General features: G+C 42.2%; 3 protein-coding genes across 3 annotated transcripts; 2 read left to right on the forward strand and 1 right to left on the reverse strand.

Annotated features, from left to right (window-relative positions):
* Nucleotides 1-1449: 1449 nt before the first annotated feature.
* On the reverse strand, nt 1450-55278 carry ASL (argininosuccinate lyase). Its single transcript, XM_040336765.1, has 17 exons — nt 55163-55278; nt 49332-49384; nt 37733-37927; nt 32672-32755; nt 30192-30248; nt 28582-28679; nt 23784-23861; nt 23178-23255; nt 21712-21764; nt 15886-15948; nt 15670-15784; nt 12791-12875; nt 12108-12167; nt 9810-9893; nt 8734-8814; nt 3966-4072; nt 1450-2314 (listed from the first exon to the last, which is right to left on the reverse strand). Exons 2-17 carry the CDS (start codon nt 49341-49343, stop codon nt 2161-2163), a joined length of 1404 nt encoding a protein of 467 aa, XP_040192699.1. The 5' UTR covers nt 49344-49384; nt 55163-55278; the 3' UTR covers nt 1450-2160.
* Nucleotides 55279-58679: 3401 nt separating this feature from the next.
* LOC120926643 (CGRP receptor component) lies at nt 58680-116319 on the forward strand. Its single transcript, XM_040336767.1, has 6 exons — nt 58680-58796; nt 59029-59065; nt 65141-65239; nt 95816-95910; nt 107149-107206; nt 115906-116319. Exons 1-6 carry the CDS (start codon nt 58789-58791, stop codon nt 116047-116049), a joined length of 441 nt encoding a protein of 146 aa, XP_040192701.1. The 5' UTR covers nt 58680-58788; the 3' UTR covers nt 116050-116319.
* On the forward strand, nt 69767-72337 carry LOC120926642 (E3 SUMO-protein ligase ZBED1-like). Its single transcript, XM_040336766.1, has 2 exons — nt 69767-71660; nt 71865-72337. The coding sequence occupies exons 1-2, from the start codon at nt 71127-71129 to the stop codon at nt 72258-72260; spliced, it is 930 nt and encodes a 309-aa protein (XP_040192700.1). The 5' UTR covers nt 69767-71126; the 3' UTR covers nt 72261-72337.
* Nucleotides 116320-144179: the final 27860 nt, after the last annotated feature.

Raw genomic sequence — 144179 nt, forward strand, 5'->3', positions numbered from 1 at the left:
TTTGGACTTATTATGTACCGGAACCTTGTATCTTGCATATTACAAAAATCAACCAACATTGGATCAAAAATATTGAATTGTAATGCTCACCTATGTGCAAGGGGTCAGGGAACATAGCTTAATGTAGTATCACCTAAAGCATTCCCCATTTAATCCTATAAACCAAGCAAACGTAGCCTATTGGTAGGTGACTGCCTCCAGGAATGCTATGTTTACTGACGTAGGAAGTACTGGAGGCTGAACATAGTTCCTGTGGTTCCAGAAATGCAGTTGTCCATAAGGATTGGCAGTGACTGGTGTCTCACAGGAAAGTAGTCAGTCGGACATGCAGATGGGGCAGTTGAGACAGCAGGCAGAGATGTAGTAAATAAAACAGGCAAAGGATCGATCCAGCAGCAGGCAGAATTGTGGTGAAAGAACATAACAGGGTCAGTGCAGGCAGCAGGCAAGACTGCACTGATTAGGAATGCTGTTGCTGGCTGCAATAGCTCTCGGGACACTGTCCAGATGGGATGATATTTGAAGACACTGTTGATGACTGCACTGATCCTGGTGTGGCTGGCGATCAGGAACATTATTGCTGGCTGTACTGGCCTGGCAACACTGAAACTTATGTGGCAGCATTCAGGAACACTGCTGTTGGCTTAAAGTGGTCTGGTGACACTGGGATTGGTATAGCAGGGATCATGAACACTTTAATTGACTTACATTGCTCTGGTGACAATGGGACTCATGTGGCAGTGATCACAAACATTGTTGCTGGCTGAACTGGTCTGGTTACACTGTGGTGGGAATTATGTAGTGGTCATATACACTGTTTCTGGCTTACACTGGTCTGGTGACACTGTACTGGTGTGGTGGCAATGATGAACACTGTTGCTGGCTTACACTGGGATTGGTGTGGTAGTAATCAGGAACACAGTTGTCAGAATACACTGGTCTTTTGATATTGGGACTGGTGTGGAGGTGATAAGAAACACTGTTTTTGGCTTACACTGGTCTGGTGACTCTGTAATGGTGTGGCAGCAAACCCTGTTGCTTGCTTGACACTGGGACTGGTGTGGAAGAGATCAGGAACACTGTTGTCCACTTAAACTGGTCTGGTGACACTGACACTGGTGTGGTGCCAATCAAAAACACTGTTGCTGGCTGGCTCAATATAGTGACACTGCACTGGGGTGGCTGGTGATCAGAAACACTGGCTGCTCTACTCACACTGTTCTGTGGATACAGCAGACCACAGAGCATGATGCTGCATGTACTAGAGGGCATGCAGAAATTGCACAAAGGGGAGGCCGCTGGACAGCTGTACTAATTGTTCATGGTCAAGCATGCAGGAGTGAACGCCTATTGGCCCTTCTACATCTATGGCCACCTTCAAATTATTTTAAAGTCAAGGAATAAACAGCAATGAACTGAAGAGAATACAAATAAAAAAAATAAACACAATAGGGATTAATAATATTTTAATTATAGTCATGTAACCTGCCATCTTTGTAAATATACTGTTTCTATGTATAAAATTATAATAACTAAATACTATTTGGCATCTCTGAAAATTGTTTCTACTTCCAACTACTTTCATCAATTACACTGTTTCTTATAGAAGCAACTGAAATCATTATTTAAGATGAAGTCCAGGCAGATTTAAAAGACACAAAATGATTGCAACTCTGTATTGATTACATTTTTTTTTTTTTTTTTTTTTTTAAACAAGCAGTGTAAGTAACCGAATTTCACTTTGAATTAGCCTCTTGCATAACAAAGCCTAGACTTAGAGAGGGAGAAGCAGTAAGGTGCTGTAGTGTTCATGTGCTAGCAAGGGATAAGGTGATTGGAGGGGGGGAGCAGAGTGACAAAGCGATGAACTCAGTGTGCAGCTTCTCCTTTCATTGCACAGGCTAGGGGTGGTGAAAAGTCTTGTTAGTGTTTCTTAACTACAACAGGAAAATATTACGTTTCCTGCTCTGCCAGAGAGGGATATGCTGGGTGACAGAGCGATAAAAAAAAATCAAGACTTGATGATCATACAAATCCTTTGGCATGTAAAACAAATCCCTTTATTTTACCTCTGTATCTGCGTTTCCTGGCGTTCAGCTTAAAATATGACTAACATATCTTTGTGTTCTCTATCAAATCTACTATGGTCCAATTATCCCATTATATCACGGACTCTAGTGATTTTTTTAGCCAGGTTCTCAGCTGTTCCACCTGTGCCACCACAGAACTCTTTGCTGTTCCTCCTGCTGCTGTGTACTGCTCCACACTGTTGGTGTAGTTCCACACCTTGGACACATCGTTGCTGAAGAGGGGGCTGCAGGAACAAAGAAGCAGCAAATCAGCGATCTATTTAATAAGAGACTAACAGTTTTTACATTCTTATATACCACACAAGCATTTTGCCTGCTGATAAAACACCATTTCCCTAGTCTATGCAAAATTGTACAGCAATCCCCAGAAGCAGAAAATACAGACTCTATTTATAAAGGGCACATACTTCAGACTGGAAGGTGTCTGTATCAATCTCACTGCTAGGAGCTGTTGCAGAACAGACAGACAGAAACCCCTTTTCAAATCAGATTCTGTCTATGGACAGCAAGCATGGAATAAGTGTAGACACAAATAAAATAATTTATAACAGCGGTCTGTTTTTCTCCACCAATATGTTCAATACACTGGAAAGGACAGGAGAATGAATTAATGAATGTGGCTTCTGTGGGGAAATATAGGCCCAGATTCACGTAGAACGGCGTATCTTTATGCCGGCGTAGCGCACCTCATATGCGCTACGCCGACGTAACTGTGAGAGGCAAGTGCAGTATTCACAAAGCACTCGCTCCCAAACTTGCGCCGGCGTAAATTGGCCGGCGTAAGCCTGCCTAATTCAAAGTAGGAAGGTAGTGGGCGTGTTCCATTTAAATTAACCGTGACCCCATGTAAATGAAGGGCTGAACAAACGGCGCATGCGCGCGCATGCTCAGAATCACGTTGCATATACTCCATAAGATACGATGGCTCAATGCCTTCGACGTGAAAGTAACCTACGCCCACAGCCCCATTCACATACAACTTACGCAAACGACGTAAAATCCGACAGCTGTTCCGACGTTCATACCCTAACATGACTTACCCCTGCTTTATGAGGCTTAACTTTACGCCGGACATACGCCTTACGTAAACGGCGTAGATTACAGCGACGGGCGTAAGTACGTTCCTGAATCGGCATATCTTGGTCTTTTACATATTCTATGCATAAATCAATGGAAGCGCCCCTTGCGGCCAGCATAAATATGCGCCCAAGATACGACAGCGTAGGAGACTTACGTTGGTCGTATCAAGGCAAAATTCAGGCGTATCTTGTTTCCTGAATAAGGCACATAGATACGACGGCGCATCTGTAGACTTACGCGGCGTATCAGAAGATATGTCGGCGTAAGTCCTTTCTGAATCGGGGCCATAGAGTTCTTCTTTGGGATATGCTAATATGGTTATAAATGGGGCCAAGAGTGATGACAACATGCCACCTATATAACCTACTTGGAAGGGGGGTAGCTTTAGAACCTAATATTAAAGCAGAACTCTAGACACATCGGTTTTAATGTAAAGTTCAAATTCCTGCTTCCTCCAAGAGCCATTTTATGTTTAATAGCAAATGTTGAGATTATGTTGTGATTGCGTGAACTAAAAGGATTTTATATTCTGTGATGTACAAAAAAAGGGTTGCCATGGTTTTATTATACATTTCCTTGGCTTTCAGAAAATATATGGTTTGGGAGTCTTTAACAAACTTTCAGATCCATAATCGGAAAAAAAATTATAGTAAAATTGTCCAGACAGCAAAAAAGAGTTAAAAAAGACACTGCTGGGAAAGTTATCTGACTTGCCTCTATCTCAGTATTAACTATCCTGTTAAATCATATGTTCATTCCAATTTGGATATGTTCATTTCAAACCATATAACACACCTGATGCTCTTCAAGTCTTCCAAAGAGAGTTTATTGAGAGGAATTCCTTTAGTTTCAGCTAGCTGAACCGCTTTACCAGAGAGTCCATGTGCTTGTCTGAAGGGCATCTGTTGTCACAAACAAGAAGATTTTATCTTTTTATAACTCACCACTTACAGTGAGGGGAAAAAGTATTTGATCCCCTGCTGATTTTGTACATTTGCCCACTGACAAAAAAATTATCAATCTATAATTTTAATGGTAGGTTTATTTTAAAATGTGAGAGGCAGAAAAACAACAAAAATATCCAGAAAAACGCATTTCAAAAAAGTTATAAATTGATTTGCATTTTATTGAGTGAAAGAAGTACCGTATTTATCGGGGTATTGTGTTCTCCGGCGTATAGTGCGCACCCCTAATGTGGACCCGCAATTCCTGTAAAAAATTTTTTTTAGTACTTACAGTTTAGGTGTCTTGCGCGGCGTCCATCGGCGGCCTCGTCGGGTCCGGCATCCGTCTGCGGCTTCGGTGGTGTCCTCCCGGCTTCTCCCGCGCTGTCTCCCTGTCGAATCGCCGCTTCCCATGCTCAGTTTGAATGCCTGTGCAGTACACTCGGCTACATTCGGCCAGGCTCAGCTTCGCTCGTGCTTACGCTCTGTGACGTTTATGCGTGAGCACGAGCGAAGCCGAGCCTGGCCGAATGTAGCCGAGTGTACTGCACTCGGTATATGTCGGCGCAGGCATTCAAACTGAGCGCGGGAAGCGGGTATCGGCGTATATCGCGCACCCACAATTTTCCCCTTATTTTAAGGGGAAAAAAGTGCACGGTATACGTCCATAAATACGGTATTTGATCCCCTATCAATCAGCAAGATTCCTGGCTCCCATGTATCTTCTATCCAGGTAACGAGCTGAGATTGGGAGCACACTTAAAGGATGTGCTCCTAATCTCAGCTTGTTACCTGTATAAAAGACACCTGTCCACAGAAGCAGATCAGTTTCCAATCTCTCCACCATGGCCAAGACCAAAGAGCTGTCCAAGGATGCCAGGGACAAGATTGTAGACCTGCACAAGGCTGGAATGGGCTACTCAACCATTGCTAAGCAGCTTGGTGGGAGGATGACAACTGTTGGTGTGATGTGCAAATGGAAAAACACAAAATAGCTGTCAATCTCCCTCGATCTGTGGCTCCATGCAAGATCATGGAGTTTCAATGATCATGAGAACGGTAAGGAATCAGCCCAGAACTACATAGGAGAATCTTTTCAGTGATCTCAAGGCAGCTGGGACCATAGTCACCAAGAAAACAATTGGTAACACAATAGGCCTTGAAGGACTGAATTCCTGCAGCGCCTGCAAGGTCGCTCTGCTCAAGAAAGCAGATGTATAGGCCCGTCTGAGGTTTGCTAATGAACGTTTAAAAGATTCAGAGGAGAACTGGGTAAAAGTGTTGTGGTCAGATGAGACCAAAAATCGAGCCCCTTTGCATCAACTCAACTCACCATGTTTGGAGGAGGAAGAATGCTGCCTATGACCCCAAGATCACATCCCCACCATCAAACATGGAGGTGAAAACATTGGGCTTTGGGGGTGTTTTTATGCTAGGGGGACAGAACAACTTCACAGCTTTAAAAGGGACGATGGACAGGGCTATACACCGTCAAATCTTGGGTAAGAACCTCCTTCCCTCATCCAAATGGGGCGTGGATGGGTATTTCAGCATGACAATGACCCAAACACACGGCCAAGACAACAAAGGAGTGGCTCAAGAAGAAGCACATTAGGAACCAGAGTGGCCTAGCCAGTCTCCAGACCTTAAAGGGGGTTGTAAAGGTTAATTTTTTAAATAACAAAAACATGTCATACTTACCTCTTCTGTGCAAGGGGCCCAAATCCTCCTGTTCCGGGGTCCCCCAACGACGCTCCTGGCTCCTCCTCTTCTTGCCCCCACAGAAACCCACATTCTCTGGGGGCACTTGTGCAGGCGCGCTCCCGAGTCCTGCTGCTGAGTCCATTGACACAGACAGCATGACTCGCGCCTCCCCTGGCTCCCGTGTCACTGGCTTTGATTGACAGCAGCGGGAGCCAATGCTCCGTTGCGATCAATCCAGCTAATCAGGAACTGAGGCAGAGGCTGAAGCTGCTCTGCTCATCCCCGTCGCTGGAACAATCGGGTTTAGCTAAGTAAAGGGGGGGGGGGGGCTGTTTCACTACAAGAGTTTTTTCACCTTAATGCATTCTATGTATTCTACCTTGAGGGTTTAGAACCCCTTTAATTCCATTGAAAATTTGTGGAGGGAGCTGGAGGTTCAACTTGCCAAACATCAGCCTCGAAACCTTAAAGTGGAGGTTCACCCAAAAAAATCTATTTTTAACACTAGATTGGGCCTAATTACGGGAAGCAGAATCGGGTGTTTTGTTTAAAATCAATGCAGTACTTACCGTTTTACAGATAGATGTTCTCCGCCGCTTCCGGGTATGGTCTTCGGGACTGGGCGTTCCTATTTGATTGACAGCCTTCCGACCGTCGCATACAGCGCGTCACGAGTTTCCGAAAGTAGCCGAACGTCAGTGCGCAGGCGCCGTATAGAGCGGCAACTCGTGACGCGCTGTATGCGACCGTCGAAAGGCTGTCAATCAAATAGGAACGCCCAGTCCCGAAGACCATACCCGGAAGCGGCGGATTCTGCTTCCCGTAACTGGGCCCAATCTAATGTTAAAAATTTTTTTTCGGGTGAACTCCCGCTTTAATGGAGAGGATCTGCAAAGGGTAGTGGGACAAAATCCCTCCTGAGTGTGCAAACCTGGTGGCCAGCTACAAGAAATATCTGACACGTATTAAAATGCAAATCAATTTATAACTTTTGGGGATTTTTTTGTTATTCTGTCTCTCACTGTTAAAATAAACCATTCAAATTATAGACTGATAATTTCTGTCAGTGGGAAAACGTACAAAATCAGCAGGGGATCAAATACTCCCCCCCCCCCCCCTCACTGTAAAAGCAACAATTATAGATTCATAATATGAATGCTATAATATCAAAATTATATGCACACCAAAGAACATGCCTATCATAATATACCTAGAATAAGTATTCTAAAACTGCATTAAGAGATAGTCACTTGTAAGAGACACTCTTCAAAGAAGCAGTGATTGTATTCAGCAAAAAGAGCTTTTGGTCCATATTTTTTAGGTGCCCAACAAGGCAAGCTCAGAGTTTATTTAGGTTTAGCCCTGGTTCACATTGATGTCATTTGACATGTCAAATCGCATGCCAAATCGGCGGCAATGGCAGTGCCCGAATCGGTGCGGCGCTGCACCGATTCCCAAAAGCAGTTTCTGTGCTACTTTTATGCGATTTCAGGTGCGTTTTTCATTGACATCTGTGCAGAAACCTGCACAGATGTCTCATAAATCGGCCCCGAAGTCGGGACTTAAATTGTGCGAGTTCAGCTGAACTCGCACAATTTCATTAGTGCAGTCAGTGTCAACCAAGACTTAAGGTTAAGTTATAGCTGCGTGTTAGGACTAAAGAGACGGGTTGGATTTACTTAAACTGGAGAGTGCAAAATATGGTGCAGCTTTGCTTGGTAGCCAATCGGCCTGTCCAAACCTGGAAGCTGATTGGTTTCTATGCAGAGCTGCACCAGATTTTGCACTCTCCAGTTTTAGTAAATCAACCTCATAGTATCATCACGGTTTAAAATTCCTAACTTATGCATATGTCAGCACAAAAAATGGTTTCCTTTTACAGTATGCCTAATAAAAGCTGATCAAAGGACAATTGCATCTTTGGTACAATTGTCCTTTAGGGCCAGTTCACACCACATGCAGTCCAGTGCATTTTTTTTCTGCATCAAAAACGCATGGAAAGTAGGTTATATGATTTCCAATGGCATAGGTCACACCAGTGCAGTCAGTTCCAGAAAAAAAAGTAGAAGATGCTGCATTTTGCCTGCACAGGACTGTACTGGAGTGACACAAATACAGTAAAAACATAAATGGAAAAAAAATTATCTGGAATGCATCCGGAAAACGCATCAAAAATGCACATGCAGAAACGCATTCTAAACGGATCTGCAGCGCGTTTTGGTGGTGTGAACCGGCCCATAGTTGATTTCTCCTCAGCCCATTGACCTTACTGTGTAGTCCTGCTCTTCACTGCATAACCTTTCCAGTGATAAAAACCCTGTTGGGTCTTCCTCATAATGCCATGCAACCCTATTCAGTCCTATGGATAAGGTAAAGTGGCCTCCAGCGGTCTAGCCAAGTATGGCTTTTCCATATAAAATGAATAGGGCTTTGACACACATGTGCAGTAAGAAAAACACTTTTTGGTGCCAGGCTGGACCACACAGGGTAGATCAGTAGGAGGGAGGTAAGCATTTGAGCTGCTGGACTGCACACTAGAAGGGGAGGGGTATGTTGTGACTGAAGGCCAATCATACCAAAAGGTGCAATTGTGCTTTAAGGGACTTCATAGGCAAAAAAAAGGGGGGGGGGGGCGATTTATTAAGCTGTCAAAGACAGCTGAAAAAGAAAATAGTTACCAATCAGACTTTCCCTTTTTACTAGAAAAATAAAGCATAAAGCAAGTCATTTGGTTACAATAAAGACAACCCCACATCATACATGTAAGAGAGGCGTTTCTACTAGCACACGCAAAACAGTGGTCAGTTTTACAATTACATTACAACATTCAGGGCACTTTATAAATACAAAACTGGCCGGTCCTGACCTGCTAAGAACTTCACAATTTTCTACTATGGCTGTAAATGAAGCCTTACCCCTTTCCTAACCAGATAATAAGCAATGTCTGTAGCCAGCATATCTGGGCTAAGTGCTTTCTCCATACCTTCCTTGTTTATCTGAAATATAAAATGACAAATTAGTACACAGTATATCTTTCAAACATAAAATAATTTAATATAAAATGAAAACAAAATAGAAAATCACTCTTTTCACCCCTAGATACAACTTTTGATTGCACTTCCTTATTAGGCTTCTGTACTCTCTATGGCGCCTTCTCTATAATTGGGTTAATAAATCTGGGTCAACTCTAATCGTCAACTTGCTAGTATTGTTACCATTGAGACCACTTGCTGCACAAGTTCCAACCTATTGGATTCCATGGGTAGTGCATCTTCTTTCCAGTGTTTTACTGAATTAGGTCTATGTCATACATAAATTGCCAGTGACAGGATAGCTAAAAACTGTAAAGAAAACACACCAGTTTCCATGTATTGCTCATGAGAAAAAGATGCCAGTAAAGGAGTGACATCTCGCTCATCCAGCAATTGAGGGAGGGACATATAGAAACAGGTGAGAGAGTATATTTCTACCCTGTTAAGCCATGATTAGCAATCCTGTTGATAAGCTGTCACCTACGATAAAAATCGCTTGTATGTCATAGCCCTAGGCCTGTAATGCTGCATACACACGATCGGAATTTCTGACAAAAAAAGTTTGATGTGAGCTTTTGGTCGGAAATTCCGACCGTGTGTAGGTCCATCTGACTTTTTCTGTCGGAATTTCTGACAGCAAAAATTTGAGAACTGGTTCTCAAATTTTCCGACGGGAAAAGTTCTTGTCGGAAATTCCGATCGTCTGTATGCAATTCTGATGCACAAAATCCTACGCATGCTCGGAAATCATTGAACTTAATTTTTTCTCGGCTCGTCGTAGTGTACGTCACCGCGTTCTTGATGGTCGGAATTTCCGACAACATTTGTGTGACCGTGTGTATGCAACAGAAGTTTGAGCCAAAATTCAGTCAGAAAAACATCCACGTTTTTGTTGTCAGAATTTCCGATCGTGTGTACGGGGCATAAGACTGTGAATAAATACAATAGAAATATTTTACCTGTAATGTGGAGATCACTCCAGAAGCCACTTGAAGTACAGCACACACTGTATCATAAACATCAAACATGGCTTCTTTGTCTTCCTATTCAGGGAAACCAAAAATAAATATGCAGCAATTATTTTCTAAAACAATTACATTCAATAGACATACAAAATAGGTGTGCTTATTACAACTGGTATTATAGCTTCAAATCATCAAATTTATGAAGTTAAATGTGTATTAGAAATAATAAATTTAAGTTCAAAACCATAACTGAGTCCAAAGCTCATCCAATTTTTCCACCATTAGAAATCTATATATATAAAACTCAACGTGTGTGTGTATGTATGTATGTATGTATGTATGTATGTATGTATGTATGTTCCAGCATCACGTCCAAACGGCTAAAGATATTAACATGAAACTTGGCACACATGTTACTTATATGTCAGCAACAAACATAGGATAGGTGGTTTAACCCTTACCCACCCCCATTTGCCATGGTCGGGGTTTTTCTTTAAAGTCCCATTCAACTCTATTGCCGGGTACACACAAGAGGATTTATCCGCGGAAACAGTCCTCCGGACCATATCCGCGGATAAATCCTCTGGCGGATTTTGATCTCCTGGTTGTACTAACCAGGAGATCAAAATCCCAGCGGAATTCCGTCCGCGGTGACGTGTCGCGCTGTTGCCGCGATGATGACGCGGCGACATGCGGGGGATGGATTCGGACGGATTGATCCGGTGAGTCTGTACAGACCAGCGGATCAATCCGTTGGAATGGATTCCAGCGGATAGATTTCTTAGCATGTTAGGAAATTTTTATCCGCTGGAAATCCATCCCCGGGGACAAAAATCCGCGGGAACAGATCCGCTGGATTGTACAAACCAGGGGATCTATCCGCTGAAACCGGTCAGCGGATCAATTTCAGCGGATCGATCCTCTTGTGTGTACGGGCATATGGGAAATACATGTTACTTCATAACTTCCAAACGGCTGTAGCTATTTCGATAATACTTGGTCACATGTTACTTATATGTCCACTTAAACTATAGGATAGTCAATTTATCCCTTAACTACCCCCATTTGTGAGGGTCGGGGTTTTTGTTTAAAGTCCCATGCAAATCAATGGGAAATGTATGTTCCCACATAACTTCTGTACGCCTGGAGATATTTCAATAATACCTGGTACACATATTACTTATATGCCAAATAAAAATATATGACAGTTAAATTAACCCTTACCTACACCCTTATATAAAAGATGGGTATATTTATATTACTATGATTTTCCTCCCCAAAAGGTTAAGATAGGAAGACCGGGCAACGCCGGGTATTCAGCTAGTATATATATATATATATATATATATATATATATATATATATATATATATATATATATATATATATAATATAATTGCCAAAATAGTTTAAGTTAGTTAAACTGTCTTTATTTAATATTGGAGCGACAATTCAATATTTTTAATTTGTATGTGATGTTTTCTTTTGCTACCACCAATTGTACTTATTTATGTTAATTGTCAAAACTCAATAAAACAAAATTGACAAGGAAAGAATATAAAAAAAATGCTTTCAGTGCACACAATGCAAACCTCAACTCTTGTGAAAGTGCACAACCCCAGTGCTCCACTGCTGCTTATGGATATAAAAGATCTCAATGCAGGGAGATCAACACGGGCCTAGCTGCCACACAGCTATGGTATTTTCTGGCCCAACATCATCCAGCAACCTATAGAGTGCTTAGCAGCTGTTTCCATAATATCTTATCTTCTGGGCACAAGAAGGGAAGCTAATGAAAGCTGTAAGCAGGGCCAATCCGCCCTGTAGGCTCACTATGCAAAGCGGCGGAGGGCCCCCCAAACTACTAGAAGCCCCGCCTGGTGAGAAGTCATTTCGATTTTGGCCCCTCACCCCGATTCTCAACTCGCTGGCTGCATGGGAGAAGAGGTAAGGAGTCAGCACCCCCCGCTGCTTAGTTTAATGTAAGATGTCATTTCCGACAGCAGAACACTCCCTCCCCCCGCTTCTCAACTTTAATGTGACATGTCGTTTTGCTTAGGGCCCCAGGGAGGTCAGGATCTGCACTGGCAGTAAGTGACAAAATATAGTGGTTAACAAATGTGGAATTACTTCAACGCTACTTGCTTGGGTAGTGTGCTTTAAAATTCAGACCTAGTACATTGTAATACAGATTTATAAAGCAGCAGTCACAGACTGTCAGCTGAAATGTCACACTGCTGAACCATTTTAGAGCCTTGTAGTAAACAGATGGACTAGGTAGGTAGCTCTTACCTGAAGGTCCTTGTTGTAGGTGCTGGGAAGGCCTTTCAGTGTCATAAGGAAACCAGAGCACTGCAAAAAGGCACACAAGCTATTTTATCAGGTTTCATATTTACTGCAGTAAAACAGTTACTCATTCATTGGCAAAAGGAGGAATGTATTTAATTGTATTGGAAAGATATAAGTAGTATGGGAAAAAATTAACTTAGAAAGAAAAAAAGACCAAAAACCCAATTACCCATGCAAAAAACATTTTGGGAAAAAAAGAGAACATGTCCTTTTCCTAATTCCATCTGAATTTCCGACGTAAAAAGTCTGATAGGGCATACACACGGTCGCAATATCCGATGAAAAAAAAAATCGGAGAGGTCTCAAGAACCCAAGTGCTACCACATAGGCTGCCTAAGAACTTTGGGTCTCTGAGTAGATGCCCAAACTTTGGCATTGACACTGGGCCAACAGTTACAAGTATTTTCAAATTTGAGGGTGTTGCTAGAAGGCAAAAATGTGTTAACATCACTAAACAGTGCAGGTTGTGTCAATTTCTATGGCAATGAAAGAAGTATGCATACTCATTAGTGGCATGTGCAGCATAATTGTATGGCAACCAGTATGCAAAAAGAAACATTTTAATATGGTGCTGCACCCTTTCTCCCCGAAGGCTTCACCTAAATATTTCATAATACTTAACATACTCGACCAAAGACACGTCCAGCTTTGCTGCGGATAAGTTCCAAGCTGTCAGGGTTCTTCTTCTGAGGCATCAAACTGCTTCCAGTACTGAGAAGAAAAAGATAAAGTCCTCAGTGTCTAATAACATATTTCCATGGAAATGTATTGTCCCATATTTTTTTTTATTTGTTCCTGTTCTATAACTCAGTTGTCATCAACCCTGTCCTCAGGGCCCGCTAACAGGTCAGATTTTATGTATTACCATGGGGAGATTCGGACTAAAATACTGCAATCATTGAGCAGCAACTGATATCACCTGTGATGTATTTCAGTTATCTTGCAAACCTGGCCTGTTAGTGGGCCCTGAGGTCAGTAAGCTTCCCCCATCATCCAAGCTGTTCTGGCTGGGGGTTAGTCAGTGTACTCGCCCCCTCCATTGGGACTACATCCCTGCAGGAGAGACGCACATCCAGAACAGCTCGGATGATGGGGGCAAGCTTACTGAGGAGAAACAGGAAGTGAGAAATTCAGACAAAGAAAAAAAACATTTAGAAGGGAAATCAAAGGAAAAGGTTAGTGAACCAACAATGCACTAGCTTAAAGGAACCTATTTAGAAAATAAAAAATGAACCTTTACAACCCCATTAAGGGCTGTCTCCAGGTAACAGCAACACTGTATTTTTAGTTGGTGTCCATTAAATTTTTTTAGTGTAATATTTACCTAAAAGCAGTTCACAGATTTGTACGCGTTTTCTTTTGCTCATTTTCATTATTGTATCATACACACACACACACACACACACACACACACTTAAATGCATGTGCCCAATGCTATTGCGGATAAAGTTCTGCTTAACAAGACCATTCTGGGCTCTTTGTGCTATAACCAGCATAGTAGTTGAAAGATCTGCTATATCATTCGCTTTGCCCTCTCCCCGCAGGGATGTAGTCCCAAGGGAGGGGGTGAGCACGCTTACTAACGCCCAGCCAGAACAGCTCGGATGATGGTGGCAAGCTTACTGAGGAGAAACAGGAAGTGAGAAATTCAGACAAAGAAAAAAAACATTTAGAAGGGAAATCAAAGGAAAAGGTAAGTGAACCAACAATGCACTAGCTTAAAGGAACCTATTTAGAAAATAAAAAACAAACCTTTACAACCCCTTTAACAGCAAGATTGCCAAAACTTGTACACTTTATAGACTAAAGCAGGGGTGGCCCAAGACAGATATGAATACAAGCAATACAAAATTGTAAACTTAAAAATGTTGATTTTAATTTTTTTGGGGAGGGGGTTGTAAAAATGGGTTTACACTTAACAAACATGCATTTTCCTGAAGAAAAAAAATATATCCCACTCTTCACAATTACGCTTTATTCATGTCATCAGTTTTCAGCAGCACTTATATTGGTGAGCAACTATTTTCAAGGATGCAGCATGTGAAGGGCAAAAAATTAGAAACAAAACATCTGATGAGCACCTTGAAAACTCATTGAGAATTGCTACAACATCCATCGAATCAGATATTGATGTTTTATGCCTTGTTTCCACTGAACGGAACGGTTCGGGTCAGTATGTTTGGAACGGTTTAGAATGGACCGGTGTATTCTCGTGAGTGTTTCCACTGCAAATCGAAACGTCGGGACCATACAGGATTTAGAAAAAATGCCTAGCGCGTCCACCAATCAGTGAGATGTATTTGTAGGTCCGCCCTAATGGAACCGTTCCATTTCTATGGCCCCACATCTGAAGCAGGACCCAGAATGGTCCGGTACGGTTCGCTTTTATGGCACGCTTTCATAATGGAAATACCCAAAATAGCGTACCGAACCGATCCGCTCAGTGGAAACGAGGCATTAGTTTATTAAAAACAGTGTCAAACATGTTGCCATTTTTACTTTAATTATAAAAAGCATTAATGTCCCAAAAGAGTGAAGTTTTATTACTCATAAGTACATTATCTACAGTATATCAGTGTAATGGAATGACCCGTGATACTCTGAGACTTTTGAAGGATGCGGTGTACTCCTGTGCCAGCTTCACCAATGACTCTTGGGTCTAGGGTCATCCTATGTCCCTTAGGGGCATAGGATGACTGAGAAATGATATCATAAATTACATGAGATGGGACATTACTGATAATTCATGTATTGCAGGATATCTTGAAATATTACAAGTTGTTCCTTATGAACAGGTCAATAGACTGTTGAGGTGTTAATTGAGTCGGGCTCCTAAGATATTCCATTGTCCATTGTGTGATGCTAATACTGTTTTGTGTCTATTGTACTAATTAAGTCTGTAAAGGTCAGATGTCTAACTTTGAGGTGTTAATTGAGTCTGGCTTCTAAAAGACCTTTCATTGTGGATGCTAATGACACTGTATGGTGTGAAAATACTATTGATGATGATAATATGTGATGTGAATAGCAGATGAGAGTCATAACGTCTGACTTCTCAGGTTTAGTAATTAGGTCATGTTAATTATGTCAGACCGGTGCCGAAAAGTCTGTGGGATGTGTATTGGAGACTCGTTAGCCCCCCCCATTGTGTGATGTGTGGGTGGATTGTGTCTTTGTCCCTGTGATTACTGCAGCATGCTTTTTGGTGTATAAAAGACTGAGTTTTACCATTAAAAGTATTAATTCGTTTTTGAACCAGAGACAGAGCTGTGTGTGTGTCTCGTCCTTCTTGGTGGAATGGAATATCGTGAACGGTGTTAACCCCTGACCGTTACAATCAGTGATCGGTAACTTGTGCGCTGCCTGACTTTTTCTGCTCATCCGGTTATCCTTATTGTTTGTGTATTTTATGTGTGTCCCATAACAATTCAAAAAGATCAAAAGGTTGAACATCCCTGGACTAAAGGAGTACTATCAAGTTTCATTTTAACTTTGTTTTAATCACCTGTAGGAGTCTGACAAGGTAATAAAGCTGAATTCTTTGGTGCTGTAGATAATGAGATCTTCAGACATCTTAGAAAGGTGAGTCGTGCAAAGAGAGGCCCAGAACAAAAACTCAGCTGAAACAAAATAAAAAAAAAAATACCATTGCATCAAGTTATTGAAATAACACTTTTTAAAGAGGGTTAGTTTTTAAATGGAAAAAAAATAAATAATATACCTATAAAGTCCCGCTCACTAGTTGCATCCATGCTATTTATACTGACAGAGTCAAACTCGAGTTCTGTTGGGAAAAGAAAACGCATATAAATACAGTATAACACATATGATATGATACAGGTGCAAAATACAAAGGCCCGGATCCACAAACGAATTACGCTGGCATATCTATTGATACGCCACGTAATTTTGAAAGTTCCCGCGTCGTATCTTTGTTTTGTATCCACAAAACAAGATACGACTGCATCTGGGCTCGATCCGACAGGCGTACGTCTTAGTACGCCATCGGATCTTAGGTGCATTTTTCCGCTGGCCGCTAGGTGGCGTTTCAGTTGAAATCCGCGTTGAGTATGCAAATTAGCTAGATACAGCGATCCACGAACGTACGTCAGGCCGGCGCATTTTTTTACGTTGTTTGCGTTCGGCTTTTTCCGGCGTATAGTTACCCCTGCTATTTGAGGCGCAGCCAATGTTTAGTATGGCCGTCGTTCCTGCGTCAAATTTTAAAAATGTTACGTCGTTTGTGTAAGTCGTTCGCGAATAGGGATTTGCGTAGAATGACGTCACCGTCATAAGCATTGGCTTGTTCCGGTTTAATTTCGAGCATGCACACTGGGATACCCCCACAGATGACGCATGCGCCGTTCAAAAAAAAGTCGTTTACATCGGGTCACGATGTATTTACATAAAACACGCCCCCATCACATCAAATTGAATTGCGCGCCCTTACGCCGCCAAAGATAGACTACGCCGCCGTAACTTACGGCGCAGATTCTTTGAGGATTTGAAAAAAAAAGAAGTTACGGCGGCGTAGTGTATCTTAGATACGCTACGCCCGACGCAAATATGCGCCGATGTACGTGGATCTGCCCCAAAGTGTGTTAAGCCATAGCAACTAATGAATACGTTTTACAGAAGCCAGACCAGTCGATGAGTTTCGATTTTGCTGCAAGTAGAGCTCTTTACAGCTTTGCAACTTGTATCGCACCAAAAAAGAAAGCACCTAAATATCTCTGCCTCCTAGTTTTTGTGGGAGGATGACAGACCTTAATCAGTGAACAGGTTTAATATTATAATTCAGTTTTTGGCAGGCGATGGTAAGCTGAAATAGTTATCACTTTCCTGTATTTTGGAGACGATGTCACGATTTCCTGCACTAGCTTGGGTCTCTGCCAAAACCATGACTAATAATTTCACTCTTCAATTCATTTCACTTAAAGCAATATCCACCAGGGGATCATGACAACATTCTTTGTCTTTGCAATGGATGAGACAGCTAGACAGAATTAGGAATTGTATTTGAAATATCCTGACATATACAAGAATTCTGCATTAACCACTTCAGCCCCGGACCATTTTGCTGGTCAAAGACCAGGCCACTTTTTGCGATTCGGCACTGCTTCGCTTTAACTGACAATTGCGCGGTCATGCTACATGACTCCCAAACAATGTCCTTTTTTCCCCCCACAAATAGAGCTTTCTTTTGGTGGTATCTGATCACCTCTGCGGTTTATTTTTTGCGCTATTAAACAAAAATAGAGCGACAATTTAAAAAAAAACAAAAAAACAAAACAATATTTTTTACTTTTTGCTATAATAAATATTCCCCAAAAATATATAAAAAAAACATTTTTTTCCCCTCAGTTTAGGCCGATACGTATTCTTCTACATAGTTTTGGTAAAATCGCAATAAGCGTTTATTGATTGGTTTGCGCAAAAGTTATAGCGTCTACAAAATAGGTGATAGAATTATGGCATTTTTATTATTATTTTTTTACTAGTAATGGCAGCGATCTGCGATTTTTATCGTGACTGCGACTTTATGGTGGACACATAGGACACTTTTGGGACCATCATCATTTTTACAGTCCCCTGATGAAGTCACGAGGCACGTGATGTAGCGACGTAGGGATTCGGGATCACGTGACACCACCGGAGGCCAACAGAGACACACAAGACGGCGCTGTGTACACCGCGTCCCATATCTATTTTGCACTATTACCTCGTTTTTATGTAAGAGTCCACTTAACCACTTGCTGACGGCCGTACGACTTTGTACGGCCTCAGCGCGGCTCCCAATCCCTAACAGGCCGTCTTTTTACGGCCTCCCCTTTTCGCGTTCCCCGCGCGCGCTCCCGAGCGCGCAGCGGGGAACTGCTGTGCTGGCCGTGTCCCTCGGACACAGCCAGTCACAGATCGCCGTGAACGGCCAATCGGAGCGGCCGTTTCCTAGGCGATCTGTGCGGCCAATGAGAGATGATCTCATATGTTTACATATGAGATCATCTCTCATTCCCGGCTCTCGCAGACAGCGGTGCTGTCAGGGGAGAGAGGAGACGGATCTGTGTCTCTTGTACATAGAGACACAGATCGGTCACCCCCCCAGTCACCCCCCCTCCCCCACAGTTAGAACACTAATTAGGGTACACATTTAACCCCTTCCTCACCCCCTAGTGTTAACCCCTTCCCTGCCAGTCACATTTATACAGTAATTAGTGCATATTTATAGCACTGATTGCAGTATAAATGTGAATGGCGCCAAAAATGTGTCAAAAGTGTCCGATGTGTCCGCCATAACGTCGCAGTCCCAATAAAAATCGCAGATCGCCGCCATTTCTAGTAAAAAAAAAAAAAAAAAAAAAATAATAATTCTGTCCCTTATTTTGTAGGCGCTATAACTTTTGCGCAAACCAGTCGCTTATTGCGATTTTTTTTTTTTTTTTTTTACTAAAAATATGTAGAATACGTATCGGCCTAGACTGAGGATAAAAAAAAAACGTAAAAAAAAAAATTGAGCTATTTATTATAGCAACAAAGTAAAAATATTTTATTTTTTTTCAAAATTGTCGCTCTATTTTTGTTTATAGCGCAAAAAATAAAAACCGCAGAGGTGATCAAATACCACCAAAAGAAAGCTCTATTTGTGGGGAAAAAGGACGTTAATTTTGTTTGGGAGCCACGTCGCACGACCGCGCAATTGTCAGTTAAAGCGACGCAGTGCCGAATCGCAAAAAGTCCTCTGGTCAGGAAGGGGTTTAAGTGCCCAGTAAGGAAGTGGTTAAGCACTTTAATAAAGAAACCCCCCTTTTTTAAACCGTACTTCACTATTGGAAGCATCCGTTTTTTTCCTCTCTCTCCCCCTTACTGTAGCATTGAGCACCTGCACAGATCTGTCATCCGTCTTCGGATCAGAGTCAGTCACAGAGGCAAGTGACCATTGTAGAGGATAACACTGGGAAGGATTGTGACACACATCCCTGGGTACGCATACATCCATGCTACATGCTCACATCCTACTACATTAAGGTGAGTGTTTTTTTGCTCACCATCTTTGTGAAGATTGCCTATTGATGCCCATTGTTCTTCTGATCTAGGACAGTGCCCATCTCTATTACCATTTATTGGTTCACATGTGTTATTCACAGTATATTCAAGATTTTTCACCAGGCATTCAATTTATTTTCTATGTTATGTCATTTATTCACTATAAGCCATCACAGTTTTAGTGGTTGATAGTTTTGAAGGTTGTTGTGGTTATATACTGTATTAGCTTGCTAAAGTGTGTAGCGCTTATCACATTTTTTCTGTCATTTTTACAGCGATCAGTGCTATAAAAATGCACTGATTACTGTGAAAATGCCACTGGAAGTGACAGGGGTTAACCCACTAGGTGGCGCTGAAGGGGTTAAGTGTGCCTAGGGATGTGTTCTAACTGTAGGGGGCATGGGCTGGGTGTGACACGACAGTGATCACAGCTTCCGATTACAGGGAGCTGTGTACACTGTCATGACACTAGTAAGACTGGGGAAATGCTTGTTTACATCAGCATTTCCCCCTTCTTCCTCACCGTGACACAATCGCGGGTATGCCCATGGACATCGAGTCCGCGGGACCTGCGGTCGGAGTCACGGAGCTCCCAGCTCTTAAAGGGGACGTATATATACGTCCTTTTGCCTGCCCATGCCATGCTGCAGACATATATATCAGCGTGCAGCGGGCGGCAAGCCGTTAAAGAATAACACCAGTAAAAAACAACAAGAAAACAAAACGGTATATGCTGCAATAACTTACCTTAATCCAGAGATTTCCTCTGTAGTACTTTCTTTTTACTGCTAGATGTCCTCAGTCTTATGGAAAACATCAACCAACCTACTTCTCTGAGCCCAAATCATCCTAGACCCGCCCCCATCCTGTAACTGGTCAGTAAAAGGAGAAGCAGTACAGTGCTGAGCTCTGTCACTTTGCCTTCTCCTCCAATTAGTATGCTTCTTGTCAATACGTGAAAGGATTGACTCTTTGTGCTGCCTCTCACTCTCCAGCCCTAATGTACAGGGACTGCAAGAGGCTGATATTAGGTCAGGTACTTACACTGCTTGCATTTAAAAAAATACTTTTAATGAGCTATTAGTATTTACACTAGCGCTAGCGCAACATTAATTTATGCCTTTTATATCTGCTTACAGTTCAGCTTTACCCATGAAGGTGCGTCTATACTCAATGATGGTTATTCCTACTGCCCTATACACCAGAAAAATTGACAGATCATAAAAACAATATATATATATATATATATATATATATATTATATATATAAAATCAAAAACTGATCTCAGTCCATCAGCAATGCCTATACTCTGGTTTCTCTTCAGATCGAATAAATCTTTAGCAATGCCTATGGAAAATGTTGGGCATCACATACATATACCTTATCACAAACAAGGAAATCTTGAAATGCAAAAGATAAAAACAAGGAAGACCGCTGACAACCTGAAAACCTTTGAGGTTCTATGTAATGAACCCACCCATGAGGAACCTCCATGATGGACATTTGACACATACAAACATATGTAAAAATCACTGCTGTAATTTTCGCCCATAACCAGTGTGCTCCACCATTGTCGGATGATCGTGTATCTGCAGATGCCAGTTAATATAACAATTTTTTGTATATTCATATTCTATGGATGTGGAGTGATAGTTGTTGGTAACTGCTGGTGCTACATGCCTATGATCCACTACATGCTCCCTGTTGTTCTATCATGTTGCTGACTCACTGGAATTCTATTGTACAAGACAAGGGGGTTGATTTGCTAAAACTGGAGAATGCAAAATCTGGTGCAGCTGTGCATAGAAACCAATCAGCTTCTAAATAAGCTTGTTAAATAAAAAAAAACTGAAAGCTGATTGGTTTCTATGAAGAGCTGCACCAGATTTTGCGTTATCCAGCTTTAGTTATTTTGAATACTGGATGTGCAGCTGCCTACTGTCATCTGTCATAACTTGATCCGAAAATAACACATTATTGGAGTTACAAAGTGACAGACTAAGCCCAGGTTCACACTGGGCTGCGGGAGTGAAGCCGTGCGAGTTCAGCTGAACTCGCACAATTTCACTCCCGCTTGTCAGTCGCGATTTCGGACGCGATTTCAGAGACATCTGTGCAGGTTTCTGCACAGATGTCAATGTAAATCGCGCCCCGAAATCGCAAAAAGTAGTACAGGAACTACTTTTTGAAATAGGTGCAGCGCCGCAGATGCGGCGTCGCACCGATTAGGGCGGTGCCATTGCCAACAAATGCCGCCAATTTGAGATGCGATTTGACATGTCAAATCGCATCTCAAATCGTACCAATGTGAACCAGGGCGAATACAGAGAAAGGGAATGGTACTCATGGCAAAGTTAGTTTTTAACCTACATAATTAAACCAAACATCCGACTGAGTACTATGAGCAGCATCACTGTTTCCCTTCCTAGGTTTTATAAATTAGCCTAACAGTATTCAAATGGAACATCACAAACTTACAATTACATTTGTGTATATACATACCTTTGCGTAGAAGTTCCCTGTCTATTCCCAAAGGGTTTCCAGCTATTGCACCACTGGAAAAAAAAAAAACTTTAGAAATAGAACAGTGAGAATTACATTTCAAAATATTCTAGTGAAAAATAATAGCATAGTGTTCCACCTTAAATAATAAACAAACAATACATGTAATGTATTAATAAATTATTTAATTTTATATAGCAATTTGGCCATTTGTTGCTCTGCTCTACTGTGATGCTGATATTATGCTGCACTATCCCTTCCAGCCAGCAGGGGAGAGCTATAGCCAAACCAGCCCATATACCTCAATCTTCAATGCAGTGAACTGAGAACCATGGGAGTTCAAGATGGCAGCCGCACAATGGAGCAAATGGAGTCTTTACACTACTTTTTTTCTTGCCACCCATTAGAATGCTATGCAGTAACCTGACCCTCAATGATGTGCTTTTTGCTATTTGTTTCAGTGAGTTTCCTCGCTCTCATAGCAGTCTTAGTGTAACAGGCGCTCCGCGTGCCCTCTTCGTCCTATAGTGAGTTCCACGCTGGAACGCATTGCGGCGACCGCGCAATGACGTCTTAGCCCGGCGCTTCTTTTTGAATTAGTGCTATAAACAGAGCGGTGTGCTGACACGTTTATTGTAATCTTTCAACGCTAGGGGTTAGAGGCATGTTGTAATACCTCCACCCTTAGTAGCTCAACGCATTCCTATATGTGAGAGAGATGATGTAGTGAACCCACAAACTCCTTTTCTCTTATTGGAGTGACGCCTGGGGTCCAGTACTGAAATTTCACATAGCATAGAGAGGTGCATTGAAATCTTTCCCTAACCACAGTTGTGGTTCACTCTCATTCACCATAGTTTGTGACAAATGTGAATGGAGTGGAAAAGGGGTAGAAGATTGGTAACTCAGGCAGAGATTGGCAATGACACTTTTCAGGAGTGGGACATTAATGAACTGGGACATTTTCTAATCTGCCTTAATGATTGTTCTCCAGAAAGCAGTTGGCTGGAAGTCATATACAGGGACAAAGGTTAGAAGGCAATGGTCTTCTGATTGAGCCGTTTATAGTTTTTGTCATTTTGAGAGAATTGGTGGCTATACAAGCATGAATAAGGCTTAGCTGTGAAGAAATCGTGGCTGTTCTTCTAAAGCAAGCAATGAGCCATTATCAATAAGCAGAGTTGAGGAGGTGCAGAGTTATTTGAGCAGAAGCACTTAAATTGACTCCGAGCCTACAGTCATGTCACTGCAAATCACATGCTGGTTGATTTTCCAGAAATTACTTGCTTTTTCACTTTTCATACCAGAAGAAGCATTAGATTTCTGTTCTGATTTCAACTCAAATGTATGCAAACAAATGATAAGCCCTCCTAGCGCCATATGGTAAAAAGATAAAAGGTGGCTGAACAAATTATTTAATATTTCTAAGCTATATAGTCTGTGTCTATGCTATAAGGCAAGCTTACCTGCCAAGTGGCAAAACATTTATCCTCTTTCTTAGTTCTCCCAGTCTTTCAGCATCCCTACACAATGCAACTGCATGGCTGCACATAAAAGCACAAAATTATTTATAACCAAAATACAAATAACTAAATATATAATAACTGAAAAGTTATGAAGTGAAAAGGAAAAGGACGCAAAAAAATAAAAATACAAAACTGTCAGTGTGTGGTGATCAGGTGTTTCCACATTTGTCCATAGCAGGGCTTTTTTTCAGGGGGAACTTGGGGGAACTCAGTTCCACCACCTCTGGGTCAGACCCTTTGGTGCCTGCTCACCACAATCACTTGTAAACACAGAAGTCTGGCCACTAAAGCCTACATATTCATCATATTTCATCTTTAAAGAATACAAATGTATATATTTCATAAATGTCTGTATATTGAATAAATGGTGTTTTTATTAAAAAATAAATCTAATTTTACCAAGCCAATTCACTAAGTTTTGAGGTAACATTTGCAGCTTCAATTAAAAACATAACAGAGTAGCTGTCTGAATTACAAATTTTAAATCTGAAACATTTTTTACTGTACCAAGGTAAAAAGTATTTCTAAAAGTCTGGACTAAATTACCTCAGGATCCAGTGACTCCAGCGTATAGGCTGAGCCCTCTGCATGTGGGTATATCCTGGAAAAAGTATATCAATTTCTCTGAAGTAAAAATAAAAAAGAAAGATATATATTATAAAATGTGGCAAGGTTCAGTAAAACAGTCAACTAAATACTTTGCCAGATCATAGCGAGGATATTTTGTGGCCAGTGCTAAAATTTTGTTTCACAAATTTGATTAAAATGTTGCAATGTATAAGCTCTGAATTTGCATAATTGACTCATAATTAAGATTTTATTAGTATTGGTGTGGTGAATTGACTCTGGGATTGTTTATCTTTTTTATGTTTCCTGTTATGGTTACTCTTTTTTTTCCCAGGTTCTAAAGGCAGACTTCTTATCTTAAAGGGGTTGTAAAGATAAAAAACAAATTCCCCTAAATAGCTTCCTTTACCTTAGTGCAGTCCTCCTTCACTTATCCCATCCTTCAATTTTGCCTTTAAATGTCCTTATTTCTTCTGAGAAATCCTCACTTCCTGTTCTGTCTGTAACTACACACCGTAATGCAAGGCTTTCTCCCTGGTGTGGAGAAAGCCTCTTGAGGGGGCGAGCAGGAGTGTCAGGACGCTCACTAACACACAGTTCCTTTCTCTATCTGCAAAGTAGAGTGTCCTGACTTGCCTGCTCACCCCCTCCCCCCTCAAGAGGCTTTCTCCACACCAGGGAGAAAGCCTCACATTACTGTGTGGAGTTACAGACAGAAGCACAGGAAACAAGGATTTCGCAGAAGAAATAAGGACATTTAAAAGAAAAATCTAAGGATGAGGTAAGTGAAGGAGGACTGCACTAAGGTAAAGGAAGCTATTTAGGGAAAAAAATGTTTGACCTTTACAACCACTTTAATACATTCTAAGTGTGCAGCAGCCCTCATCCCCCCAATACTTACCTGAGTCCCATCTCGTTCCAGCGATGTTGCACATTTTTCAAAACAACTGCACAGAGCAGGCAAGTATAACATGTTTGTTATTTAAACAAAACAATACAAAAAAATACTTTAATATCACTTTAACACTGGATGACATCTGCATTTTATCATGTTCATTGCACAAAGACAACATGTTGAGGTTTAAAGCGGGGGTTCCGCGGGAAAACCTATTTTTTTTTCATATGCTTCTGCCGCTCTTACCTTATATAATAGTGTATTTGCCTGTCCTAATATTAGAGCCGCCACCATTCTGATTCAGCCGCAAAAGATGAGTTTTAAAAAATCTTGGATGGACGCTTCCATCTTGCTTGTGGGCACTCTGAAGCCCACAAGCAAATCCTTCCGGGATGATCGGCTGCGAGAGTCATGTGACGTAGGAAATCACGCAAGATTTCTTCTCTTCAGCTAAGGAATCGTCTCCTGGGCAGCGTCACGCTTTGCTCCCAGGAGACATTGCAAACTCGCCCCAGAAATCAATGGGCCGATCGCAGCTAAAGTGACACGCCCACTCCCGCGGGAGCTGAACCAGGAAGTGCCTTGTTCACAAAGGAGAAAACAAGGTATGGACTTAATTTAACAAAAATTTGGACAGCGAACTGGAAATGTACACTGATCCCCTGTGATTAAGGTGTACTTTAATTTAGGGTGAACCTCCGCTTTTTATTAAAAAAAAAAAAATGTCAGTCAATCTGTGCCCTTAAAAACTTTCAGCTAAGAAATTTTAATATGCTTGCAGTCCTTAACCACTTCCTTACTGGGCATTTAAACCCCCTTCCTGCCCAGACCAATTTTCAGCGCTGACGCATTTTGAATGACAATTGCGCGGTCATACAACACTGTACCCAAATTATATTTTTATCATTTTTTGCCCACAAATAGAGCTTTATTTTGGTGGTATTTGATCACCTCTGTGGTTATTATTTTTTGCGCTATAAACAAAAAAAAGACAGAAAATTTTGAAAAAAAAATAAAATTTTTTTTACATTTTGTTATAATAATATTCCATTTTTTTTAAACTATTTTTTTTTCTCAGTTTAGGCCGATACGTATTCTTCTACATATTTTTGGTAAAAAAAAAAAAAAAGCAATAAGTGTATATTGATTGGTTTGCGCAAAAGTTATAGCGTCTACAAAATAGGGGATAGATGTATGATTTTTTTTTTTTACTAGTAATGGCAGCGATCTGCGATTTTTGTCAGGCCTACGATATTGCGGCGGACATATCGGACACTTTTGAAACTATTTTGGAACTATTCACATTTATACAGCGAACAGTGCTATAAATATGCACTGTGATTACTGTATAAATGTGACTGGCAGGGAAGGGGTTAACACTAGGGGGCGAGGAAGGGGTTAAATGTATTCGCTGGGAGTGATTCTTACTGTGTGGGGAGGGGACTGACTGGGGGAGGTGACCGATCTGTGTCCCTATGTACATTGGACACAGCATCGGTCTCCTCTCTCCCTAACAGGACGTGGAGCTCTGTGTTTACACACAGAGCTTCACGTCCTTGCTCTGTCACTGCCGATCACGGGCACCTGGCGGCCGCCAGGCACGCGCATTGGCATTACGTGACACGCCGGGCACAGTTTTTCCCCGCTGCGCGCCCTCGGCGGCGCGCAGGGAATGTAAATAGCAAGACGTCCAGGGACGTCCATCCGGCAATTGTGGACGTCTTTCGTCTGCAGTGTGGGTCTCATGTGGTAAAGGGGTTGTAAAGGTTTTTTTTTTTTGTTTCTAAATAAGGTTCCTTTAAGCTAGTGCATTGTTGGTTCACTTACCTTTTCCTTCCATTTCCCTTCTAAAAAATTTTTTTCTCTTTGTCTGAATTTCTCGTTTCCTGTTTCTCCTCAGTAAGCTTGCCCCCATCATCCGAGCTGTTCTGGTTGGGGGCTTGTCAGTCAGAACAGCTTACTGAGGAGGAACAGGAAGTGAGAAATTCAGACAAAGAAAACAAATAAAAAACATTTAGAAGGGAAATTAAAGGAAAAGGTAAGTGAACCAACAATGCACTAGCTTAAAGGAACCTATTTAGAAAATAAAAAACGAACCTTTATAACCCCTTTAAGTGTAATTCCAATCAGTCCCTTTTTTTTGAGCTGGTTAGAACTGCTGTCAGGATTTTCTTGATGAGACAAATAGGTTAGAGGTGATGCTAGATCAGGTTTTTCTGGCCTGTACAATCAATTGTCTCCCCCCCCCCCCAACTTTAGTCAGCCACAAACCTTAAGATTGTTTACCAGGTATGGCTATTTTCAGGTAAAAGTGTTGTATATGTGAGCTTAAATGGCCCATGTTTATAACAATGCAAATAAAGAGAATAGCACGTTAAAGACAATCACACAACTACAGTTTTTTGCTTGAACTGTGGTGCTTGAGGGATAATATAAAAAAAAAAATTGGTGCACAAATTTACCTGCTCTAGATAAACTTATACAAATAAATGTTTTAGAAAAAGTATTCCTCTAATGCAAAATAACCTGAATGTAGCCAGACAGTTCATGTTGCCCAATTACAACAGGGGCAATGTGAGGACATTGGTCTGTAAAAGTTCAAGGTTACATTTCTTACAAAAACAGAGTGGACTATCAGCATTCAGCACGCATTATGTTGCAAGCAGCAGGTCATAACCTGCTTGTTTGTAGGCAGTGGTTTTGCATTTCCCAATCACAGTAAGACCCGGTTCACACTGGGGCGACACGTCAGGTGGCTCAGCCGCCTGACGAGTCGCGTCCCATTGAATGCAATGGAACCGTTGTAATAGGAGCGACGCAAGTCGCTCCGACTTAGAAAAAGGTTCCTGTACGACAGTGATGGGGAACCTTGGCACCCCAGGTGTTTTGGAACTACATTTCCCATGATGCTCAACTACACTGCAGAGTGCATTAGCATCATGGGAAATGTAGTTCCAAAACACCTGGGGTGCCAAGGTTCCCCATCACTGCTGTACGACTTCGGGGGCGACCTGCATTGACTTCTATACAGAAGTCGTTTTGCAAATCACCTCTGAAGTCGTCCTCAGGATGACTTGCAGAGTCGCCCCTGAAGTCGTGCCGCTGCAGTGTGAACCGACTCTTATGCTGGGTGCTGGCAACGATTTCTTTTTTTCTAAAGGAAAAATTGCATCAATATTTTTGGCTTTTTTTTTATGAATGTACTCAGTGTAAAATTAGTTGTTACATTTGTAACATGTTACAAAAACTGCTTCCAAACTACCAACCAGATTTCCCTGGTTCTCCATCTCTGAATATGCAATGGCCACATAAAGTATTCACCCCATAGGCGTGCGCACAGGGTGTGCCAGGTGTGCCCAGGCACACCCTAATCACCCTGTGAGGCACAGATTCCCCCTACTGCCCTGGCTCCCATCTTTCCCCCCGCAGCGCTGCCAGCTTCCCTCCTCAACTATTGGCTGTTGCTGCTGGGATGTTTTAGGAGTGGGGAAGGGCCAGTAAATATGTAATTTACCGGCCCCTTCCTTTCTGAATGAACATTGTGAGTGATCGGTAGTGCGTGTTTGGGCTTTGGGGTGCACACCCTAATGCAATAGACTGCGCACACCTATGATTCACCCCTTGGGCCTATTCATAGACTTATTATTATTCATAGTCCTATTCAAAAGACTTGGGCCTGTCATAGACCACCACAAAACAGTGGATTTTTTTTCCCCCATTCATGAACAAAAATGGACTTCTGTAAAAAGAAAAGAAAATGAATTTACCCATTGACACACCAAAATTGTCACTTAGCCAATTGTTTTTGGAAAGGATATATAATTGGTTAAATTGAGATAAGATATTTACTATAGCAGAATAGACTACACAGCCTTCACTTACATTGCTGCTCTGTCTACCATGGTCCTGATAAGACGTGTTAAATGCAAGTGAAGAGCAGAGCAGGAATCTCGCAACCACAACCTCATGTCTGTTACAACCTGTGAGCAAAAAAAAAAAAAAAAAAACACCAGATGTAATACTTAAAGTGTATTTAGAAAATAAAATACATGTTAATTCTGCTGAACTAACAACTTCCTGTTCTTCCTACCTCTACTATTGTTATCAATAAGTATTGCTCCTGGTTTTCTCTGTTGACTACAGAATACCTTCCCCTATGTTATGGAGAAGAGACGAGGCGAAGGTGTTCTGTAGTCCTGTCCTAGGGTGACAATGTTGTTCTTTCACAGGTAAAGTAAAGTGAGTATGCGCTGTCAGCCTAGAAAGGAAGTGTGTTAGCCCACACTCACATTTGTGAAAAGGGCCATGTGTGATCATTTGCGAGGACCCCAGCGGGGGTTCCTGCCAGTTAGTTGCAGGAGGCAGCCCAAATGAAAGCAATGGGAGGCACACAGTTCCTGCAGCTAATCATGGCTGTTTGCATGTATTCGCTCATGGACCGATTACGTGTAAGTAATGACCCACGAACGCAGACAGTCTATATCCAGGGCCCACCATTTGCAGGTAATTGCTCAATGACCTATTACATGCAAGTGGCCGAAATTAGCCGTGGAAACTGTCTGCGCTCCTATTGCTTTCAATAGGGCTGTCTTCCAAAGTCAGTTCCCAGTAATAACTGGGAACCTTCACATACGATTTCACATGGGCCCCATTCGAAATGGTATTTTTAATACTATTTATGGGTTACTATTTTTTCCCCCCCCAATTTCTTAGCAATCCTATTGTATAGCCTTGAATGAGTTTATTTACCAACTATATGTAATGATTGTGGTTGTGAACAAGCAAGCTATCACTTGTGAAACGTGTCTACCATTGCCTGTATTTGTCTGACCCTTTTGACAATAAAGATGACATCAAGATAAGTTGGAGTTCCAGTGTGCGACCAATTTCTTGTTTTATTCGTCTCCCACGGTGGTGAGCCGAGGTCTGCACCTGTGATCTACCTTACACCTGATTCTGCCTGGAGCGGTGTGCTTCTCCTCTTTCTTTGCTGTGATATCTAATGATGTACCCGTTAGGTGGATATGGGTCTTTTGTGAATGAATGGGACTCATTGCTCAATTCACTATCTTTTTTTAGTAATTTCTGCCATTTTGAAGCACAAACAGCACAGTATATGTGGCCTTCAGAAACTTTGGCACTTAATAAGTGACAGGGCATAGAACTATCTGTGGAAAGCAAAAGGTCCATATTTTCATGTATCTGTGCGTATTTGTGGGCAGGTCAGGGATGATTGCCAAAAATACATTCCTTCAACACATCAAAAAATAACAGCAATAGGATAACTGGCTTATGACTAAATTAGCACTAGCATATGTATGTGTTGGCCTGACTGACTGATGGAGACAATAAAAAAATGTAGGTTCCACCAAGGCAGAATGTGCTGTGAACAGCCTGCAAAATATAGTAGGCTATTATGTTTGCAAAATATAATACGCTACAAATAATGTTATATCCCAATAATAAATAGTGTATCAAGGAATGAAAGATACCTGATCATTTCGGCTGCGTCCAGTATGGAGCTTTCCCGCAGGTTCTCCTATTAGCTCCTAGACAGAAGTAAGACAGGAGGAGTGTTCATTACAGATAAAGCAATAAGGGGCAAGAGGCAGAATACAACCGCACTATAGAAGGATGCACAATAAATTATTCTCTACTTTAAAATTTGAAATCCACCAACATTTTAATAAGTAGAAGTTTAATTACCATCAGAATCTAAGCTAAAATATTTCAGAAGGCTGACACAAGGTCTCGGCAGCAGCACTAATGTAATAAAAAAATGTCACTGTGGTCTCGGTCAGTGGTTCCTGGTTGGAGGCAGTAAAGAAAAGACTATTCTAGGTCTATTCCATTTTTACACAGAAGATATAAAAAAGCAAGGATCTGCTTTTCTTAAGGAGATGGAAAAAATGTAGTCGTAACCTTGCATTATGATATACAGGGATGTACAATGTAATACTGACATATAATCACACACATAGGTTGAACTTGATGGACTTTTTTTAACCTCACTATGTAACTATGATGACATCTAATAGGAATGAGGTTCATTGTGTAGCACTCTTCATTAAATTAATCTTTTACACACATGAGATGGTTTGCTCACAAGGGTTATGCAGTGTATGACCAACTGGAAGAATAAAGGGCAGTACCTCATGGCAGGGGTCAAGTCCTGGGGAAAAAAGTGTGGGAACTCCCACCCAAGATCCACTCCCCTACCAAAAAAATAAATAAATTATAGCTCATATGCATAATTACTAAACCGCATTTTTTTTTTTTTTTTCGATCCACTGTAGCTTAGTAATCCTTTATGTTACTGGCCGCTTCCTGTATATGGATTCATTGGGTAGTGTGCAGGTATTTTGTCACTTCCTCGATGCCGCAATGTCTCCTGGGATCTTTTGTCATTGTTCCCAGGAGACATTGCGGAGGTCTGCCGCAAGTTATCGCGGGATTTAGAAAGAAGCACGTTTTTTCTAAATCCTGCGATAACTCGCGGCAGACCTCTGCAATGTCTCCTGGGAACAATGACAAAAGCTCCCAGGAGACACTACGGCATCGAGCAAGTGACAGAATACCCGCACACTACCCGATGAATCCATATACAGGAAGCCAGTAACATAAAGGATTACTAAGGTTCCCCTGCCCCTGACAGTGACTCGAGCTGGGCATCGCCGCTTAGTGAAGGATTGGCTGGGGTGGCTCGGCTGCTCTAGTCCTGCAAAGGGAACTGCGTTCCTGCTGTGAAAAAAGTGCAGGAACTCTGTTCCCACGCGTTCCCGCAGGACTTGAGCCCTGCCTCATGGCAACCAATGTGTTGCTGTAGATTACCGGCTTGTAGAGTGAAACCCATGGGAGTTTTTCACTGGCTGTTTCAACTAAACATTTACAATATCATTCATTATTACTGTATATTCTATTATTACAGAGGAACTCCAGGTAAACTACTAAATACACAGATGAACTATATATGAGGAAGTTACTTTGAATTTATGTCCATCCAGGAAGGGCAGGAGACCTGATTTTTGTTTCTCAGATTGGTTGAGTACCACTTACAGGTCTCCTCTCCGTCCCCAGCTTGTGCATTGACAGTGAAGGAAAAGCAGCATACTGATGAGCTCACTCCGTCACTTTGAATTCACCTATTCGTCTATCGGCATGCAGCATGTCAGCAAATTAACCGACTGGCTTTTTTTGCCTTTTCAACTTCTCCCAGTCTGAGTTCTGGTGTACGGTGGATTGAAGAGGATGATACCAAGTCAAACTCAGGTACTTATTTTCTGATATACTGTAATAATGAATGAATACGTGCATTAGTTTGTGCTTTATATCTGCCTGGAGTTTAGCTATAAGGACATATATATGGAGGCAGAAAATGGCAAGGTTCCTGGCCCCATCTCGTAATGTGAAAATAAATATGATTAAACCAATAAAATGAATAAAAGGCCATGCTCACGACTCATGAAAAAAGCCTTATGTCAGTTAATATGGTTTGGTAAAAAACAAAGCAACTGCATAGGATAAGTATGTCAGTGTGGTGTCTAACTGTCCCTGCAAAGAGAAAAAAAAAAAAAGAAGTTTGCTAAATTTCGAGGAGCGAATACAGTCACCAAATATATTGCTGGACATTATGAAGTCAATATTGTTGTCCTCTAACATAAAACACAGGAATGAATGGTCATATGTGTATTGGAATCAGCAACAGGTATGTTATTTAAAACAGAACTTTTTAATCAGGTCCTTAATGCAATGGGTTAAAAAAAAAAAAAAATTGTCTATTTAACCAGTTATGAACGTTGGTATACCAGATAAAGCGCCATTAAAATCCCCTGGGTATATTTGATACGAAAGTTGACAGTCGAACTGTCCTTTTGACTGTCTGGTACCTGGCTGTGTTGCAGAAGTGCTGACAGTGGCTTGTGTATTAATGAAACCTGCTAACACTGGCACAAAACAATGACTAAATGGCTACCTTGAGGCGGCGTTCATTGGCAGTGTGTATATCCTCATCAGCTTTTGTCAACACAAATGTGCCTCTAGACCATTCCTCGTGGATCTGTAAGGAATGAATAAATAACATATTTTACAAATGCAGAAACGGTCATTACTTCTAAAAATTCTATTCTTCCATTATTATGCATAGGATGAAGTATGCAGCCAGTGAAGTCAAGAGACCTGAGCTAAAATCTTGTTTTGGGTCATAAATAAGTAAGGATAAAGGCCCGGATTGACATACATTGGCGCATATTTATGACGGCGTAGCGTATCTAATATACGCCACGCCGATGTAGCGCAGAGAGGCAAGCACCCAATTCACAAAGCACTTGCCTCCCAAACTGCGCTGGGTTCCCTCGGCGTAAGCCGTCGTAGGTGGAAGTGGGTGTGAGCCATGCTAATGAGGCGTGACCCCATGCAAATGATGGGCCGAGTGCCATACAAGTACTTAAAACGACCGGCGCATGCGCCGTCCCGTGGGCGTATCCCAGTGCGCATGCTCAGAATCACGTCGGAACTACTCCCTAAGATACGACGGATCACTGCCTACGACATGAACGTAACCTACGCCCAGCCCTATTTACGTACTACGTAAACGATGTAAAATACCACGGCTGTGTTCCCTGGTCCATACCTTAGCATGAGTTGCGCCTCATATATGGGGAATAACTTTACGCCGGACGTACGACTTACGCAAACCGTGTATATTATGCGCCGGGCGCAAGTATGTTCGTGAATCGGCGTATCTCCCTCATTTGCATATGTGCATAGAAAATCCATGGGAGCGGCAAATGCGCCCAGCGTAAATATGCGCCTACGATACGCCGGCGTAGGCAAGTTACGTCGGTCAGATCAAGCCTATTTTTAGGCGTATCTCAGTTTGTGGGCACGGCACACAGATACAACGGCGCATATTTAGACTTACGAGGCGTATATCAAGATACGTCGGCGTAAGTGCTTTGTAAAGACTTTAAGCAAGGATAAAAAATGTCAGCTTCCTTATTTCTGTTCTGAAAAGTTTCTTAAAAGTGAACCTTTCCTTTCCCGAGTATGTGAACATACTGTAGTGGTACCTTCATAAATCAGCGGTTTTAAATGTACTCCTCTATTCCCCAAAATGTGCAGTCTAAGAAAACTAAACACGATTATTGATATGTGAAGGTTGTCTTTAGGTAGAAAAAGTGAAGAGCCCTACACTCCATCTCTAGTATAATCTAGCATGGCAGGATTTCTCCAATTTACTCATTTGTAGTCGTACAGTAGGTCTGCCAGGGGCAGCGAGGAACTGCTGGCCAATATTTGGGGTTTTCAAGGGGCTCCTTATCAGATAAAAACATTAGGACCTTGGCATAATGGACATCAAAGCTGCAAAAAGTGTTTGCTGGTCCACACAGAGATCACACGGATTGATGTCTAGGTTCTATGCACATAGAGGGTTATTTGCTAAAGGAAAATACAAGCGCAAACTACAAGCGCAAACTACAAGTGCAAAGTGCACTTGGAAGTGCAGTCGCTGTAGATCCGAGGGGGACATGCAAGGAAAATAAAATACAGCATTTTAGCTTGCACATGATTGGATGATAAAATCAGCAGAGTTTCCCCTCATTTAAGATCTACCCCTCAGATTTACAGCGACTGCACTTCCAAGTGCACTTGTAGTGCAAAGTGGATTTGCCTTTAGTAAATAACCCCCATAGAGTGCAGGATCATGATCTGTGCAGAAAAGAACAAACTGAAGGGAAGGTTTAGGATTTGGGCAGAAAATGAGACATGGTACGCTGGCAGGTAGTGCCCTTTATTCAGCAGAATGTGGATGTGGAAATGGTTTTAATTCTAGGATAATTCCCAGTCTGAAATTTTAGGAATTAGGGCAGAGTGGCTCTAGAAAGTTCTGAAGCCTCCTCCCCTGCCCTCCCACTCCCATTGTGTGTCTTCTTGCACCATGTTTACCACTACTGCATTATTGGGGTTGCAAACATACTGGCCACCACTAGACACAGAACTTGTGCCGTCTGGTGTTCTTCACATTCCCCAGATGCACAGTATAATGCAATCTAGAAGCATTGGTTCTGTTGGTAAAATGTAGCTGGAGAATGACAAAATGGAGACTGCTTAAATGCTTACAACAGAACTGAAAAGAACCCTGGCACCAAACCAGTGTAATCTGAAATAACCCATCAGAGTTGTTTTCTTGCTGCCAAGACTGTAATGGTATATGAAAAGTATATGAACCAGCCAGTCCATAATATTAGATGCACAGTATGGGCCAGATTCACAAAAGAGATACGCCGTCGTATCCCTGTTTCTATCTATGCGGCTGATTCATAGAATCAGTTACGCATAGATATCCCTAAGATCCGACAGGTGTAATAGTTTTACACAGTCGGATCTTAGGATGCAGTACCGCGGCCGCCGCTGGGGGGAGTTTGCGTCGTAAACCAGCGTCGGGTATGCAAATTAGGAGTTACGGCGATCCACAAAGCTTTTTCCCGTCGTTACGTCGCCGCGACTGTTAGTTTGCCGTCGCAAAGATAGGGCACCTTTTACAAAGTGGAAAATGACTCCACCATGTAAAAGTATACCCGTCTTTCCCGCGTCGCTTTTGAATTTTTTTAAACATTTTTATTTTTCCCCGGCGCAAGTCTTTTTTTCACGTCGCGATTCACAAAACGTTGGCGCGTCGTAATTTCACGCAAAGCACGTCGGGAAATTTGCATCGGGAGCATGCGCAGTACGTCTGGCGCGGGAGCTCGCCTAATTTAAATGGGACTCATTCGATTGGGCCCGCCTTGCGCCGGACGTGTTTACGATACACCGCCGCAAATTTCCAGGTTAGTGCTTTGTGGATCGGGCACTAACTTGGAAGAATTGCGGCGGTGTAACGTAAACCAGTTACGTTACGCTGCGCCCGGCCTACGTGAATCTGGCCCCTTAAACATAATTTGGAAAAATGGGCCTGATGAAAGTTCTGTAAAAATATGTGTGGGGCAGCACAGTGGCTACGTGGTTAGCACATGCGCAGTATATTGGAACGCCGAGGACCGCACCAGACGCCATTCCTCCTTCCCACATTGGTGGTGAAGGTTAGGATTTCTGCAATAATCCTCTTATTTAGACAGATAGGAACAAATAGACGTTTGAGAAGTGTGTTCTCTCCGTGGAGCAATCTTGGATTGTTCTGCACAAATTGCATCATATTTTTTTAGATGATGCATTGTGGGATCTGCCACATGGGGAGGGATATGCACAAACCTTTTTTTATATTACGTGTAGTTATTTTTTCTCTTCCCCCTTCTATTGAAGCATTGGCATCTAATTTTTGGATAATTCTATAAAAACAATTATCAGCGGTCTCTGTACAGCATGAAAGTTGATATGATTGACATATGGGAGTCCCCCCTTCCTTTGGGCTGTGGGTATGCTCTAGCCAGAGACAAAGTATGATGTGAGTATTTTTAAAACACACTATAATGTATACTGTTTACAATATATCAAACTGTTCAAGTGGTTTTGCTTTTCATTGCAGAAGTGGTAAAAATCCATGAAGAAGAAATTCATACTTTTATCCATTTCGAAACGTGTTGGATATCCCCATCAACTGAATTTTTCCCATCAAATCTCAAAGGGTGGCTTTCACAAGAAAGTCGCTGGGGGATACCACTTCTACATATCCTCAATATGTCCCTTTGCTTTAAGAACTTTGAGCTCTACCATGCTATATGATATAATTTTTCTTTGAACCCATTTTGTATTTGTTATTTTATAATATTTTTAAACGATACTCAATAAATATAATCTTTTTACAAATAATGGCCCGGATTCACAAAGCACTTACGCCGACGTATATCAAGTTACGCCGACGAAAGTGCAAATGTGCGCCGTCGTATCTGTGCGCAAGACCCACAAACAGAGATGCGCCTAAAACCAGGCTACACCCCGCCGACGTATCTTGCTTGCAGGATACGAGAGGTGCGCGTAAGTTGTACATCCGGCGTAAAGTTAAGCCCCATAAAGGAGGTGTAACTCAGCAGCAGACATGCAAAGGTCTGCACCAGGGAACACAAGCCGGTGTATTTTACCTTGGACGTGTGTCTGGCTGGGCGTAGGTTACGTTCATGGCGTACGCATTGCTCCGGCGTATCTTAGGCAGTTGTTCCGACGTGGTTGTGCGAATGCGCAGGGGGATGTGTCCACGGCGCATGCGCAGTTCAGTAAACGTACTTGTCTGGCGCTCGGACCATCATTTGCATGGGGTCACACCTCATTTGCATGGGTTTGCATGGGTCAAGCCCACTTCCACCTACGCCTGCCTGCGCCTTTGAAACCTACGCCACGCCGACGCAGCGTTGGGAGCACTGGCTTCCTGAATGCCATGCTTGCCTCTCTGCGCTGCGTCGGCGTATCGTATATTATTTGCGCTACGGCGGCGTAATGTGCACCCGCTCTCTGTGATTCTGGGCCAATGTTTGCATTGCCTTAAAAATCCCAGAATAAGGACATATCTTTTCTGGCTATGCACATAGACCAATGTATTTTTCTTAGTACAGGTTGCTTTTAGTTGTACCCTACAAACAGGGGTGGACTGACCATTCGGGCACTGCCCCACTAGGGGGCCCCATCAGGGTTGCCAGCCTCAGTAAAACCAGGGACAGTATGTAAAAATCAGTGTTTTAAAAAAAAAAAAAAAATCACAAGATTATAGCTGCCCCGCCTCTCCAGTACCATTTTTAGTGTGTGTGTGTGTGTGTATGTGTGTATGTACACTCTTTGTGTGCATACTGTGTTTCTTTGTGTATACTGTGTATGTATACTGTATGTGTGTATACTGTGTGGCCCCATAATCTCCTATTGCCTGGGGGCCCCAAAATCTCCTATTGCCTGGGGGACCCATAATCTATTGCCCGGGGGCCCCATGAGTTGTCAGTCTGCCCCTGCCTACAAAAACAAAACAATACAGCTGAAATTTGACAGCCAGATCTTCCCTTGTGTCCAAACCAAACAATTGTATAATGTAGGGAAAAATCAAATAGAACATTACCTGATCCAAACCTGTTAAAATGTGTTCCATTTCAGTTGGGTTTACAAGTCCTGCCTTTTCCAAGGCTTTTACATAAGCTTGACTTCCCCTGATGTCAGCTGACCACATCCTCTGGTCATAAGACACTGAAGAATTGAACATTTCCATAATGGGGTCTATGCTGCCAACAAATCTTCCACCCCATAGTTTATCTCCCTAAAAAGAAGGGTAGCATTGCACTGATGATTAAAAGTATACTTTTGAAATATAACAGTTCAGGGAAAAGAATGCAGTTCACTCATCAATATAAAACGATGTGATGTTTTAGCATTGGCAAAACAAGAGCTAAGTGGGACAAGCAATTAGGAATGCTACATGATGCATCTTTTTTGTTTTACAGTAAATGCATACTAGAAATGAAGGAATAAAATACTTTGTGGTATTAAACCTAAAACAAAAAATAAATATATTGCAGCTTACCAATCATTAGTTATGGTGCCTGTTCCAATTTTCTTTTTGTTTTAGGCTTTTTTTCCCTTGGTGATGTAGCCAGTAACATAGCTCCTGTATTAGAGTGCCCCCTCTCTGGATAAATGAGCATCAGAGACACCTTTGGACAGCGACATTGTCAAACTGGGTGAAGGGGAGTGTTGGATGTACTAGCAGATTTAGATAACTAACAAAATTCAATCCAAACTCCAGCTAACACTTTACACGTACTTACAGAAACAGTTTTGGGTTAAAGGTTTTTACATAAATTTAAAAAAAGATGATCATTGTAAGCACCCGGACAGTGTTAAAACGTTTGTCTCAACCCTTTACACGCTACATCCGCAGGAAAGCTCATTCTTTTAAAAAACTGGCTAGATCACCAGGTGAAAATAAAGGAAAGAAAGCCTAAAAAAGAAATCTAACACAGCCATCACATCCAAGAATTGGTAAGCTGAAATATATTATATACGTTTGCTTCTTGGTTTAATACAACTTTTAAAGTGGTAATAAACCCAAAACCAAAAATTGTATATTTTGCAGCTTACCAATTATTCGATGTGGTAGCTGAATTTGTTTTCTTTTTTTAGGCTTTTCTTCCTTCTGTTGTCACCTAGTGATCTGGCCAGTAACACATTTCCTGTATTAGAGTAGCCCCGGTCTGCATGAATGAGCACAGGGTGCACCTTTGGACAGTAGCATTGTCAGTTTGGGGGGGATGTTGTATGTACTAGCAGATTTAAATGCACTAACAAATTGAAGACAAACTCAAGCTAACACTTTAGACCCTTTTCACACTAGGTGCATTTTGTAAGCGATATAGCGTTGAAAATAGCGCCTGCAACTAATCTAAAACAGCTGCTCTGCCCACTTCAGTGTTAAATCCCGAGGGCTTTCACACTGGAGCGGTGCGCTGGCAGGGCGTCAGAAAAAGTCCTGCCAGCAGCCTCTTTCAAGCGCATTAGGAGCGATGCGCTCCTGCCCATTAAAATCAATGGGCAGCGCCGCCGTACCGCCAGCAAAACGGCTCTGTAGCAGTGGTTTGCCGGCGGTTTTAACCCATTTTCGGCCACTAGCGGGGGGTTAAATGCGTTGAAAATCCGACAGTAAATCGCAGCTAAAAAAATAGGAAGGGGTACAGTGTGAAAGGGCTCTTAAGCCTCGTACACACGACCGAGGAACTCGACGGGCGAAACACATCGTTTTCCTCGTCGAGTTCCTTGTTAGGCTGTCGAGGAACTCGACAAGGCAAGTTTCTCCATTCCCGTCGAGGAAATAAAGAACATGCTCTCTTTTTGGCTCGTCGAGTTTCTCAACAGTTTCCTAGACGAAAATGTACACACGACCGGTTTCCTCTGCAAAAAAATATCTCCCAGCAAGTTTCTTGCTGGTTTTTGCCGAGAAACTCGGTCGTGTGTACGAGGCCTCAGAAGCAGTTACAGCATTTTATAAAGGAAACAGTTTTTCCTGATCGTTGTAAGCCCCCCCAGTCAGTGTTAAATTGTTTGTCTCATCTCTGAAACTGCTACATTCTGCTATATAGCTTGTTCTTTTGAATATATAAAAAAAAAAAAAAAAAAAGAAGAAGACTTGTTAGCTGCATTACCAGGTGAAAATAGATGAAAGCAAGCCCAAAAAAAACACCACATCTAATGCCCCGTACACACCATCACTTTATGTGATGAAAAAAAACGACACTTTCTGTGAAGTAAAAAATGACGTTTTTGAAACTTCAATTTTCAAAGACGAAGTTGCCTACACGCCATCGTTTTTCTCACAATGTTCTAGCAAAGTGAGGTTACGTTCCACCACGTTTTCCATTGAAGCTTGCTTCATAAGTAGCTTCTGGGCATGCGTGGATGAAAAAACGTCTTAGAAAACGACGTTTTTTGCTACACACGGTCAATTTCTGTGAAGTAAAAAGTGCACTTTTGAAAAACGACACATAAAATTGAAGCATGCTTCAATTTTTTTTGGTCGTTTTTTACAAGACATAAAACGACGTTTTCCCCCACACACGGTCAATTAAAGTGACGTTTTTAAAAACGTCATTTTTTTTCATCACATAAAGTGATGGTGTGTACGCGGCATAAGAATTGGTAAACTACAATTTAATAAATGTTTTCTTTTGGGTTTAATACAGCTTTAAGTGTATCAATAAGCAAAAAAAATTGGTTCTTATTGCTGTGTCCCTATTGGAGATTTCTTCTCATATGCTGCCACAATACTGTCACCAAGACAGCAAGTGGAAGAGAATGGGGTGGATTCAGGTACGACTTGCGCCCTCTTACGGAGGCGCAGCGTACCGTTTTAACGCTGCGCCTCCGTAAATTACCTGCGCTATGCTTCATTCATGAAGCACTAGCTACGTAATTTGCGCGGGCGCTCCTTAAAACTGCCCGGCGTAAGGGCGCGTAATTTAAATGATCCCGTAGGAGGCGTGGATCATTTAAATTAGGCGCGCCAAACGTAGTGCACATGCTCCGTCGGGAAACTTTCCCGACGTGCATTGCGGCAAATGACGTCGCAAGGACGTCATTTGCTTCAACGTGAACGTAAATGGCGTCCAGCGCCATTCACGATTAACTTACGCAAACGACGTAATTTTTAAACATCGCGACGCGGGAATGACGGGTATACTTAGCATTGGCTGCCCCTGCTAATAGCAGGAGCAGCCTTACGCGGAACCCGACGAATGTAAACGACGTAAACTGCGTACATAGGGCGCGCGTACGGTTGTGAATCGGCGTTAGTATGCAATTTGCATACTCTACGCTGACCACTACGGGAACGCCACCTATCGGCCATCGTAAGAATGCAGCCTACGATACGACGGCATAAGAACCTTATGCCAGTCATATCTTAGGCTGCAGTCGGCGTAACAAGCTTTCTGAATACAGAAAAGTCGTTACGCCGGCGCAACTAAGCAATTGCGCTGCGTAACTATGGTTATGCAGACGCAATTGCTTACTGAATCCACCCTAATGTCTCCAATGGGACGCATAATAAAAAGATTTAAAAAAAAAAAAATGACACAGGCCCTTAGCAGTCCATATTCTATCCACACACACAAACGATAAATACACAAAGAATGCACCAAATAACAATGAGGGAACCAATATCATTAATAACCAGTGGCTGCATGCCGATTAATGCTCTTTAAAAAGTTAAAAATTAAAATGTTAAATTCCTTTTCTGTTAAAAAATACATAAAAATTTTAAATTCAGGAGACTTTATTACACCATTACCAATGATGAAATACATGATGAAATGCGCTATTCTACATTAAGAGATAAGTGGTTTGGAACATTGACAGAACATCATGTGCTCTTGCAAAATTCCACCGATAGTTCTCTTATTCAGTTTAATAGAAAACAACATACACGGAATGACGTTAGGAGAACAAAGACATCAGGGATCAAGTGACCAGTACCTATTGCATAAGATTAGTCATAGGACATACTGGGCACATACTGGGTACAAACAACTTGAACACAAGCAGTTTAGGAGTGATCAAACAACAAGCATTTTCACCTAACAGACCTATCACAGCATTATAGAAGTTTAGATTATATGAGTTAGGTGGAGCCTGGTGAGCTTAGTCACTCCATGGCTTTATGGACTTCATTGAAGTTCCAAGCTCTCGTCATACCCATTTATCATTTTAATTGTTTCTGCTTGCCTAGGAGGGACAGGGAAACCGGGACCTTGTAAGAGTCATGGCGGGTGTGAGATCAGGGAAATTAGCAAAATGAAATCTCATCAGCACAGTCCCAAAAAGAGATATAAGAAATTATACAGTGGTTTAACTCTATGTTGTCTACTGAAAGTGGAAAGAAGTTCTCGGTGGCCTGACCTTACGAGATATAACTCCAGTCTATGTTTCTAACAGCTAACTTTTAAAAAAATGAAGAAGGGTTTGAACCTCTGTCAGGTTTGATGATGCCTTTAAATGTCAGATTTTCCTTCACTACCTACCCAAATGGCAGAATCAAATGTGTAATATGATGGGTTTAATAAGCAAAAAATGTCATTTGGTTTACAAAGTAAATGAATGATAAAGCAGTTTTTTTTACTAGAATATAAATATACAGTATGGGGCAGATCCACAAAGAAATTACGCCGGCGTATCTATTGATACGCCGGCGTAATTTCAAAATTCCCACGTCGTATCTTTGTTTTGAATCCTCGAAACAAGATACGACGGCATCTCGGCTAGATCCGACAGGCATACGTCTTCGTACGCCGTCGGATCTAAGATGCAATTTTTCGGCGGCCGCTAGGTGGCGTTCCCGTCGTAATCCGCGTCGAGTATGCAAATGAGCTATTTACGGCGATCCACGAACGTACGTCGGCCCGTCGCTTTTTTTTCCGTTGTTTGCGTTCGGCTTTTTCCAGCATATAGTTAAAGCTGCTATACTGAGGCGTACTCAATGTTAAGTATGGCCGTCCTTCCCGCGTACAATTTAGAATTTTTTACGTCGTTTGCGTAAGTCGTTCGCGAATAGGAATTTGCGTAGAATGACGTCACCTTCGTAAGCATTGGCGGGTTCCGGTTTAATTTCGAGCATGCGCACTGGAATACCCCCAGGGACGGCGCATGCGCAGTTCCAAAAAAACGTTGTTTACGTCGGGTCACGACGTATTAACATAAAACACGCCTCCCTTAGATCTATTTAAATTTCGCGCCCTTACGCCGCGAGAGATACACTACGCCGCCGTAACTTACGGCGCAAATTCGTTGAGGATTCAAACAAAAGCAAAGTAAGTTACAGCGGCGTAGCGTATCTTACATACGCTGCGCCCGGCGCAGATGTATGTGGATCTGCCCCTATATATTTTATTCCCCACAAAACAACTTGTGTATAAATTCAAGATCAGAAAACGTTGGCATTACTGTCCATTTCAAGAAGAACAAATATTTTTATTCTTGAAATTATGTTGGTAATAAAATGAATCATGGATGTTCTACAACTATAGAATTTATTCCTAATAAGTAGCAAATTCTGATGAACTGCAACATGCCATACCTTAGGCTTTACCTCTGCACGTTGCCCAGTCTCAATTCAAACACATGCTGGGGCAAAATTTTGAAGTCTTTTAGAAAGTGGAGAAAATGCCTTGTTTTATTTAAAAGCTTCACTGTGGGCAGACTTTGTGTAGGCATCATCCAGGGTCATCATCTATTTTCCGATTAAGATGTAAACTCAATGTACTGTATGTACTGGTGCCTGTGCAGATGCCCAGAACTGCTATCCATTGACAGTAGAGGACGATCTATAGATTTTAGCTGAACTGGGTGATGATCTAAAGTAGTGGTCTCCAAACTGTGATCCAGGGGCCAGATGTGGCCCTTTGCTTGCTTTAATCTGGCCCTTGGGGCACTATTCCTCCCATTGAAAACAATAGTGGGGTTCTATTATTCCCCATAATACCAAAGATGGGGCATTATTTACTACCAATAACACCAGCACAATTTCTACTCCCACTGGCCACAGTCTACCCCCCCCCCCCCCCCAAGCCTAAGGACAATAAAGTTGCCCTTTGTTTAAAAAGTTTGCACACCCCCTGATCTAAAGCAAATATGAGGGTTCCAAAGACAGCACCAACAGAGGCTCCCTGAGGAAGAATGGCTATTGGACTGGTTAGAAAACATTGTCTGATCATCAATGATTTTTAGCTAATGAGCTTATTAGGTGTCTGCAATGCACCTCTCCTACCTTGGTCCACTGAACTAAACACAGATGGTCATCCTATACAATAGCCTGTGTGTAATCATGTGCAGCACAGGTGCCTTAGGACCATGGGATCATGCCTATATGTGTAGTCTATGGCGTCCAATACCAGAACCCCTGTAGATTTGGGAATAAAAATGTATGCAACTATTACATGACTGCTTGAACCTCACATTAAAGGTTTTGGTAATGACTAGAACATTGTACAGTATGCAACCAACTACAGTGCACACTACTACTGATTAGTACTCAGCTGGTGTTTTGTACTTATTGTTCCAGCACAGTGAAGCAGTTAAAATAAATATATAAAATCTTCCAAGCAGAAAAAGTTCACAGTTTAATCCTGATCACAAGGCAAATCGCACAGCATGGTTACCAATTATTTACAAGAGTTGCACAGAAAAATTTAACGCATTTCTCCAAGTCTCAACCAAAAGATATGTCCATCCAAAAATGGTCACTTTGTACAAAGATGCCAAAGGCTCAGGAAGGTGATTAGCTTCCTGTAACTTATTTAGGGGCTCCAGTGATAACACCTCTACATCTGAGAATAAGACTCCATTGTGGTTGTTGGGAACAGAAAACACTAATGAACATTTCAAAGATATATAAGGAGCCAGAGAGTAATTTAGTTCAGAGCCATTCCATAATTTAAAAACAAGTAAGGTTTAGTGGACTAACCCTTTAATTATTTTCCCTCCATTATTATATTTCAGCAGTAACTAAATGCATGTGCTTGTGTGCTGTTTCCCATTGCATGCGTAGCATTGCACATGTTGTTGGGGGCACTGGAGGGGAAAAAAACCTGCATTGGCTGAAGAGGCTTAGGTATGAGCTTTTAGATTTCAGGGATGTCATTTATAAATACATGTACCCACAAACTGAAGATTTCTGACAACAGTGGTCATTTATTGAATATTACTGTAAAAATCCAATGTACTGTAGCTGACCCTAGTTGCAGATTTGAAGGCTTCATTTGTTATCTAAGTGAATTCATGCGTTTACTCCATAATGGACTGCTATTGGATTCTTTCCTCTCCTTTTTGTATCAAACAAATACTAAAACCAGGGCTTTTTTTCAGGGGGAACTTGGGGGAACTCAGTTCCACCACCTCTGGCTCAGACCCTTTGGTGCCCGCTCACCACAATCACTTGTAAACACAGAAGTCTGGTTTCTGTGTTTTTTTAAGTGACAGCTCTGCACTCTGTGTGTAACCCCCCTTGAACTCTTCACTCTGTATGTAATGTAATCCTGGTATTTAATGCCCCTTTAAGACCCTCCTACTGTTTTTGAAATCTGAACAGGGTCGTGGTTGAGTTCCTGCATCTATTTTCTGAGAAAAAAAGCTCTGACTAAAACTGAATAAAAACTGTCAATTATAACAAAAATAAAAAAATAAATCCAATGTAAAAAATAAATGGGCAAAAAATAATTTGTTTCTAAACCTAATCACGTAATTTTAGAAAAACAAGATCCCTTTCTCTAAAGATCTTACTGTACATAGAAACATAGAGTGATGGCAGAAAGAGACCTAGTGGTCCATCGAGTCTGCCCCATTTTTTTCGTTTTGAATATAGATCGAGGTTTGTCCCAAGCACGTTTGAATCCACTTACTGGTGACTAACTCACTACCTCTGCTGGAAGTCTGTTCCAAGCATCAACCATTCATTCAGTTAAATAAATTCCACCAGACCCCAATGCAATTCAGGCACAGCTCCATTGCAAGGGAGTTTCCTGGAGTTTGGCTTTAACCTGTTTTTTTTATCAATGTACATTTGTAAACAATTGGTGGACTGTTATTTTCCCAGTCGATTAAGTGGTTAAAGTAACCCTGTCAGAGGAAATGTGTCTGAAATAGAAGAGCTTTTATACTCACTCACTTCTCTGGCATCTTGTGTCTCTTACCTTCCATTCAGCACTTTAGCCTCTGTAAACTTTTTTGGCATTCAACACTATTGCTGCTTGTGTCCCTTAAAACATGCGATATGGCTCTTTCTTCCAACTTCTACATCACTGCGGAGTAGGGGTGCAACGGATCAAAAAACTCACGGATCGGATCGATCCTCGGATCAGGAGTCACGGATCGGATCATTTTCGGATCAGCAAAAAAAAAAAAAGGGTCCGTTTTTTCATTGGTCCAAAAAAAAAAAAAAATTATATATATATATATATATATATATATATATATATATATATATATATATATATATATATATATATATATATATATATATATTATTTTTTTTTTTTTTTTGGACCAATGAAAAAAAGGAACCTTTTTTTTTTTTTTTTTTGCTGATCCGAAAAAAGAGCACAATAGCAATTCACAGGGGTGGATTAAAGAGGAAGCAGGTGAGGCTGTTTGGGACTTAAAGTACAATCCTGATGTTTTTACAGCAAAAAAAAAAAAATTATATATATATATATATATATATTTTTTTTTTTGCTGTAAAAACATCAAGATTGTACTTTAAGTCCCAAACAGCCTCACCTGCTTCCTCTTTAATCCACCCCTGTGAATTGCTATTGTGCTCTTTCCCCCCCCCCCCCCTCCTCTCACACCAGTGCTTCACTGCGAACATTCCCATTCAGCTTGCTAGAGCCCAGTGCACAGCGTGACACGCCTCCCCGGGGAGGCGGGGAGGCGTGTCACGCTGGGCTCTGGCAAGCAGACTGGCCGCCGCTCCGGAGCTAGGCCGAAGCCGGGGACTTTCCTAGGCCTAGGCTCCGGAGCGCTCCGCGGATCGCGGGGTGGCCCGTTCGGATCACGGATCGGTGACGATCCGTTGCACCCCTACTGCGGAGTCCTGTAGTGGCATAGGGGTTGGAGGATGGAACCATGGTGTGCAGCAATAGACACGGGTGTTCCACACTTCTGGAAGTGACAAAGACTGCAGCGCTGGAGAGAAAGTAGAACACATGAGCTGCCAAAAAAAAAAAATGGCGAGTATAAAAACCCTTCTAATAAAAGGGACGTTTCTTCTCTATTGGTTTTCAATCTGACAGTTTTCCTTTAAATGAGAAGTACAGGCAAAGCTTGTTTCACTGTACTTCTGTGAATCACAGCATTGCAGTTCGTTCTGCACCCCTGTGACCCGTTTTCAGCAGACAGCGGGCTGTCAGCTGCCATCACACAGCTGTTCCAGGTTGGGGAAAGATCCACCCACATGCCTGGACCGGCATCCAGCCTGAGCCAACCACTCCCGCCTCCTCCACAGCTTAGCTCAGTGAATGACAGTCAATAGCTCTCTGCTCAGGGAGCAGCCTTAGAGCCGACTAGGCAAGTATAATTCTTAAAAAAAAAAAAAATCCTATACTTCTCCTTTAAAGCATAGTTATCACAGTAGCCAATATATTTTCAGTCCTTCAAAACTCAGCGACTAAGACCCTTAACACCATGCTCTGGCTCCTTCCTCCAACCCCTACATTAGGATTGGTTCACACTGATTCTCGCTGTGGGTCCACATCTGTTTCCCCAGCTGCAACCACCCACACGTAAAAATGCTAAAGAAATGTGCGGGTGCCATTAATCGTAATGGCACCCACATGCATTGGAAGTCGCAGCAGCCACTTATCGCACTAGGAACCGCACTGCACTTCCATTTTCTGTGTGGGCTGCAATGTAAAAAAATGGAGCAGGGACCTTTAACCTATGTTTTCAGGAGGCATGGCAACCCTTTCAAATGAATGGGCTGCCGTGCCCTTGCAAAACGTGGCTCGCAGAACCACACAAGTGTGAACCAGGGGTTGCAGCCGAGTCCTGTAGTGATGTAGTGGGTTAGAGGATAAAACGGTGCTTGACACTGGTGTCCGAAACTCCCAGAAGTGACAAAAACACACAAAGTTTTCGAGAGGTAAAAGACCTGGAGAGGTGAGGGACTACAGTATATAAGCTCTTCTTTGGAGGGGAAGTTTGTTCTGGATTTGTTTTCAATCTGACAGGGTCCGTAAAGTATGGTGGCCCAGATTCTCGTATATGAGCGTAAAACTGTGCAGGCATAACGCATCTGATTTACGTTACGCCGCCGCAAGTTTTGCAGGCAAGTGCTTTATTCACAAAGAACTTGCCTGTAAAGTTGCGGCGGCGTAGCGTAAATCACCCGGCGCAAGCCCGCCTAATTCAAATTAGCCGGGTAGGGGGCGTGTAGCATTTAAATTAGGCGCATTCCCGCGCCGAACGTACTGCGCATGCGCCGTTCTGAAAATATCCCAGGGTGCATTGCTCCAAATGACGTCGCAAGGACGTCATTGGTTTCGACGTGAACGTAAATGGCGTCCAGCCCCATTCACGGACGACTTACGCAAACGATGTAAATTTAAAAATTTTGACGCGGGAACGACGGCCATAGTTAACATTGGTTGCCCCTCATATAGCAGGGGCAACTTTACGCGGCGCAAATCTAATGTAAACGTTGTAACTTCACTGCGTCGACCGCGTGTACGTTCGGGAATTCGCGTATTTTGCTAATTTGCATACTCGACGGGGAAAACGATGGTGGCGACACCTAACGACAAAAAAAAAAATTGCATTTAAGATCCGACAGCGTAAGAGCCTTACGCCTGTCGGATCTAATGGATATCTATGCGTAACTGATTCTAAGGCCCCGTACACACGGCCGAGGAACTCGACGTGCCAAACACATCGAGTTCCTCGGCGTGTTCAGTCCTGGAGCCGCCGAGGAGCTCGGCGGGCCGAGTTCGCCCATAGAACTCCCAAAAAATAGCTCCCAGTAAGGTTCTTGCTGGTTTTTGGCGAGAAACTCGGTCGTGTGTACGAGGCCTGAGACTCAGTCGCATAGATACGACGGCCCAGATTAGAACTTACGACGGCGTACATTGCGTTGCCCCGTCGTAAGCCCTTTGAGAATCTGGGCCGGTGTTTCTGGTTTAGTAAGCCAGGTAGTTTAAACTTTACCAGTCCTCCAAACCTCAGTGAATAAAGCTAAAAATATACTGATAGTTTTCTTTTCATTTCGCCCTGCACACTGAGCAAAAAAAAAAGTAAAATTTACGTATTCCTCCATCCAAACTATACAGTGCGTATGAATGACTCTCCCGCTGTGGCTATTGTATATTGATAGCTGGCCTTGTCAACTGTCCAAATAGTTGAATACCAGCTGCACCTGATGGGATGTAGCCCGTTTGGCTGAAAACTTTTCAACAGACTTCTTTCACAAACAATCGACTTTTGACAAAAGAGCAGTGCAAGCAGAGCAGCCCACTGAGTGAAATTCAAACAGTATATGGCCTGCGTAAGACATAATTTATAGGTTATATTTCGAAATATTAAACAGATCTGCCACCATTTGAACGTTTTTTTAGAAACATTGCTATCAAAAATAAATCTAAAAATGTAATAAAGAGGCCTTTTCATATCCAAAATCAAAATATTACCTCAGATGCCATAGCTTCAGTTCAGGGATATCTTCACTTGTACAGGAGCAGATCTAAAATTAATATAGAAAAATATGAACTTTTCTTCATGAAAACTAATGTGTGTTGTGCTGTATTCCTTAAAAAACATCAGCTTCAACTAGGGTCAGAAATATACACCTGCATTTATAGCCACATGGCATGAAACCTCTTGCACCATTAGACATGGATGACGCATCATTACATGTAAGTAATGGATTTGGTTGCATTTTCCTAAAATTCCTACACTTCAGCTTTAGGGGCTCATGCACACCAGAAAGCCATGCCCAACGCACAGCGGCTGCTGTACTCTGGGCGACACCGTGCTGATGTGCAGATATTGATGCATCTCACGATTTACCTTTTTCCCCCCACAGAACTTGGAATGTAACAAGTGACATTTTAACACACTTTATTAACCACAGCGGCAATGCAATGCAAGGGTTCACGTTGAAATCCAGTTGTGCTAGAAAGAAAGAAAAAAAAAAAAAAACGGACTACATACAATGCTGTGGTGTGAGTGGACGCCACTGGAAACAAGGTAGTCCAGTAGAATGTGAGTCCAACTACTAGATACAATTGTAAGACACTGTGGGCCAGATTCACAAAGAGATACGACGGTGTATATCCTGATACGCCGTCGTATCTCTGACTTACACTGGTCGTATCTATGCGCCTGGTTCATAGAATCAGTTACACATAGATATGGCTAAGATCCGACAGGTGTAACTGTGTTACACCGTCGGATCTTATTTGTAATTTAAAAATGGCGCGGGGGCGTTCCCGCTGATTTACGCTGAATAATATGTAAATCAGCGAGATACGCAAATTCACGAACGTACGCGGACCCGACGCAGTGTTGTTATGACGTTTCCGTAGCGGTTTTCCCGGTGTATACTTACCCCTGCTTCTATGAGGCGCAGCCAATGTTAGGTATAGCCGTCGTTCCCAAGTCGATTTAGAATTTTTGGACGTCGCTTGCGTAAATCGTTCTGTAATACGGATGGACGTCATTAACGTAAGCGTCGAAACCACTGACGTCCTAGCACCGTCAGTGGGAGCAATGCACGCCGGGAAAATTCTCAGACTGCGCATGCTCATTTTAATCGGTGCGGCGGGGACGCGCCTGATTTAAATAGTACACTCCCCCTAGCTGCGGAATTTGAATTCCGCCGGGGGATTTACGATCCGCCGCCGCAAGTTTGGAGGTAAGTGGTTTGTGAATTACCCACTTGCCTCTAAAACTTGCGGCAGCGTATCTTAAAACAGATAGATTTTGCGGATCTAAAGATCCGCTGATCTTTCTGAATCTAGCCCTATGCCATCTGTAATGAGATCTGATCACACAAATGCTGCTTTCCAGTTGCTGACCGCAATATACATACATATATTATATACTGTATTTATTGGCGTATAACACTCCCTTTTTCACCCTGCAAATCGGTTGCAAATAGTGTGTGCGTGTTATATGCCGATACTGCAATTTGGGCTGCCTCGGAGAGAACGGGAGGGGGGAGCACCGTCAGATTACATACAGCGAGGATCTCCTGTTTACTCAGTGGTCTCTGTAATAGGAAGTCCCATCTCCTTGGACCAGTGTTCTGTCTATCATAGAAGCCAGTCCAAGAGGTGGGACTTTGTATTAAAGAGGCCACCGAGTAAACAGGAGATTCTCGCTGTATGTAATCTGACGGTGCTCATCCCACCCCCCTCCCTGAGATGGGCATTGATCAGGCTGTATTCATGGCAATGGGGAGGCTGCAGATGGGCATTAATCAAGCTGCATTCATGGGCAATTGTGAGGCTACAGATGGGCATTGATTAAGCTGCATTGATGGGCAATGTTGAGGTTGTGGATGGGCATTGATCAAGCTGCATTAATGGGCAATTGAGAAGCTGTAGATGGGCATTGATGGGCAATTTTGAGGCTGCAGATGTGCATTGATCAGGCTTCATTGATGAGCACTGACCCTTATTTTGCTTCAAAGTTATTTCATTTTTTTCCTGAACTTCCCTCTTAAAATAATGGTGTTATATGCCGATAAATACGGTATATACACACACACACACACACACACACACACATACAGTACATAATATAGGAAGCCTCTTCTAAAGATGATGCACAAGGAAGCCAGCAAACAGTTTGCTGAAGACAAGCAGACTAGGGACACATATTACTGGAACCATATGCTGTGGTCTGATGAGACCAAGATAAACTTTATTGGTTCAGATGAGGTCAAGCATGTGTGATGGCAACCAGGTGAATAGTACAAAGACAAGTGTGTCTTGCCCACAGTCAAGCATGGTGGTAGAAGTGTCATGGGCTGGGGAGCTACAGTTTATTGAGGTAACCATGAAGGCCAACATGTACTGTGACATACTGAAGCAGAGAATGATTCCCCTCCCTTCGGAGACTGGGTCGCAGGGCAGTATTTCAACATGATAACAACGCCAAACACACCTCCAAGATGACCTCTGCCTTGCAAAAGAAACTGAGGGTAAGGTAAAGGTGATGGACTGGCCAAGCATTACACCAGACCTAAGGTAATCTAAGGTGGAGGAGCGCAAGGTCTCTAACATCCACCAACTCTGTGATGTCATCATGAAGGAGTAGAAGAGGACTCCAGTGGCAACCTGTGAATCTCTGGTGAACTCCATGCCCAAGAGGGTTAAGGCAGTGCTGAAAAATAATGGTGGTCACACAAAATATTGACACTTTGGACATTTTTACTTAGGGGTGCAGGGCTGTGGAGTCGGAGTCGAGGAGTCGGAGTCGGGGGAAATTTTGGGTACCTGGAGTCGGAGTCAGCAAACAATGCACCGACACCGACTCCTACTAAATTTAGATTGGAATAAAAAAAAAAAGCAAGTTTAAATGTCCCAATTCACAAAAAGTTATAATTAATGACTTCTCTACTGTAAGAATAAAGACCAATGCATGAATAAAATAATAAAGTCTGACTTAAGAGCCTCTATGAAAGAGGAACTGGCAGAGGCAATTCTCTTCCTTAGAACTCTACATTGAATTGATTTGCATTTGCTAAGCCTAGAACTACATTTCAAGATTAATATAAACCATTTCTAGGTTTTATAGATTTTGTTTTTGGTTCATTATAGATAAGCTTTGTTTTAGTTCTAAAACAACCAAATAATGTGGTTTGTATTTTTGAACTGGTAAAGATCCTGTTCCTGATGTTTATGCCTGCTGCTACTATCCAGTCACTTGATTGATTAATAAAAAAAAATTAATAAAAAACTTTGTTTTCATTGTGTTTGTCTTTTGCTTAAACTGTGCAATACAGTAGACTGTTGGCTTCCCAGCCAGTAGTCCTGTGGTAGGTTGCGTTTCTTTCCCTCAAGGAATGTATAAAATAAATTTGCATATTAATACAGAGGAGTCGGAGTCGGGGAGTTGGAGTCGGAAGTACATAAAACTGAGGAGTCGGAGTCAGAACATTTATCTACCGACTCCACAGCCCTGTAGGGGTGTACTCACTTTTGTTGCCAGTGGTTTAGACATTAATGGCTGTGTGAGTTATTTTGAGGGGACAGCAAATTTACACCGTTATACAAGCTGTACACTCACTACTTTACATTGTAGCAAAGTGTCATTTCTTCAGTGTTGTCACATGAAAAGATATAATAAAATATTTACAAAAATGTGAGGGGTGTACTCACTTTTATGAGATACTGGGGAATATTTACTAAAGGCAAATCTGCTTTGCACTACAAGTGAAAAGTGCACTTGAAATTGCACTGAAACAGCACTTGGAAGTGCAGTCACTGTAGATCCGAGGGGGACATGCAAGGAAAACAAAAAATAGCATTTTAGCTTGCACATGATTGGATGATAAAATCAGCAGAGCTTCCCCTCATTTCAGATCTACCCCTCAGATTTATAGCGACTGCACTTCCAAGTGCACTTTCAGTGCAATTTCAAGTGCACTTTGCACTTGTAGTGCAAAGTGGATTTGCCTTTCGTAAATAACCGTAAATAACCCCCACTGTGTATATATAGCTATATATCTATCTATCTACCTATCTATATGTGTGTGTGTGTTGCGGTTTGCAATGGTTTGTTTACCGGAATTATGGCTCAAGATATTAGCCATAACCCCGGTATCGTTTTTTGCAGCTGTCGGCTGGCTTTCTCATAAAATAAATCCGAGCTCCCCCTGAGCAGCTGGAACACTTTCCAAAGCGGCGGAAGGGGACTACCCCCCCCTCTCACCGTAGTTTCTTGGGCTTACTGTTTCTGCCGGTTCGCCCGAGAAAGGATCCGAGTAGTTCCTCTGTGACCTCCTCTATGGCCTTGGAGGACCAGAGCGACGTCATGGCGTCACCTCTGGTCCAGGCTGGAAGTAATCTTTTATTTCTTATTCTTTATCTATTTCTTTTAACCACTTCAGCCCCGGACCATTTTGCTTGTCAATGACCGGGCCACTTTTTGCGATTCGGCACTGCGTCGCTTTAACTGACAATTGCGCGGTCGTGCGACGTGGCTCCCAAACAAAATTGGCATTTTTTTTTTCACAAATAGAGCTTTCTTTTGGTGGTATTTGATCACCTCTGCGTTTTTTATTTTTTGCGATATAAACAAAAATAAAGCGACAATTTGGAAAAAAAATAAATGAATATTTTTTTACTTTTTGCTATAATAAATATCCTCCAAAAATATATATAAAAATATTTTTTTTTCCTCAGTTTAGGCCGATACGTATTCTTCTACATATTTTTCGTAAAAAAATTGCAATAAGCATTTATTGATTGGTTTGCGCAAAAATTATAGCGTCTACAAAATAGGGGATAGTTTTATGGCATTTTTATTAATATTTTTTTTTCACTAGTAATGGCGGCAATCTGCGATTTTTATCGATACTGTGACCTTATGGCGAACACTTCGGACACTTTTGACACATTTTTGGGACCATTGGCATTTTTATAGCGATCAGTGCTATAAAAATGCATTGATTACTGTAAAAATGCCACTGGCAGGGAAAGGGTTAACACTAGGGGGCGGGGAAGGGGTTAATTATGTTCCCTAGGTGTGTTCTAACTGAAGGGGGGGTGGGACTGACTTGGGGAAATGACAGATCGCTGTTCATACATTGTATGAACAGACGAACAGTCATTTCTCCCCCTGACAACACACACAGCTCCCGGTTCTCGCTCTGTAACGAGCGATCGCGGGTGCCTGGCGGTGATCGCGCGCGTCGGCACCAGGGGCGAGCGCGCCCCTAATGGCTGCAATGCGAAGTGACGTATAGCTACGTGATTTTGTGCAGCCGAGCCGACCTGCCGCCGTATAACGGCGGCTGGTCGGCTAGTGGTTAAAAGGTAAAGAAGAAATTTGGGATCTTTTTGACTGCAGATCTCTTCATAAAGAGGACCTTATTTCTTTTACAAGGGATGTAAAAAATGCATTTGAAAAACTGCTGCGCAAATACTGGGTGACATAAAAAAATGCAACGATTGCCATTTTATTCCCAAGGGTCTCTGCTAAAGATAAAAAAAAAAAAAAAAAAAAAAAAAAAAAAAAAAAAAAAAAGGTATAATGTTTGGAGGTTCTAAGTAATTTTCTAGCAAAAAAAATAAAAATACTGATTTAAACTTGTACACACAAAGTGACAGAAAAAGCCTGGTCGGCAAGTGGTTAAAAGCATGCACTAGGTTCAAAAGAAATGTGGCTGCTTCTATTATGAAAACATGGATTGCTAACAATTGTATAGAAATGTGACAGTTGCTACACAAGATCACATTCCCACAGGTACCTGAATAGAGATCATGAACAGAGAAGCACAAAGACATACCGTCCCAGATGTGTGTAGTCCAAGAACAGACCCTCCGGTCGATCAGCCCAGAGAACCTAACGCAGGTTGCTCACACCTTTACACAAGCAGTTCGTACATACCCCGCCCCTTCCCTAGGCATGACCAATCCTACAAACAGCATGAGATTGACAGCTCACGCCTCTCCAAAGGATGATCTAAGCACCCCGCCCCCTCAATTGGTGTGGCCAATCCAGGAAGAGCTGTCAGTTTCCTTTATTCATAACACGTTCCACTAAGCCCAGCAAGGCGGGGACTTGGGCGGGGTCTCAATGACGACACACGAGCATCATTCTACAATACAACAGTACGAATAATCTAGACAGCCAGCGACTCAATGGCACTTCAGGAGAGTTCCCGCCCGCAATGATTGTGGGCTTGGATTCGAACCTGGCCGAAGTCGCTGCCAAGTTTTATTACTACATAAATGTACAATTCCTCCTAATATACGAGAATTGAATATAATGACTACAATGTGTTAGGAAGTGTATAATATAACAAATAATATTTTGTAATATTTAAAATAATATAAAAGAAGCCCGGTACAAATTGTCTGAGTAAAAAGTTCATGTTTTTGGTCGTTATTGACTATTGTGATACATTTTTTGTGACTGCATGGTGCAGTGTTTGGGCTGTGTGATAGAAACAGCTGTGCTTTACATAAGTTGGCGGAACCTTCTATATAGGGGGCTTGTTTCTGTACTGCACATAGGTTGGCGGAACCTTCTATACAGGGGGCTTGTTTCTGTACTGCACATAGGTTGGCGGAACCTTCTATACAGGGGGCTTGTTTCTGTACTGCACATAGGTTGGCAAACCTTCTATATGGGGGGCTTGTTTCTGTACTGCACATAGGTTGGCGGAACCTTCTATGCAGGGGGCTTTTTTCTGTACGTCATATAGGTTGGCGGAACCTTCTATACGGGGGGCTTGTTTCTGTACTGCACATAGGTTGGCGGAACCTTCTATACAGGGGGCTTGTTTCTGTACATCACATAGGTTGGCGGAACCTTCTATACAGGGGGCTTTTTCCTGTACTGCACATAGGTTGGCGGATCCTTCTATACAGGGGGCTTGTTTCTGTACTGCACATAGGTTGGCGGAACCTTCTATGCAGGGGGCTTTTTTCTGTACGTCATATAGGTTGGCGGAACCTTCTATACGGGGGGCTTGTTTCTGTACTGCACATAGGTTGGCGGATCCTTCTATACAGGGGGCTTGTTTCTGTACTGCACATAGGTTGGCGGAACCTTCTATACAGGGGGCTTGTTTCTGTACTGCACATGGGTTGGCGGAACCTTCTATATGGGGGGCTTGTTTCTGTACTGCACATGGGTTGGCGGAACCTTCTATACAGGGGGCTTGTTTCTGTACTGCACATAGGTTGGCGGAACCTTCTATACAGGGGGCTTGTTTCTGTACTGCACATAGGTTGGCGGAACCTTCTATACAGGGGGCTTGTTCCTGTACTGCACATAGGTTGGCAAACCTTCTATATGGGGGGCTTGTTTCTGTACATCACATAAGTTGGCGGAACCTTCGATACGGGGGGGGGGGGCTTGTTTTTGTACGGCACATATGTTGGCGGAATCTTCTATACAGGGGGCTTGTTTCTGTACAGCACATAAGTTGGCGGAACCTTCTATACAGGGGGCTTGTTTCTGTACCGCAAATAGGTTGGCAGAACTTTCTATACAGGGGGCTTGTTTCTGTAGTACGTCACATAGGTTGGCGGAACTTTCTATACAGGGGGCTTGTTTCTGTAGTATGTCACATAGGTTGGCGGAACTTTCTATACAGGGGGCTTGTTTCTGTACTGCACATAGGTTGGCAGAACTTTCTATACAGGGGGCTTGTTTCTCTGTAGTACGTCACATAGGTTGGCGGAACTTTCTATACAGGGGGCTTGTTTCTCTGTAGTACGTCACATAGGTTGGCGGAATCTTCTATACGGGGGGCTTGTTTCTGTACTGCACATAGGTTGGCGGAACCTTCTATACAGGGGGCTTGTTCCTGTACTGCACATAGGTTGGCGGAACCTTCTATACAGGGGGCTTGTTTCTGTACTGCACATAGGTTGGCAAAACCTTCTATATGGGGGGCTTGTTTCTGTACATCACATAAGTTGGCGGAACCTTCGATACGGGGGGGGGGGGGGGCTTGTTTTTGTATGGCACATATGTTGGCGGAACCTTCTATACAGGGGGTTTGTTTCTGTACATCACATAATTTGGCGGAACCTTCTATACAGGGGGCTTGTTTCTGTACTGCACATAGGTTGGCAGAACTTTCTATACAGGGGGCTTGTTTCTGTACTGCAAATAGGTTGGCAGAACTTTCTATACAGGGGGCTTGTTTCTGTAGTACGTCACATAGGTTGGCGGAACTTTCTATACAGGGGGCTTGTTTCTGTAGTACGTCATATAGGTTGGCGGAACTTTCTATACAAGGGGCTTGTTTCTGTACTGCACATAGGTTGGCAGAACTTTCTATACAGGGGGCTTGATTCTCTGTAGTACGTCACATAGGTTGGCGGAACTTTCTATACAGGGGGCTTGTTTCTGTACTGCACATAGGTTGGCGGAACGTTCTATACAGGGGGCTTGTTCCTGTACTGCACATAGGTTGGCAAAACCTTCTATATGGGGGGCTTGTTTCTGTACATCACATAAGTTGGCGGAACCTTCGATACGGGGGGGGGGGGCTTGTTTTTGTATGGCACATAGGTTGGCGGAACCTTCTATACAGGGGGGTTGTTTCTGTACAGCACATAATTTGGCGGAACCTTCTATACAGGGGGCTTGTTTCTGTACTGCAAATAGGTTGGCAGAACTTTCTATACAGGGGGCTTGTTTCTGTACTGCATATAGGTTGGCGGAACTTTCTATACAGGGGGCTTGTTCCTGTACCGCACATAGGTTGGCGGAACTTTCTATACAGGGGGCTTGTTCCTGTACCGCACATAGGTTGGCGGAACTTTCTAAACAGTGGGACATAGGTTGGCGCTGTCTCGTCACATTCGGTTCCCCATTACAGATAAGTCCGGAAGTGACGGTCCGTCGCCGCCATCTTGCTACACCCCACACTCCTGCACATTAATGATAGAGTGAGAAGAGGCAAGCGGACATCTTGTTACACCCACCGGAGTTTTAGATTTCACAGTTATTTTCAACACAAAACGGAGCTTATATGCTTGAATACAGAAATTGGAAATCCGACGGACTGTTTAGATGTTACATTTTAAAATCGGCAGCAACCCTGCTGAACTTACATGGTTGCTAATGTGACAGAGAACACCTCTGATTTTCACATGTAAACAGTCCGTTGAACTTACAAATACTGTATGTAAGCATATAAGCTCCGTTTTGTGTTGAAAATACTTGAATTCTAAAACTCCGGTGGGTGTAACAAGATGTCCGCTTGCCCCTTCTCACTCTATCATTACTGTGCAGGAGTGTGGGGTGTAGCAAGATGGCGGCGACGAAACGTCACTTCCGGAGCAATCTGTGATGGGGAGCCGAATGTGACTAGACAGCGGAACCCTCTTTACAGTGATTTTGTTTCCGGGGGGAAGTAGAATGGTGTAGGACCACGCGCAGGAAGAAAGCATGGAGGTGTAAGTTGGTTATGGGCATAACATTGCAGGGTCTGTGTGGACTGAGGTTGTGTTGCATTAATATACAGTGTCTTAGATTACTTTACACTTACTGTATATAGAGTAGGAGATTGGATTACAGGCAGTATTGGGTGGTCATTGTCAGTGAAACGAATGAACACTGCTGAGGTTTGTAGTTGTTTTATTATGTTTACATTATTTTGTCATTAATGATGTTTCTTATTTATTCCAGAAAAGATGCAAATGCGGCATTGCTAAGTAATTATGAGGTATGTACGCAAAGAAAGGAACCAATTATATGCTTATGCAGACAGGGAGTGTGTCCTTGGCAAGGCACTATGTTCCCCAGCAATTTAGGAGGGACTGAACCCTAAGCTGGCCATACACATTAAAGTGGTTCTAAAGGCTTCTTTAACCATTTCAGCCCCAGAAGGTGTATCCCCCTTTGTGACCAGGCCATTGTTTTGCGTTATGGCACTGCGTGCAAAAGGCTGTTCCCAAATAAAATGTTATGTCCTTTTTTCCCTACAAATAGAGCTTTCCTTTGGTGGTTTTTATTTTTTGCGTTCTAAACAAAAAAAGACAGACAATTCAAAAAATATATATAATATTTCTTACTTTCTGCTATAAAACATGTAAAAATTCTATTTTCTTCATCAAAGTAGGCCAATATGTAGTCTGCTACATATTTTTGGTAAAAAAAAAAAAACCCCATTAAGCGTATATTGATTGGTTTTCGCAAAGGTTATAGCGTCTTCAAGCTATGGAATAAAATATATATATATATATATATATATATATGTGTGTGTGTGTGTATATATATATATATATATATATATATATATATATATATATATATATATATATATATATATATATATATATATATATATATATTTAAAATCTGTATTTATGTATGTATATATGTGTGTGTATATATATATATATATATATATATATATATATATATATATATATATATATATATATATCTCTATCCTCTCATTTTAATTTTAATTTTAATTTTTTTTTTTTTTTTTTTTTTTTTTTTTTTTTTTACTAGTAATGGTGGCTATCAGCGACTTGGTGGAACAGCAATATTTTGGCAGACAAATCAGACTGACTGACTTTTGACACTTTTTTGGGGGAGATCTGTGACATTATTACAGTGATCAGTGCTAAAAATATGCTTTACTGTCACTGTACTAATGACATTGTTAACATCAGGGGCGATCAAATGGTTAACTGTGTGCCTAGGATGTGTTTTCTAACTGCGGGGAGGTTCTTTTACTACTTGAAGACATGAATCTGTGAACCTGCTTCACAGGGTCCATGTCTTCTGTTGTCACGGAATGACAGTCTGCGGCAGACTGTTATTCTGTCAGAGTACCGAATGATTGGCGGCGGTTTTATGCTTCTTACATTGGTGATGTTTTGACCTGTGCAAAAACATGTGACTTTCTGCCTGAAAACGAAACGCTCAGGTGTGAATGCAGCCTTAAGTAAACTGTTTCTGTATGTGATGTACAGAAACAAGCCTCTTACTGTTCAGAGCTATTTATCCCTCAACTCTCCTTCAAGGCAAAGGAACAGCAGCAGTGCCCCTTGACTACTAGGAATAAAATTGCACCAAAATGGTACGGGAGTATAAATCATCAAAATCGCTCACAAGTTGCACTACATAATCACACCTCAAATAACTACAACGCACATCACACTAATGTGAGCCATGCCTAAGTGCTGGACAAATATCCTGCAATCTAAAACAGCCAGGTATAAAAACTCTGTGTCCTCTTCTTGCTGAAACTATATGCATCTTTAACAGGGTGAATTCTCATTTAGAAAAGATTGCATGCTTACAGACTGTGTGCACATATAACACTTGAGGTTTGAAGTGAGTGGGAACAGTAGTCCTTGCTTGAAATAAAGTTCAGTGACAAAGAAATCTTGAAGCCCTCAAATAAGATTTATCTGCTCTTGGTTGACATAAAGCTGGCCATGTAAGGGTTGATGTTGTCACACAATAGTAATGTTTTGCCCCATGCAGACACCATATCGCTACAGCTGCCCCAGCCAATTATATGCAGCCACCCCTCACCCCCTTCATATTTAGGCATCTGCATTACAACACAGGAAAAAAGACCTTGTACACTTCTTCATGCTCTGGACATTCTCTGCTACACAGAGGGAGGGGGCGTGAAAAAAACGTGAAATCAAAAGGCTGCTCCACACACTACTCCAGCATCACTGGTCATGTATGGGCTGCAGATGAGGGTGGAAGGAGGGGGGGTTGTTGAAGTACCTACCTAGTGCTGCTCCCAATTGCCCTTCCCCCCTCTATTCTGGTCCTGCTACCAGCGTTAGGCTGATAGCCTACCAGTGACAGGAGTAGTGATGCAGCTGCCTTTGTCGCTACTCCCTGGGTAGCTTTCCAGTGCAGGACAGGACTGGATGTTAGATGCCATCCCCACCCTGGACAAAGCCGATAATTGGTCCTGCCTCCACCTATGGGGCAGGGTCCATGGAGAGCTCTGCAGCTCAGTGAATCCGGGCTGTACAATAGGCGCTGATTCCAGCACGGTGCAGACCGCTGGTTAGGGGGGGGGGGGGGCTGGCTGCAACCACCACTTATAGGGCCCCCTACTGCCAGCCCAGGTAGTGATTGCAGCATCCTTCTCCGCTTTCCCTCTAACTATCTGACATCGCTGTACTCCCCGTCACTTCCCATCCGTGAGCGGCAGTCACCGCAGAGGAAAGACAACGGAGGCGGAGCCAGCCCTGATGGGGCCCCATGAGCACTTGGGGCCCCTGGGCCGTGCCCAGGGGTGCCCGCTCAGTAAGATGGCCCTGTATGTACCATTTGGAACATCTCCTGTCACTTCGTATCCCATAGCCAGAAACAGGAAGTCCCTACAAACGCAAGGAATACCAGGTTGTCACCAGAGTGATCAAAACTAATGTCCCCATTGGAATATTTGCCCTTTATAAATGTTCTGGGGACAACTCAAATTTTTCTTTTTCTTTCACTTTTAATGACGGTAAACGTGACAAATAGAGAGGATATATCTCCCTAATGCAGGGATCCTCAAACTACGGCCCTCCAGCTGTTGCGGAACTATATATCCCATAAGGCATTGTAAAACTCTTGACATTCACACACATGACTAGGCATGATGGGAATTGTAGTTCCTGAACAACTGGAGGGCTGTAGTTTGAAGACCCATTATCTAATGGGTGCAGAGGTAGTGATAAAAACCTGGCGGGTATTCTAATCCATCTCCAATCTGTCCAAAACGAAAGAAAAAATAGAAATGCACTGAAATTTTGGTGGCTGAAGCATATTGGCCGAAAAAATTGTTTTGTTTCTGTGGCTCCTGCCGCGCTCCAGTGCCCTCCGCCGCTTACTCTGGCCAACGGTAGCGGCGGAGGCGATCGGATCCTTTTCCTAGCCTGACATGAAGACGAGTGAGGGGCAGATGGCCCCCACCCGTCTCCAAATCAATGCAGGGTGGAAGCGACGTCAAAACGTCACTTCCGCCCATGGCTCTTAAAGGGCCATTTTTTTTTTTTTTTTTAATTACATTTTTTTATTGCATTTTAGTGTAAATATGAGATCTTTTTGACCACAGATCTCATATTTAAGAGAACCTGTCATGCTTTTTTCTATTACATGGGATGTTTACATTCCTTGTAATAGGAATAAAGGTGACACAATTTTTTTTTTTTTTTAAAGAACAGTGAAAAAATAAAAGGTAAAATAAATGAGAAAAAAAAAAAATGTAAATGCGCCCTGTCCCGCTGAGCTCGCGTGCAGAAGCGAATGCATAAGTGAGTAGCGCCCACATATGAAAGCGGTGTTCAAACTACTCGTGTGAGGTATCCCTGTGATTAGCAATAATTCTAGCCTATGGAGATTTTTAAGGGTAAAAGTTTGTCCCTATACCACGAGTGGGCGCAATTTTGTAGCGTGACATGTTGGGTATAAATTTACTCGGCGTAACATTATCTTTCACAATGTAATAAAACATTTGGCTAACTTTACTGTTGTCTTATTTTTTTTTTTTTCTTCGAAAACTGTATTTTTCTCCCAAAAAAATGTGCTTGTAAGACTGCTGGGCAAATACGGTGTGACAAAGTATTGCACCGACCGCCATTTTATTCTCTAGAGTGTAAAAAAAATAAACTATGTTTGGAGCACTAACACATGAGTGAGAGAGAATAGCATTGGAGGTTTCCATAGAGCACTCCAAGAGGTGAACATGCAGCATTACACCATCCGTAGAGCTATATTCTATGATGGCTTTTAACATGCCTAAGGTGAGAGGCTAGAGAGCATGGTGGTGACAAGGGAAGCAGGATTTATTGTCACCCTTACCATGGACTGTCACAATTAACAGTGAAGGGAAAGAGCACAATTATACATAATCTTTAGGACTTCTATATAGGGAATATGTTTATGGCCATTAATAATTTATTTTGATATGTGAATACTCAGGTTCCAATCTTGAGATACACGAATAATTGAATATTTATGCACTAGAATCACTTTAATTATATAAATATGACGTTTGTTATAATTCTTGGACAAATAGAGAGGGCGAATCTCCTTAAAGTGATAGTAAACTCTCCAATTTTTTATTTTTACCTACAGATAAGCTTATAATAAAAGCTCACCTGTAGGTTTAGTGAATATCTCATAAACGATGCATGTTTAGAGTTATTCTAGTGAGCAGCAGCTGGTGATGTCACTGGCACATGCGCTCTGAAGGAACGGCATACTCGTGCTGTTCCTTTACATCTCTGTTCCGTGGGTGTGACGACATTGCAGCTTGGCTATTCAAGCGGCCACAGCCCAGGAACCAGAACAGAAGACTGGGCCAAAATGAACGCCCGTCTGTGGTGCCACTGGAGGTCTTCCTTTCAAGGGAAGTCTTTAATAATGTGCTAGTATGCAATGCATATTAGCACATTATGCCTTTACTTTTTTATTTCAACCGCTTTAACGGGGGAACAGACAGCAGTAAAAACTGACAGTTGTTATAATCTCCCTCCCTTTATCCAAAATGTAATTAAAAAAGGTTTTACAAAAAAAAAAATCTGGAACCTGAAGGTCTCTATGCAGAGCTGTACCAGATTTTGCACTCTCTAGTTTTAATAAAGCAACCAGCATATGTGTTATAAAGTTAGGGTGGGTGCTGGAATCGTATATGTTATGATTGAATTCCATACTAGGTAGGTGGCTACTGACACAATATGTGTTATAAATTAATTGCATGCTAGATAGAGCAGGTGGGCATTGACACCATAATGTGTTTTTAGCCCCAACAGTGCAAGAATGTATGTACATGGAACCTTACCAGAGCTGGTATAGCTTTAGCAAGCAAAAGGCTTCACACTTGGTAACAGAGCAGCCACTACGTCAAGCCTCCCTCTATGGCCCTGCGCAAAAAAAAAAAGGGAAAGTGATCCCTCAGCAAGAGATTTCAACCTGCTGGTCGCTGGTGTGAAACTTGTATCCATATACAGTGTGGTCCCACTCTGAACACTTCATCCTTTAAGTTTTAATGCTACTTAATGCCTCAACTCTGGGCTGTGGTATAGAGTTCCCTGCAGATTTTACAAGTAAATCCTCTGTCTGAGGGACTGGAATGTGCCTTGTAGACCTTTTATTCAAAGAACCAGGACCGCAGAGGGGGCGAGACTCCTTTTCCACTTGCCTCGCTATTATACCAGTTACATTCCACATAAAACAAACCCTGTGTTGCTTCTCTGTGGGGGACCAGCCAGAATGAGGATTTTCACTGAAACTGAAGAGCCTTAAGGGAAATGCATTGTATTTCAGCAACTATAAATTTTGGATTGACTCTGTTTAGTTTTCATTACTTTGAACACATTCACAGATTTGGGAGTATTTTTGTCAGTAGGCAATAGAAGTAAAATGTAAGTAAAATATGGCAATAGATTGCCAGTGGGCTTGGTAATGAAAGACATCAAATGGTTATTTGTTGATATTGGAGTTTTGTTGTTTCTCCTATACAATACAACTTTACCAAAAAAAATGACTTGGTGGAATGAATGAGAGAATGTCGGTGAAAAAACAGTGTAATAAAATCAATGGAAGATTTTCATCTGTTGTCTTTTAGATTTTGTGTGACGAGTGTGTGCAAACATAGTGACTCCTTTTGACTGCTTTCCTTGTAGTTCAGGTGAACTCATCACCTAGGACTAACCATTCTAGTATGTACTAAGTAATGAGAATTTTGATTTTATTGTTTTTTTTTTTTTGTTTTGTTTTCGAACCCCTATAGACCTTAAATATGTTTATTTTTTCTTCTGCTCTATAGGTTTTATATCTGCTTACAGACTTGAAAGCACAGCAAAGGGAGGCAAGAAAAAATAAGAACAGTGTTGGACAGCAGAATCTTAATACCATCATGTATGAGGTAAGTTGGAGATGCTGTTGTAGGGTTACATATTGTGTGAATGTAATGCCTTCATTTTTGATGCAGAGGTCTAGCTGGCATACCCCCTATTGAGTCAGACTAGTAGCTCTGCAATCAGCAAATCTTATGCTCCCCCTTACTAAGTCTATGTTCACGTCTATGTGGGCTGTGCTTCATGCGCTTTTCGGGCACGTTTTGCAGTGCGTTGTTTTTAAACCCTTGTTCTTGGTGCATTTTTGTATGCAGTTTTCATGCATTGTCTTTTTTTTATTTTTATAAATGCACTGTATTTAGCTCGTTGCTAAGGAGCTGGCCAGGTGCCAGCAGCCACATCCTTAACAGCCAATGAGTCATCATCTGTCAACAGGGTTTACCGCTGAATGCAAAATAAAAATTGTGAAATAAAATTGCGTGCCCCGCATCAAGGTCCATACCCTGGGCAGTGGCTGTGGGGGTCTGCGGGCAGGGGGCTTACCGCAATCTGGAAGACCCCTTTTAACAAGGGGACCCCCAGATCCTGGCCCCTCTATGTAAATGAGTATGGGGTACACTGTACCCCTACACCGCCAAAAAAAGTGTAGTGTTACAAAACGCAAGAGACGTTTTTGACAAGTCCTTTATTAAAAATCGTGTCTTCTCTCTTCGGTGGTTTCTACTCCCTCCTCTCTCTCTGCTGATGTCTGCTTCGTCCGCCGTGGCTGCCAACTAAAAATAAAAAAAACACTGTCTTCCTCTGATGCTGGCTACCTCTGTTGTTTTGGCTCCCGCTGTCTGTCATTTCTTATTTAGCCAAGGGGGGGGGGGGGGCGTGGCCAGAGGCGTATCTAGTGAAAATTGCGCCTATGGCAAGCACTGAAACTGCGCCCCTGTCGAAACATTTGAAACCAATCTTTCAGATAACCTTGACAAAAAAACAGCTAACAAAACTAGTGATATTTATCATCCCTTGTGATACCTTGGATAGTGACATATCCTCTTTATGGAGAAATCTGGGGTTTATTAGACCCCCGATCCCTCCTCTGCCCTCCAAGGCCAGGTAAATGCAGAACCAATACTGGAAGTGATGAAATCTTCATCACTTAAGGCCTCAGTTTTCAGAGGAGAGGGAGAAACTGATGTTCCTCCTTCTTTGTGCGCTGCTAATCCAACTAGATGGAATGGGAGAACAGGGGAGGGCTGTGGCTGAACGCAGCAGGGATAGCGCTGCCATTGTCCATTAGCAAAGATGCTGAAAAGGAGATCCTGTCTTTGCTCGGGAGGAGGGAAAAAAAGACCCTCAGACCCTGGTAAGTGCCTTGCTGCCCAGTCACTCAACAGCGCCCCCTTCATATGGCGCTTGCCATGGCTGCCATACCCTAGATATGCCACTGGGCGCGGCTATCCAGTGATATCACCTGAAGATCTGCCCATTGTGACGTCACATGATTAATACAGCAAGGAGTGTTTTGGACTTTGGCAGAAAAAACACTGTTTCCACACACAGAATAGGGATCCTTCTGGCAAGGAAACAGGTTTGTTTATTTCAGCTTTGGTTGCACTTAATGACATAAATAACAAATACATTTACATATGTTTATTTTATAATCCCTAAATATGTGCTGAAAAGTATACATATAACCATGTTTAAACACTATTTCTTAGTTAAAAATGTAGGAATATTCTGCGCTGAAAGAATAAATCTGCTACTAGACAACTGTGATACAAATTGTAAGAAAATCGAAAGCAGCGCTAAATTTTAATTACCATACATATAGTGCAAATAATTAAGGATGTGCAAAAAAATCGATCCAAAGCAACATATAAAGTGCAAATGCTATGCAAAGTTTGTGAACTGTCCACCAGACATACATACATACTTGCACCAATAGTCTTCACCATTCTGTTTCTAGATGAGAAACTGTGCTCCCCCCCCACACACACACACACACATCACCTTTTAAATAATAATAATAAAAAAAAGCCTCTTATCGGACAGTATATATATATTGTTCACATGTTCTGACTGTTATGTTAACAGGAGGTAATCCAAATATCTCTCCATAGAGATGCTACAAGATTGCAGCATTGTTAATATTGGGCCAACACTTTGGTAAACAACCAGTGTGCTGAAGATTGGTGAAGTGCTGGGCCACAAACTGGTTAAGAAGGAGTCCCATAACCAATTGTAGGAAGCATTAATGTGCAGGAAAGTTGGGTACATGTAGAAACCAGAAGATCTTCCTGGGGGAAGAATATAAAAGGACCAGTGGATGCCGTGTGGTGTTTCTGGGTTTACATGAAGGCATTCAAAGCTTTGAAATCCAAGATAGGCAGGTGACGACCCCCCACCCCTCCTTTTTGGTTTAAAAATGGTGAACAGGTTGAAGAAAAAAAGTCTGAAAAACTTTCTGCAATATTTTTTTTTTTTTTTTTTTTTATCATGCTTGGGTCTGCGACAATCCATGCCAAGATGGTATGTGGAGCAGGAGCTGTTAATTCCTCTAAGTGTAGGAAGCAGTGAAATCCAGCTTGTGTCTGTCAGATTTAGCAAAGACAAACCTTAATGCGGGGTTCCAACCACAATTAGCATTTTTTAAATGTATGTCCTTTCATTATGCGTTTTTATAATATAAATCCGGTCACTTACCATTTTACAATCCACCGCCGCTCAGCATAGTTATTCAAAAAAGATAGTTTATAAAACTATGTCTACACCGTTGTCATTTTGCTTGTGGGCATTGTGAAGCCCACAAGCACTTCCTGGAAGTCTTGGATGGGGAGTGATAATTGGGTAGCGCACTGCATCCTGGGAAATGATGACACATATTTCCCAGGCGCATTAGAGGGAGATGATGTCAGGATCCTAGGTGATTCCAAAGACAGATTTCGTGGGCCTGCATAGCAACAGGCATTTTTTAAAGAACCTTTTTTTCTAATCGATATACAGCTGTCACATGACCCAGCTCTTTCCTAGCCTGTCTGCAGGGAAACATAAGCAGGAGGAGCTTTTACTGTAGTCCTCTGCTACTGATCACATGTTCTAATAAAAAAGAAAAAAATCAAACGTCCTTTGGGATACAGAGTAGTCCTCTGCTACTGATCACATGTTCTAATAAAAAAGAAAAAAATCAAACGTCCTTTGGGATACAGAGTAAAATTAAATAATTTTAACAAACTGTTTTAAATTCAAATGCATACAGTATATACTGTGTGTGTGTGTGTGATTATATATATATATATATATATATACGGATCATGTCCGATCCGCGATCCGAACGGGCCGACCTGTACGGATCGGCACAGCATCCGATCCGCGGAGCGCACCGCCGCCGTGTCCTTAGGAAAGGCCGCGGCTTCGGCCTAGCTCCGGCGGCGGTGCGTGCTGATGTCATCACCCCTCCCTCTGCAGTCTGCACGTGTATTCTTCCAGAGCGCGCAGTCTGCGAGTACAGTGAGAGACCAGAGTACAGTAGTAGTAAGTACAGTTGATTCTGAGTTGATTCATCAAAAATGGCTATAATTTTCAGTGTGTACTGGGGGCAATGTTGGCTATTATTATTATTACTAGTGGGAAAATGGCTATAATTTTCAGTGTGTACTGGGGGCAATGTTGGCTATTATTATTTACTAGTGGGAAAATGGCTATTAATTTCAGTGTGTACTGGGGGAAATGTTGGCTATTATTATTATTACTAGTGGGAAAATGGCTATAATTTTCAGTGTGTACTGGGGGCAATGTTGGCTATTATTATTTACTAGTGGGAAAATGGCTATTAATTTCAGTGTGTACTGGGGGAAATGTTGGCTATATTATTATTATTACTAGTGGGAAAAATGGCTATTATTTTTATTACAGTGTTACTACTAGTGTGGGGGCAATGTTGGCTATCATTATTAGTGGGAAAAATTAGTGGATGAGTCTGACTGGATGTTACAGTGAGGTGGGGGCAATGGTGGATGTTACAGTGAGGTGGGGGCAATGGTGGATGTTACAGTGAGGTGGGGGCAATGGTGGATGTTGTAACATCATCCACCATTGCCGCCACCGCCTCACTGTAACATCATCCACCATTGCCGCCACCGCCTCACTGTAACATCATCCACCATTGCCGCCACTTCACTGTAACGTCATCCACCATTGCCGCCACCGCCTCACTGTAACATCATCCACCATTGCCGCCACCGCCTCACTGTAACATCATCCACCCCTGACATCATCCACCATCGCCGCCACCTCACTGTAACATCATCCACCATTGTCGCCACCGCCATGGTGGATCCATGGTGGATGTTACAGTGAGGTGGCGGCAATGGTGGATGATGTTACAGTGAGGTGGGGCAATGGTGGATATTATTACAGTGGGGGAGATGACGTGGATATTACAGCAGTGGGGAGATGTCTGGATATTACAGTAGTGGCGGGGGAGATTGTGGATATTACATAAGTGGTGGGGGAGAATGTGGCTATTACAGTGGGGAGTGGGGACTATATGATGGTGGAATTTTCACAGGTTCATGCAAATTCAAATAACTGCAGCGTTTTGTACGTTTATCCAAATTGACTTTTAGGTTATCCATATTTTTTTTTTTTTCTAATTTTTTGTATTTATGGTGTTCTTGTCAATTCATGCGTTTACGTCGGTCGTTCACTATTGTAATATTACGTTTAGCGCAATCCTATTTTTTTTCTATATTTTATTCACTGTATTGGGGTTTTGCAGAAGGATTGCTGCTTCCACTGAGTTTTAGGTAATTTTTGTGGACAGCCGCCGGCTGCACAAGATTGCTTCTAGGTCTTAGCGCAGTTTCTTTCCTTTTTTCCAGGTGAGCTTCCCTGACTGGCGAGTCGAGCGACTGACTGCCCACTGTGCCCAGTGTTCTGCTCCTCCAGGCTACCGAAGCACCTCCACATCCTGCCTCTACTTTGGCAAGGAATCAGTCCACACACACACATAGTGTGGTCATGGCGAGCGGAGGAACGGAGGAGCTTGAAAGCCCCGCGTCGTTTAAATCTCCTGTATGGGATCATTTTGGCTTCCCTGTGAAATATGATCATGAGGGAAAGAGGATGGTAGATAAAACCATGACGGCGTGTAGGCACTGTGGCACAAGAAAGCCATACGATAGTGGAAACACGTCAAGTATGGCCACGCATTTGAAGCGTCATCACCCCGGTGTTCCACTGACAGTCACAGGAGTGAAAACAAAAGCTGTTCAGCAACCACTCATCACCGCAGCATTTAAACAGCCCCTCATTCCACAATCGGACCGGGCTAAAGCCATTACAAAAGCGATCGGCGTGTTTATGGGTGCAGATATGAGGCCATATTCCATTGTGCAGAACGAGGGCTTTAAGCACATGCTTAAAGTGCTTGAGCCACGTTACAACATCCCGTCGCGCATCCACTTCAGCGAAAAGGTTGTGCCAGAACTTTATGAACAGGAGAAGAAAAAAGTCGTGGATGAACTATCCCAAGCATCGTCTGTTGCGCTCACGACAGACGGGTGGACGTCCAGGGGAACAGAGAGCTATATAACAATAACCGCTCACTTCATCACGGCAGACTGGGAGATGAGAAGTCCGGTGCTGCAGACACGCCCCCTCTACGAGAGTCACACAAGCGCTCATCTTGCGCAGGTGCTGACAGAAGCGGTGGACGAATGGAAGCTAAAGAGGCCCAGTACCAATATCCCAGTCACAACTGACAATGCCAAAAACCAAGTTAATGCCGTGATTGAGGCAGGACTGGGCCCACAGATAGGGTGTTTTGCACATGTCGTAAATTTGGCATCTCAAAAGGGAATCTCTGTCAGTAGGATGGACCGCCTCCTTGGGAGGATCAGGAAGGTGGTTTCCTATTTCCACCGAAGCACAACAGCTGCCCATGTGCTTAAAACAAAGCAATAAATGCTAAAGCTGCCTAAACACAAGCTCATAAATGATGTGCCAACCAGGTGGAACTCCACTTATGATATGCTGGAGCGTTATCTGGAGCAGCAGGCAGCTATATACTCTGCACTGACTGACAAGACCCTAAAGAAAATTGTCAAGGACATCATTACCCTGTCTGATGATGATGTGAGAGTGGCAGAGGAGGTCCTCCAGGTGCTTCAACCCCTCAAGATGGTAACATCTCTTCTGAGCACTGAAAGTTCACCATCTGTATCGATGATCATGCCCCTAAAAACAAGGATTCTACAATCCATGGCTCCAGGTGTGGAAGACAGCACCATCACACAAGATGTCAAGACTGCCATTAGAGAGGACCTGCAGCCCAGATACACTTCACCCCCTACTCTACAGGACTACCTTCACAGATCTACTGCCCTGGATCCAAGGTTAAAGTCCCTGTCTCACATGGACCCTGCCCTACGCCAGAGGACATATAGTGACCTCACCACCGAGATTGTGAGCAGTCTGGGCACTAAAGACTGTGATGAGGTAAATAAAGAATATTCTTTAAAAATGATAAATTTTAATCTAAATACATTTTTTTTTTTTTTGTAATAATGGCTTTTATTAAATGTTGTTGTTTTCATGTTTCATAGACATGAAAAATGTGGCAATAATATTTCCACATTTTTCATGTCTATGAAACATGAAAATTAATAATAGGTTTAATTAATCAACAATTTTTTTGTGCAGGGTCAAGCTCAAGCTGCAGAGCCAACAGGAGCAAACTTGGACTCATCATCTCCTCCACAAAAGAAGTCGGCGATGGCAGAGCTTTTTGGAGAGACCTTTGCCAGCAAAGACAACAAGACTTCTGCTGACATCATCAAAGAGGAGGTGGAATCCTATCTGCTGGCAGCAAGCGGCATTACAGTGGATGGTGATCCGATGACATGGTGGAAAAGCAATGAGTGTAAATACCCTCATGTTGCCAAGATGGCAAGATGCTATCTCGCTGTGCCAGGCTCTTCAGTTCCTTCTGAGAGGGTGTTCTCAACAGCAGGGGACATAGTGACTGCACAGAGGTCCACACTCTCCCCAGAGCATGTAGACATCCTTGTCTTTTTGAAAAAGAATTTGAAATTATAAGCTCAGGAATGCTTTGCTTTCTTTCTTTTATTCTTCTTTGATGTGGACATATTAGGCTTTCACTATCCATGTTTCAAGGAAGAAGATATGTTGCACTTTTAGTTATTTTTGGCTCTTTGCCCATTGGCCCATGTCTCAAGGAAGAAGACATGCCTTTATGTTGCACTTAAAGTTGTTTTTCATTATGTTAAAAAGAAGATATTATGCCTTGTGCACTGTAACTTGATTTTATATAATTTCAAAGTAATTTAAGAGTGTTAATAAACAAAAAGACAAAACTTTTGTTTGTCTTGTGTTTTTTTTTTTTTTTACTGATCCGAAAATGATCCGATCCGTGACTCCCGATCCGAGGATCGATCCGATCCGTGAGTTTTTTGATCCGTTACACCCCTATATATAATCTATATCTCTATATCTCTATCACTCGCACTATGGGCCAAAGTGTCTATTTTGTGTGGCCACCATTATTTTCCAGCACTGCCTTAACCCTCTTGGTCAAAGAGTTCACCAGAGCACAGGTTGCCACTGGAGGAGTCGTCCACTCCTTCACCCCTCCATGATGACATCACAGAGCTGGTGGATGTTGGAGAACTTGCGCTTCTCCACCTTCCGTTTGAGGATGCCCCACAGATGCTTAATAAGGTTTAGGTTTGGAGACATGCTTGGCCAGTCCATCACCTTTACCATCAGCTTCTTTAGCAAGGCAGTGGTCGTCTTGGAGGTATGTTTGGGGTCATTATCATGTTGGAATACTGCCCTGTGGCCCAGTCTCCGAAGGGAGGGGATCATGCTCTGCTTCAGTATGTCACAGTACATGTTGGCATTTAGGGTTCCCTCAATAAACTGTAGCTCCCCAGACCATGACACTCGCACCACAATGCTTGACACACTTGTCTTTGTACTCCTCACCTGGTTGCAGCCACACACGCCTGACACCATCTGAACTAAATGCGTTTATCTTGGTCTCATCGGACCACAGGACATGGTTTCAATAATCCATTTCCTTAATCTTGTCTTCAGCAAACTGTTTGCAGGCTCAGTTTCTTGTGGATCATCTTTAGAAGAGGATTCCTTCTGGGACGACAGCCATGCAGACCAATTTGATGCAGTGTGCAGCGTATGGTCTGAGCACTGACAGGTTGACCCCCACCCCTTCAACCTCTGCAGCAATGTTGGCAGCACTCATACATCTATTTCCCAAAGACAACCTCTGGATATGACGCTGAGCACATGCACTCATCATCTTGACCATGACGAGGCCTGTTCTGAGTGGAACCTGTCCTGTTAAACCGCTGTATGGTCTTGGCCACCATGCTACATCTTAGTTTCAGGGTTTTGGCAATCTTCTTATAGCCTAGGCCATCTTTATGTAGAGCAACAATTCTTTTTTTTTTTTCAGATCCTCAGAGTTCTTTGCCATGCGGTGCCATGTTGAACTTCCAGTGACCAATATGAGGGAGTGACAGCTATAACTCCAAATTTAATACAAAAGTCTCATGACACCGGGGAGGGAAAATGGCTAATTGGGCGCAATTTGGACATTTTTACTTAGGGGTGTACTCACTCTTGTCAGCGGTTTAGTTTAGTTTTTAGCCAATAATGGCTGTGTTGTTATTTTGAGAAAACCGCAAATTTACACTGGTTTACAAGCTAACCTGTACATGCAATGCTTTACATTTTAGCAACGTGTAATTTCTTCAGTGTTGTTACATGAAAAGCTATAATAAAATATTTACAAAAATGTGAGGAGTGTACTCACTTTTTTGAGATACTGTATATATTTTAATTCAAACATTTTTAACTTTTGGCAATAACAAAGATTTGGTCTGCAGAGAGAGAGATCATTTTTCCCCTGTACAAATCAATAGTAAGATCTCATCTGGAATATGCAGTTCAGTTTTAGGCACCAGTTCACAAATAGAATACCGGGGAACTGGAGAAAGTGCAGAGAAGGGCAACCAAACTGATAAGAGGCATGGAGGAGCTCGGCTATGAGGAAAGATTAGAGGAACTGAATTTATTCTCTCTTCAGAAGAGGAGATTAAAGCGGTGTTTACCATATAAAGAAACGTCTGCTTTTCGGATTACTCCCCCCCCCCCCCCCCCCCCCTCGGGTGCCACATTTGGTACCTTTCAGGGACGGTGGGAGAGCAGATGCATGTATAATGCAGGCATTTGCTCCCACTTCCCGGCATCGATAGCCGTAGTATCCGCGGATATCTATGCCCAATCCGCCCCCCCCCCTGTGTTCTGGGAGACACACGGGTCCCAGAAGACAGCAGGGACCCATTCAGATTGCGTAGTGCGACTTGCGCATGCACAGTAGGGAACCAGGAAGCGAAGCCGCAAAGCTTCACTTCCTGATTCCCTTACCGAAGATGGTGGGAGCAGCACCCGAGAGCCGATGGACAGATCGGCTTCAGGTGCCGACATCGCGGGGGCCCTGGACAGGTAAGTTTCCATATTTTAAAAGTCAGCAGCTGCAGTATTTGTAGCTGCTGACTTTAAAAAGCTCCCAAACTATTTTTTTTTTTACTAGTAATGGTGGCGATCTGCGTTTTTTTTTTTTTTTTTTTTATCGTGACTGCGACTTTATGGCGGACACTTTTGACACATTTTTGGGACCATAGTAATTTTTACAGCGAACAGTGCTATACAAATGCAGTGATTACTGTGAAAATGACTCTGGCAGTGAAAGGGGTTAACCACTAGGTGGCACTGAAGGGGTTAAGTGTGCCTAGGGATGTGTGCTTAGGGATGTGTAATAACTGTAGGGGGATGGGCTATGTGTGACCCGACAGTGATCACAGCTTCCGATTACAGGAAGCTGTGATCCGTGTCCTGTCACTAGGAAGACAGGGGAAATGCTTGTTTACATCAGCATTTCCCCCTTCTTCCTCACCATGACACAATCGCGGGTATTCCCGTGGACATCGAGTCCGCGGGTATTCCCGTGCACATCGAGTCCGCGGGAACCGTGGTCGGAGTCGCGGAGCTCCCAGTGGCGCGCGTCCACAATTCCGGCTTCTTAAAGGGGATGTATATATACGTCCTTCTGCCTGTCCGTGCTATGCTGTCGACATATATAGTCATGCGCTGGTCGGCAAGCAGTTAAGGGGGATATGATGAACATGTATAAATACATCAGTGGTTCATATAGTGAACTGGGTGTTGAGTTATTCACTTTAAGGTCATCAGAGGACAAAGGGCACTCTTTGCATCCAGAGGAAAAGAGATTTCATCTCCCAACTACGGAAAGGTTTCTTCACAGTAAAAGCTGTGAAAATGTGGAATAGGCTCCCTCCCTGAAGAGCTGGATCTGAATCTCGGTAGATTGTTTTTTGGAAAGGCCTGGAATCTTTCCTAAATGTACATAATATAACTGGATACTAATATTTATAGGTAAAGTTGATCCAGGGAAAATACAATTGCCTATTAGGGTTCTTTTTTTTTTTTTGCCTTTCACCCAGATTAACTGTGGGTATAGGATTGTGTCAATTGCATTATGATATTGTGTGTGTTTAAATACATTTATTATATATATATATATATATATATATATATATATATATATATATATATATATATATATATATATATATATATATATATATATATATATATATATATATATATATATATATATAATTAAAAAAAGTTTTTTATTTGCTTGTGTTTTTTTCTTTTTTTTTGTTTCTATGTTGGTTAAACTGGATGGACTTTTTCAACCAGATTAACGATGTAACTGCAACATGGTGGTTAACAGGGAGGTAAAGACTTCATCAATCAAGATTTAATATCCCACCCCGATTGTGTTCAGTTGGTTAGCATGAAGGAAGAGAGGGAGTGGGCTGTCATTTAACACTATGTATATGCCCACATGTGTGATTCTATTGTCACACTGGCTTCTTAGTTATGATAGGGAGGCAATGCTCAGGGTAGAAATACACTGAAAACTGAGCTTGTGCACTAACTGCCAACACTGCTCTGTGAAATCCCCATCTGCAGTGGGGACATGGACAGGAAGGGGAGACCAACAACAGCAGGATCAACCAGGTTTTTGTTTTTTCCGGAATTTGAAAATGAATCCCATAGTGACTGAGTGAGTACACCATTTATTGATAGTTTTTTTATGATGTGGGTTTAATGGACAAGAAAAAAAAACAATATTGTGAAACAAATACGGGCCAGTAGTAAACCAAAGAGACTCTCCTCTCCAAGCAGCTCTGCCCCCTGCCACTCCAACCCAGGTTGTCAGATAACCTGAGCCGTCCATGCACACTGGCCAGAAACAAAAATAGAAGCTGCTACACTCTGGACATATCACAAACATCCATGGTAGTGACAGTCCTGTAGGTTCTAGGGCAGTAGGCCAGAGACTGTCGCTGCCATATCTGTGGATGGTTTATACAATAAACACGCACATTGGTGATATATCCAATGTACAGCAGCTTTTCTTTAAAAATCTGGGACAGTATTTAAAAAGTCTGTAAAATGTAAATGCTTTTCTCTACAGCAGTGGTTCTCAACCTGGTGGTCGGGACCCCCTCGGGGTTCGAATGACGATTTGCCAGGGGTCATCGAATCCCAGGCTGTTCCTGAAGCCCGCACCGCTCTCTCAGCCTTTTCATGGCTGCCCAGCAGGGCTGTTTCTGGAGCCCGCGGCCGCCCCCTCAGCCTCTTCCTAGTCACTCGTTCAGTTCATGGCATGGATGGGGGGCGGAGACTAGAGGTCAGCTGAATAGTGAGGAATGTGAACTGGGAGGGGCTGGAGGAGACCCATCTCCTGATTTCGGCATAGGGGTCACTCACTGTGAGACACCACAGAGCTGGAGACACAGTGAGTAACATTGCCTGTGATTATAGTTGCCATTAAAAGTCCCCACTACAGTTCTCAGATCAGCAGATGACCTTGATCACGAGCACCTATGTTGGCTGATCAGAACTCCCTCCAGCAAGGCTACGCTTTCCATTCCCTATGCACCCCCCTCCCCCCAACAAGGAGTAAGAGAAGGAATAAAGAGAGAATGCATGGAAGGGAGAGGAAAAGAGGGGGAGTAACAACGAAAAGGGGAGAGAAAGAATATAAGGGAGAACAAGAAAGATGGCTAGAGAGAGAGAGAGAGAGCGATGGGGGGAAAAAAAACAAAAGAAATTTGGATATAGAGATAAAAGGGAAGGAGAGGAGAACAAAGAGAGAGAGTGGTACATCCTAAAATGTAGAGTGGAAGGCACTCGGAGAACGCTAAATGTCCGTGGGTTTGGGGAGAAAATCACTTGCCACACTATGAAAATAATTTTTCTGTTGGGGGTCCCCGAAACTTGGGAAATTTTATCAAGGGGTCATGGCACTAGAAAGTTTGAGAACCACTGGTCTACAGTGGCAATGTTTTGTAACTGGTTGATTATTTCTCGTCTTATTTCTCATATTTTACCAATAGAGGGCACCACATGACTGCTAGCACACATCGATTATCACATTTGCTAGCAGAACCTGCTATACAATTTTTTTTTTTTTTTTTTACATATTTTTACAGTGTCCTTCAATGCAAAATAGAAAAAGATCTATGCAAGGTTCAAATAAAATATGCACTATTGTAATCAAACGATTCATACATTTTGAAGGAGAACTTTTTTTTTTTTTTTCTTTTAGTACAAGGGTTGGGAAGTGCTGCATTAAAAAATAAATCAGTAGTAGTGTTTGGGGAGTTATTTTGTGTTTTGGCACTTCTAAGTCACTGCAACGATAGCGTTGAAAAATGTGTTTTGTTTTGTTTTTTTTTTTTTTTTTTTTTTAATACAAAACATAATTGGCTGTATGTTTTAAAGTTTATTTATCAAATTTCAAAACACAAATTCAGTGTTGGTGAAAAAGGATTGAGTTTTTGGGACATTTACACGCTTTAGTAAAAGGAGAAAAAGTAGAACCCTGGTAATCTGAAAGTATATCCTATTTTTAATAAACCATATGATGGTGTCCATTTAGTTTAAGCTACACGGATTTGGGATTCCTACAGTTCTGAATCATTTGAGAAAGTAGTTTAGTGATGTACAATTAATAGAAAGTGCACTTTATTATAGAGGTCAATCGATGTGTTCTTCTCTGGCCGATGCCGATTTTTTTTTTTTTTTTTTTTTTTTTAATCGGGGAGGCCGATATATGGTACCAATTTTTGGCCAATATTTTAGGCCCTTTTTTCTTGCAAAACCAGCAGTATTGGTCCAGTGATCACGGTGGGACTGGCTCTCGCACCCACTAATGATAGGTAGCATTCCAAGTCATTGAAAGTGTACTCGCCCATCCCATATACATCTGTGTATTAATGTGACCATTAGATTGCAATTGGATCTAGGAGTGGCATTTTTTATTAAACCGGAGTTCTTTGTTCAGGTTCTGTCATGTTATGCACCTCTGTACCCCCCTCCTCCACAGCCACCTCTCTGTGTAGTGTACCCCCCCTCCTCCACACTGCCACCTCTCTGTACACCCCCCCTCCTCCACACTGCCACCTCTCTGTACCCCCTCCTCCTCCACACTGCCACCTCTCTGTACACCCCCCCCCCTCCTCCACACTGCCACCTCTCTGTACCCCCCCTCCTCCACACTGCCACCTCTCTGTACCCCCCCTCCTGCACACTGCCACCTCTCTGTACCCCCCCTCCTGCACACTGCCACCTCTCGGTACCCCCCTTCCTCCACACCTGTGTAATGTACCCCCCCTCCACACTGGCACCTCTGTTCACCGCCCCCCTCCTCCACACTGGCACCTCTCTGTAGTACAGAGAGGTGGCTGTGGAGGAGAGGGGGGTACAGAGGAGGAGGGGGGGGGTAAACCATTACTTCCGCGGCCCGAGTATAGTGTAGCAGCCGCGCCGCTGTGTTAATCGGCCTAACTTGCATAATAATTGGGCGAGGACGATTTCTTAAAAGCCAAATATTGTCTGATATGTCTGTCGACCTCATCTTTGTTATACCTTTTGTAAAGGTGTTGAATTTCATAGATTTTGTGCATATGGCCAGTTCTCATGAAGCTGAAAATAAATTTATATTCATCTGCTTTAAAATTGAAAACAGATGTACATTACCATCACATGATGTAAGGGTGCATCTTTGAACACATGATTTGTTTCTGTTTTCTGTTCCAGTAGATATCCACACTAGTCTTACTGTGCATTGGGGCTGATCTGTGAAAAGTGTTTTCCTATAGCAATGAGTCGGGTTTTATCTAGAATTCCCTGGGTAACAAATGAAGCAAGAGGTCTGGATGCCACAATAATATTTTTAGCCCAGATCTATTTCTTAAAATTTAGACAGCTTGTGTGAGACGATGAGCAACGTTTATGTGTTGGGAGGGGAAGGAGAAAGGACCTCATTGAGGAGAATGGCTGTTAGAGGATATGTGACTGTGGCGGGCAATGGATGTGGGCTGGTGGCCAAGGTTTAACCATTGATTTTGGAAGGCTGCTGTATAAAAATGTAGTGAAGAACTCATCAGAACAAGGAAATAAAACAATACAAACAATAAATGTGTATAATCATGCCTTATTATGTGTTCTCAAAAAAAAAAAAACACAATGTAAGTACTAGCAAAAAAAGTGCTAGTGCTCCAATAGAAGTGGAGGATAAGAAGTATACCGTTTTATGTGTTTTTACATATATATTAGTAAAACCTTGGTTTGAGAGCGCTTTGCAAGACAAGCAAAAAAATGTTCTTTGATATACAAGTAGTGTCATGTCACAACTGAGTATAAAAGAGGAGAGGTGCCTATAATGCCCGGTACTCGCGATCCGATTATCTGACGTTTTTTTGTATGCTAATCTCACGTCGAATCTGATGAGTTTACTAAAGTCACAAAAATTGTCGTACGGCAGAATAAAAAATCGGCGATGTCATGTGTTGTAATGCATTTGTATTGCATTTTCGAATGACAGCTGTACTGATTAAACGAAAATCGTACGATCTGGCATCGTACGAAAAAAATTTCCGTGCATGTCCGATAGAATAAAATCGGATGAACTGTCCTGATCGGCTCTGTACTAATGATCCGATTATCGTACGATCGTTTCGAAAACGGCATTTTTCGGATCGTGTGTACGGGGCTTTGGTGTAGCAATATGGTTATATTTAATGAAGGTACAACATTTAGCAACAAACTGCTACACTTAGAGGCGCCCCTCTTCTCTTTTTTATACTCTGTGGCTCCTGCTGTATTTTGCTTCTAATCCCCTTGTGGAGGCTGCCATTTGTGGATGGACATTTTATGATTACACAGCCTTTTACATTGCTATAATCTTTTTATATGGACTTAAAAACTGAAGGATTTATGAATTAATGTTTGTGGAACAAATCATTTGAGTTTCCATTATTTCTTATGGGGATATTTGCTTTGATATACAAGTGCTTTAGATTACAAGCATGTTTCTGGAACAAATTATGCTTTCAATCCAAGGTTTTACTGTGCGTGTAGATTAGGGTTGTACCGATGCTAGTATCGGGACCGATACTGAGCATTTGCGCGAGTACTTGTACTCGCACAAATGCTCCTGATGCTTCTGGCGATACTTTTTTTTTTTTTTACTTACCTCGAGCAGGCCGAGAGTGGGCGGTGAGCGGGTGCAGAGAGGGGGTGGAGAGACGCGCAAAGATCATCCTCATTGGTATTTGTTTTCCTCACCTCGAGCGGGTGAAGAGAGGGGGCGGAGAGCGGCAGCTGAGAAGGGGTGGAGACTGAGCGGCAAAGATCATCCTAATTGCTGGTATTTGTTTTCGTCGAGTGGGTGCAGAGAAGGGGTGGAGAGCGGCGGAGATCGTGCTGCTAAATGATGAGTGGGGTGGAGAGTGGGCGGAGAGGGGCTGAGAGTGTGCTAATAGTGGGCGGAGAGCGGGCAGAGAATGGGAGGAGAGCAGGACGGACATCATAGCAGGCAGCCCTGTAAGCAAGCAAGTAAGATTGTGTGAAGTGAAGTGATTCAAGCTGAATGAATAGTTGAAAACTGTCTACAGTAGTGCACACTATCACAGTTGCAAGCTATGTGTACTGTAGTTGCAAGAAGTAATTGCGTGCCGTGTGTCACTGACTGTCTAGCATTGCATGTTCTTTCTGTCAGTATGGAGTCACATAAAAAAATAGAGCATTATCAATTGTACTTTAGGAATGCATAGTTTTATTCTAAATAACGTTATTATTCATTTAAAATAAATTGATCAATTTATGTAGATTTGTATTTTATTTTAGATCCGATTTTTTTTTTTTTTTTTTTTAGCAAAGTACAGTTTTTTGATTAAGCTCAGCAAGCATGGCCCAGGGGGAGGGGGGGGGCTGTCTTTCTCTCATGAATAAGAAGATAAGAATTAACTCTTAAGGAGGACAGTGCCACCCGCTGACAGTTATTCTGTATTACACCTATAGTGCTTAATTGAAGTTTAAAATGCAATGTTAAAAGTATCAGTACTTGTACTCTGTCCTAAAAAAGTGGTATCGGGACAACCCTAGTGTAGATGGATATGGATATAGAGAGATATATAATTTTGTTTAGTGCGGGGGCACATGAGGCGATAAAGGCAAGGGAGAAAGATTAATGCAAGAATAAGAGCACACTGATTTAATTAAAGACAGCTATATAATGTTTTTTTTTTTACTACACACATGACTTTATTAATGCATGTAATATTGTTTAGTGGTAGATATAAGGGTGACAGAATTCGTGCTGCACCATTTTTGTTTGGTTGAGTTAGAGCTGCACGATTCTGGCTAAAATGAGAATCACAATTTTTTTTGCTTAGAATAAAGATCTCAATTCTCGCGGTGTAACCTCTTCTTTCACATTATACAAAATAATTGGGCTAACGTCGCTATTTATTTTTTTAATTCATTAAAGTGTATCTTTCCCCAAAAAATTGCGTTTAAAAAAATGCTGCGCAAATACGGTGTGACAAAATATTGCAACAACCACCATTATATTCTCTAGTGTCTCTGCTAAAAAGAATATATCATGTTTGTGTGTTCCAAGTAGTTTTCTAATGATTTTTTTTACTTGTAAGCAACAAATGTCAGAAAAGGTTTGGTCTTTAAATGGTTAAACTTCCTTCATCTACAAGCTGGAGTTCTTCCTTTGATAAAAGAATGAAAAGATACTTTGTTTCCACTTATTTAAGTGTTGGCAGGCTGCCTGGATTTTGTTTTTCTAGCTGTGAGAACTCTCTGCACTTGTTAGAAAGATCGTGATGTGGTGTTTTGAAGATCAGGAAGGGGAAAAGATTGCGATTTTGATTCTTGGGTTGAGTCTTTTATGCACATAAGCTGTGATTATTACAATGTCAGTTTTTCACTATTATACTTTTAGCAGGGTAAGAAGTTTTGTCTTTTTTTTATACTGATTACTATCCTTTTCACTCTAAGACCCTGAGAAAGAGGTAGGGTGTATTTAGACAAGTGTGAGGATTAATGTTTGCAGCATATTGACAGAGGTTTGCAGTAAAATTGAGGAGCATATTGAGAATTATCCTACATTGAGCATTCTCTATTTCACTGTAATTTGCAAAATACAAAAGAAATGTCATTTATGATCTGTTATACAGTATATTCATATAGGAAATTGTGACCAAATTCTGGACAGTCTTTCAAAACGCCAATTTTTTTAGTCTAATCACTAAATGTGTTTTATAGACGCTGCAAACAATGTGTTCAAGGTTTGTCCTGTGTGCAAGGCTTGTCCTCTTGCAATCAATAATTCACTTTTATCTAACCATTAAAGAAGTATAGCCAAGGCTATTTTGGCTATATTTTTCCTGGGTATCACAGGAGCTTCCTTGCTAGCTCAGCACCCAATCCTTTCTCAGGACAGGCTTAGGCCTCATACACCCGATCAGTCCAAACCGATGAAAACGGACTGAAGTCCATTTTCTTCGGTCCAAACCGACCGTGTGTACGCCCCATCGGTCTGTAGTCCTTCAGTCCAGAAACCGAGAACTTGCTTTAAAATTGGACCGATGGACGCCTGACCGATGGGTCAAAAGCGACGGTTAGTACACAAAAGCATCGGTTCCAAACCCGCGCATGCTCAGAATCAAGTCGACACATGCTTGGAAGCATTGAACTTCATTTTTTTCAGCACGTCGTTGTGTTTTACGTCACCGCTTTGGACTCGATCGGTTTTTGAACTGATGGTGTGTAGGCACATCAGACCATCAGTCTGCTTCATCGGTGAACCGATGAAACTGAACTTCAGTCCGTTTTCATCAGTTTGGACTGATCGTGTGTACAGGGCCTTAGAATCGGCCATAGCAGAGTAGGAAAGTCAGACCAGAGCCAGTTGAGGCAGATGCCTTTTAGCCCACCACTATATTTTTATGCAGTAAGAAGAAACTGAAGCACCCATAGGAAACCTGTGCAAACACTGGGAGAACTTGCCTCAACAAACCTCATGATTGATGTCCCAAAAGACTTTTTTTTTTCAGTTTTGGGTAGAGTGATGAGCGATTTAGAACACTTGTCAGTTTTTATTGCTGTCTCTGCCCCCCGTTAAGGTTCACCCTCTCTCTATTTGCACTTTTTCACCATTCTCATTGAAAGTAAATAAAAAAAATCCCAAATTTTGGGTTGTCCACAGAAAAGTAATAAGTGATAGAGGGGAAAACTTCCAATGGGGACACTAGTTCTGGTGACCTGGGAGTTCCCAAGGAATTCAGTTCATTTGCAGGGATTTCCTCTCGCTTCCTGTTTGGCTATGGGACAGGAAGTGAGAAATCTCCACAGATGGTAAAAATAAAAAAATCTGACATTGGTTGTAACCCTCCCTTGCTCTATCCACAATTGAGGGGAAACAAATCTTTTTGCCTAAAGTTATACTTTTAAGAGTGCAAACTACTCCACCGCTGTGTTGGTCCAGCTACCAAAGTTTTTGTATATTCTGTATCCAATTACCTGTGTTTTTATGCTATTTTTTTTATTACATTTTTTTCTTCCTCTGCATCTCAGGCTGCCGCAGTGAGTCATTATCACAGATTTATATCTACAGTCATCACTATGATAGTGCCATATTGCAACAGCGGTGTTGGGTGGAATTCCTGTTTCAGCAGTGCATACAAGATGAGACAGATTTCAGATGTGTCAGGCAGTAGAGTTGAGACTACCTGGTATACTAATTGGAGTCCAAAGAATAGATATATCGGAGTTTGAGATCAGACCTCCATATTGTATTTGGGGGCTAATAAAACCAAGGAGTGGGTTTGCAGGAAAGAAAATTTATTTTTTATTTTTATTGCCAGACACAACTTTTTCTACAGTTCATGATTGGGTTATACTGCCATCTCCAGGAGTAGGACATAAGGTACAAAACAAAAGCCTAGGCTCCTGCTGATAGCCAAACCCCTTACGTCACAAGGAGCTTAGTGAAATAAATACTCCCAACATATATGGTCAACAGCCAACAAAAACAAAACAGTGGGTGCTATGTCTATCAATAAACTCAGAAAAAAAGGATTTTACAATCGGTAAAAAAAAAAGATATTTTCATTTATTTTACTCCTCTTGGAAGTTCTGAATGTACTTTTGTATCCTTTTTTGAATAAAATAAAATCCCTTTCTCTGAATTGAGGAATGCAACTTTATATTATGTTCACAAGTTAGTCATACAAGGTTTAAATTAAGGTTGTCCCGATACCACTTTTTTAGGACGGAGTACAAGTACCGATACTTTTTTTCATGTACTCGCCGATACCGATTACCGATAATTTTTTTTAAATGCAGCCATGTTCCCCTCAAATGCAGGCTTGTCCCCAAATGCAGCCTTGTCCCCAAAGAGAAAGCCAAGCCCCCTCTGCTCCACTCCCATCCCCCCCGCCACCTAGTTGATCATCGCGGGGAACATTACAGCTTTCATTTTAATAGCTGTGTGTTCCCCACCGGGCCTCGCCATATATAGCCCCTCCCCCTTGTCCGGGCACTTTGAGAGACAGATCACCCATCCAATCCTGGAATGGGTGATCTGTCTATCAAAGTGCCCGGACAAGGGGGAGGGGCTATATATGACAAAACGCGGCGGGGAACACACAGCTATTCAAATGAAAGCTGTAATGTTCCCCGCGCTGATCAACTAGATGGTGGCGGGCTTGGTTTTCTCTTTGGGAACTAGACGGCGGCAGCAGCTCTTCACCCGCTCTCCACCCGCTCTGTAAAAAAAAATATCGGTGAAGCATCGGGAGCATTTCTGGGAAATACAAGTACTCGTGCAAATGCTCAGTATCGGTCCTAATACCGATACTAGTATCAGGACAACCCTAGTTTAAATTATGCATGTTTTTGCTATTGCCCTATAGAGGGTTTAGGCACTGATTTTGGGCATCCCAAAATCTGTGCCTAACAGAACAGAGAAAGTTATGTTCAAAAGCGTGAATAGTGAAATAGGAAAAATTGCTAAAGCCCAATTGTAGGAATTAGAAAAATGCTGTCCCTTGCAATGGAGTGTCCAGAAGTTCTGGATTGTAAAAAAAAAAAAGACGATGACTCGCCTAGGTGGATGCAGTATCGATGCTACATCGGTCCCCTGCTGGCTCTAAAACCGAGAACTGATCTGATCAAACACTGCTGATCACTCATTTCTCTCTCCCTGCTCTGAGCAGAGAGCTGTGACTGTCAGCTACCAGCTCTCTGCTTTCCCCTCCAACACTCACTGAAGAACTGGGCTGTGCAGGAGGCGAGAGTGGCTGGCTCAGGCTCTGAATGGACTACTGGATCTTTCCTGATCCTGGACCAGCTGAGTGACAGCTGATGGCGGGCTTAAGCCCACTGTCAGGTTAAATTATATAAATTATTATATTTTGCCATACTTCTTCACATTCTCAGTATTTCTACGGGAAGCTGAACAGACATTTTTTTTTTCTTTCCCTATTGCCTGCTCCAGCGCTCTCCTGTTCTTCTCAAAACTTTTGTCTGTGGGAAGTTCCTCTGCATCATCGGGTACAATGCAGGGCTATTAAAGCGATTTGTAAACCCTTGTGTATTTTTTTAAAATAATAAACATATACTTACCTCCACTGTGCAGTTCATTTTGCACAGTGTGGCCCTGATCCTCCTCTTTTGGGGTCCCCCAATGGCACTTTCCGCTCCAACTCTCATCAGAGAAACGCGCTCCTTAGTCCAGCATTTGAGCGTCATTGGATTTTATTGCAGCGCAGCCATTGGCTCCCGTTGCTGTCAATCTATCCAATCAAGAGCCAAGAAACCCGGGCAAAGAGGGAGAGCGCGTCTCCTGCCGAGGGAACCAATGGGCTCAGGTAAGTAAAACGGGTGGGCTGGGGGGCCTGGTCACTGTCAGAAGTTTTATCACCTTGATGCATAGGATGCATTAAAGCGGTAGTTCACCCACAATCCCATGATGTTACCATCGAGACAGGCATTGTAGCGCGAGCTACAGTATGCCTGTCCCGATTTTTTTAACCCCGTACTCACCTCGTAGTCGTCCATCGTAGATTCCGGCTCCCGCGGGGAATGGGCGTGCCTATGGAGAGGGAGGATGATTGACGGCCGGCCCTGGCACGTCACTCTCCCCGAAGACAGCCGGAGTAGGTCTCGGCTCTTCACGGCGCGTGCGCACAGGCTATGCGCACGCGTCGTGAAGACCAAGCCTATTTCGGCTATTTCCGGAGAAGCGTGACGCGCCAGAGCCGGCCGTCAATCATCCTCCGTCTCCAGAGGCACGCCCATTCCCCGGTATCTTCGATGGACGACTACAAGGTGAGTATGGGGGGAAAAAATTCGGGACAGGCATACTGTAGCTCGCGCTACAGTGCCTGATTTAAAGGTAAAAGAAAAAAAATTTTTTTTTTTCCTGTCGATAGGGTGAACCCCCGCTTTAAGGTTAAAAAAACATGAGGGTTTACAACCCCTTTAACCCTGCATTATAAGTAGAGGGGGATGAGCATGCAATTGCGTCCATGAGCAGTTTAGAGAGGAGACTGCAGGGGACTGGTCACATTGCTGGAGCATGGAATAAGGTAAGCTTTTGTCTTCTGACACTCTTAGACTGTGCATACTAGCTCATTATGCCTTTCTCTTGTTGGGTTTTTTTTTTTAAAAATTGAGAGTTTACTTCCTCTTTAATGCTTGCATTGTGGGAAGGCCCCATTTTTTTGTTGTAATTGGAGTTGGGCTTTAAGATTTAAAAGCTCTGCATACCTTAACCATACAGCAAGCATAAAATTATTCATTTCTGCTGAAACACAGCATCCTTTCCATCTGCTCCCTAAAGCATCCTGCAGAGAAGGAAATATGAGTATGAAAGTCTACACCTACACTGCAGCTACTCGCAAAATCCCAAATGTCAGCAGAGACGTGAATCCCATATTAGTAGCAACTATCGCTAGTCAGGTGACAAGCTTCTCTGCACACAATGAGATTACCAGGGATTACCACACATCATTAAAGATTTCTTCATGCCTGTAGCATTGAAGTATCAAACCGCTGAGCATACTGCAGTTCTTTCCAAGAAATCGAAGGTAAAGAATACATTTCAACATGGAATGTACGTGTGCACAGAAGCAGGCATGACTTTCATAAAGATTTGTGCACTCATTTTTGTACACTGTTTCTTAAAGTGACACTAAACAATATCCTTATTCTCCAAGAAGAATACATATACATCCACTGCTAGTGGCCATGTAATCATTTTTTTTATAAAATCGTTTCTTGCTGTGTTCTGCTTCCTTGTAATGTCTTCAATGAGCTCCCAATCTTCTCCTTCTCCACCGCACTTCTGTTTGTTTGAAATGAGTAGTGCATCTTGGTTGTGGTCATGTATACTGCTCTAGTCTATCTTGGGAGTGAGCAAGGGAGGGTGACTACATTCCTACTCTAAACAGAAATCTGATTGCAGCAGAAGAAAAAAAATTAAAGGCTGAGAGCAACAGAAGGTAAATTTTTGTATTACGAATATACACTATACTTAACCGCTTGCCGACCAGCCGCCGTCATTATACTGCGGCAGGTTGGCATAATCCCTGAACCGCCTGCTGCACTGCAGGGGTGCCAATGCGCGTGGCCCGCGGTCGCGATGACCGCCGGCCATGAGCAATCAGGCATGAGAGGCAGAACAAGTGTGTGTGCACACATCCCTGTTCTGTGAGGAGAGGAAAGGCAGATTGTGAGTTCCTAAAAGCTAGGAACCATGTTCTGTAATTTCCTCCAGTCACTTCCATCCCCATATAGTTGGAACACACACTAGGGAACACAGATAACACCTTGATCGCCCCCTAGTGTTAACCCCTTTCCTGCCAGTGACATTTACACAGTAATCGGTGCATTTTTATAGCACTGATCGCTGTATAAATGCCAATGATTCCAAAATGGTTGAGAAAAGTGGCCGATGTGTCTGGCCATAATGTCGCAGTCCTGATAAAAATTACAGATCGCCGCCATTACTAGTAAAAAAAAAAAAAATAATAAAAATGCCATAAATCCATCTCCAATTTTGCAGACACTATAACTTGCAGCGCAAACCAATCAATGCATGCTTATTGCGATTTTTATTACCAAAAATATGTATAAGTATACATATCGCCCTAAACCGAGGAAAACAGTTGCTTTTTTTTTTTATTATTATTATAGCAAAAAGTACAAAATATTATTATTATTTTTTTTCTCAAAATAGACGCTCTTTTTGTTTATAGCGCAAAAAATAAAAACCGCAGAGATGATCAAATACCACCAAAAGAAAGCTCTATTTGTGGGGGGAAAAAAGAACACCAATTTTGTTTGGGTACAGTGTTGCACGACCATGCAATTGTCGGTTAAAGCAACGCAGTGCCGTATAGCAAAAAATGGCCTGGTCATTGAGCAGCCAAATCTTCCGGGCCGATTGGTTAAAGTGTCACTAAACCCACATTCTAAGAAACTATCAATAAATGGTGTATTACATGCTGTTCATACTCACTCGGTTACTAGAAGATTTGTTTTTTGTATTCTGCAAAAAAACTGATTGATCGTGCTGTTCTCTATCTCCACCTTCTGTTCATGTCTCCAGTTCAGCGAGGGATTTTGCAGCTAGTGGCAACTCTGCACATTCTCAGTTTTCAGTGAGTTTCTGTGCTGAGCATTTCCTCTCTAGCACATCTGCGACTAGTCACACGTGGCTGTATACACGGTGGTAAATGACAGCTGACTCTCTCCCTCTATGCCCACTAACTAGCTAAACACAATGGGGTGGGATATTACATGTAGATTGAGGGAGGCTTCACCTCCCTCTTATTCTAAGACACAGGCTGGAGGGTCATGGCACAACCTGTAATAAGTTACAATAGTGTACTGCGCGATAGACCTATAGATTAAAAAGCTGCATACACCACAATTTGACAAACATTGTGCATGATTATAGAAAGTGCTGCCCTATTCATGTACATTGATTTACAGTGACTTCTTCAGAAAGTGACATATATTGATCCGATAAATGGTGTATCATACATTTCTATCCAGATCGAACCATTCACTTATTTATGCAAGTTATAGTCTATACGTGACATCAAAAAGAAAAATGTTCATAAATATAAAAAACCCGACATGTATCAAGCTATTGATGGCAGAAAGCCTTTATATTCCAAAGACCACCACGGTGTGTAAGCCGTCACCTTATATAGGTTCAAATGCGCTTACTGGATAGTGTGGATTCAAATGTTAACAGTGTCAGATGGGCATCAGCTCTCCCAGACTTTAAAACTGTGTAGCAGATCCACCATTCGTTCCCACATCGGTCACGGTAAACTTCTCACTCAGTAGGTCGATTGTCATGGAAGCAAAAAGAATCTTCACATAGTGTAAAACCATGTATATTGAATTTATTAAAAGAATATAGCACTTGCAGCCAATAGGAAGAAAACGGGCATGTCGTTATAAAATCCAAATCGAACGCAGTTGTTGGATGAACATCAACTCTGATAAGATGTCATCTGGAGTATGACTATCCCATCTTTCACTGCGTTTTATATAGTAGTATCCATTATTAAAATCATTAATTCCTGATTGTCTTCTGTCAGTGACAATCAAAGGCTTTTTTTACATTTTGAGCATGTGACCAGCAGCAGAGCACTAGAAGCTCTTCCTGCTTATGTTTCCCTGCAGACAGGCTGGGAAAGAGCTGGGTCATGTGACAGCCCACTGGGGGGCGCGCGGCGGGTAACCACTGTCCCGGCGCATCGCCGAAGAGCCAATGCGTGTACCTGGCGGCCGCGATGTCCGCCGGGTACACGCGATCGTCGGTGACACAGCAGGTGACAGCAGGGACGTGGAGCTCTGTGTGTAAACACAGAGCTCCACGTGCTGTCAGAGGAGAGGAGACCGATCTGTGTCCCTTGTAGATAGGGACACAGCATCGGTCACCCCCTTCCCCCCACACAGAGCACACCCAGGATACACATTTAACCCCTTCCTCACCCCCTAGTGTTAACCCCTTCCCTGCCAGTCACATTTATACAGTAATTAGTGCATTTTTATAGCACTGATCGCTGTATAAATGTGAATGGTCCCAAATTTGTGTCAAGTGTCCGATACGTCCGCCGCAATATCGCAGTCTCAATAAAAATCGCAGATCGCCGCCATTACTAGTAAAAAAAAAATCATAATTCTGTTCCCCATTTTGTAGGCACTATAACTTTTGCGCAAACCAGTCGCTTATTGCGATATTTTTTTTTTTTTTTTTTTTTTTTTTACCAAAATAGGTAGAAAAATACGTATCGGCCTTAACTGAGAATTTTTTTTTTTTTTAAAATGGGATATTTATTATAGCAACAAGTAAAAAAAATATATATATTTTTTAAATTGTCGCTCTTTTTTTGTTTATAGCGCAAAAAATAAAAACTGCAGAGGTGATCAAATACCACCAAAATAAAGCTCTATTTGTGGGAAAAAAAGGACGTCAATTTTGTTTGGGAGCCACGTCGCACGACCGCGCAAATGTCAGTTAAAGCGACGCAGTGCCGGAAGCTGAAATTTCGCCTGGGCACGAAGGGGGTTTATGTGCCCAGTAAGCAAGTGGTTAACATTAATCCTAAAAAAAAAATACACATTACTAATAGAGGAAATGGGTGTTCTCTAAGGAGTGATGATGAGCACTTTTGATCATTAAGTGTTTTGGTATCGCACAGTTTTTCCAATTATTGATAACCTGATTTCCAGAGCCCTGTGGATGTTCTAAGTATAGAGTACAGCAAAACATATTGCCTTTCTGGCTCCCTGCTTGTTAATTAATCCCACACTAAAGCCATTAGAAAGATGAGAGTGGGAGGAATATGAATCCGTTTTGATTCATTAACTTGTATGTGTAAACTTCAAATTGAGCTACTGACTTCCTAAACAAAATACACAAGCACCCACCCTTACTAGGCACCATTGCCATTACTGCTGCTCAGATTGCCACTGTAAAACTACCAGGACTTTGAATTCTTACAAGTACTGCACTGCCGACTGCCTGAGATCATAGAAGAGGAAAGATCTACTAAAACAAGTGATAAACTGTTACAGTATGCTTGTATTGCAAGCCCACATGCACAGACAGATGTCATGCACATAGCATTTGTGAATTCTGAACTTGTTTAACTGATCGGACATATTTTATTACTGTGTACGATGCTGTCTTAATTTTCCATGCACATTAAACATTTAAATAATTTTGTTTTTGTGCATTATGTTCCTGTAAGTCCATACACATGTACATGTCCTATGGTGGTGATTAAATGTTTTGCGTTCAGTTCTAGTTAAAGGGGTTGTATGGGTTTGTTTGTTCTTCTTCTTTTTTTTTTTTTTTTTTTTTTTTTTTTTTAATAACAAACATGTTATACTTCCACTGTGCAGCTTGTTTTGCACAGAGTGAGTGGCCCCGATCCTGGTCTTCTGGGGTTCCTCGGCGGCTGTCTCAGCTCCTCCCTGCTTCTGGGAAGCGCTCTCCCAAGGGGGTGACCTTGCAGTTGCACTCCGAAGTCCTGTATCCGGCGTCCATAGCCGTTGACTACAGGACTCTGCCCCACCCCCAGCCCTCGTGTCAATCAATCAATCTATCCAATGAAGAGCGGGCCGAGAAGAGCCAAGAAGCAAGCGCATTCTCGACGCAGGACTTTCGAGGGCTCAGGTAAGTAATCGGGGGGGGGGGGGTACGATGCATTAAGGTGAGAAAACATGAAGGTTTACAACCCCTTTAATCCTGTGCCAATGATACCTTTATGTATAGACTTTGCAATTTGATGGCACCCTTCATCACTTCACTGCAGCACACTGAAATGTAAGATCTATGGCTGCAAGGAGTGTGCTGGATCTTATATGTAAGCACTACTGTACAAAAGTGTTAATAGTTTCTTTTTTATCAATTAACAAAATGGAAAGTAAATGAACAAAAGAGAACTCCAAATCAATTCAATATTTGATGTGACCACCCTTTACCACCCTTTGCCTTCAAAACAACATAAATTCTTAAATTTTTTTAGGTAAATATACACACAGTTTTGAAGGAGCTCGGCAGGTAGGTTGCTTCAAACATCTTGGAGAACTAACAGGTCTTTTGTTGATTGAGGACACCACGGATCCTGACCAAATCTCCACCATACTTCACTGTTGCCTGCAGACATTCATTTTTATACCACTCTCCAACCCTTTCGGGAAACTGCCTCCTGTTACAGCCAAATATTTCAGATTTTGACTCCTTAGTCCAGAGCATCTGCTGCCACTTTTCTGCACCCCAGTCCCTATGTTTTCTTGCATAGTTGAGTCGCTTAGCCTTGTTTCTACATCGGAGGTATGTCTTTTTGACCACAATTCTTCTATAAAGACCACGTTTGGCAAGACATCTCTAGACAGATGGGTGTACCTGGGTCCCACTGGTTTTCCGAAAGTTCTTCGCTGATGGCACTGTTGGACATCTTCCGATGTCGTAGGGAAATACAGGTGAAACTCGAAAAATTTGAATATTGTTCAAAAGTTCATTTATTTCACTAATGCAACTTAAAAGGTGAAACTAATATAGGAGATAGACTCATTACATGCAAAGCAACATAGTTAAAGCTGTGATTTGACATAATTGTGGTGATTATGGCTTGTAGCTCATGAAACCCCCAAATCCAAAATCTCAGAAAATTAGAATATTACATGCAATCAATAAAACAAGGATTGTACATAGAACAATATCGGACCTCTGAAAAGTATAAGCATGCATATGTACTCAGTCAATACTTGGTTTGGGCCCCTTTTGCAGCAATTACTGCCTCAATGCGGCGTGGCATGGAAGCTATCAGCCTGTGGCACTGCTGAGGTGTTATGCAAGACCAGGATGCCTCAATAGCGGCCTTCAGCTCTTCTGCATTGTTCGGTCTCATGTCTCTTATCTTTCTCTTGCCAATGCCAGGCAAGTTTGCTGGCCAATCTAGCACAGTAATCCCACGGTCATTGAACCAGGTTTTGGTGCCTTTGGCAGTGTGGGCAGGTGCCAAGTCCTGCTGGAAAATGAAGTCAGCATCCCCATAGAGCTAGTCTGTGGAAGGAAGCATGAAGTGCTCCAAAATCTCCTTAAAGAAGCACTGTGGACCAACACCAGCAGATGACATGGCTCCCCAAATCAACACAGGCTGTGGAAACTTCACACTGGACTTTCGAGCATCTTGCAGTGTGTGCATCTCTATTCTTCCTTCATACTCTGGGTCCTTGGTTTCCAAATGAGATGCAAATTTTGCTCTCATCAGAAAAGAGGACTTTGGACCACTGAGCAACAGACCAGGTCTGTTTTTCTTTAGCCCAGGTAAGACTCTTCTGACGTTGTTTGGTCAGGAGTGGCTTGACAAGAGGAATACAACATTTGAAGCCCATGTCCAGGATGTGTGGTGGCTCTTGATGCACTGACTCCAGCCTCGGTCCATTCCTTGTGAATGTCCCCAACACTTTTAAATGGCCTTTTCCTGACAATCCTCTCCAGGCTGTGGTCATCCCTGCTGCTTGTGCACCTTTTTTTGTTCCACACTTTTCCCTTCCACATAACTTTCTATTAATCTGCTTTGATACAGCACTTTGGGAACATCCAACTGTTTTTGCAATTACCTTTTTTGAGGTTTTTCCTCCTTATGGGGAGGGTGTCAGTGATGGTTTTCTACACAACTGTCAGGTCAGCAGTCTTTGCTATGATGAATTTGATTCCTACTGAACAAGACTGAGAGACCATTTAAAGGCTTAGGGACCTTAAATGGCTTAGTTAGCTGATTAGCCTAGACACTTTGAGCCTAGAATATTGCACCTTTTCACAATATTCTAATTTTCTGAGATTGTGTATTTGGGGTTTTCATGAGCTGTAAGCCATAATCATCACAATTTATGACAAATCACGGCTTGTACTATTTTTTGATTTGCATGTAATGAGTCTCTTTTATATATTAGTTTCATCTTTTAAGTTGCATTAGTGAAATTATCTTTTGCACCATATTCTAAATTTTTGAGTTTCGCATGTAAGCATAATGCGTCTTTCATCTGCTGCATTAACTTTCCTTGGCTAACCACTGTGTCTATGGTTGTCAACCTTGTCCGTTTCTTTGTGCTTCTTCAAAAGAGCATGAACAGCACATCTTGATTCTCTGAAATCTTTGCCTGAAAGAGACCCTGCTGATGCAGTATAACTAGCTTGGGTCTTGGTGCTGTGCACAATCTTGCCATGTGTATGACATGAGACATGAAACAGTCTTCTACAACATCACCTTAGTAGCAGAGTATGGCTGTTCATCACCCAGTTTTAAGCCGTCTACACAACTGTTTCTGTTAATGACTGTGTTTCATCATATGTATGAAAATTATGATCATTAGCACCTGTTTGGTATAATTGGTTAATCATACACTGACTGATTTGGATTTTTCTTGTTTACTCACTTTGCATTTTGTAAATTCATAAAAAAAAATAAACATTTAAACTTTATATTTTTCAAAGCATTATTACTTTACAACATTTGTTTACACCTGCCTAAAACCTTTGCACAGTATTGTAAATATATGTTCTGTTCCTGTAATGACATTTTGATTTGGAAATGGAACAAATACGACCAGCTTGCTGGGTTACCTCCTGTGAGCTGAAACATGTTGATATGTTATTTGGCATCCTGCCATGAAGCCCATTGTGTATATTTATATGTGTTAGATATATTAAATTTTAAACTCCTGCAGGGAACAGAAAATGGTGTTAATGTGTTTATGTACTGTGTATAGAGCGCTGTGATATATGGGTGCTAGATAAATACTGAAAATCAATAATCTCATTTTAAGGTTACCTTTACAGTAGAATTTGTCTTCCATCAGAGATCTGTGTATAAAAGAGTTTTTAACAATGACTTTATATTTTCGAGTAGATAGTAGAGTTGCAGTTTAAGCTCAACTCAAAACACATTAAATCTGCCATTGTTGAGTATCTGCCAACATAAAAATACAGAATTAGGTGACTAGAAGCTTTCAAGACCTCATTCTTCACTGGGCAGCATGCCATCCACATGTTTAAGTGTCTGATTGCAGTAATAGCTGCTGATGTGAATCTGGTGTTTTTTCTTTTGTAGACACTGAAATATTTGTCCAACACACCCTGCCAGCGTCAGAGTCCCGAAATAGTGCAGAAGTTCCTAACTGCAATGAAATCACATAAATTGACCAAGTAAGTGTTTTACGTGTTTTTAGCATTTATGTCTTACCATGCCCATATGCTCCTTGAAATAGTTACTACATTTCAGGACAGAATAGTTCTGTGTGTATGAGGAACACATACTTGGCACAGACTGGAGTGGAATGAAACGATAAGAAGCATATGGTGATAGTTTAAAAACAAATGGTTTATGTTGTTCAGTGATAATTATACTGAACAGATGTATACTCTGTATACACAAGCAGGGGACATTTATCGTGTTCAAAACATGCAGGAGCCCTAAGGAAACTATAATTTACTAGTGTGTGTGTGTTTTTTTTTTATTTTTTTGTTTTTTTTATTTTATGTTTCTTATTTTTTGTTTTCGGTCTCATGTCTCAATTAAATTTATATACAGATTCGCAGATTCTTCCTCTAATTGATATGTTTATAAGGCACAGTGGTTGCTATCATTGTTGGGCACTCATGTGGCTGCACTGATGGGCGGCACTCATGAGACTGCACGGATGGGGCTGCGCTGATAATCAAGGCACTGACGATCAGTGCCCTGATTATCAGTGTAAATGTGCCCTGTCAGCCTAGCTGGTTATTGACTCTCCTTTCCTCACACAGTTACAACATTTGAGCAAAGGAATGCCGCTAAGTTTGTTTACATGTGATCAGATGTGATTGGACACTGCTGATCGCATGGTAAAGGGCCACTGTGATTTGCCCTTTATCCCGATCTGTGATCAGCTGTGTCCAAAGGACACAGCGGTCACCGTGCACGCCTAATGCAGGAGGCATGTTCTGAGAGGACGTCCTCCCATAACAAGAGAACCGGGCTGTAGCCTTTTGGCTGAGGTGCGATTGAGGTGGTTAAAAAGGGTGTTTTTACTGCTTTCTGTGTTCCACTTGGAGAATACCCTATACTTCTGTCCTAGTTACATAACGTCACCAGGAGGAAATGAAGGGAAATCTCCCCAATAGGGTCACAGTAACATTCGAATTCTCTAGTATAGTAATGAATGACTGTACGTGGGTTTATTCTGCTGCTTATTGAAACCCACACGCCCCTGGATGCAAATTCTCTGCATTCAGAGTTGTACATCTGTACAGATGCACATGTTTATGCAAGTAGCAGCGTACAGCCATTTATTACTATGATTGGCTGTATGTGGCATTTGTATATCCCAGGCACAGAAATGCACTTGCAGTTACGCTATATGACCAAGTTTCTTCCACATGTGCATGAGGCCTGTGATGCACAGTAAAAAGCATATATGTTTCGGCTCTCTTCAGTTTGCTGCCTGCATGCCAAGGTCTTTTGGCAGGTCCTGTGGTCTGATTAGAGACGGCACAGGACTATCTGCACACTTGTTTTTTGTTTTGTTATTTAAGCTGGCATGCATCTTAATCATTAACAATTGACAATAAGACACAACTTTTAAATACTGTATAACAAAATATTATTTCCACATTTGGATTATGATTGTGTTTTCAAAAGAAAGGTTGCCAGTTAAATGCTGAATCTTTAACCTTATTGTGATAGCACTCTCTTTGTACTCTATAAAAGTGTTTCATCACAATAATGGCCACAAATTCACTCAATGGCAGCTGGCCCAGCAAAGGACACAATGCACATATTTTCTGCCTGGTCTTCTTGCCTCAGTGTTTATCATTTCAGATCATATAATCTAGAAAGTGCCTTTGCTGCAGGATAATTTCGCAAAAAGAACAATCACTATTTGTCCTAACTACAATAGATATAAAAAGTCTACACATATTAAAATGTGTTTCTATGATGTAAAAAAATGAGACCGATAAATTTCAGAACTTTTTCCACCTTTTTAATCACTTAAGGACCCCTTCACGCCAATATACGTTGGCAGAATGGCACGGCTGGGCACAATCGCGTACCTGTACGTGACTCTTTAAGCCCAGCCGTGGGGTCGCAAGCGCGCCGCAGTGACCCGGTCCTAAGCTCCGTAAACGCGCCCGCGGGACTCGCAGACCAGATCGGCACCGGTGTCCCGCGATCGGTCACCGGAGCTGAAGAAAGGGGAGAGGTGTGTGTGTGTGTGTGTGTGTGTGTGTGTGTAAACACACCTTCCCTGTTCTTCACTGTGGCAGTGTCATTGTTATAGGGAAAGACGATCAATGACGTCACTTGATAAATGCTTATTGCGATTTTTTTTTTTTTTTTTTTTTTTAAATATGTAGAAGAATACGTATCGGCCTAAACTAAGGGGGAAACGTTTTTTTATATATTTTTGGCGGATATTTATTGTACCAAAAAGTAAAAAAATATTGATTTTTTTTTTTCAGATTTGTCGCTCTATTTTTGTTTATAGCGCAACAAGTAAAAACCGCAGATGTGATCAAATACCACCAAAATAAATCTCTATTTGTGGGAAAAAAAGGCCACGTCGCACGACAGCGCAATTGTCAGTTAAAGCGACGCAGTGCCGAATCGCAAAAAGGGGCAAGGTCCTGCATAATGGTCCGGGGCTTAAGTGGTTAATGTGACCTATAAACTGTACAACTCAATTGAAAAACAAACTGAAATCTTTTAGAGGGTACTGATGTACTGATTTTCTTATTGCTTGATGCTCTTGAAGCTGTTGGGGCTGCATTAACCACTTACCCGTACCTCAGTACTTTGACGCTAAATACCGGGGTTATGGCAGCAGCTAGCTGCTTTTTTTTTTTTTTTTTAAAAGACTGTGTAAAACTAAAGAGTAAAATTAAATAAGAATATATATATATATATATATTTTTTTTTAAAGCGCGCGTGCAGAAAACTGTGTTCAAAACGCACGTGAGGTATCGCCACGATCGTTACTGTTGTCTTTATTTTTTCAAAAAAAGTGAGCTTGTAAGACCGCTGTGCAAATACGGTGTGACAAAGTATTGCAACGACCGCCATTTTATTCTCTAGAGTGTTAGAATCCCCAAACATTATATATTTTTTTTCTAAGTAATTTTCTAGCAAAAAAATAAAAATGATTTCAACTTGTAAACAACAAGTGTCAAAAAGATGCTCGGGCTGAAGTGGTTAAAGCAGAAGTCAAAGAAGTAAAAAAATTAATAAAAATAATCCCTATATGGATGTGTTTAAAAATCTTCCATTTACTGAAGTGACCGTAAAACCAGGTCAAGATCTGCCTATGGTTTCAAAAGATGCAGAGGCTTGGTTGGTAACATGTGACATAGTCGCATGAAACTAGAATTGTTCTGAAAATCTGAGTACATGACACAGGGAGGGAATTTTCTGTCATTCACCCTCTGTGGGCAGGTGTGGGGGAGATGAACCAATATCATTGAAGGCCCCACTTTCAGTGCATGCTCTGACAATGCAAAAAGCAGAATTACTGACACTATATTGCTGTGTCGTTAATTCCTCCACTAGTGACTCCGCCACTACAGCCCATATAACCTACCAAAATCATGTCCAAGGTTTGTCATTGAGTTTCTGATCTATCCAGTATGCTTGTAAATTTTAAAGGTAAAGCATATTGATCAGGGGTAACTATGAGTAATGCCTTGATAGACTAAAACACATTAGTGTTGGCTCTGTTTGAAACATATGTACTTCTTGGATGAAATAAAGAGCCCTTTTTTTTCATCCTCGCCTAGTTGCCATCTTTATCTACATGGAAGGACATTGAGCAGGTGTAAGATTGCGATTGATGAAAAAACTGCTTGGGTGTCTAATATTTGGTCGCACTGCTATTGATTGATTGATTTTTGAGCTTAATTAGGCGCCAAATGCCCACTGTGAAGTGAGCGTCTAAGCGCCGCTGGTGAGATGTAACTTTGAATCAATCCGTGGTGAAGAAGAGAGAGAAAAGAGAAGAGAGGGCGGTGAAAGGAAAGGGTATCCAGCCCTTAGGGGAGCAAGAGGAAAGAGCCGTAAAGTGTATGAGAAAAAATATAAAAGAAAAAAGGAACAGTGGGGATACTAGAGGAGGGGTAGAAGACATCATAGTTATTAGAGAGGCAAGTGGCCCCTTCAATGAGGGGGCGGATTGTGAGAGGGAAAAGAATATAAATTTATCCATAGGCCTGGATGAACAGCTCCGTCTTTAGTTTTTTTTCTGAAGAGGAGCAGGTTAGGTGTCATCTTAAGTTCTAAGGAGAGGGCATTCCACAGCATGGCACCCCTACCCTGGAGTCGTTTGCCTCCCATGGAAGAAAGTTTAGATGGAAGGACTGTGGCTAAATGTTGGGTCTTGGATCTTAATGGGCGCGAGGGTTCATAGTGCACCGCCAAGCTGTGTAAGTACTTGGGACCCTGTCCCCAGTATGCACGAAAGAAGATACAGAGCGTTTTAAAGATCACTCTCTGCTCGATAGGGAGCCAATGAAGTGATCTCCTGGCCAGGCTAATATGGTCTCTTCTCGCTAGACAAAGCGAGCAGTGTGGTTCTGAACCACCTGAAGCTTATGGACCCATTTCTGCGGGGCACCCAATAGGAATACGTTTGCCCCGTCTAACCGGGAATGGATAAAAGCCTGGGCAAGTAGTGATCTGTTATTTTTGCGTGAATAGATGTTTTACTTTTCTGAGGAGCCTTAGATGGTAATTGGCATTCAGCAGGATGTTTCTAAAGTGGGGCATAAACGAGAGGGTGTCATCAATTATGACTCCTAGGTTTTTTACCTGCTTGGCTGGAATGGGTGTGGGTCCGAAAGATAGAGGCCAAGCAGCCAGCAATAGGGGGCTAGTAGGACCAATTAATAGAACTTCAGTTTTAGCTGCGTTCAGTCCAAGCCTATTGCCAGCCATCCAGTCCTGTATTTCTACCAGGCATTTTGCCAACTGAACTGGCTGCTGAGGTCCTCCTGCTGAATCAACCAGAATTTGTGTGTCATCGGCATAAAGCTGACACTCCAAGTTATTGTTCTGGATGATGTCAGCAAGAGGACAAACATAGCAGTTAAAGAGCAGTGGCGATAGAGCACTCCCCTGTGGGACTCCGCATGTCAGAGGTCTTGGGGTAGACCGGTGTGTTCCCATCTTGACACATTGTGTTCTCTCATGGAGAAACGAGCGTATCCAGTTTAGGACCACCCCGTTAAGACCAAAAAGATTTTTTAATCTGTCCAACAGTATATCATAGTCGACAGTGTCGAATGCTGCGGAGAGGTCTAGCAAAATCAGGGCTGCCGACCCCCCCTGCGTCACGGATTGTCAATAGTCTTTCTCGCATGGCCAGCACAGATATCTTGGTTCCTCTTCCCGGACGAAACCCCGACTGGGTGTCATGGAAGAGGTTACCCCCCTCAAAATAGTTTTGTAGCTGCCTGAAGACTACTTGCTCTAGGATTTTTGCCAGGAAGGGGATGGCGGAAATGGGCCTGAAATTGAGCGGGTCATTTATGTCTAGACCCATCTTTTTCAGAAGGGGTGTTACTATGGCATGCTTCATTTTTCCTGGGACGATGCCTAATTGCAGAGAAAGGTTAATTACTTTGCAAATGTCCAGGGCCAATGTTTTTGCATTGGCCTTCATGAGCCACCCGGGACAGATATCATCCGGATATGATAATGCTTTTAAGTCTCTCATAATTTTCAGTATCTCCCCAGGGGTAGTATCTGTAAATTGCATAAGACCTGAATGGAAGCCAGATGATATTGGTTGGTCTAAGGGTCGCACAGCCTGGTTGGTAGATGTCCGGATCTTCTGTATTTTGGCTTCAAATGACAGAAGAAGGCTGGAGCACATTTTATCTGAAGATGGTATGGAAGAAAAGTATTTTTTGTTGTTAAAGAGGCTGGATGTGATTTTGAATAGTTCAGCCTCTTTATTAATTGCTTGGGCTATTTGGGCATTATAATAGCTTCTTTTTTGGAATTTTACGTGCTTGCTATACACTCTGCACTGGTTCCTGTAGGCCAATTTGTCCTGCGGGTGGTTAGTTCTGATCCATTTGCGTTCAAGCTGACGTCTTTTGGATTTTAACTCTCCCAGTGAGGATGAATACCAAGGGCATGATTTAGATTTCCTAGGCCTATTGTATGACGTGGTGATGGGCGCCACTTTGTCAAGGGTGTTTATTCGTTTTTGTTCAAATGCGTCCATGGCCTGTTCTAATTTTTCCAAATCATTTTCAATGTCGACTAACTTCTGTTCTGAATTGCCTTGGCTGTTAATATAGGCTGAATGAAAGGTTTCGTCGCTGATTTTTGTAAGTTTTCGGAAAGGCTTTGATCTTTCCATCGGGGGGCCTGAGGTATTTTTTCTGGGGGCTAAGTCTGGCAGAGTGTATTTTAATAGATAGTGGTCCGTCCATCCTGTCACTGTTGTAGATAGATTTGTGACTTGAAGATCATTAGAGAGTATAGCGTCAAGCTGATGTCCAAGGATATGAGTTGGCCCCTGAACTTTCTGCTCGAACCCCATACCCTCCAGGTCTTCTAGGAGGTCCTTGGCGTGTGGTTCTTCAGTCTGCTCTAACCAAACGTTGAAGTCTCCTTGAATTATTAATTTATCCTGGTTAGCAGTTAGTTGCATAATATATTCATTAAATTCTTTGACAAAATGGCCGCTATATTCTGGAGGTATATATAGTGACCAGGGTAAATGATGAGCAAGGATTGACTGAGCATTTAATGATAAGACTTTCAAAGGTTTTTGGAGAAGGAAAAACTAGCTCCGTACAAGATAATTTTTCGTCATATAAGACCGCAATACCACCTCCCCTTTTGCCCACCCTATTTTTATGCAAAATTTTGTAGTTGTCTGGTATAAGCTCATCAAAAATTGTTTCAGAGCCCGGACCGAACCATGTCTCGGTTATAGAGAATAAATGAGGGTGCTCAGACGTAATCATCATAAATGTCCGGGGCGTGCTTCACAGCGGACCTGGCGTTTATATAGCTCAGTTTCAGGATTTCTTCAGTAGGGGGTTTTAATATCTTGTTTGGGCTATCAGTAACAAAAATTAGCTTTTTAACCCAGGGGTCGACAAATCCCGGGCGCCAGGTCGCCATGGCGACTAGAAATAGGGTCCTGGCGACTTGGCTTGGAAGGGGGGGCAAAAAAAAAAAAATTTTTTTTTTTTTTTGTGAGCTGGCACCATCTGGTGGTGAGCCGTTGGTATTACAAGTTATTACCACCAGATGTGTAAGCTGGCGCCATCTGGTGGTGGCCGTTGGTATTACAAGTTAAGTATTACAAGTTAAACATCAATTCTAATGTAATTTTTCACTATTTTCACTGCCATCTTCTTCCCTCTAATTAGAACCCCCAAACATTATATATATTTTTTATCCTAACACCCTAGAGAACAAAATGACGATCGTTGCAATACTTTCTGTCACGCCGTATTTGCGCAGCGGTCTTGCAAGCGCACTTTTTTGGGGACAAAATTACACTTTTTTTAATTAAAAAATAAGACAACAGTAAAGTTATCCCCATTTTTTTTAATATTATGAAAGATAATGTTATGCCGAGTAAATTGATACCCAACATATCACGCTTCAAAATTACGTCCGCTCGTGGAATGGCGTCAAACTTTTACCCTTTAAACGTCGCCTATGGAGATTTAAAAAAAACTCTACAGGTTGCATGTTTTGAGTTACAGAGGAGGTCTAGTGCTAGAATTATTGCTCTCACTCTACCAATCGCGGCGTTACCTTACATGTGTGGTTTGAACACCGTTTACATATGCGGTCGCTGCTCATGTATGTGTTCGCTTCTGCGCGCAAGCTCGTCGGGATGGGGCGCGTTTTCTGGCTCCTAAGTTTTTTAGCTGGCTCCTAGATTCCAAGCAAATTTGTCAACCCCTGTTTTAACCACTTCAATACAGGGCTTTTATACACACCTCATTACCGGGCCTGTTCTGGCACTTCTCTCCTACATGTAAAAATCATTATTCTTTTGCTAGAAAATGACGCAGAACCCCCAAACATTATATATGTTTTTTTAGCAGACATCCTAGGGAATAAAACGACGGCCATTGCAACGTTTTATCTTGTACAGTATTCGCGCAATAATTTTTCAAACGCCCTTTTTTTGGAAAAAAATTGTTTCATGAATTAAAAAAATAACAAAACAGTAAAGTTAGCCCAATTTTTTTGTATAATGTGAAAGATTATGTTACACCGAGTAAATAGATACCTAACATGTCACGCTTTAAAATTGCGCATACTCATGGAATGGCGCCAAACTTCGGTACTTAAAAATCTCCATAGGCAACGCTTTAATTTTTTTTTTACAGGTTACCAGTTTAGATTTACAGAGGAGATCTAGTTCTAGATTTGTTGCTGGCACTCTAACGCACGTGGCGATACCTCACATATGTGGTTTAAACGGCGTTCACATATGTCGGCGGGACTTGCGTGTGCGTTCGCTACTGCGCGCGAGCTACCGGGGACAGGGGCGTTTTAATTTTATTTTTATTCTTTTATTTATTTTTTTACTTATTTTTTTCTTTTTTACACTTCTTTTCTAATTTTCTTTTTCTTTTTTTTTTTTTTTTTTTTTTTTTTTTTTACTTTTATTCCTATTACAAGGAATGTAAACATCCCTTGTAATAGGAATATGTGTGACAGGTACTCTTTATGGAGAGATGCGGGGTCAATAAAACCCCACATCTCTCCCCCAGGCTGGAAACCATGAGATCGGTGAAAAAAAATTCACCGATCTCATGAATACTGTTGCTTACTAGCCGCAATTGCGGCTTTGTTTACTTACGGGGACCCGGGCGTGACGTCATCACATCGCACCCGGGTCCTCCGACGGTCATAGAGATGACTGGTGACCATCTGGTCACCAGTCATCTCTATGCTTCCTGCGAGCGCCGGACGATTCTTTCTCCGGGCCCCCGATGGCACGGGAGAGCCCGGAGAAGCACCGGATGGCGGCGGGAGGGGGGGATGTCCCCTCCCGCCGCATGTAAGAATGATCAAGCGGCGGAACCGCCGCTATGATCGTTCTTATGCTGCGCAGAATCGCCGGCAGAACAAAAGGATATCTGGATGATGCCTCTAGCTGCAGGCATCATTCAGATATCCACCCGCAAAGCCCAGGACGTCATTTGACGTCCACCCAGGATGGGAGATCCCATCTGTGGACGTCAAATGACAATGGGCGGGTATTGAAGTGGTTAACAGTGATTCCATTTTGCTGGAAAGTCTCTAACTTTCCTGGCTTCTAAATTGTACGTTTTACATTCCACTTGTTTTGTGATGATAATTTGCATATTGTGTTTTTTTAGCTACATACATGTCGCATAGATCGCTGGAGCCATATTGTGATAGCCACCTAGAAATCACTGTAAAATATAATGACATTCTAGCTGCACCATCATATACAGCCTGCACTGTATATGAAGGAAGAGGGAATAAATGGCAGAATTGTGTGGGTGTTAGGGTGAAAAAAATACCTTTTTATGGTATTGCACTTTACCATGAAGCAATTTTAGCTAAATTACTGAAATAAAATGTATAGTGGAGATGAAATTTATCTGCTATGCATTACCATTTTTCCTCGGTAATTTAATTGTTTCATGTTTTCAGCCTGTTGCTATAAATGACATTACATTTGCTGCTGAAAGTGATTTAAAGCAGATTTTCACTGCATCTGAGCCCCACAAACCAAAAAAACTATTTTTAATTCATTTTTTTTTTTTTATTCAAAGAAAATGTCAATATCAACTCCCAATCAACATTGATTATTGATTATTAATTAAACCTCATGCTGCTAGCATTAGTAAATAAATAGAAAACGATATCCTATCCAATCCTATCCCTTTACTTGTTTTAAACTTTTTTTTTTTTCTCTTCAATTACCGTACTTTCTGGTTTCTTGAGGAGGAGGGGTTTTCAAAGCTAAAAACATCCTCCTGTATGCATTTCTGAGCTAAGGGCTCCAGGAAGTAAATGCTACATGAATCATTATACAATCCGCACTTAGGATAAAAATTAAGGTTGCAGCCTCCCCTAATGAGCTCCTCCAGGAGAACTCTATGTATAAAAGAAAGAAAAGGTGTTTGGTGTTGATGGCACTACCTGTGGCCTGAAGAGTGATTTATCAGGTCTCTATATGGGTGTGTGAAACAACAAGCTAGAAGGGTCATATGATCAAAAAAATTCCACAGCGATATACTTCACTAATAACCCCTTTCCCGTAGCTACATAAAAAAAATGTATCTACAATTGCCTTAGTTCCCAGATACCAAGTGACCCCCAAGAGCCTGTAGACCCTGCGATTTGGAGGATCAATCGCTCAAAGCCATCAGGATCTGAGTTTAAAAGCAAAATACCCCTGAAGGGATTAAATGAGCTGGGGAGTGGGGACCCAAGAGGGGGAGCACGAAAGTCACCTGCTAAATCTGCCCCAACGAGCACTATTCGCTTTGGAACTTTTGTTGGTCATATTGTGCATTTTTTATGCAACTTGCCTGTTTTTGGACAATTTTAAGCAATATTGCATGGACTCTGTTATATAAAAATTTCACATATGTTACGTGGTTTGGATTATTGGTTATATTAAATTTTTTACCTATTTTTTCACTGATTAATATATTTATTGCCTATTACCAGGTTTATCACTTCTTAGCACTTTCAGGGGAGTGGATCTCCCAATCATCATCCAATACTGATTTTGTTAATTTTTACACTATATTTGTTGTATCACGTACACTTTCTAGTACGAATGATTTATGGACCTACCCTCTCACAGTATTGTATAGGAGGTTTTGTCCTCACACAGGTGGATTTTATATACTGCTCATTTTTTATGTAGCTACGAGAAAGGGGTTATTGGTGAAGTATATCGCTGTGGCATTTTTTGGATCATATGACCTCCTAGCTTGTTTCACACAGCCATATAAATAGAAACCCGATAGATCACTCTTCAGGCCACAGGTAGCGCCATCAATCCCAAACACCTTTTCTTTCTTTTATGTGAGGTTTTTACCACAGGGTCGTTTTTATCATCCAAAACTTGATGGAGATGCCATAGCTGTTCTCTATAGTCTTGTGGTCTGAGCTCATAGAATGACTGCAGTGATCCAAATTAGCAATCATTGATATGGTCCATGAAAATGCAGTCTGGCTCAACAATGGCCATTCCATTTAGGTCCAAAAGCTAATTTTGTTTAGTTGGTTTTCCATTGCTAAAATCTAACCAATAGAAATAGTGAATGATTTGTATAGCAGTTACAGATATGCTCTGTGCACAGAATGTTTTATGAGCCGAAAAATGTTGTATGGTATTTAAAGTCCATTGGAGAAATAATATGCTTCTATTTTTCAAGAGCAGAAAAGCTGCAACTACTTAACCATCGGCCCATGACAGCAGTGGAAATCCAGCTGGTGAGTGCATTCCTCTTCTTATAGCTTTTTCTGATAAAATACAGTATTTGCTAAGTGCATGTCACAGGAGGGAAGCTTTATTGTTGCACATCTTTGTATGTTGAGATCTCCATACGTCATAATCTCCAACTGATTTTTAGATTACTATTGTGTTCTTTATTGTGCAGAACAGATAAACAGGTTTTCTATAGTTTATTGACATATTAACAGCATTCTTTAAAATAAAATGGCAAAATAGTAATGTTTAATCATAACGATCAATTCAACTTCCATAAAAAAAAAACATGTCAGTTTTGGGGGCAGCGCTGGTAACGTTTACTTCATGTGCATTGTGGAAATGTTCTCTGTAAATGTGGAGCTTTGTTCTGGAATGGTGTGAATGTATTCCTTTTTGTAAGTTTACAGGATCTTCTCGTATAAATCATCTTACAAAGACAGGTGTCTGAATAATCCTCCTGTGAAGCTTCAAGTAACTGTTCAGAGCTGGGACCCAGCTGACCCTCTCCTTTTCCTCCAGCTTCCCAGCCTTCTTTACACTAAAAAAGCAGCTTGTCCATCAAGATAGTATGAAGAGCAAAAGCTCAAAGCCAAATATCCTTTACCTAAGACAGAGCACTGAAAAAACATTGCTGATCAATCGGTTTACTGCAAGTTGCACTTTTCCCCTTTGCATTACCAAAATACTATTACACAATGAAAAGTTTAGGTTAAGGGACCAAATCTGTATAGTCAAAATGTACCCACTGATATGACAGTTGGCCAGTGCAACCCCTTTTAATTTCATTGCTATAAAGGTGATAACGAACTCCAGGCTAGTTGGCAATTTTACAGGTCGGGAAGACTTGTGTGTTCACAATGCTTCCCGTAGCCATGACCTTGAGGCAGTCATAGATGCCTGAAGGTTTGTGTCTATATGTTCAACTACCTTCTCGTTCCTATGGGCACTTTAACCACTTTCCTACCTGGCCAATTCTGACAATACTCTTACATGTAAAAATGTATTTTCTCTTATCGTCCATGGACGGACACAGCTCCTTAAATCTTGACAAGTGGGTTATGTTCCCTGTTTACAGGAGAGGACTAGGCAGAAACATGTTAAATAGTTAAATACATGTTACATTAACAGAGTTGAACAGCCCCGCCCAGGGGGCGGTCCCTCCAGACATAACCCTCCTCACTGCAGCTTGCAGCCTCAGTTTCGTTCTGCCTAGCAAAGGAGAAGGACGTATGGCTCCCTTTGGGCCCAGCGCCCTGAGGAGAAATTTTATTTTATTTTACTTTATTTTTTCTTGAATAATCTTCTTTCAACTGTTGGCTGAGAGACAGGCTGGATATTATAGATCCTTGTAGTCTACTCAGTCCGACCAGCAAGCGTGGGCACACCTTTGCAAAGAGGCTTGGTCTGCCACGCCATACCTCATGACTCCTGAGGTGGCCGGTGAGCTTTGCTCCGAGGTCCACATATGACTGAGCTGTGGTGTTGCCTCAATCACAGTGGACCGGGCCGACAGCTACCTCCATTTCGGTTGTAGTTCTGTCAGGAATGCGTCAGCGAGTCCTCGCTTGGACGGGTAAGTACAGTCCCTCCTGCTTCGGTGGGTTGGTACGGCTGGGCATTCCTGGGGTTCGGGGGTCCCTTCCCCTTACTTCCCTGCTCCTTTCCCTTGCTGCATTGCTAACATTGCCGCTGTCAGGGGGGAGGGGGCCTTCCTGAGGGGACTGTTATCTGGCCTGTGTTTTTTCTTTTTTGTATTGGGCTTTCCTGTGAGGTAAAAAGCCCTGTGATGAGCACAGATGTTTATGATTATACTTCAGCAGACGCTGACTGATTGGTGACACCTGTAATGGTTTTGCTTTTTATGCTGTATCTGTGTCTTATCCTTAAATAAAACAGCCCTATGAGGCTTTTCCTGTTTAAACACAGGTCCCTGCAAAAGTTACCTCACGGTTCTTTTCCTCACAGGCAGCGCTGTGCAGTCTCCTCCTGAGGGAGTCCCCTGGTTACCCCTGGTCAGCGCAGCAAGTGGGTGAGAGGCCCTGAATAGGGCTCTAGGAGCTTTTGTCTATTTGTATGGACAGGTGTGCATATTATAATACACACTATGTAAATATTGGAGTCAGTATCTGGGTCCTTCCCCACATGCTGGTGGTGGCAGCAGGTGTTAGCTCCTGTGATTCCCACAGAGTTTTTATTGTTAGTCCTGGACACAGTTTGTGCCAGGGTGGGGGTGGACTGCGGGCGGGCGGTAAAAGAGTGCCCCCTTCCCCCGTTATCCCCTGGGGAATGCTCTGTTATGGAGCCATGGACTAGGTACCTAGTTAAAAAAAAAAAAAAAAAAAAAAAAAGGCAGAATAAGGCATTTATGGGTGCGCTTTTTACTGCTGCAAGGGACTCTCCTAAGCTGCATAGTGCAGCTGGGTTTCCGCTGAGGGCTCGGTCTTTTTTGGATCACACAAATCAGACCGCTGTGTAGGTTTTTTCCTTCTGTGCCCTTCTTTGATAATTTCTGAGATGCGGAATGAGAAAAGCCACTGAGGGCTTTTGTAGTCCCTCACCGCCGGGCGGGAACCCCTACTTGTATGGATCTGACTGATAGAAGATCCGAAGTACTGACCCGTTCCATGTTTACCATGCTGGGGTCTGGCTTGCGGCCTATTGTGGCCACTACACTGGGGTCTCAGTGGTCGCTGGCGCTATTTTTTGGGAGATTTTTCAATTACATTGAAAACTCCCATTGGCGCCCATTTTGTCGTAACCACGCTATGGCGCAGCTTACATTGTGCTGGCCTTTTTCCTGTGGCCGCGTTCTGAACGCTCGGCGGCCATCTTGGAGTAGTCCTGACCCCTAGTGCTGTATACAACTCGCAGAGTGAGCATTTTGCACCAGACAGTGGAGGAGCACCGACTCTCTCCTGAGGTTATTAGCCTAGCGGACCAGCTGGTCCAGGGCCTCATATAGGTCTGTGATGCTTCATTGAATGCTGCGCCCTTGTTATCCAGGGCGTCTGTTTCAGAATGGTTTTATGCACACGGTGGTGTAGTGCTTAACTCCATTACTTGGCAGCAAAAGAGTCATTGGTTCGAATCTGCACACTGACGCCAATCTGCCTGGAGCTTGCATTGTCGCTCCCTGTGTCTGTGTGGGTTTCCTCCGGGTACTCCGGTTTCCTCCAAAGACATGTGTGCATACACCTACATAATATACATACACACTATGTGTGTGTATTATTTAGGGGCAACCCTCCCAGGCCGTCAAAGGCCCAGCTGGGGGACTAATCTGTCCCTGGGTGCATAAGCCGATCACACCGGCACCCAAATCCTGCCAATGTATATAGCCTTCCCTCCCTGTCTCTAGGTGGGAGGGGCGGCTTGCAGGTTCACAATTCAGTGAAACCTCCCTGCTCTCCGACTAGTGGGTCTGCGAGGTGGTCTCTTTGGAGTACTAGATAGGGTTTCCTCCTATCCACAGAACAAAGTTCTGTCCTTGTGTCTTCCCCTCCCGGCACGTCGGTCTGCCTTGGGCAGTGTGGGTTTTGCTAAGCTGCAAGGTAATTTTACCTTTCCTGCAGGACGAGAGTTTTGGGGTTTTCTATGGGCCTCAGGCCCTAAATACCTTTGTGAACGTCGGGTAGTTCCGCATGGAATCCATTTGTTCGGTGGTAGCTGCGCTTCATCCGGGGGATGTCCTGACGTCCTCGGACATCAGGGACGCATACATGCATGTCCCGTTTTGCACATGTCACAGTGTTTTTTTCTGTGCTTCGTGATGAGAGAAGGGTCTCTGTCAGCCTGTGGCCCTCCCTTTTGATCTGGCGTCAGCACCATGGGTTTTCAGCTAGGAGCTCGCACTTATTTGAATTTTGTTGGGACAGCGAGGCTTTGCCTCATTGGCTACTTTGACGACTTTCTTCTGAGAGCAGCTTCTGTCTCCGACCTAGTGGATGGGTTATTCCCATTCAGACCCTCCGAAGATTCGGGTGGATGTTAAACGTTTAGGCCAGAAAGTGTAGCTCAGTGGCAGCAAGCCTGCCCTACATGTATGCGACCCAGGGTTCAAATTATGGGCATGCTAGGTTCCGACTCAGCGTTGGAGTATCTAGTGTTGATCCAGACTCCTCAGTGGCAAAGGTCCTTCTTCCCCTGGAGAAATTGCAGACTCTTCAGTCTGCGGAGAAGGTATTGGCATCACGCAATCGGTCTTCTCTCCGGGCGCCTGCTGGTTCAGGGTCTGTGGGTAGCCTCCTTCAAGGTGGTACTGTATGCCCAGTTCCACACCCTGGTTTTCCAGTGGAACTACTGTCCAGGTGGTAAAAATCTCTTGTCTCTGAAATCATTAGATTCCTGTGCGCCACCTAGTCAGAGTCTCTCTGAGTTGGTGACAGAGATTCCCGACTCTTCGGTCCGGGAAGTTGTCCCTTCCTTCCAGTGGTCGGTGTTTACGACGAATGCCAGCTCACGGGTTGTGAACCTGGAGGTTCACAAAACTGGGGGGTCCAGTCGGCCCTGAGTCGCTGGACTTGCGTGGACCTATGACCACACCTCCTTGAATGTGTCTGGTCTCGGTAGCTACCCAGGGTCGGGCCTGGCTAGTGCCTGGTGGAAGACCGCCTGGGAATACCAGGTGCTGTCTACTGTTCATTGTCCTACTATTTTAGGCGATCAGGCTATGCTTCTCCTTGTGGTCGACCAATCTGGTTTCAGCCGGACAACGCCACGGCCGTGGCTTCAGTCTACCATCAGGTATGCCGGCAGGCAGACTACTGGAGTCGCCAGATGCTGGGCCAGGGCGACTGGTCTTTGTGCTTGGGGTGTTTCGGCTCCCTTGCAGGAGGTGAGCCTCACATGGCATGGATCTCCTGGCAGCTTGTCTCCGCCGCAAGGGTGTCAAAGTTAGTGGCCAGGTCTAGTGATCTTGTACAGACGCGTCAGTCGCGCTGGAGGCCCTGTGTTGTCTGTATCGGTGATTTTTTTGCCATTCCTCCATGGTAGTTGCTTCCTCGGCCGCTCCACAGAGTGGATGCTGAGGAGATCCCGATGATTCTAATCGCTCCAGATTGACCTTGGCATCCTTGGTACGCTGATATCGGGCGCCTGGTAGCGGAGGCACCCTGGTGATTGCTAGGGCAGGAGGTTCCTGTCTCAAGGTCCCATACTTCCTCCTGTTGTACAGTCACTGACTTGCTTAACATGGTTATTGGAAGCCAGACTTTAGGTGACCAGGGTCTGTCTGACTCGGTCATCTCAACAGGGCACCGTAGTCTTCTTCCGGAGGATCTACCGTCGCACCTCTCTTGGTGCGAAGGGATGGAGTGACGTCCACGGGCGTACTTTCAATGTCCAGGGTCCTGCTGTTTTTAAAGCTTGGATTGGATCTAAAAATTGCTTAAAGCACCGTTTGGGGGCAGATTTCAGCCTTGGCTGTGTTCTTTTAGTGGCCTTTTTGCGGCCCGTTCCCTGGTGGGTCCCCTTTTTTTGTGTGCAAGGGGTTTGTCATATACTTTCCCCTCTTGGCCCATCTCTTCCCCCATGAGTTTTGACTCTGGTGCTCTCGGTTCTTCAGGAACCTTCCTTTTGGAAACATCAGAGAGATTTTCTCTTGACACTATCTCAGAAGGTGGCCCCTTTAGTGGCCTTTACCTCTGTTAGAGGGGTTTCTGAGTTGGCGGTCTTGTCTTGCAAGCCGCCATGCTTGATCCCCCATAAGGATTAGGTGATGGTGCGCCCGCGACCTTCCCTTCTTCCGAAGGAGGTTTCGGCCTTTCATACTTTAGGCGTGGTACGCGCTTTGCGGGTATACCAGCCTACTACGGCTCCATTTCGGAGCTTCTGACTCTCTTTTGTGTCGGTGTCTGGTCCACAAAAGGGCCTGGCGGTCTCGTCGACCACCATTTCTCGGTGGATCGGGCAGGCCGTCATACAGGCCTATGCTCCTAAGGGCGGGCCCCCCTTTCCGGTCACGGCACTTTCGACCAGGGCAATTGGTGCTTCCTGGGTTTTTTTTTTTTTTTTTTTTTTTCCCGACATCATGCGTCGGTCTCACAGGTGTGCGAGGCGGCGATTTGCTCGTCCGTTCACGCTTTTTCCAGAATTTACATGGTTGCTGTGAGTGCATCTTATGATGTTTTTTTCAGCCGCTAGTTTTTGCCGGCGGCTGTTTAAAGTTGCACCTCCTCCGTTGAGGAGCTCTGCTTGTTTTGGGGTGAAGTTAAAATTGTTTTTACTGATATATTTCCCACCCCTCGTTTTTTGACACTGCTTGGGGACGTCCCACTTGTCAAGATTTAAGGAGCTGTGTCCGTCCATGGACGATAAGAGAAAATAGGATTTTTTTGTACTCACCGTAAAATCCTTTTCTCTGAAGTCCATGGACGGACACAGCTCCCACCCCTCCTTTTTAGGTTTGTACTGCTTGTTACGAACTGAGGCTGCAAGCTGCAGTGAGGAGGGTTATGTCTGGAGGGACCGCCCCCTGGGCGGGGCTGTTCAACTCTGTTAATGTAACATGTATTTAACTATTTAACATGTTTCTGCCTAGTCCTCTCCTGTAAACGGGGAACATAACCCACTTGTCAAGATTTAAGGAGCTGTGTCCGTCCATGGACTTCAGAGAAAAGGATTTTACGGTGAGTACAAAAAAATCCTATTTTTGTGTTAGAAAATTACTGAGAAACCCCCAAACATATATATATATACTGTGTATATATCTATATCTAACAGAGGCCCTATAGACTAAAATGATGGACTTTTTACGTCACACTATATTTGCGCAGTAGTTTTTAAAATGCAATTCTTTGGGAAAAATATACTTTTATTGCACACAAACACAATATAATAGCCAATTTGTTGGCACAATGTAACATGTTACATTATGCCAAGTAGATGCCTAACAAGTCACGCTATAAAATTGCATCCACCTGTGGAGTGGCACAAAACTACCATACTCAAAATTCCCCATAAGCGATGGGGATTTTACACTGTCACTTTTTTTTCTTGTATTAACTTATAGGGTTTGTAAAGGTAATTTTTTTTTTTTCCCTAAATAGCTTCCTTTACCTTAGTGCAGTCCTCATTCACTTACCTCATCCTTCCATTTTGCTTTTAAATGTCCTTATTTCTTCTGAGAAACCCTCACTTCCTGTTCTTCTGTCTGTAACTCCACACAGTAATGCACGGCTTTCTCCCTGGTGTGGATAAAGCCTCTTGAGGGGGTGAGCAGGAGTGTCAGGACACTCTCTACTTTGCAGATAGAGAAAGGAGCTGTGTGTTAGTGGGCATCCTGACACTCCTGCTCGCCCCCTCAAGAGGCTTTCTCCACACCAGGGAGAAAGCATTGCATTATGGTGTGTAGTTACAGACAGAAGAACAGGAAGTGAGGATTTCTCAGAAGAAATAAGGACATTTAAAAGCAAAACGGAAGGATTAGGTAAGTGAAGGAGGACGACAACTAAGGCAAAGGAAGCTATGTAGGGAAACATTTTTTTTCCCATTACAACCCATTTAATTGCCATCACAAGGGATGCATAACATCTCTTGTGACTGCATAGGCCTTTATGGAGGTATTGGATCCCAAATCTCTCCTCTGGCCTCCAATGCAGCCAATCGGACAAAGATCAGTCTTAATCGGCTGCTTTCCTGGCCACTAATGGCCAGATAAACAAAGGTTGGACCGGAAGTGACAAAATCCTCAGTCACAGAGAGGGAGGAATAATGTCTTCTCCTCTCTCTTGCTGTGAAGCCTTTGCCACTGGTCACAGCGCTCCTGGGCTCCGTGATCAGAGATGACAGAGCCTGGGAAAGGAGGTGGTACCCCCTTCCACCACCCGCAGAAGTAGACAATTGGCTAACCATTACTTCTGCATTACAGGGAATCTCCGGCTGCAAATTATAATTCTGGGATGATGCCTCATCATCCCAAAATAACCACTGCAAACCAGAACATCATATGAAGTCCTACGGTTGGTAAGTGGTTCAAGCCCAACTGCAGGCGCCACATCCCCCCAGGCCACCTCTTCCTACCTCTCCTGAAGGTCCCTCCGGGAGTATGTTATTTTTTTTACTTTAATAGTTCTAAAGTCTTCAGACCAGTCCTCTTTCTCTTCAACTCTCCTCTGGGTGTGGCAGTCCGAGCTGCTACAAAGAGTCGTCATGTTTGCACCAGTACACAGTTAATGATGAGCGATATTAAAATGCCCCAGCGGGCAATTAATGACACCCTGCATCCCGATTGGAGTCTTCAGTTTTCTGAGCTGAGTGATCCTGAGCAAAACTGAGTTTTTTTTGTTTTTTTTTTCTTTTTTTTTTTTTAAATGTTGATATTTATTAAATCAAAAAGTAAAAAAATACAGTATTTTTTCAAAATTGTTGCTCTTTTGTTTATAGCGCAAAAAATAAAAACCGCAGAGATGATCAAATACCACCAAACGAAATCTCTATTTGTGGGGGGGGGGGGGACATAAAGATTTAATTTGGTTACAGTGTTGCATGACCGCACAATTGTCATTCAAACTGCAACAGCGCTGAAAACTAAAAATTGGTCTGGGCGGGAAGGGGGTGAAAATGCCCTGTATGGAAGTGGTTAAAGAACCCTTAGGTTTGTATAAATTGACTTTATCTGCATATGGTTTCCCAATCATGCAGTTTGTGGTTTAGTTTTACAAATCCTGTTTTTTTTCCTTTTTGTTTCATTGTTTTAAAATAGATGGTGGAAGAGAGTGAAGAGAGGCTGACAGAAGAACAGATTGAGCAGCTTATTCAGACAACAAAAGGCATTCTTCCTGGAGATCCTGAATCTGCAACACAGGAGGAGACTAAAATGGAAGAGGATGATGTTCCAATAGGATAAAACATATTCATCAATAACAAACAAAATCTATTCTACAGTTCTGTTTTGTTTTATGAAATATTTTGTTGGATAATCTAATATCTTAAAATATTATGAATTCACACAAGTGAAAAATATCCTTGTGTATCTTCAGTTCCACCAATTTATTCCATACATTTTTCTGTGAAGAAAATGCTGTATTTTTTTTTTTTTTGGGAGGGGGGGGGGGTTAACGTATTTGCGTGAAAGTATGACTAGATTGTGAATGCTATAAAACTGTGGTTAATGAAACATTATTATTATTTTTTATCATTAGTAAATATATGTCTCTTTTAGTTATTGTAAACTGTTATATAAAAAACAAATCAGGTTTGTACTTGCCTGCTCTGTTGCCAGAGCAGTTCTGAACCTCTCTTCTTGGGTCCCCCGCTGGTGCTCCTGGCTCCTCCTCCTGTGCCCCCCATCAAGCCCCTGGCTATGGAGGTACACCTGAGAGCTCACGCCCAAGGTGCACTGCCTGCATCTATAGATGCCATATCTATATCCCATAGGTTGTAGATGCGATAACCTTTGTGTAAACCAATCAATATATGCTTATTGTTTTTTTGTTTGTTTTTTGTTTTTTTTTTACTAAAAACATGTAGCAGAATACATATTGGCCTAAAATGATGAAAAACTTTGATTTCTTTGTTTTATTGGATGTGTTTTATAGCAGAAAGTAAAAATATATATAATTTTTTTTTTTTCAAAATTGTTGGTCTTTTCTTGTTGGTGCAAGACATAAAAACCGCAGAGGTGATCAAATACCACCAAAAGAAAGCTCTACTTGTGTGAAAAAAATTACATACATTTTGTTTGGGTACAACATTGCATGACCAGCAATTGTCAAAGCAACGTGGTGCTGTATTGCAAAAAATGGCCTGGTCACGAAGGGGGTAAAAACTTCTGGGGCTGAAGTGGTTAATTAGAACATTAAATAGAACATTAAAGAGGACTTGAAAAGTACTTTAACAAAATGTTTCTGCTGTTGGAATGATCATTTCTGCACGCTCAGGGGGTATCGGTGCAGGGGGGTGATATAATCTCTTATAAATTTTATAGCTCCCCTCTGAGCCCATCTCATGAAGCTTGCATTCTGAAGTGGCACACTGAGCCAAGTCCTATCATCCACCTGTTTCCACTACTAAGTATATACTCATATGTCCATGCACAAGCAGGCTGGGTCACCCAATACACAGTGGCCTGATTTGTAAAGATTTCCCTTTCAAGGTTTAAAGCCAAGTGTTCTGACCCAGAGATGCCATACGGCAGGGTTTGACAAATTTGCTTGGAATCTAGGAGCCAGCTAAAGTTAGGAGCCAGCAAAAGCGCCCCGTCCCGACGAGCTTGCGCGCAGAAGCGAACACATACGTGAGTAGCGCTCGCATATGTAAGCGGTATTCAAACCACAAGTGAGGTATCGCCGCGATCGTTGGAGAGAGAGAGAGCAATAATTCTAGCTCTAGACCTCCTCTGTAACTCAAAACATGCAACCTGTCGATTTTTTAAAACGTCTCCTATGGAGATTTTAAAGGGTAACAGTTTGTCGCCATTCCACGAGCGGACGCAATTTTGAAGCGTGACATGTTGGGTATCAATTTACTCTGCGTTGCATTATCTTTCACAATAAAAAAAATTGGGATAATTTTACCGTTGTCTTATTTTTTTAATTAAAAAAAGTGTATTGTTTTTCCCCAAAAAAGCGCGCTTGTAAGACCGCTGCGCAAATACGGCAGAAAGTATTGAAATGATCACCATTTTATTCTCTAGGGTGTTAGAATAAAAAATATATATAATGTTTGGGGGTTCTACTTAGAGGGAAGGAGATGGCAGTGAAAATAGTGAAAGATTACACATCAAAACAGCTGTTTAACTTGTAATGCCAACGGCCACCACCAGATGGCGCCAGCTCACAGAAGATCACAGCTCACAGAAGGAAGAGCTTGGGACTTCACAAGGCCGCAAAGCCGCGGCCTCAATTACCAGCCGGCGCGGGCCCGCCGCGATCGCGCGGCGGGGAGGTGGGGGGCGCACGGAGACACAGGATCCTGTGACTCCGTGCACTCCCCGTGGCGGCCGTTAATTGAGACCACGACCTTGTAGGCCGCAAAGCCGTGGCCTCAATTACCGGCCGCCGCAGGCGCCAGGTCACAATTTCTTGTCGCAATTGCGACCTGGCGCCCGGATTTTGTCGACCCCTGCCATACGGTGTGGGAGAACAATGACAAGACTCTTCATTGCAGCCCTCATATGACTGTATCTTTTATATAATGCCCATTTGACAATGGAGCAAATACCTTATGGCTCCAAATATCAGGAATGGCCTCATCACAAACATATTATTTGAAACAATCTGGTATACTGTATTAAAAAAATTATAGATGCTTTGGAAAATATTTTACAACCAAAAGAGGGAGCTGGAGAGCTGGCACCTACAGGGACTAAGGTTATTTAAATTGAGAATATTATGTTGCCATATTGGCCTCCACTCAGGCTGAGTAGACTTTCCCATCCGGTCAATAAGCCCAGTATCTTCTGGGAATATATTTTTCAATGAATTGCATTCTATTAGCTTTCCACATTTTTTGTGGCATTGCCAAACTTTTAGAAGAAAGTTAAGAATTACATTTTTTTTTTTGTAAGGAATTGAGAATAATTATCTGCAGGTCTGTTGAAATTTTAAATGCACAAATGGTCAACTGGACCTCTACCTACAGTTAGTGGCTACCAATTCTGAGAAACGACAGATTACTTGTATTTAATAGCGGGGAACAACAAATTGCCTAACAAGCCACAACTCAGTGGACTTCTTAACATTGTAAAATATCATCGTTTGGCAAAAATTAACTAATACTTTTACTTTTTAATAGATTTAGCTCTGTAGGCTTTGCATTTTTTTCCTATCAATCTACATCAGGCATATCAAAATCTGATAAAAGGGTGGGTTAAATTGAGAGGGCTAAATCTCAATTCATCCACAGTATTTGTACTGAGGGTCATACACACTTAAAGGGGTTGTAAAGGTAAATTTTTTTTTTTCCTTGATAGCTTCTTTTACCTTAGTGCAGTCCTTCTTCACTTACCTCATCCTTCGATTTTGCTTTTAAATGTCCTTATTTCTTCTGAGAAATCCTCACTTCCTGTTCTTCTGTCTGTAACTCCACACCCTAATGTGAGGTTTTATCCCTGGTGTGAAGTGTCGTGCTCACACCGTCCCTTGAACTACAGGAGAGTCGAGATGCTCTCTATGTTGCAGATAGAGAAAGGAGCTGTGTGTTAGTGGGCATCCTGACTCTCAGAACATTAAGAGGTTAATCATCCGCAATATGTAAAAAGGCTGTTTTATCATGTTAGTGCAGGAGGGGGAGGATCTGTACAATCTGAGGAAGGCCAGCTAACACAGGCAGGGTAGCCGACCTTTTATGCTGGAGAGAGCAGTTACTTGTTCTCAGAGATAGCCAGGTCACATGATATTGACATCACACATTTGGGCGTGTATTCCTGAACTCTCAGCACTGGACAAGCTCTGCAGTTTATCCACTTAAAGACCTTAGGTGTTTTTCAGATTTGGTGTTTGCAAGACTAAAACAGTTTTTTCTGCTAGAAAATTACTTAAAACCCCCAAACATTATATATTTTTTTTTTCTAACACCCTAGAGAATAAAATGGCGGTCATCGCAATACTTTTTGTCACACCGTATTTGCGCAGCAGTCTTACAAGCGCACTTTTTTTGGAAAAAAATTCACTTTTTTGAATTAAAAAATAAGACAACAATAAATTTGGCCCAATTTTTTTATATATTGTGAAAGATAATGTTACGCCGAGTAAAATGATACCCAACATGTCACGCTTTAAAATTGCGCCCGCTCGTGGCATGGCGTCAAACTTTTACCCTTAAAAATCTAGATAGGCGACGTTTAAAAAATTCTATAAGTTGCATTTTTTGAGCTACAGAGTAGCTCTAGGGCTATAATTATTGCTCTCGCTCTAACGATCGCGGCGATACCTCACTTGTGTGATTTGAACACCGTTTTCATATGCGGGCGCTACTCGCGTATGCGTTCGCTTCTGCGCGCGAGCTCGTCAGGACGGGGCGCTTTAAAAAAAAATTTTTTTTTGTTTTCTTATTTAATTTTATTGATTTTATTATTTTTTACACTAAAATATAAAAAAAAAAAAATGATCACTTTTATTCCTATTACAAGGAATGTAAACATCCATTGTAATAGAAAATAGCATGACAGGTCCTCTTAAATATGAGATCTGGGGTCAAAAAGACCTCATCTCATATTTAGGCTTAAATGCAAAAAAAAAAAAAAAAAGGAAAATTTGTCATTTAAAAAAATGACAAAAAAAAAAATTGTCTCTTTAAGAGGCTGGGCGGGACTGACGTTTTGACGTCACTTCCGCCCAGCAGAGCTATGAGGACGGGTGGGGGCCATCTTGCCCTCACTCTCCAGGCGGCAGCATCGGATCTCCTCCGCCGCTACCGACGGCTCCGGTAAGCGGCGGAGGGCGCGGAAAAGCGGCGGGGGGGGGGCCCCCTCTCCCGCCACCGATAACGGCGATATCGCGGCGAATCCACCGCGGAGACCGCCGTTATCGTTTACACGGCCGCCCGCTGAAAACATGGATATCTCAGTTGTGGCAGCAGCTGCTGCCGTTACTGAGATATCAATGTTTAAAAACAGGACGTACATTTACAATAGGCGGGTCTTTAAGTGGTTAAAATGTAACCATGGTATACAGATCATCCAAAAAAGTATACAGTGCCAGTATTTTAATGTAAAAAGATTTATAAGCTGTAGGCACTGGGGGGGGGGGGGGGGCAGATGAACTATTTTCATATTACTGGGTTTAGTAACACTTTAAGGCAGGCCATGGGCAGTTGGAATCTTGGCTGGTTTATTAGGGACTGGCCAAGATTCAAACCATGTATGGGCAGGCTGAATGCACCCAAGCTGATCTATCGAAAAAATTTGATTTTTTGTGCGATTATTGCCAGCGGCTATAATCACTGTGTGTTCTCCAAGCCTGCTGTGCTGGCAGTGAGCATCCAATGGTTTTCATGTCCTAGCAGCAGGGCAGGACATGGGGGTTGCTAACTAGGGTTTTTTTTTAAATCTGGCTTCTGAATGGTCCCAAATAAACTACCCGTAAAACAATAACATTTATGATTATTTTACAAAGCTGCACATATTTTTATTATATACTGGAGCCCCTTGGCTGCATAGGCTATTTTCTGAAAAGGCCCTTGCACTACATGGTTTTGGTAAATCTGAAGACAAAAATCTGCAGAAAATCTAATCGTGTGTATGGGGCCTTACAGCTATGCATTACTTATCATTTTTATATACTTAGGCTGGGTTCACACTGATACTACAGGACACTCATACAACTTTCATCCTACTTTGCTCTGCGACATCAGTCCTACATCCATCTGACTTTCATGAACCGCATACTACTTTGATCCAACTTTGTGATAGTCTGACTTGTCCTTTGACCAATCAAAACAATCCCAGTGTGAGATAAATTCCTTTTACTGCTGCTGTAATCACCATGTCGGATGGTTAGGACAGTGTTTCTCAATTCCAGTCCTCAGGCCCCCCCAACAGGTCAGGTTTTCAGGGTTTCCATTATTTTGCACAGGTGATTTGATCAGTTTCACTGCCTTAGTAATCACCACAGCCTTTTCATCTGAGGGAAAACCTGACCTGTTGGGGGGGCCTGAGGACTGGAATTGAGAAACACTGGGTTAGGACAAGGATCCGACTTCAATGATATTCAATGGGCTGAAGTAGGATCAAAGTCGTACCAAAGTAGTACAGGGAGCATTTTCAATGTCGGACCGACTTGTGTCAGACCAGTTAAGACAGCTCTCATAGGAAAACATTGATTTTCGCACGTCATGCGACATGAGCTCCCAATGTCGGAGCGTTTGTCGGACAAGGGTGAACCCAGGCTTAAAGTGTATGTGTAGCGCTGAACTTTAAAAAGGACCGCTGATTTGTCCCAGGTTCCTTTGCCAGATTAGTGCCCTAACAGCCAGGCACATCGCAATAGTCACTCTTCTGGCTCAAAAAACAGTCTAGGGGTTGCCTTTTTAAAATGTGTTGCTGATTAACTTGGATAAAGCACAGGGAGCTGTGTGATACTCCATGAATGCTGAGCAATGAATTGAGGACACTCTTCTATGTAATACTACTTCTCAGAACAGTCTCTCCAACAAAAGCCCAGAAAATGAACAGCATCGGGAAACTTTTAGCAATGGGCCAGGCAAACACTAGTAAAGATGTGCTAGGTATATCGGCAGCAGTTGCTAAGATCTTCCCTTTAGGTCTTTACTCACAATGTCCCTGAATACTTGGATGCCCCTATTCAGTATCCGAAAGACGATGCCTCCATGAGTCTCCCAGACTGGATCCCCAGGAAATTGCTTGCTTAGCTTCAGAGAGTTTAGAAGAACAGGCCCCCCAGTTCTTACACACATGGGACCTCGATGAGCACAAGTAGAATGTTTCAGCTGGGCTGCCCAGAAGGGAAACAGCCCTTCAGCCTGGCAAGAACAGGCCTAACTAAAGCTCCAGATTAAGCATTCTGCAACCACTTACTGGGCACCAGGGGTTGGCTGAGGCCACATAAATATTCAGACTGCTGGTTTGCATTCTCCCAACCCTCTATTTTCTGAAATCCTCCAGAAGGAAGGGGAGAACAATCAAACCCTCAGCCTTCAGAGCCCAAATCAATTACTGGGTGCTTCACTACAGTAATGAGAACTAAATTTGCTTAGCATTTCCAGCAGCCTATTCAGGAGGGTTCTATATCTGTATAGCACAACCTTTTGTCTTTTTATTTTTAAGTAAAGCAGGAAAGAATTAGAACACCTGTTTTAATTGCTGTGTGACCCCCATGAAGAGATCCTGTCTCTCAATCTGTTCTTGTGACCATTGCCACTGAGATAGAAAATACATTCTGCATGTGATATGATTTTTCATACTGTAACTAGCAAATGAATAGCATGTATTTCACACTAGTATCAGTTAGTGTCACATTATCTACAGGTTGTTTCTGTCTATAATAACATAGACCAGGGGCACCCTCTAATGTGGCCTGCCACCTTCTGCTCTAGGATGGCGGGTCGGTAAGCCCAGAATGCGGGTTCCTGACCCGCCATCCCAAAGCATCAGTGTGTAGAACGGAGTAAAAACTAGAGGAAGCAGAGACAATGATTTCTGTATAGCACTGGCTCCTATCACAGGTGGAGTGATACCAAATTAGTAATCGGAAGCATCGTTCGGCTCTGCTCTCTACTGCAGTCACATGCTTCCTCCAGTGCCGGCTCCTGTCACACTGATGCTCAGGGATGGCTGGTTGGGAACCTGTGATCTGGGACAGTAGCCACAAGGGATACCCAACTGGAGGATAACCAGCAGCAGCCGCCAGCCATACCTGCAATAGGGCCAGCAGCAGCTGCCAGCCATAGCCACCTGGGGGACAGCAGCCGCCGCCTGGGGGACAGCAGCCGCCGCCTGGGGGACAGCAGCCGCCGCCAGCCATACCCACCTGGGGGACAGCAGCAGCCATACCCACCTGGGGAACAGCAGCAGCTGCCAGCCTTATCCGTCGGGGAAGAGAAGCAGCCAGCGATACCTGCAGCAATCCTGAGGAAGAAGTGAAGATTAAGGTCAGTTGAGGTGTAGGTAAACCGCAGTGCAAAAGCAGCCTTAGGCCCCTTTCACATGATCGGTCTGATCGGATCCGCCTGTCCATTTTTCATGTGGACCCAAACCGACTCTCCATCTACCTCTATAGAGTGGCAGATGTAAACAGACTTGTTTCCGTATACACCCGCCTATCTCCAATCTGATCCATTTAAAAAAAACAGAAAGGGATCGGTCCCCTTCTGTCGAGGCAAATAGGACTGGAGAGCCTATAGAGTAAAGCAGGCTGTGTCTGCTTTGCATATTCAGAATGGACACTGACCTGTCCTCCGCCAGCTCCACTCATGGTGGCCTGTGACCGGTTACCGAGTCGCTAAAGTGACCCTTGCTCTTCTAAAGGTTGGACACCCCTGACATAGACAATGATTAGCTTAATTTTCCTTCATTTAATAGCAAGCATGATTTTAACAAAATAAGATCAATTTGCAGGCTGACAGTCCAGCTATATGCATGTTAGTTCTGTGACATCTGCTTCCTTTCTAAATTCTGCTGTTGTTGTAACAGTCCCCAGTCTTACTTCCAAAACCATTTTATGTTTACTCATTAGAGCTGGCTCAATGCGTGACTTTATCTAGTCAGTTCAGTACTTTGATTCTTTTCTAACCACAGCTACAAGATGTAAGGCATCATAGTAATTGTCTAGAACAATACGGGTTATGGAAAGAAACATAACACAATCAGGCTGATTTTCTGGAAGGAGTTGAGGCTGTTTACAAGCAATGTGAATAAGGTAAAGCTGTGTTCACTTTGAAGTTCTCTTTCTAGTACTTAAGCCAAAACGTTCTCTTTATTACTTTGGATAGAGTATTGAAGGTTTATAACCCTTGTCAGTGTTTATATTTGTGTGCCATCTGTGTCCAATTGAGAAGATTTCCCTTAAAGGTGTTGTAAAGGCAGATTCCTTAAAGCTAGTGCATTGTTGGTTCACTTACCCTTTCCTTCGATTTGCCTTCTAAATGTTTATTTTCTTTGTATGAATTTCTCACTTCCTGTTCCTCCTCAGTAAGCTGGTGTGAAGTTTACGGAGGAGAAACAGGAAGTGAGAAATTCAGACAAAGAAAAAAAACATTTAGAAGGGAAATTGAAGGAAAAGGTAAGTGAACCAACAATGCACTAGAAATGAGAGAGTGGGTAACCGCTCAAAGAGAACCAGGTAATCTGATTCCTGTGGTCCGAGCCAAGGGTGCAGGCAGTGCAATCAAAACGCAGGTTAGGATGAAGGAAAAAAGCTGGGACAGCCGCTATTATCTCCAAAGATGCGGGGCCTCCATGGGAGCCAAGTTTTCTCCCTCGCTCGCCAACCTATTCATGGGCTGGTGGGAGAGGTCTCGCATCTTTGGACATGATAGCCCCCGCAGGACTGATACGGTGTTCTATGGTCGCTACATTGATGACCTCCTGTTTATCACTTCAGACAGCGAGGCAGATCTCACACTTTATAAAAGTGATAATCAGCGCCAAAACAATAAAATTCAAAATAAAAATAAATCTTAAATAATAAAATACATAAGAGCTGCTCCTCAAAAAACAATCTTAATTGTGATAAATGCAAAAACGTGTAGAGGGCGCTCAACCACTCAGTGATAATAAATGGTTAATTATAGAAAGATAAATTAAAATAAATTCATTTAAACTGTATCTGAGTATATATATAATTGAATAATACTACATTCCAATAGTGTCTCTGTGTCCAAAGGAATCTGTAAACATAGTCCCAATAAGTATTCAAACAATGTATCACATGTGAATGAAAAGAAAAGAAAAAACAAATCTTCTTTCTTGAGTGTTCTTTGTGCAAAAAGGAAAGCCGTCACCAACAAATCCAATCTTCTTAATCACCCTCTAAATGGTGTTAAAGCAAACGAATGTGCTTACCAGAATAAATGGACTATTATCGTTAAACAATAGTCAGCTAGACATATGCAGGATTGTGCCTGCATGCACATCGGACAGGAGATCACCAGTAAGCCTCAATGCCAGGGATTCCAGATGGGATATATAATGAAAAAAGGCAATGGAGATGCCAATAGTGTGATACCACTTTAAAATTTATTGTACATAAAATTAAAAAAAATCAAAAAGACAAAATGGCCCAGATGGCCTCTTACTTCTAAAAGTGCCTACCCGGCACTGGGGCTGCTGGCGTGTCACCACTACCTTGCGGTGCGGTAATGAAATAGGGTCGTCTGATCCGGTGCTGTCTCCGCAGCGCGGCTCGGCGTCCCAGCTGGCAGCTCGTGAGGGCAGGGAGGCACGTATCGTGGATCGGGTCCCGCCTCCGACGTACGTTTCGTCAGGTACAACGTCTTCAGGGGGGGCGTGCCCGATCACTAGTGCATGATGGTAAATGTAGTCTCATATAGGCTACTGATTGGTCCAAATTCAGAGGGTAAATGGAAAGCAGCCGCGGTGTCGTTTAAGCCATAACAGAAACATAGCAGTCATGTTCTATAATACTTTTTAAATAGTAGCTATACAACAGCGGAAGTTTAAGTGTTTGCTAGGTCACTCAAAAAACACAAAAGGCAAACAGCAAATAAATTTAACCACAAAAAAACTAGCAAGTACCAGAGAACCGGGGATGTTAAAAATACTACACTCGCGATCCCACCGGATGTGCACGTTTAAGCTCCAAAATGGAGCAATGTATAATAAAAGGCCATCTCGCAAGCCAAACCAATACATATACATGGCTAGAAAATAATTATTAACTAGACAATAGATATAAGTTAAAAAAAAAAATTAAAAATATTATAAGAATATATTAAGTATATCTTGTAGACATTCAATGGAAAATCCACAGCATTAATAACATGAATGTGGGTAAATGAATAGCTTTGCACCCCTCCAGTAGTGCAAACCACCCATCCAACCCAAGTATCAAAATAGTAGAAAAATATAGAAAAATTAGTACACATGTGCACATTTGAAATTCTGAGAGAAAAATAATTATGTATACAACTAAGAATATACAATATAAAAAAATTACAATATAAAAAAAATTTGTGTATCTGGAAAATAGAAAATTAATCTAATAAATCCATAAAGGTGGAGAAGGAATGGTACAAAAAGTCTCTACCTCACAACCAACAATTAAATTGATAGATTATTAATTAGAGGGACTCTAAATGTCAGGGCCCAGTCCAATACGGACAAAGGGTTTGATTGCATGTGTTAATGTCAGACCATGATTAGCAGTAAAAAAAACGAGAAGGGGGTTATTAAATAAAATAGAATATAATATTAATACCCAAAACAACACAATCCCTAGGTTGATCATGGTATTAATCATTAGCTAAAAAGCAATTTAGGTCTAGCTCGATATTAAGACCATTAGGCTGCATAGTACGAAGTCTATGCACCCACTTCATTTCATTCTGTGAGACACTCCTGGTCATGTGTGTACCCCTCCAATGCTTGTTGATTTTATCTATACCATAAAAGGTGCAAAGGCTAGGGTCACTGTTATGATATTTCGTGAAATGTCTAGAAACACTATGATTAGGGAATTCTTTTGCAATGTTCGTTAGATGTTCATTTATTCGTATTTTGAGTTTTCGGGTGGTCCTTCCGACGTACTGAAGAGAGCACGGGCACTCCAGTACATAGGTTACATGATCAGACCCACAAGTGATCAGGGGTTTGATGGTAAAACCCTCACCCGTCACATTAGATTTAAATTGTGTAATTTTTTTCTTGTCTCCAGGCTTGCGTGTGGTTCTGCATGCTTTGCATCGAGTGCAATGATGGAAACCAGATCCATCTAGAAAGGTGACGAGTTTCTTAGGTGGATCGGGTACGTTAGGAGCTATTTTTGTTACGTAATCCAGGGGGCTTTCCTATAGATGAATTTAGGTACACCAGAGATGGATGATTTCAAGTCTTTGTCTTTCATTAGGATCGGCCAATGACGTTTAAAAATGGCCTCTACTTGCCGGTATTGCCGGTGAAAGCCAGATATAAAGGCGGCTTCACTTTTAAACTCTTTTTTTGTTTTAGAGGTTAGCAAAGTTTTCCTGTCCAAAGCAGAAACTTGGTTGAGTACTTGTTGTAGCGTCTCAGTCTTATAGCCCTTCTCTAGGAATCTGTTGGTAAGATGCTTAGCTTGTACACGAAAGTCCTCATCTGTCACAATTTCGTTTTAGTCGCATGTATTGCCCTTTGGGCACTGCCCCTATCCACAGGGGATGATGGCAACTATTGGTAGGTACAAAGCCATTACGATCTGTGGCCTTGAAGTAGGTAAGAGTCTGAAATCTTTCTCCTTGTTTTCTTATGGTTAAATCCAGATAATTGACACTAGTCATACTGGTTTCTGCTGTAAATGTCAGACCATAGTTATTCCTATTCATTTTTTCAAGAAAGAGCTTCAGACTTTCCTCTGGACCCTCCCAAAACAAAATGACATCATCGATATAACGTCTATAGAAACACAAAAGAAAAATGTTGATCCAAAAAAATGGTTTCCTGCTCCCATTTATTGAGAACAATGTTGGCCACGCTAGGGGCATAGCTGGCCCCCATTGCCACCCCGCCAATTTGATTGTAATATTGGTTATTGGCCCAAAAATTGTTGTTAGACATCGCTATCTCTAATCCTTTGATCAAAAAATTGATCTGGATTTTCTTAAGTTTGGATTCTCGCTTCAAAGCCCACCGTAGGGCTATAAGAGCATCTTTCTGGCGGATATCAGTATATAAAGACTCGATGTCAATTGTTACCATAATAGTTTGGTTGGTGGCTTGTAGATGTTGGAGTTCTATAATTAAATCTTTGCTATCTTTGAGATATGATGGACTTTGTGATACAAGTGGTTTAAAAAAACCATCTAAATATTCCCCCATCCGAGAGAAAAGTGATCCGATGCCACTAATTATGGGTCTCCCCGGTGGGTTTTCCCTATTTTTATGAACTTTTGGCAAAGTGTATAGGACCGGAATCCTAGGTGTATGAAGGATTAAATAATCAGCTTCTTTTGTGTTTAGAATCCCTCGATCAATGCCCTCATTCACCCATTCGATGAGTAGATTTTTTAACTTTAGGGTGGGATCACCCCTCAGCAATTGGTATACTTTTGAATCATCAAGCTGTCTCTGCATCTCTTGGTAATAATATTCTCTTTTCAGTATAACGAGTCCCCCCCCCTTATCGGCCGGTCTGACCACTATATTCTTGTTCTTTTCAATAGATTTTATTGCTTCTTTGAATTGCATGTTAGAACCATGTCGACTAAATTCCATCTCTCGTATATCATCTTGTACTAAAGTGCGAAACACTTCAATATAGTGATTGGAGCTTTTATTTGGATTAAAAATGGACTGATTCTTCAGTCCACTATGCACAAACTTATCGGGACTTTTAGATCTAGCATCTAACGTATTCCCAGCAAAGTGTTTCTTAATGTTTAATTTTCTGATATGTTTTTCTACATCAATAAAGAGTTCAAATTTGTCCACATCTTTGTTAGGGGCAAATTTGAGGCCCTGTTGAAAAACTTCTACTTCATGATCTGTAAATTTTTCTTCTGTTAAATTATAAATTCCTTCAATCAATTTGTCCTTTTTCTTTTTCGTTCCGCCTCTTCCTCGTCGCCCTCTTCTTCTGTATAATCTTTCGGGTATTGGGGAGATTTTGGGGGGATGCGGTATGTATCCTTCCACCCCCTTCCATCCCCCCCCCCTGGTGCTGATTGTAATAAGGGGTTGGTCTACCTCGAAAATTCCCTCTAGATCCTCCCCTTGGAGGCCTGGGAGGGTATTGCGGACGATATGGTTCGTAGTATTGGTATTCAGGTCCTCTAGGATCCAAAGGTCCAAATCTATTGTATATTTCAACAGGCGGAGGGTACGGATATCCACTATGATTATATGGAGGATAAGTGGAAGGTTTTGAATGAGAGGATTTAGAAAGGTTAGTATTTTTTAACATCCCCCGGTTCTCTGGTACTTGCTAGTTTTTTTGTGGTTAAATTTATTTGCTGTTTGCCTTTTGTGTTTTTTGAGTGACCTAGCAAACACTTAAACTTCCGCTGTTGTATAGCTACTATTTAAAAAGTATTATAGAACATGACTGCTACGTTCTGTTTATGGCTTAAACGACACCGCGGCTGCTTTCCATTTACCCTCTGAATTTGGACCAATCAGTAGCCTCTATGAGACTACATTTACCATCATGCACTAGTGATCGGGCACGCCCCCCTGAAGACGTACCTGACGAAACGTACGTCGGAGGCGGACCCGATCACGATACGTGCCTCCCTGCCCTCACGAGCTGCCAGCTGGGACGCCGAGCCGCGCTGCGGAGACAGCACCGGATCAGACGACCCTATTCATTACCGCACCGCAAGGTAGTGGTGACACGCCAGCAGCCCCAGTGCCGGGTAGGCACTTTTAGAAGTAAGAGGCCATCTGGGCCATTTTGTCTTTTTGATTTTTTTAATTTTATGTACAATAAATTTTAAAGTGGTATCACACTATTGGCATCTCCATTGCCTTTTTTCATTATATATCCCATCTGGAATCCCTGGCATTGAGGCTTACTGGTGATCTCCTGTCCGATGTGCATGCAGGCACAATCCTGCATATGTCTAGCTGACTATTGTTTAACGATAATAGTCCATTTATTCTGGTAAGCACATTCGTTTGGATTTGTTGGTGACGGCTTTCCTTTTTGCACAAAGAACACTCAAGAAAGAAGATTTGTTTTTTCTTTTCTTTTCATTCACATGTGATACATTGTTTGAATACTTATTGGGACTATGTTTACAGATTCCTTTGGACACAGAGACACTATTGGAATGTAGTATTATTCAATTATATATATACTCAGATACAGTTTAAATTAATTTATTTTAATTTATCTTTCTATAATTAACCATTTATTATCACTGAGTGGTTGAGCGCCCTCTACACGTTTTTGCAGATCTCACACTTTGGCTTGATTATTTCAACAATAACTCTCTGAATTTAAAGTTTACCGGTGAATTAAATTCCAAATCCATAAACTTTCTGGATGTTAAGTTGACAGGTGCGGGCAATACGGTAGTTACTAGCCTCTACAGAAAACCAACAGCGGGCAATGCCATTCTAAGAGCAGATTCTGCCCATCCAAGACACACCATCAGGGGGGTCCCGTATGGCCAGTTCCTCAGACTCAGGAGACTTTGCAGTGCACCTGAAACCTTTAACGAGGAGGCCCATAATATGGCAAGCAGGTTTAAAGATAGAGGGTACCCTGAACACATCATTACTAAAGCCCTGCTGGCTGCCAGCTCTGTTCCCAGAGATAATTTGCTACAAAGTTCCAAGAGAACAGCTTCCAAATTCTCCAATAATACTCCAGTTTTCTCTACTCCATTTAGTCTAGAGTTTCAGAAAATTAAAAACACAGTGATGAAGTATCTGCCCATACTGTATAGTGACCCAGCCTATAGTGCCATACTACTCAAGGGCATTAAAACAGTGTCTCGAAGGGCACCCACGCTTGGAAGCTCCCTTTCACCCAGCCTATTTAATAGCAAAATCACCCATCATGGCTGGCTGAGCTTTAAGGGCACCTTCAAGTGTGGTATTAAAAGCTGCATCTATTGCAGCTTCATCAAAACAGGCCAACACGTAATTTCATGTAGCAATCATAGAGAATTTGAGATTAAGAGTTTCATGAATAAGTCATTTCCTGCACACTGTGTAATATACAGTATGTGGGACGTACAATTCGTAGGCTTAGAGATCGCTTCAGGGACCATCTTTATGATATCTCCACCAATAAAAACACCAATGTGGCACGACATTGGAACAACATACACTTTAAGGACATCACCAGTCTTGTTATACAGGGTGTAGAACAGGTCAAAACCCCCATCAGGGGGGGCGACAAGTTCCGGTCATTGTGCAAACGTGAAGTGTTCTGGATCTTTTCACTCCAAACCAGAATTCCGTCTGGAATGAATTTTGAGTGGGATGTGTCCCATTTTTATGACTGATCAGTATCAGTATCCAGTTTCACGTTTGCACCATTGTCCATTACTGCCACACTTACATATTACACAGCTCATCACATCTCCTTGGAGATTTTTCTCTGATTTTGTGTCTCCTAATTCCCCCCCCCCCTTTTTTTACTCTAGACGTGTCCGGTTCTTGAGTGCACTATATATATATATACATACAGAACTATTTCGCTGATAACCAATATTTCTCCGACATGGATTTTACATTATACCATCTTCACGCTCTCCCATACATGTCTTTACAACACATGTGGTAGATTTTTGATTTTTGAAGCGTTCTAATTACACATTCAGATTATGTATATGCCCAAGTACCAGCACATCCATCTTATCTTATGTATGCATGCGATTCCTATGTATCCCATCTCACTGTATATCTCACTCTAGGTATTTAAGAGGCTTATACTTCATTCTATATGAGCCCGGTCCTAAACATACATTAAGCTCCCTCGATCTGCCGGTTGTCCCTGCCCTATGTTTATTTTTACATTTACTTTTATCTTTTCTCATTTTCATTTCTAAAATATTTTTTTTTTTTTTTTTTTCCCCACTTCCACTTCCACCTTTTTTTTTTTAAATATTTTTTTTTTTTTTTTTTTCACTTCCACTTCCACCTTTTTTTTTTTTTTTCACTTCCACTTCCACCTTTTTTTTTTTTTTTTTTTTTTTTTTTTTCCACTTCCCCCTTTTTTTTTTTTTTTTTCACTTCCACTTCCCCCCCCTTTTTTTTTTTTTTCGCTCTACCTTGCGCCCATTTTCCCATTTTTCTCCTTATTCCCTTCCCCCTCCCCCCCCTCTCTTTTCATCTTGCCTTTTTTCCTAACCTTATTTTCTTACAAGCACCCTGGATGTTTTTTCCCCGATTTTTACAGGATCCATAAATACAGTATCTCCTTCCTTGTAAGAGGACTACAAAACACCTAGGCTCTTGGCACCCTTTTCAACAAGATCTCAGTATCCTATACTCTCTTCTTTCTTTCTTTTTGGGTTTCATTAGAGAACCAACCAACATACATTGTAGGATATGTCCCACGATTACAGTTCTGCTGGCTTCCCAGCCATTCATACGATATTGCTCGTTATCTTAATATGTTTATCGGGACATTTCATATGCATATTGTGTGTTTTTTGTTCTTATTACTGTATTAACTGTTTTTTGTATATACAGCTGTCAACAGCAATGTTCGGCTTCTCCGTTTTATCGAATTTTATTTGTTCCTTGTAAATACACATTTAAGTATTTAATTCATGTAGATCGCACAGTCATCGCGACATGTATGGCGATGTCTTTGTTGTCGGCGAGATGTGGTGGCCTCAAATGTGGCTTTTTCTGTAATTGGATGTGTCAAGACAGAGAATCAGATAGCGTATTTTCGATTTCAACACATGTTTACCTACTGCCTAGGGAGTTTTTCATTAACCCATTTGGTTTCCTTTTGGTTTTACTTTTCCCTTTCCAGTCTAACATTAAAGTATTAAAATATTGTAATACCAATATATCGATTCCGCTATGCAACCTGACACACACTCCATGCCCATACCCTGATCGCTATCATTCTCTAGAGAGTTTCTCTATTTAGATTGAGGTTCACATGTTGGCAATTGTCCGCTAATAGCGGTTATTTTTCATTAGCCTCATATAGCCACATTGACACTTCCCGACATTTCAAGTGCCTCGTTTTTTACTATCATTCCATACTACTCTGCATGTTCACTCATTTACTGATTTTTAGGATATTTTAGAACTCTTCTATAAACGGCCACACATGTTCACATCTTTTTGTTTTTGTCTGTGTATTAATGGTTCAGCTCACAATGAATGTTTAACCAGTCCAGATAGATGCCTTGGTGTCTCAGTTATTATTTCAATAATGAGTAAGTACACAAACGCATACAGGCAACAAAAATACAAAAAACAAAAACAATATAATAATAATCATAAAAATAATAAAAAACACAAGTTAATATACTATAAAACAAATAAGACCATTAGAATTAAGGTGCAATATTTAGGCATTTTTTGTTCACTACATTACACCATATTATTTTATGGTTTATGCATCGTCCTTTATATGGTTCACCGTCATATTCACCCCTATTTTTTCCCTTTTTTTTTTCTTCCCTTTTTTCCCCATTTCACTTTTTATTTGTTTTTCTTTCTTCTTTTTTAATTAATTTCACTTTACTTTATCGCACTTCAATTCATATCATATTTTTTGATTTCTTAATTTGATTTTATTTGTTACTTATACAAGTTATACATGTTTTACACATATCATTCCATTTCCTGTCCACTTTAATTCACTTCTCTTACACTCAAAGATATTTCTTCACACTTACACATACTCCTACACTCTCTTTCACATTTTTCTGCACCCCACTTCTCTATTGGGTCAACACATCATTTTATCCAATGTTCACTATTCACTATGAATTTGCATGAGACATAGTCCACATGAGACACTCTCTGATTGTCTGTCGAGACACACCCAAACTTCACAGAGGACCCTGTTTAACTTAATTGTTTCCAGAGCCCCCTCCCACTCATTGGGTTGTAAGGTATATATTCACTCATTTTACTGTTTACACACTAGCTATGAAGAAGCACTAAGGCATAGTGCGAAACGTCAGCTTTTCTTTTGTTGTGCTGTTTTTTGCTGTGGCATGTATTTTGTGATTTTTAATTAAAGGAGGAGTTTTTTTGGAGTGCGGCTGTCCCAGCTTTTTTCCTTCATCCTAACCTGCAACAATGCACTAGCTTAACCACTTCAGCCCCGGACCATATTGCTGGTCAATGGCCGGGCCACTTTTTGCGATTCGGCACTGCGTCGATTTAACTGACAATTGCGCGGTCGTGCGACGTGGCTCCCAAACAAAATTGGTCGTCCTTTTTTTCCCACAAATAGCGCTTTCTTTTGGTGGTATTTGATCACCTCTGCGGTTTTTATTTTTTGCGCTATAAACAAAAATAGAGCGACAATTTTGAAAAAAAATGAATGTTTTTTACTTTTTGCTGTAATAAATATCCCCAAAAATATATATAAAACAATTTTTTTCCTCAGTTTAGGCCGATACGTAGTCTCCATATTTTTCAAAAAAAAAATCGCAATAAGCGTTTATTGATTGGTTTGCGCAAAAGTTATAGCGTCTACAAAATAGGGCATAGTTTTATGGCATTTTAATTAATATTTTTTTTTTACTAGTAATTGCGGTGATCAGCGATTTTTATCGGTACTGCGACCTTATGGCGGACACTTTTGACACATTTTTGGGACCATTGGCATTTTTATAGCGATCAGTGCTATAAAAATGCATTGATTACTATAAAAAAATGCCACTGACAGGGAAGGGGTTAACACTAGGGGCGAGGAAGGGGTTAATTATGTTCCCTAGGTGTGTTCTAACTGTAGGGGGGTGGACTGACTTGGGGAAATGACAGATCGCTGTTCATACATTGTATGGGACGATCAGGCATTTCTCCCCCTGACAGGACCTGGAGATGTGTGTTTACACACACAGCTCCCGGCTCTCGCTCTGTAACGAGCAATCACGGGTGCCCGGCGGTGATCGCCCTATTGGCTGATTCGCGAGATGCCGCATACGTAGACGCATAGCTACGTGATCTCGCGCAGCCGTGCCGACCTGCCACCGTATAATTGCGGCGGCTGGTTGGCAAACAGTTAAAGGAACCTATTTAGAAAATAAAAAACTAACCTTTACAACCCCTTTAATGCATTCTATGTATCAAGGTAAAAAACCTTCCGTGTTTAGCAGCCCCCAGCACCCCACAATTACCTACCTGAGCTCCTCTCTCCAGCGATGTCCACGATCTCCTCAGCCATCCAGTACACTGTAGTGGTAAAGGTGACTTTCACCAAACTCTCACTGGTGCTGAATAAATCACTGTCAGTTAAAACATATGCACCAAGAAGGTTCACATTCAGTGAATATTTGTTGAATGTCAGAGCAGGGCGGGGACAAGGGGTGGGTAAGAGGGTCGACTGCCCTGGGCGCAATTAATTGTTAATTACTGGTATGGGGGCGCCCTGACCCTCACAGTAAGGGAAAGGGGGGGCACAGTTTGGCATCTTTGACCTGGGGGCTGGATGACCTTGTCTGTGTCAGAGTAACTGCTTCATAATTGTGCCCCCTAAAGTTTTTATTCTATCAAAATTTTATTGACCTTTATAGAGCACATAAATTCCTTTTATTACATAAAAATGTTTGAGGGGAAAATTATGATAATTTTGGCAAGCCTTGTGAATCGTGACTAAGCAGAATAACAGACACGGTGGGAATTGGAGGCTTCTGATGTGGTAAAACTGAAATGCTGTTTTCTTATGGGCTGGAAGTACTATGTAATGGTATATAGTGAACACAATTCACTGTCTGTTCTACATGTCCTGAGTTAAACCTGCTATGCGACAGGAAGATCTACATGACATCTGGATGTACTATATAATGCATACCATATGCACATCCTAGTAAGTGCATGGTACTTTATGCTAATAGAAGAGATGTTTCTAACACTTACTTCTGAAAGACAGATAGTTTTGACTGGAAAGAGCTCAAAATACAGGTCCTGATTCATTAAAGGGGTTGTAAAGGTACAATTTTTATTTCCTAAATAGCTTCCTTTACCACTAACACACAGCTCCTTTCTCTATCTGCAACATAGAGAGCGTCCTGACTCTCCTGTAGTCCAAGGGAGGGGGTGAGCACGACACTCCACACCAGGGAGAAAGTGTTGCATTACTGCGTGTAGTTACAGACAGAAGAATAGGAAGTGAGGATTTCTCAGAAGAAATAAGGACATTTGAAAGCAAAATCAAAAGGATGAGGTAAGTGAAGGAGGACTGCACTAAGGTAAAGGAAGCTATTTAGGGATTTTTTTTTTTACCTTTACAACCCTTTGCCTCTCACACAAGTTCACCCCCTATGGACCCAAGCAATTTTAAACATTTCTGCTATGGATCTGTTTTTTAACAGAATGCCATTGACCTGTTTAGTCTTCAATAACTTTGTCATTACGTAACATAACAAAATAATACATATTGTTTTTTTTAGGACAAACAAGACTTTCTTTTCATGATATTATCTTGCGACAATTATTTTTTTGTCCCAATACTTAGACAATTAAAAAAAAAATAACTCACCTTTTCTTTTTTTTTTCTTTTTTGTGAGCAGTATTAGTTTAAAAATAAATATTGTTGCTGCACGTTAAAAGTGAGCATTTTGTTCTGTAATTTATCCCGTTTAAAATTACACAGAAATTATGATTCTGATCCAAAGCATTGCAAATTTATGTTCAAATTAATAAAGAGTTTTTTTGTTTTTTTTTCAATGTTGTGCTTTTCTAAAAATGGTAAATCTGGAAATATATTTTAAGTGTGTAGATCCGTTGGTGTCCTACCCTTGCCTTTTTTCATACTTTAGTGTAAACCCTACCATTCCCAGTCTTTGCTTGCACTGTATAAATTAAATAGGGAATGTGTTCCATATCTTTTGGACCTCCCCTAAGATCCAACCCCTTTGGGATGTAGTCAGGGCCGTCTTAGTAGCATCATGGGCCCCTGGGCCCACCTACTCTCAAGAATTGAAGTATAAATAATTGATAGAATTAAACATACACTATAGTACCAAAAGTATTGGGACGACTGGTGCGCAGTCTTGTTGAAGCAGGAAGGGCCCGGCCACCAGTGCACAAAGCAAGGTCTATAAAGATATGGATAAGCGAGTTTGGGGTGGAGGAACATGACTGGCCTGCACAGAGTCCTCATCTGAACCCAATAGAACACCTTTGGGATGAATTAGAGCAGAGATTGCGAGACAGGCCTTCTCGTCCAACATCAGTGCCTGACCTCACAAATATGCTTCTGGAAGAATTGTCAAACATTCCCATAGACACACTCCTAAACCTTATGGGCAGCCTTCCCAGAAGAGTTAAAGCTGTAATAGCTGCAAAGGGTGGGTCAGCTCAATATTGAACCCTACAAACTAAAACTGGGATGCCCATAAAGTTCATGTGCATGTAAAGGCAGGCGTATCAATACTTTTGACAATATAGTTTATATTTATTAGTACTTTCAATAAAATCTATTTTAAACAATAAGAAAACATGCCATAAATCAAAGGCTAATCAACACAAAGGGTACAGTACAGACGAGGAGGCAGAAAAACACAGTACAGTGGGGTAAGGGGGGCACAATACAGGATCTGGGACACAACCATCCTGGAACAGCTTAGTAAAAAGTGTGACTGTCCTGGCAAATCTGGGACAATTGGCAAGTACAATGTAATGCAAGATTATGATGGGGCCCCCATACACCTGGGGGGGGGGGGGTGCCCATGGATTTGGACAGCCCTGGATGTAATTGAGTCTCTCCTATATTTATCACTGCAGCCAGTGGTAAGTACCTCTTGAACCTGCTGGGACTGCCTCCTTCCACTTTGTCTAAGAACTTCAGATGGTTAATCCTACACATATTAAAGGTAAATCCACTTTAGTGGGGAAGAAAAATAGCAAAAAATAAATTAATAACATTGCGTATAGAATTGCAACTCAAGTCATATTGTAATTGAATGTTATTAAAATGTTTATTCTGCAGCACTGTCATTTTCTGTTCTCGCACAAAGCATTGCTCTGTATATATTTTTTTCTTTTTATAGCAATACACTATTTTTGAAGACACAAACATAATAAAAAAAAAATGTAATTACTGACACCAATCTCTGACCTTCTGATATCGTACACTGCTCTACTGACACTGTCAGTATATACACACACACACACACACACACATGTTTGAGCTTTGGGATGCACACTCTAATGCAGTAGGCTCAGAGCTGGTGCAAGAAGACACCCTAGGCGAAACCTAATTTTGCCACCCCCACTGGCTCCACCCCTGATTCCAACCCCTTTGCCCTACCAATGTGACAGGAGGCAGCGCTATACAGGAAGCATCGGCTCTGCTTCCACTGGCTCCAGTGTTGCGATGTGCCTATAATTACAGTACCAGTCGGATGGAGCAAATGCCTGGGACTGAGTTATTTACATTCTGCAGCCTGCAGAGCATGCAGACGCGGAGGGAAACCATCAGCCTGCCGCCCCTAGGCAGCAGTGCGCCCTAGGCGGCTGCCTGGTTTGCCTAGTGCTAGCACCGGCCCTGAATAGGCTGTGCACACCTATGTGAAGGGGTATTCACTAGTCACTATTTACTAGTCACGTGAAGAGTCACACTTGTACAACTCAAGCCTTCTGTAGTGTAATAGATAATGTAGGACTCTTTTTCCAGAGGTACTCAACTTTGGTTATCAAGGACCACCAATGACATATGCCCTTAGTTATCATTATAGACCCACATGTGATACTGTATATTTATATGCTATAATTGATAATGTTTTCTATTACAGGATACTAGGTACTGTAGTTGGATCCCTACCTGGATGCAGAGAAAACATGTGCCGTTACCAGCTGTGGAGGAATGCAGTTGAGAATCAGTGCTATAGGCTGTACCCTAATGCTTTCATACAGTGGATTCCACCCAAAACGTATTTTTAATTTTTTCGTTTTGGCTACAGTTAAATAATTACATACTTTGTCAGGTTTTTATTGCTGTTTTATTCTTTTTACTTCCTGCTTCAGTGGTAACCATGGCATTACTATGATAAGAACTTCCTGTTTCCTTTCTCTTGGGTACACTGGGGCAGATCTACATACATTGGCGCAGGGCACAGCGTATGTAAGATACGCTACGCCGCTGTAACTTACTTTGCATTTGTTTGAATCCTCAACGAATTCACGCCGCAAGTTACGGCGGCGTAGCTTATCTATCGCGGCGTAAGGGGCGCGGAATTCAAATCCTGTGGGTAGGGGGCGTGTTTCATTTAAATGAAGCGCGTCCCCGCGCCGAACGAACTGCGCATGCGCCGTCCGTAGGGTGCATTGCTCCAAATGACGTTGCAAGGACGTCATTGGTTTCGACGTGAACGTAAATGGCGTCCAGCCCCATTCACGGACGACTTACGCAAACAACGTAAAATTTTCAAAATTATATGCGGGAACGACGGCCAAACTTAACATTGAGTACGCCACCATATAGCAGCTTTAACTATACGCCGGAAAAAGCCGAACGGAAACAACGTAAAAAAATGCGACGGCCGCTCGTACGTTCGTGGATCGTCAGAAATAGCTAATTTGTCGGATCTAGCCGAGATGCCGTCATATCTTGTTTTGAGGATTCAAAACAAAGACACGACACAGGAATTTTGAAATTACGCCTACGTATCAGTAGATACGCCGGCGTAATTTCTTTGTGGATCTACCCCATTGTCTTTACAGTCCTCCAGAGAATCAAATATGGATTATTAGTGACACTATAACCAGCCATCCAGTAGATTCTTGACATGAAAATAAATAGGATGCATGTCAGAGAGGGAAAATTATATCTGAGATAAACAGCAATAAAAAAACAGAGGATCTAACTACATACCAGCTCTATCTAAAGATAAAATAAAGCTTTAGCAGAAATTGCAAAAGGAGGTAAGTATAACCTGATTGTTATTTTAAAAATTAATTTACAAATCTCCCTGCTAGAAACACATAACGTACCTGCAAAAGCAATAAAAAGAGAGGTACGATTAAGCACTAATTTATAGTGTGAAACGCGTCAGCTGTTTTACTCCCGTGTAGTGTGCTGTGACTTGTAGTGCATTTTTCCTTTTTTAAATAAAGACAACCATCAAGTTTTTTTGGAGTGCGGCTGTCCATATTTTCTTTTTCCATTTATTAACGGCTTAGGCTAAGCTTTAAAGGAGAATTATACTTTTTTAATTGTAGTTATGCTTTTTGTTACCCCCTTCCCTTTTCCCCAGCAACTTATCAAAGCCTCACCTCTTCACACTCCTGACATATCCACGCTATGCAGCCCATAAGAAGCCCCACAGCTGCTGCTGCAAGCTACCTGGGTGGTCCCTCACTTCTGTGCTTGCATGGAAAATTCACATTTGTTCTGCTAGAGGCTGCCTATAATTTCTAAATGAATTTGATTTTTTCTATGCATGCGCAGAAAACTGGAGGAGATTGCAGCTGCAGCAGCTGTGAGTCTCTTTGAGGGATGCACAATCTGAATCTGGAAGAAGTATGGGCAGTATAAGTGGGTTATAAGACTTTGGGAGTGCCGAGTAGTGCCTAAAGGATACCAAAGCATAGTTATCCTAAATGCAAAGCAGCACGGTATCAACCTTAAGAAAGTCAGTATTTACCTTGGATGTTTGAAAGTCCATTCAAAGCTTGTATTTAATGTCAGGGAGTTACATCAGTTAAGATTTGTATATGTCTCCGAAGTACAACAGTTTGTTGTTGCTGAGACCTTCAGCAAAATATTACATACCACCTTGGTACTTTTATGTGACAACAATCTCTGAGGCCACTGCCTGTCCTGCCCAGGGGTGGCGTGGTGTACCTTATTCTTGTGTGAGCTATGAAGTATGGGTACTGTACAGCAAGCATCCTCATCTAAACTGGGCAGTGGCATAGGAGACTGCTGCTACATATAAGAAGAACATGACTGGACCAGCAGGGATGCAATACCATTTTTACAAGTACACATGCACTTAGGAGGTTTACAAAGCTATTCATATTTCATAGAGTACATTGTACCCCACAAGGGGACACCCAGACTCACCCCAGATGTCAGGGTCCTCTAGCTGCTGTAGAGGTCACCAAAACTCTTTTGATATTAATAATCAGTAGTGGATACTAATAACAACACGTATCAAACTACCGTGTTTCCCCGAAAATAAGACCTACCCCGAAAATAAGACCTAGCAATATTTTCCAGGAGAGCTGCAATATAAGCCCTACCCCGAAAATAAGCCCTAGTTTAAAATGCTTGTAAAATCCTATAATCCACTATATTTATGGAGTATATAATGTACAATGTGTGTGTTTCTGTAATATAATTTTGCCAAATACCTTCGGTACGGGCCCCCCTCTGCAGTGCTCGGAGTGGGAAAAAGAGCTCCGGCGCGTCACGGAAGTACAGAGTGCCGCTATAATGAAGGTATTTGGCACGTTTATATTACAGAAACACACACATTGTACATTATATAATACTGTAATAGAGTAGATCATATGATTTTACAAGCATTTTAACTTGACTCACACTGGGGATTCCTGACAGGCAGGGAGGGAGAGGGGGAGAGAAGACATCACATTACATGGTAAGACCTACCCTGAAAATAAGCCCTACTGTGTCTTTTGTTGCCAAAATTAATATAAGACCCGGGCTTATTTTCGGGGAAACACGGTATAATCCTCCTGGACCCTCTTCTCTGTTTATTTGGATCATTAGAGGAAGAAGACATTATCCTAGATAATAGCCTTAAACTAGCTATCCCATACCCTTCAACTCTGAGGCCCCGTACACACGGCCGAGGAACTCGACGTGCCAAACACGTCGAGTTCCTCGGTGAGTTCAGGGATGAAGCCGCCGAGGAGCTCGGCGGGCCGCCTTCTCCCATAGAACAACGAGAAAATAGAGAACATGTTCTCTATTTTCTCGACGAGTTCCTCGGCGGCTCCATCGGGCCAAAAGTGTACAGACGACAGAGTTTCTCGGCAGAATCCGGGTTTGACCGAGTTTCTCGGTGAATTCTGCCGAGAAACTCTGTCGTGTGTATGAGGCCTCAGAATTGGAAATACCAGATTATTGCCATCCTGGCTGCATAACTTTGAGCATAGGGGATGCCTACATAGATTCAATAAACTATGGGATTCTAGATTATTAGAATCTGGATTTACACCTATTGCATGCATTATGCAAGGGTTGTTCAAGTAAAAGATACACTTGAGTCCCTTGGATCCAGGGACAGTGCAGTTTTACTGTATAATGTCTCTAATTGTGCCAAATAATTCCTGTAATATGGCACCTCCTGGTAACTCATACATGAGCTACAACATGGGTAGAAGGTTGTTTCTAGATTCTTAAAACGTAATACCCTATTATGTGCATTTGAGACCCCTGTTGTCCGGTTTGACTTATTATAAAGTGAATGTCAAATAGTAGGACATCATTTCTTGAAATTATTTTTAGCTGATTGTAATATGTGCAACATGCAATGTTGTGCTGATATGTAACTAATTGTTGTCTTTTTATTTATTACCGTGTTCATGATACCCAGGGGTAACAGTCAGGAGATGTTAGTTGAATGTATTCAACTTAAACTTACAAACATACTATTTGTATTAGGCTTGATTCACATATATATGGTGCGGCACATCGCATGTGATTCGCACAGGAATCGTACTGCATTCCTGTGCAAATTACATTCGCTGGCTGTGCGGTGCGATTTGAGCCATTCATTTGTATGGCACAAATCGCACCAACACAAAAAAAGGTGCAGGACCCTTTTTGTTCCCTGCATTGGAATTGGATCGCATGGGTGTTCACACCTACGTAATCCGATTCTGTCAATTGCACTGTGTTTTGAAAAACTTTTTGGGTTGTCATTGACTTAGCTCTCTGCGTTTCACATGAACACTGTGCGATTTAAATGTGGTTTGGGAAACGCACAGGATTCGCTGCGTTTCCTACACCGCATACTGTATATGTGAATTGAGTCTTATGCTGGCCATACACTATACGAAAACTTGGTCGTTCAGACAGTTCGTTCGTTTTTCAAACAGTTAATGGGCACAAAATCGATAATCATTGGGACGTTTTTGAGCCGAAACACGTTTGGAAAGTTTCTGCCTTTAACGAACGATAAATCGGAAGGTTAATGTGTTTCTCGTTTGAACTTTCTGCACTAGGTATATGTAAAAAAAACTAACCAATTTTTTTTTTATTTATGTCCACTGAACGATTTATCAGTCATTACACGATGGCAATATCGTTTGCGCTCACGGCCGAAAGTTAGTTTTTCGAAAGTTCGTTCAGACGATTTTTCGTAGAGTGTATGGCCAGCATTAGCCTATTTTTGTTATTCCATATTAAAAAAAAAAAAAGGTAATATAGTGTAAGGATCCATTGCCCTTTCCTGTCAGCTGCTAGTATTCCACTGTACTGTATAATTATTTATGTCCCTTCCTGACCCGAGGGTTGCTGGGAAATGATCCTTGAAGGAGGAAGTAGAGAGAGAGAAGGCCTCAGCCACATGTCCTGTCAATGCTTAGATCTACCAGATCAGTAGAGACAATTATGCAAGTATTTCTATATTCCAATAGCTTAACTGCAGCTGCCCATAGTTCCTTAAGTGTATTGCTGAATCCTTGTGACAAACAGAATATCTCTGTTCTATTCTCACACGCACAGAGACAGATAACTAGGACTGTGTTCCAAGCTGGTTGGGTAACGACTGGATGGTCTCCTCATTACTGCA

Source organism: Rana temporaria, chromosome 2, assembly GCF_905171775.1.
Source record: "Rana temporaria chromosome 2, aRanTem1.1, whole genome shotgun sequence".
NCBI classification, from domain to species: domain Eukaryota; kingdom Metazoa; phylum Chordata; class Amphibia; order Anura; family Ranidae; genus Rana; species Rana temporaria.

What these genes read in the sequence shown, in the direction of transcription:
- ASL (XM_040336765.1), bottom strand. An exon ending in CTGGACGTGTCTTTGGTCGA is followed by an intron (nt 12,168 to 12,790) that starts GTATGTTAAGTA and finishes GCCTTTTTGCAG; the next exon opens with TGCTCTGGTTTCCTTATGAC. An exon ending in GAGTGATCTCCACATTACAG is followed by an intron (nt 8,815 to 9,809) that starts GTAAAATATTTC and finishes TTTATATTTCAG; the next exon opens with ATAAACAAGGAAGGTATGGA.
- LOC120926643 (XM_040336767.1), top strand. An exon ending in CATTGCTAAGTAATTATGAG is followed by an intron (nt 59,066 to 65,140) that starts GTATGTACGCAA and finishes TCTGCTCTATAG; the next exon opens with GTTTTATATCTGCTTACAGA. An exon ending in AAATCACATAAATTGACCAA is followed by an intron (nt 95,911 to 107,148) that starts GTAAGTGTTTTA and finishes CTATTTTTCAAG; the next exon opens with AGCAGAAAAGCTGCAACTAC.
- LOC120926642 (XM_040336766.1), top strand. Translation starts at nt 71,127, where the DNA reads ATGCTAAAGCTGCCTAAACACAAGCTCATAAATGATGTGCCAACCAGG. An exon ending in GCACTAAAGACTGTGATGAG is followed by an intron (nt 71,661 to 71,864) that starts GTAAATAAAGAA and finishes TTTTTTGTGCAG; the next exon opens with GGTCAAGCTCAAGCTGCAGA.